Raw genomic sequence first — 141,788 nt, forward strand, 5'->3', positions numbered from 1 at the left:
GGTCACAACACACGACTAAGCAACTAGGGCTTTCACTTTCATGACTAGTTCCAAACCTTATTCTGCACGATGGGAAACTTCATCTCAGACATTTTGGGGTTCTCTTCTGCTCGGTGGGGTGATTTTTCTTGGTGCCATAATGCTGCATCTTAGTTTTCTGGGCCTTACATGGTGCCTAGGATGGGGATGAGGCACGGAGAAAGGAAGGCTAAGTTGCCAAGCCACTGTCTCTCTGTGATGGCCACACTGAAGAGTGCCTCATCATTTTCGTTCTTGATTCCTAGCTGCTGTGGATTGAATTGTGACCCTCAACAACAACAACAAAATGTTTAAGTCCTAAACCACAGTGCCTCAAATTATGACCTTATTAGGGTCATGTAGATAAGACTGTTGCCCATTTTTTAAGATTTTCTTTTATGTGGACCATTTTTAAAGTCTTTATGAATCTGTTACAATATTGCTTCTGTTTCATGTTTTGTTTTTTTGTCCTCGAGGCATGCGGAATCTTAGTTCCCCAACCAGGGATTGAAACCATACTCCCTCCCTTGGAAGGCAAAGTCTTAACCACAGGACCACCAGGGAAGTCCCTGGTGTCCTTCTAAAAAGAGAAGAGGATGGGACTTCTCTGGTAAAGAATCTGCATGCCAGTGCAGGAGACTCGGATTCAATCCCTGGTCTGGGAAGATTCCACATGCCACTGAGCAGTTAAGCCTATGCACTACAAGTATTGAGCCTGAGCTCTATCTAGAGCCTGGGAAGCACAACTACTGGGTCCTCATGCAACAGCTGCTGAAGCCTGCATGCCCTAGAGCTTGTGCTCCACAACAAGAGCAGCCACCACAATGAGAAGCCCAAGCATGGCAACGAAAATTGGCCCCCTGCTCACTGCAACTAGAGAAAGCCTGTGCAAAGCAGCGAAGACCCAGGACAGCCAAAAAATAAGTAAGTAAAATTATTTTTAAAAAATAAAGAAAGAATGGTAGCCAGGAACATAACTGCCCAGTTAGACATTTCCCAGCCTCCCTTGCAGCTAGGTGAGGCCATGTGACTGAGTTCCCACCAATGGGGCATGAGAGGAAGTGACATATTTCACTCCCTGGCTTGAATCTTATGGACAACACACACATTTCCTGTGTGCTCTCTTTCTCCTTCCTACTGGCTGGAACTGAGATGTAATGGTGACCCGGTGTTGATCAGAGGAATACAGCAATGTTACAGGACAGTAGGTCATAAACACGGCTATACATTAAATCTCCTGGGGAGCTTTAAAAAAACCTATGCCCAGATCACACTGCAGACCAATTAATTCAGAATCTCTAATGGCAGGGTCAGGCATCCAGATGTTTTTATACCTAACCCTAAGCTTAACCCTAACTGTAAACACCAAAGACTGAGGGAAGAACTTTAAAGCAGCCAGAAAGAAAGTACCTTTCCAGGTGATTTCAGTGTGTGGTCAGGATGGGAATTAATGCCTTAGGGAGGACGAAGCAAGAAGAGGAACCTGGCTACCTGCGTGACCACTGGGAACTGCCTTGCCAACCTGGACCATCCCGTTGGGTGAGGGACTCTGATTTCTGCATGAAACATCACAAATATCTCATTGATATCGTTCACCTTCAAAACCAGAGTAATTGTGATAAATTTAAAGACTTCATGTTAGTTTATGAGTAACTGAGACAGGAGAGCTATCTGATGTAGCAGGGCTTACATTTCAGGGCACTGGAAGGACTCTCACTCCTTTCCCTAACCATCCTTTCCTCTCGCACTTCCCAGCTTCTCTGTCCTGCTAATTCTGTTCCATTTTCAAACATGCAACCCAATTTTCACTCCTTTGAATAATATCATTGAGTTCTTAGCATAATAGATTTAATCCTCAGTGATATGAACACCCTTATCCCTACATTTACAGATGGGGAAACTTAGGCCCAGAGGTGCAATGCAGCCAAATTCCATTTGGGGCATAGCCTGTGCCTTTAGTTAAGTTATAGTATCCTTTATTCCTTGTGAATTTTATTAACAAATTTTGTTAATAAAATGTCACACTTATATGCTCATATGCCTTCAGAAATATTACAAGCCATACATATTAAATATGGAAACCAATGAATTTTAAACTTGAAAGGACTGTACAGCCAATTTTTTTAACTTAACTCCTTTATTTTAAGGTAAGAAAACCAAGACTGCATTCATCCAGTTATCATTCATTCAATAAATGAGTATTGGTATAAACAAAGTGTCACCCTAATGAGGACTAAGTATGTGTTAGGCACTGTTGTAAACCCTTTGCAGTTATCAACTCATGAAACTCAGAAACACCTGTATGCAATACCATTACTCACCCCATTTTTGGATAGGGAGCCAAGACACAGAAAAGTGGAGTTCACACTGCTAGCAGGTGGTGAAGAAATGATTCAGTCCCTGGAATCTTATACACAGGCACAGCACTAGATGAGTAATTTTAAATTCATACTTTTAATTTCAAAATTTTAAAAAGTCCAAAGCCATGAAAAACAGCTCTGACCAAAAGATTGGAGAAATAATCAACAACAGACTTGAACCCCTTTCCAAGGCCCTCAGATACTGGAATTGTCAGGTACAAAGAGCAACAATAGGTGAAATAGTAAAAATAAAATTAAGGATGCAGTCACAAAGGTGATCAAACGACAAGAAAGTTGAGGGGGAAATAGAGTTTTTAAAATAAAATCTGTAAAAATAAAAAAATATAAAACTCAACTAATTAAAAGCAGCTTAAACACAACCCAAGAGAAAATGAGTGACCTGGGAGACATAGCTGAGGAAATAAACTGGACTGTAACACACACAAAAAAATAAGATATAGAATAAGAATAAAAGAAATGAAGAATAAAATGATTAAACCCAAGGTACATCTAATCAAAGACCCAGGAGGATCAAAAAGAGAAAATGGAGGACAGGCAACACTTAATGAGATCAAGATCTACACATTTTCTAAAACTTATTAAAAAATAGTCCTCTGATTCAAGAAGCATCAGTTCAGTTCAGTTCAGTTCAGTCGCTCAGTCGTGTCTGACTCTTTGCGACCACATGAATCGCAGCACACCAGGCCTCCCTGTCCATCACCAATTCCTGGAGTTCACTCAGACTCACATCCGTCGAGTCAGTGATGCCATCCAGCCATCTCATACTCTATCGTCCCCTTCTCCTCCTGCCCCTAATCCCTCCCAGCATCAGAGTCTTTTCCAATGAATCAACTCTTTGCATGAGGTGGCCAAAGTACTGGCGTTTCAGCTTTAGCATCATTCCTTCCAAAGAAATCCCAGGGCTGATCTCCTTCAGAATGGACTGGTTGGATCTCCTTGCAGTCCAAGGGACTCTCAAGAGTCTTCTCCAACATCACAGTTCAAAAGCATCAATTCTTCAGTGCTCAGCTTTCTTCACAGTCCAACTCTCACATCCATACCTGACCACAGGAAAAACCACAGCCTTGACTAGATGGCTAACATATCCCAAACAGAATAAATAACGAGAAATATATGGCTAAGCTTATCTTGTTGAAACTGGAGACACCAAAGACAGTGCCTACCATGGAAGGAAGGGGATAAGAGCATGCTGGGATTTACTTACAATTGTTTTTACTAACAGTAAGAATATAGCTAATATTTACATATGCTATGCCAGGCACCATTCTGAGTATTGGGTTGGCCAAAAAGTTCTTTTGAGTTTCCATAAGATGTTATGGGAAAATCCAAACTAACTTTTTGACCAACCCAATATTTGATTTGTATTAATTCATTTAATCTTCAACTCTATGAAGTAGTTACTATTGTTAATCTCATTTTATAAACAAAAAAATAAAGGTCTAGAAAGACTAAGTGATGGGACAAGTGACCCACAGCCAGTAAGCTGAAGTTTTAAAACTCTAGTTGAAAAATCTTAAGAAAATCCATTTCCAAACATTACTTTGTATTTATCTGCAAAGTAATTCTTTGGGGGACTAGTAAGGACATTCCTAAGACTGTGAACAAGAAAGCTAGCAAAGCAACGATTTGCAGTTTAGTACTAAGAAGCCAAACTCTTATTGAATATAGAGGGGAAAAAAAATTTCCCTGGTTCATCTCTAGAGGCAAATGCCTTGAGAGAACATAATCCATCTGCCCCTGGGATGAAGTCAAAGCAGTCTCAATCTCAGGGTTTAATTTTTCCACCAAATGGGGGCTCTGTTACAATTTTCCTTGGATAGAAATTTTAGGGTCTGGAGAACACTTCTTCCTGGCCCCTAACATAAAGATGCTGAGAGCAAATATTTGTCCCCTGGGAACCTTGGCAGGGAAAAATCCAGAGAACAGCTTTTCTGCCACCAAGCCACTTGGGGAATTAAGATCATTAAATGCTAATAGCAGCTGTTAGGTACTTGGCAAATATAGCTAATCAGCCACCCACACATGGTGAAGTATTCTAAATCCACCAGGGCTGCTAAATCCCCTGGTGACTGCAGGACTATTCATCTCCCTCCTGACCAGGGTATTAGAAACTACTGGATAATTGCCTCCTCCAAATAGCAGAGGCAGTGATATATCACAACGTGTGATGTTACCACAAGTCGTGTGGCAGGATCAAAGGTCAAAAGTGCTTCTCAGCTGAGAAGCATCATAGTAAAAAATAAAAATAAAAATAATAATGCAACATCAGAGGCTGAAATTCATCAAGCCAGACTCTGTGGGAAGACTCTGATGCAGGTGCTGTGGAGGTGTCTAGAGAGGTCTCAGGGGTGCTCAGATTGAAGACTACATTTCTCTGCCTCCCCTGGAGCTGGGTGTGGCCACATGAGTCAGATCTTGCCAGTGAAATGTGAGCCAAAGTGATGAGTGGCTTGTCCAAGAATTGGAATGTAGATGCGCCTATAATCCAGTCTGAATCTATCCCATGAAGACAATGCCGTAAGGAATGGCAGAGCAACAAGAAGGGGAAGAAGCAGGATCCTGGAAATGATGGTGTGTGGAACAGCTCTGCCCTGACAAGACGGCTCATGAAAGGCTGCCATGGGAAAGACAGACACTGGTCTGTGTTCTCTTAAGCTACGGTACTGGGGGCTCCTTTTTGTTATAGCATCTTAACCTTTACCCTAATCCAATAGGCTAGTTCATTTAATCCTCACAACCATTCAGTGAGTTGGCTCCTTTTATCAGTCCCATTTTGCAAATAAAGAAAATGAGACTCGGGACTTCCACTGGTCCAGTGGTTAAGAATCTGCCTGCCCATGAACCTCGCAGTTTGCTGTGAAAGGAACAGTCTTCGTTATCATGAAGCAAACACAGATTCACATCCCAGTTTTGTCGGTTACGGGCTATGTGACTTTGGGCTAGCTATTTGATTCTCTGTGTGCTTTGGTTTATTCATCTGTAAAATGGGAATAATAATAATAATGTGAGAATTAAGGATTAAAAAAAAAAACAAAAAAAACCAAGAAAAATCTGCCAGTGCAAAAGACATGTGTTCAATGCATGGTCCGGGAACTGAGATTCAGCATGCTACAGGGCAGCTAAGCCCATGTGTCACAACTACTGAGCCCATGCTCTAGGGACCATGCTCCAAAACAAGAGAAGGCACCACAAGGAGAAGCCCACTCACCGCAACTAGAGAAAGCCTTTGAGCTGCATCAAAGACCCAGGCCAGCCAAAATTAATTTTTTTAATAATAATAACTAAATATATAATTTGCCCCAAATCCTGAAACCAATAAGTGGTGCAAACAGAATTCGAAGCCAGGATTATCATGCTCCGAAAGCCCATGCAGAAGGTTCCGATTTGGTAAGTCTGGGGCAGAGGTGGAGTTTTCAAGTTTCTAGAAAGTTCTCAGGTGGTACTGATGCTGCCAAGCCATGGATCACAATTTGGGAAGCAAAGAGTTCAACCACTCCACTCCTCTGCCTCCCCTAGGATTTAGGAGCTAAACTTCCAGATCCTAGAATTCTAGTCCCAGATCTCCAAATGATAACGAAGAGCATCTTTTAAAAAAAAAAAAAGTTTCCTTTTCTGTGCTGTTCTCCACTCCTGGAAATTAGTTGGATTCATCAATTCAGGTTGTTGTAATAGGCAAATTTTCTTTCGAGTGTCAGATTTCTCGTAGGAAGTTGTCATGCTTCACAGAGTACACGTGCATACTAAGTCACTTCGGTCACATCTGACTCTTTGCGACCCCATGGACTATAACCTGCCAGGTTCCTCTGTCCGTGGTATTCTCCAGGCAAGCATACTGGAGTGGGTTGCCAGGCCTTCTTTCAGGGCACTGTGAAATTGTGAAATATGATGCCACTTTCTGGATACTTTGTGACAGCTGTCTTACCTTCTGTCTTTTCTTACTCTAGCTCTCTAACCCAAAATAACATTCATCGAGGCTGTTGGAAAAGGTGGCACAAGTCGTTATGTGCTCATTTCCTCAGGAAACATCGCCCACATGAAGGTAGAAAGACCCTCAGCCTGGAGGGATGTTATAATCAACAGCAAAAACCATTTCAACACCCCAAACACTCGGGAATTGTCTCCCCACGGAAACCCAACTCCAGCCTGAAAAATCAGCACATTGCCAAAGTAAGCTATATTCAGTTCACAAAAGAGAAATATAAATGGCCACTATGTGTGTGCAGACATTCAATAGTACTGGTAAATAAATGAAGTTTAAACAAGGTATACCATTCTTCACTGGAAAATTGGAAAAAATGATAAAGATTAACACCCTGTGCTGCTGTTGTTGTCTAGGTGGGCATCCCAGGAGGCGCTAGTGATAAAAAACCCACAGGCCAATGAAGGAGACGTAAGAGATGCGGGTTTGGTCCCTGAGTCAGGAAGATCCCCTGGTGGAGGGCACAGCAATCCACTCCAGTATTCTTGCCTAGAGAATCCCATGGACAGAGAAGCCTGGGGGGCTAGAGTCCATAGGGTCACAAAGAATCAGACACTACTGAAGCCACTTAGCACGCATGCTATAGCTGGTAAGAAGAAATGAGCACTCTAATTTACTGTAAAGAGAGTACCTACTTACTGGGAATCATGTGGTTGCAGGTGACAAGATCCTGATTCAAAACTGTTTAATCGGGGACTCCCTGGTGGTCCAATGGTTAAGACTTCACCTTTCTACGCAGAGTGTACAGGTTCAATCCCTGATCGTGGAACTAAAACCCCACGTGCCTTGTAGCCAAAAAAACAAAACAAAACAAAACACAAGAGTCAGTATTGTAACCAGTTCCATAAAGCTTTTTAAAATGGTCCATATCAAAAAAATCTTTTTTAAAAATAATTTAATCAAAATGGGAATTGGGGGTCCGGGATTTCTCACAGCCCCACAGGTCCCTCGTGCAGAAGAGAGGTGTTTGCTGTCTCTGGGGTTCAGCCCAAGCGTGGTGGACCTACGCCACCTCAGCCAGGGTCAAGGGTGAGGGGTGAGGTCAGGATCCACTGCCAAGAAGCGGCACCAGGACACTGCAGACTCCGGAGGAAGCTGCCTGCGTGGAGCTCACGCCTGGTCTATCAGCAGGCTCCCTCTCTAGCCAATCACGATACCGATGGGAAAACCCCCAGCAAAGGACAACAGGACTCAGGAAGATGCACTGCAGTCAGGAGCACGTGCTGGACGGCCACCCCCACCGCCTGGGGCTGTGCAGACCAAGGACAGGCCGGCGACCACATCAAAGCCCTTGTTTTAGGGGAACTAGGTCCTGGGGCATAGGAGCAGCCTGCAGGGTTGTGTGCAAACACACATCTGCGACCAAGGGGAAGGACAAGTGCGTTGGAGCGCGTCTGCAAAACAAGGTCAGAATCAGGAGTCAGTCCAGGCCATGAGGGCTGCTGGCCAGAGGGGAGCCAGAGGGAGCTTTACAGGAATACAATATTCCAGTCATGTGGCTACCACTTCCCCCCTATTTGCTAGCTAACCAAGAGCCATCTAGTCTGGAAGGAAAACATCTTTTTCTTTTCTGCTTCTGTTTTTGGCCTCTGGTCAGATAGCAGTCCACGTTCCTGATTGTTTTCCCCAGAGCATCTGAATAAAAAGATTCCATAAAACCTGAAAGAATTCCCTACCTCAACGTGTGACTCACCTTCTAATCTGGATGATAACAGCTAGTCTTCATGTAGGTGAGTTCTAGCTTCTTCTTTACCAAATAAATTAGGAGATATTCTTTTGGGATTTTAAGATATAGAATTATTGGGTTTTCTTTCCTTTTAAATAAACTGTACTTCTTGATCACCCTTTAAAAAAGGGTGGGGTGGGGGGTGGGGAGTGCAGAATTTTCTGGCAGTCTAGTAGTTAGGACTCAGGCTCTCACTGCTGAGATTCTGAGTTCAGTCCCTGGTCAGGGAGCTAAGATCCCACAAGTCACTTGGCATGGCCAAAAAAAATAGGGAAGGGGGGAAGTGGCATGGATGGTTATTTATTGGTGACTCTGGGAAGTCCAAAGATGTATCAGGCTCCCAGCATGACTAGGTCCAGCATTGTCAAAGTTGTCATCAGAACTCACTTTGTCTCTCAGATCTGCTGCCCATCGGATAAGGACCACCCTCCCTCCCTCCCATAATCTAACCATGACAGCTCTGGGTAGGTGGGGTGAATTTCTAGAAATGCAACACATCTAGACCCTTTGCATGTAAAAGTGCAATGTCCTGCCTCATAGGTAGAATGTATTTCCCTATTACGTTGATATTGGGCTTGACCATATGACCTGCTTTGGCCAATGGAATATTAGCAGATGTGAACAAAGGATTTAAGCGTGTCTGCAGGATTTAGTGTAGCTCTTGTTAGGAGAATAGCATGCACCAGAGGTTGCTTCCCTTTTCTCCTGGGCCACAGACTGTGTGTGTGTGTGTCTGTGTGTGTGTGTGTAGCAAAGTTTTATTAAAGTATAAAACTTTGAAGTATAAAAAGTTTTATTAAAGTGTAAAAGTGAATAGTGAAAGCTTCTGACATAGACATCAGAAGGAGACAGAAAGAGTGCCCCTTGCTAGTTTTTAGCAAGGAGTTATTTACCTATAAGCAAGCTGCTAACTGGAGAAGGAAATGACAACCCACTCCGGTATTCTTGCCTGGAGAATCCCATGGACAGAGGAGCCTGGTGGGCTACTGTGCATGGCATCACAAAGAGTTGGACATGAGTGACTGAGTAACCACAAGCTGCTAATTAGAGAAAGGAAACGCCTCAGAACTGAGAGTTGTACTAGGCCCCTCATCCACAACACACATTTTGAGATAGCATTGTGGGCCACAGATCTGACAAATGTGGGTCAGAGTAAAGCCAACCTTCCCCATTTGAGCCCAACCAATCCACAACTTGAAGCAAGGTCAGCCAGCCACGCCTTGAACAGATCAATTCTGAACCAATCTTTACATGTAGACTCACAAGCATAAGAAAAAAAGTTTGTTTCAAAGAAATAATGCCATTTGCAGAACATGTATGAACTTAGAGATTGTCATACTAAGTGAAATCACGAGAAAGACAGATGTCATATGATATCACATATATGCAGAATATAAAATTTGACACAAATGAAGTTATATACAAAACTGAAACAGACTTACGGATATAGTGGGGAAGGAATAGACTGGGAGTTTGGGATTAGCAGATGCAAATTTATATGTAGAACAGATAAACAAAGAAGTCCTACTATTTAGCACAGGGAACTATACTCAATATCCTATCATAGATTACAATGGAAAAGAATATGAAAAAAATAAGTATATTTATGTATATCTGCACCACTGTGCTATTTAGCAGTGTATGTTTGTCAGTCATTCAGTCGTGTCCAGCTTTATGTGATCCCATGGAATGTAGTCCAACAGGCTCCTCCGTTCATGGGATTCTCCAGGCAAGAATACTGGAGTGGGTAGCCATTCTCTTCTCCAGGGGATCTTCCTGACCCAGGGATCGAACCTGGATCCCCTGCATTGCCAGGCAGATTCTTTACCATCTGAGTCACCAGGGAAGCTCGCTATACAGTAGCAATTAACGCAACGCTGTCCATCAACTATACTCCAATAAAAGACAGTCTTTAAAAAAATAAGGAACACTTACTTGGAATAAGCCACTAAGTTTTGGGCAGTTTGTTATATTGCATCATGGTACTAATAGCTGATTGATACAAAAAGTATGGCTTCAGCATCCAGGAGCCACATGGCAACTGAGTCATTATCCACAACCACCTACCTTTCAATTGCAAGAGTATTATTCATCATCTGCACCCACAGCTGATACCAGCAAAAGAAACAAAACCTCATTTTTAAATGCACCAGAAGAGAAACTAAAAAATATATGGCTACACTCATCAACAGTAGCCCAGATTTCACTTTGTAAATTTATCTAGGAACTAATTCATTGTTGCAGCCTACTGCCTGTAATTCAGTGGTTTATAATTTTTGGACTCACAGCTCCTTTGGAAATCTGAGAGCTATAGGTCCTTCCTTTCAAAAGGCACATCTTTTCACATAAACATTCTTTATTTTAATGCAATGGAAACTAATTTCCTTCATGGTATAAAAAAAACCAACAGTATAAAGCCATAAGCCTTTCTCATCTACTTTTACAGGCAAATATTTTTTATTAAAGGATAGTTGATTTACAATGTTGTGCTACTTTCCAATGTACAGCAAAGTGATTCAGTTATACACATATATATTCTTTTAAAAATTATCTCCCATTATAGGTTATTACAAGATATTAAATATAGTTCCCTGTGCTAATATAGTAGGACCTGTTGGTTATCTATTTTATATAAAGTAATGTGTATCTGTTAATCCCAAACTCCTAATTTTTCCTCCCTCCACACTTTCTCCTTTGGTAACCATAAATTTATTTTCTGTGTCTGTGTTTACAGGCAAGTATTAATGAATGCTTCCTAAAATGTTTTGAAATTAATTCCAAACTGAGCAGTACAGTGACTATATAACCACTAAAGAATTACTTTTCCACACAAAACTTCACTATCTTTATCCACAAAATGCAGATTGTTAATAGCACCTACCTTGCAGGTTTGTCATGAGTGATAAATGAATTAATAACAAGTAAAGTGCTTATCACAGTACCTGGCATACAGTGATAATCAGGACATATGTTCTTTATTGCAGCTCTTTTGAGTCAGAATTTTTAGTACTCTGCTCTCAAATTAAAAGTTGGAATGGAACAACAGATAATCAACAAGGTCCTACTGTATAGCACTGGGAACTCTACTCAATATTCTGTGATGAACTTAATGAAAAAAGAAGCCAAAAAAGAATGGAGCGCTCTCTCTCTCTCTATATATATATATATATATTTATATATATATATGCATAACTGAATTATTTTGCTTTTCACCTGAAACTAACACAACATTGTAAATCAAATATACCCCAAAAATATATTTTTAAAAACATAAAAATAAATAAAATTGGAGTGGGGACACCCTGGTGATCCAGTGATTAGGAATCTGCCTTGCATTTCAGGGGAGACGGGTTCGACCCCTTGTCAGAGAACTAAGGTCCCACTTGCTGCAGAACAACTCGGCCTGCACACCCTGGAGCTCATGCACCACAACTACTGAAGCCCACAGGCTCTGGAGTCGCTTCTCTGTCCTGGGATTTCCCAGGCAAGAATACTGGAGTGGGTTGCCATTTCCTCCTCCAGGGGATCTTCCCAACGCATGAATCAAACCCACATCTCCTGTATCTCCTGCATTGCAAGAGGATTCTTTACCCTCTGAGCCATCAGGGAAGCCCAAAGACCAGGAATCAAACCCAGGTCCTTGCAGTGACAGCCCAGAGTGCCAACCAATAGACCACCAGGGAATTCCCCATGTTTCACTCTCTTAATGGGATCTTTTGATGAAGACAATTTCTTAATCTTAATGAAGTCTAATTTGTCAGTATTTTCTTTGATGTTTAGTGTCGTTGGGGTCTATTTCAGCTTCTTATTCAAACCAAATAATACACTTTCTCATTGAAATTTACAAAAATACATTCAAATTTTAATTTTGTTTTATTAGCAAAATTTCAGAAGCTTCAGAAGCATTTATTGACTTTTGCCTGAAATGTGAGGGGGACATTTTCTGTTATTAATTATTTCTCTGTAATGAAAGTAAGAATCTGCAACTCATGTTGATGCTACTTCCTAAAAGATCTTCAAAGGCAATTTGGGTCATATGCGACGTTTAATTTTTTTACTGCCTTCAGAACCTGTGCTGTGCTCAGTCACTCAGTCACGTCCAACACTTTTCGATCTTATGGACTGTAGCCAACTGTAGGCGCCTCTGTCCAGGGAATTTTACAGACAAGAATACTGGGGTGGCCATTCCCTACTCCAGGGGATATTCCTGACCAAGGGATCAAAACCATGCTTCTCATGTCTCTTGCATTGGCAGGCAGATTTTTTTTTACTACCAGTGCCACCTGAGAAGCCCTTCAGAACCTAAGCCCTGTATAAGGTGCAACTCCACTGTAAGAGCAAACTGTGGTTCCCGACGTATCCCGTGTGCTTTTCTACATTTCCCAACATCCCTTGCAGTTTGACTAAGGTCATGTGACTAGTTTTGGCCAATGGACTGTGAGCAGAAATGATGCACGTCATTTTCACACTGAAGCAGTTAAGAACGGATGTTTCTCCTCTGACAGCCTTGGAAGCCGTATGTTCCATTGGAAGCCATTTGGTGCAACTACAAGATGGAAGAGAGTTGCTTAACATACGTCAACGGCACAAAAGGGAGAAATAAACATTTACTGTGTTAAGCCACTGAGACTTCAGGGCTTGCCTATAGTAGCAGCTGCATTGCTTAATCTAACTAATACCTAAGGAGAATTAGAATTCCGAGGAGCAACCCTAGGAGCGGTGGCTGCGCAGGCACAGGAGAGCCTAGAGGAGCTATCCCATGTGAAAGGTCAGGAACGGTGGCGGTAAGGAGATACCCCTCATCCAAGGTAAGGAGCAGCGGCTGTGCTTTGCTGGAGCAGCCGTGAAGAGATACCCCCACGTCCAAGGTAAGAGAAACCCAAGTAAGATGTAAGTGTTGCAAGAGGGCATCAGGGGGCAGACACACTGAAACCATATTCACAGAAAACTAGTCAATCTAATCACACTAGGACCACAGCCTTGTCTAACTCAATGAAACCAAGCCATGCCTGCGGGGCAACCCAAGACGGGCGGGTCATGGCGGAGAGGTCTGACAGAATGTGGTCCACTGGAGAAGGGAATGGCAAACCACTTCAGTATTCTTGCCTTGAGAACCCCATGAACAGTATGAAAACGCAATATGATAGGACACCAAAAGAGGAACTCCCCAGGTCATTAGGTGCCCAATATGCTACTGGAGATCAGAGGAGAAATAACTACAGAAAGAATGAAGGGATGGAGCCAAAGCAAAAACAATATCCAGCTGTGGATGTGACTGGTGATAGAAACAAGGTCCAATGCTCTAAAGAGCAATATTGCATAGGAACCTGGAATGTCAGGTCCATGAATCAAGGCAAATTGGAAGTGGTCAAACAAGAGATGGCAAGGGTGAACGTTGACATACTAGGAATCAGCGAACTAAAATGGACTGGAATGGGTGAATTTAACTCAGATGACCATTATATCTACTACTGCGGGCAGGAATCCCTCAGAAGAAATAGAGTAGCCATCATGGTCAACAAAAGAGTCCACTATGCAGTACTTGGATGCAATCTCAAAAATGACAGAATGATCTCTGTTTGTCTCCAAGGCAAACCGTTCAATATCACAGTTATCCAAGTCTATGCCCCAACCAGTAATGCTGAAGAAGCTGAAGTTGAACGGTTTTATGAAGACCTACAAGACCTTTTAGAACTAACACCCAAAAAAGATGTCCTTTTCATTATAGGGGACTGGAATGCAAAAGTAGGAAGTCAAGAAACACCTGGGGTAACAGGCAAATTTGGCCTTGGAATACACAATGAAGCAGGGCAAAGACTAATAGAGTTTTGCCAAGAAAATGCACTGGTCATAGCAAACACCCTCTTCCAACAACACAAGAGAAGACTCTACACATGGACATCACCAGATGGTCAACACCTAAATCAGACTGATTATATTCTATGCAGCCAAAGATGGAGAAGCTCTATACAGTCAACAAAAACAAGACTAGGAGCTGACTGTGGTTCAGATCAGGAACTCCTTATTACCAAATTCAGACTCAAATTGAAGAAAGTAGGGAAAACCGCTAGACCATTCAGGTATGACCTAATCAAATCCCTTATGATTATACAGTGGAAGTGAGAAATAGATTTAAGGGTCTAGATCTGATAGATAGAGTACCTGATGAACTATGGACGGAGGTTCATGACATTGTACAGGAGACAGGGATCAAGACCATCCCCATGGAAAAGAAATGCAAAAAAGCAAAATGGCTGTCTGGAGAGGCCTTACAAATAGCTGTGAAGAGAAGAGAGGTGAAAAGCCAAGGAGGAAAGGAAAGATATAAGCATCTAAATGCAGAGTTCCAAAGAATAGCAAGAAGAGATAAGAAAGCCTTCTTCAGCGATCATTGCAAAGAAATAGAGGAAAACAACACAATGGGAAAGACTAGAGATCTCTTCAAGAAAATTAGAGATACCAAGGGAATATTTCATGCAAAGATGGGCTCGATAAAGGACAGAAATGGTATGGACCTAACAGAAGCAGAAGATATTAAGAAGAGATGGCAAGAACACACGGAAGAACTGTACAAAAAAGATCTTCATGACCCAGATAGTCATGATGATGTGATCACTAATCTAGAACCAGACATCTTGGAATGTGAAGTCAAGTGGGCCTTGGAAAGCATCACTACGAACAAAGCTATTGGAGGTGATGGAATTCCAATTGAGCTGTTTCAAATCCTGAAAGATGATGCTGTGAAAGTGCTGCACTCAATATGCCAGCAAATTTGGAAAACTCAGCAGTGGCCACAGGACTGGAAAAGGTCAGTTTTCATCCCAATTCCAAAGAAAGGAATGCCAAAGAATGTTCAAACTACCACACAATTGCACTCATCTCACATGCTAGTAAAGTAATGCTCAAAATTCTCCAAGCCAGGCTTCAGCAATACGTGAACCGTGAACTCCCTGATGTTCAAGCTGGTTTTAGAAAATGCAGAGGAACCAGAGATCAAATTGCCAACATCCGCTGGATCATGGAAAAAGCAAGGGAGTTCCAGAAAAACATCTACTTCTGCTTTATTGACTATGCCAAAGCCTTTGACTGTGTGGATCACAATAAACTGTGGAAAATTCTGAAAGAGATGGGAATACCAGACCACCTGACCTGCCTCTTGAGAAATCTGTATGCAAGTCAGGAAGCAACAGTTAGAACTGGACATGGAACAACAGACTGGTTCCAAATAGGAAAAGGAGTACGTCAAGGCTGTATATTGTCACCCTGCTTATTTAACTTCTATGCAGAGTACATCATGAGAAACGCTGGACTGGAAAAATCACAAGCTGGAATCAAGATTGCTGGGAGAAATATCAATAACTTCAGATATGCAGATGACACCACCCTTATGGCAGAAAGTGAAGAGGAACTAAAAAGCCTCTTGATGAAAGTGAAAGAGGAGAGCGAAAAAGTTGGCTTAAAGCTCAACATTCAGAAAACGAAGATCATGGCATCTGGTCCCATCACTTCATGGGAAATAGATGGGGAAACAGTGGAAACAGTGTCAGACTTTATTTTTGGGGGCTCCAAAATCACTGCAGCTGGTGATTGCAGTCATGAAATTAAAAGACGCTTACTCCTTGGAAGAAAAGTTATGACCAACCTAGATAGCATATTCAAAAGCAGAGACATTACTATGCCGACTAAGGTCCGTCTAGTCAAGGCTATGGTTTTTCCTGTGGTCATGTATGGATGTGAGAGTTGGACTATGAAGAAGGCTGAGCACTGAAAAATTGATGCTTTTGAACTGTGGTGTTGGAGAAGACTCTTGAGAGTCCCTTGGACTGCAAGGAGATCCAACCAGTCCATTCTGAAGGAGATCAGCCCTGCGATTTCTTTGGAAGGAATGATGCTAAAGCTGAAACTCCAGTACTTTGGCCACCTCATGCGAAGAGTTGACTCATTGGAAAAGACTCTGATGCTGGGAGGGATTAGGGGCAGGAGGAGAAGGGGATGACAGAGGATGAGATGGCTGGATGGCATCACGGACTCGATGGACGTGAGTCTGAGTGAACTCCGGGAGTTGGTGATGGACAGGGAGGCCTGGCGTGCTGCGATTCATGGGGTCACAAAGAGTCGGATACGACTGAGCGACTGAACTGAACTGAATTAATAGAAACTACCAAAGCTCTGCAAGTTTGTCCCAGCAGTTTCTGTGTCATCAACTCAGAATTGGGCTTCCCTTTGGCAAAGTTCTGCATCACTGATTTCTTAGGTCAGATTTTCCCAGAAGCAAAACCTGAAACAAATATTCAGGTTGGGACTTCTCTAGCAGTTAAGACTCTGCACTCCCAATGCAGGGGGCCTGGGTTCAATCCCTGGTCAGGGAACTAGATCCCATGTCTGTAACTAAGCCTTGACGCAGCCAAATAACCCAATAAATAAATATTCAGGTGCAAGTGACTGGGCCCCCTGGATTGGGAGCTTGGAGTCTTAGCCACTGACCACCGAGGAAGACCCTCCTCCTCATCCTATAATGACGCAAATCCTATCTGATCAGGGCCCCACCATTAATACTACATTTCAGCTTAATTTCCTCATGAGGTCCCCATCTCCAAATGTATTCATATTGGGGGTTAGGGCTTCAATATATAAATTCTGAGGCCGAGGGGGTACAAACTTTTGGTCCCACAACAGACTCCTAAACCATCAGTAGCTGGACACCAGGATGGGGAAGTAAGATAAACTCCCAGGTACTTCTGGTCCTCCAGTATGAGCAGGGTGGCTCCAGAGCTAACAAGCAACCCGCTGAAGGCCACAGGTGTGAGCAAGTAGCAGGTAAGCCTGGAGAAGCTGGGTGAAGTGTACACAGAGCTGGAGTCTAGGTCTGGTTGGCAAAAACACTTCAAGATACTCCACCGCTGTATCAGTAAGAGATGACATGCATCCGTTCTAATGGAGGAATCGAATTATAATTGCATATCTGCAGATTTCTGACCCTTCACACCAGGCTGAAGAAGTCTTCTGCTAGACTTGGAAATTTCCACAGAGTTAGCCTCCGATCTCCTCTCACAGCCTGGCAGTTTGATCAAAAGACTTCCTGGGTTTTTCACAAAATCCATAATGGTAAACTCAGGGCTTTGATTTTCCTCCTTGTTCAGATGATTCCAAACTATTGCTGAGCCCTGGTTGATTTCCCTGTCAGTGAGATCACTGCTCTGACAGTGAGAGAAAAAAAAAAAAAAAACAGAAACTTCCACCCAGAGCCCAATCAAGCATCTGTCTTAAAAGCTTTTGCCTTGAAATCCAGCCAACTTCAGTGCAATAAAAAAAAGAATCCATTTTCTGCTTCTATTTCTTGACCAGCTCCTAGAAAAGGCAGTGACTCAAGTCCTGGGCTCTGTGGACGTCAGTGGTTGGCACAGGAGCAATGATATGCTTATCAGCGGGTTGGCAGTGCCTACAGAGAGGCTGTGAATCAGGAGGGCACGAGCCACTCCATAACCTCCAAAGCAGCCAAGCCAGGGGTGCTGTCAAGCATCACAGATGCTCCTGAGCTAGAAGACTGAGAGATTTCTTCCAGTTGAAGTTTATGTTTGTTAGGAAAATTGTTCAACCTTTCACAGATATCGAAGGCCTTGTCAATTCCAAAGTGGGGTCAGAAATGGAAATTCTCCTTGGATGGGGTCCATGAGCACATAATATCTGTGCATTTGCTCTTTGCACTCAGAAATGTCTGTCGTTCCATCCAGTTGCACACAGAAGAGAGATGGGAAGCTGTCCGCTCCTCCATAACCTGTTTCAAAAACATTAAAAGAATGATTAGCAGTCCTGGGCTGATAGCAAACACAATTCTTTGGTTTTCTTCCCCTGCGTCAAATCACAAAGCAATTCAGCTCTTTCTAGGAGGCATGTCTCTGCTGGAGTCCTGGTCCATGTGCCATAGGAGATGTCAAGACAATGTCTCGGGGGCAATGCCAACCCCTTGTAAAGTTTTGTTTTTCGAAATTGTGCTTTTAGGACTTCCTTCTTGGTTCAGGGGTTAAGAATCTGCCTTGTAGGCCAGGGAACAAAGGTTCGATCCCTGGTCAGGGAAGATCCTACATGTTGCAGAGCAACTAAGCCTGCACACCACAACTACTCAGCCCGCAGGTCACAACAAGGGAGTCCTCGCACCACGGCCAAAGATCCTGCAAGATACAATGAATATCCCTCGTGCCACAGCTAATACTGAGGCATCCAAATTAATTAATTAATTTAAAAATGCTAAAAAATAAAATAAAATGTGCTTTCTACACACACACACAAGTGCAAGTTGGATAGACTTAAAATATTCAATCTACTTGTTCAGCATCTTAATTTCAATTGCCCCAAAAGCTGAGACAAAGATTTGAGAATAAATCCACTATTTAGAAAGTAGTTCCAGAAAGTATCAGTAGATTATAGAGATGGAAGACAAGATAGACAGTAAGTGATGTATTGGTGAGAGTTACTGCCATGAGTTACTAGAGCTTAATCCCTCTGGAAGTCTGGCAGCCAGGGTAGAATTGAAGGGTGAAAGAGCTGACGTATTGACCCACCAACTCCTGTCAGTCATTTGTAGAAGGCTGCTCTCAGTGGGGACTTGGATTTCTCAGCACTTCTGGCTGCCACTGTGAAGACAAAACAGACTCTGTTTGCAAGAGAAAGCTTCTGATCAAAGAGATACCGGTCCTGGTAGCTGGAAATGGGGTCAGTGTTCACTAGAGTGTCAAGGAAGCAGGGAAACCCTCAAGCTTCAAGGGAACACTAAGCTTTTGTGACCCATCACTTGAATGATGAATAGAAAGCCAAAATGGGCCCGGTGTGGTTAACTTACAGGAGGAGAAAAAAAGCCCTTCTTTTTTCAGTTGTGATTCAAAATTCATAAGATTTGCCGTCTTAACCATTTTTAGGAGTGCATCTCAGTGGGCTGCCCTGGTGGCTCAGACAGGAAAGAATCTGCCTGCAATGCAGGAGACCTGGGTTCCATCCCTGGGTCAGGAAGATCCCCCAGAGAAGGGAAAGGCTGCCCACTCCGGTATTCTGGCCTGGAGAATTCCATGGACAAAGGAGTCTGGTGGGCTACAGTCCCTGGAGTCACAAAGAGTCGAACACAACTTAGAGACTAACACTTTCAGTGCATTAAATATATTCAGATTTTGCGTAACCACCATCCATCCCCAGAACACTTTTCATCTTGTAAAACTGAAACTCTGCACCCATTAAACACTGACTGCTTAGCCTCTGGCATCCAGCATTCTATTTTACGTCTCTATGAATTTGACTTCTCTAGGGACCTCAAGTAAGTGGAATGATATGGTACTTATCCTTTTGTGACTGGCTCACTTGCATTATAATGTCCTCAGGATTCATCCATGCTGTAGCACCTTTCAAGACTTCGTTTCTTCTTAAGGCTGAATAATAGCCCATTGTATGGACAATACTGGACTTCTCAGGTGATGCTGGTGGTAAAGAATCTGCCTGCCAATGCAGGAGATCTAAGAGACTGGATTCAATTCCTGGGTCAGAAAGATGCCCTGGAGAAGGAAATGGCAACCCACTCCAGTATTTTCGCCTGAGAAATTCCATGGACAGAGGAGCCTAGCAGGCTACAGTCCATGGGGCTGCAAAGAGTCGGACACGACTGAGCATCTGAGCTCATGGATATGCTACAGATTGTTCACTCATTCCTCCGATGGGGGACACTTGGGTTGCTTCCACCTCATGGCAATTGTGAAGAATCCTGCTATGAATATCTAGCACATATTTTGTGGAGGAAGAGCACCAGCAGGATTCTGAAATCCAGCACTACATCGATGCTGAGGCCATGCTTCCCACAGGCTGCCCCCACCAGTGACGGAGCAGGGCAAGGACTAGATGTCCTGGGAGGCAGGCCACGTCCCGGGAGACTAGAACTCCGTTGGAACAAGCAAATGAGCTCAGTGACCAGGTCAAATCTCTCAGAGCTACCCTGCAGTCTAATCCGATTCCATCTTGGGACTTCCCTGGTGGTCCAGTAGTTAAGACTCGGCTCTTGCACTGCAAGGGGTGTGAGTTCGATTCCTGGTGAGGAAACTAAGACCCCACGTGCTGCATGTTGGTCAGTCACTCGACTCTTTGCGACCCTGAGGATGCAGTACACCAGGCCTCCCTGTCCCTCACCGTCTCCCAGAGTTTGCCCAAGTTCATGTACATTGCATTGGTGATGCCATCCAGCCACCTCATCCTCTGATGCCCTCTTTTTCTGCTCTCAATCTTTCCCTGCATCAGGGTCTTTTCCAATGAGTCAGCTCTTCACATCAGAGGACCAAAATACTGGAGCTTCAGCTTCAGCATCAGTCCTTATTAAGGGTGGATCTCCCTTAAGATTGACTGGTTTGATCTCCTTGCAATCCAAGGGACTTCTAAGAGTTTTCTCCAGCACCACAGTCTGAAGGCATTAATTCTTTGGCAGTCAACCTTGTTAACAGTCCAGCTCTCACAACCACATGTGACTACTGGGAAGACCATAGCTTTGACTGTACCGACCATTGTCAGCAGAATAATGCCTTTGTTTTTCAGCACACTGTCTGGGTTTGTCATACTGCATGATACAACCTAAAATAATTTTTTTTAAAAAGAGAGAGAAGATAACCCAGAGAGACACATGTAGAGAAGAAGACCACATGATGTGGAAGTAAAGATTGGAATAACGCAGCTAAAGGCCAAGAAATGCCAAGGGCTGCTGGAAACTGCCAGAATCTGGGAGAGGCAGGATGTGGATTCTCCCTCAGAGCCTCCAGAAGAAACCAGCACCACCGATACCTTGATTTTGGACCCCTGGCCTCCAGAGCTTACAGCTTTCTGTTTTTGAAGCCCCTGTGGTCACTTGTTGGCCTGCCCCGGTGGCTCAGACTGTACAGAATCTGCCTGCAGTGCAGGAGACCCAGCTTTGTCCCCGAGGTCAGAAAGATCCCCTGGAGAGGCAAATGGCAACCCCCTCCAATATTCTTGCCTGGAGAATCCCAACGACAGAGAAGCCTGGTGGGCTACAGTCCATGGGGTCACAAAAGAGTCAGACATGACTGAGCAAATGAGCATACACGGTCAATTGTTATGGCCGCCTTAGGGAACCAAAACAGTCAGAGTTGAAGGCAGTGGTTGGTATTAAAGGGAACTGATTCCAAGTGACATCCAAGGCAGTAAGGGCACCATCAGCATCTGCTATGGTAGAAGCTTTTTATCTCTGGAAATGTCTTGCAAATGCAACCAAGAAATTATGAGGGTTGGGACTTTCCTGGTGGCTCAGTGGTTAAGAATCCATCTGCCAATGAAGGGGATGTGGGTTCGGTCCCTAGTCTGGGAAGAATCCACATGCCTCAGAGCAACAAAGCCTGTGCACCACAAATGTTGGTGCCCATGTGCTCTAGAGCCCACAAGAGAAGCCAACACAACAAGAAGCCCAGGCTCTGCAACTGAGAGTAGCCCCTCCTCGCCGCAAACAGAGAAAGCCCACGCACAGCAAGGAAGACCCAGTGCAGCCCAAAAGTAAGTAAATAAATAATTTTTTAAAAAATTATGAAGGCGACAGCACCTCCTTTCCTTGGGGAGCTGACGTTGGCTATACTTCTGGCTGTCTCTCATTTAACTTGCCATCTTCCTATGATCATCTTGCTCTCCCTTTTAGGGGGGAAAATTGCCCACTGAGAATAGTCTTAACATAAGGACTGTTCCAACACTCGCCTCCCCACCCGGGGCAGGCATGGGAGCCATGCTTGGCCAACCTAAGTCTCATTGTTTTGACTTCTGAGTGAATGGTTCAGGGTCATTTGGAAGTGTCTGAGGACAGGGGCAGGGGTAGCACGTGGCCAGAGCTGTCCACCAGCTCTGTGACCTTGGCTCTGAATCCTCTTGCCGGCCCCTAAGGAGGAAGGCTCATCTAAGACAGATAGGCTGAGGGTGAACTTCCTGTGAACTTTCTCTCCAGCATGAAAGTTCACAGAGGTCCTGTAATAACCCAAGAGTGATCAGGAGAAGGAATGTACTGAGCCCCACCAGGATTTCTCCTCTCCCCACAACATGAAAGTATGAGCTGGGCGTGTGCGTGCTAAGTTACTTCAGTCATGCCTGACTCTTTGCTACCCTATGGACTGTATGTAGCCCACCAGCCTCCCCTGTCCATGGGGGTTCTCCAGGCAAATAGTGGAGTGAGTTGTCATGCCCTTCTCCAGGGGATCTTAATGACCCAGATATCAAGCTCACATCTCTTTATGTCTCCTGCATTGGCAGGCAGGTTCTTTACCACTGGGAAGCGCTACTTGGGAAGGCTATTAGCTGGTTAGAAAGAAGAAATCTGGACAGAGCTGTGCTTGCAGAGCTGGGCAAAGCTGCTGCACCCAGCTCCTGTCCTGGGGCCGCTGTCTCCAGGTGACTGGGAGATTCTAAGGAAACTTCAAGAAGCCAGTATTAGCATTTCTCAGCCCTTCACTTTCAACGTGGGTTCTAAATTCCTTCTGCCATGGAATGTAATTGTCTTTGTTCAGGTTCCCCTGGAAGCACATACTGACCCCAAGTGTCCTACATGAGTCATTTATTTGGGAGGTGACCCCAGGAAACACCAGTACGGGTTTAGGGATGTGATAAAGAAAAGGGAGGGTGCCCCATTCTGGTGCTACAGATAACTAGGTTTTCCTCTGTGGCCCCAAATGGCTAGGAAACTCTAGGAGACTGCATAGGATATGCCCCTCAGAGTCATCCCACCTGAGGGCAGGGGAGCTGGGGTATTAATCCACCAGTTTCCATCAGTTGTTGGCGGACTGCTGCTGGTCGTGGCAAGGGTGGGGATATAGCTGTTCGTTGTTCATTCCCAGGCACTTCTAACCTACTGTGCAGCCTTTGGCAACTTTAGAGAAGCTGTTGAGCAAAAAGATGCAAACAGCAGCAGCTGGGAGTATCTACCAAAGGTTACAGTCGTGCAACATTAGCATCAGCAATTCACAACCCTCATGGTGCCCACTAGACCCCCCCAGAGGTCCCTCAGTTTCTCCCCTTTCTCCAAGAATATTTCTACAACTTTCAGTCCATTCTCTGAGCCTCTGGTACTATTCCCACAAAACTCATCTTTTAAATTTATTAATGATATGAACAGAATCTGTTTCTTTTGCATGCGTGCAGACAAAACCCCTGACTGAGGGACTTCCCTGGTGGTCCAGTGGCTAAGAGTCTGTGCTCCCAATGCAGGGGTCCTGGGTTCAATTCCTGGTCAGGGAAATAGATCCCACATGCCGCAACCAAGAGTTCTCATGCTGTAACTAAAGATATCACATGCTGCAACAAAGATGGAAGATCCCACATGCTATAACTAAGACCCAGAGCAACCAATAAATAAAATTAAAAAAAAAAATTTCAGCTCTGACTGTTCGCCTTTACTGCGTTGTTTTTCTCCATATCAATTAACAAAACCGTAGTAGTTTAGGGACTTCCCTGGTGCTTTCCTCATTAAGACTCCACCCTTCAAATGCAAGAGATATAGTTTCAATCCCTGGTCGGGGAACTAAGATCCCATATGCCACATGGTGTGGCCAAAAAAATATTTTAAAAACTATATAGTTTCATTTTTTACTTTATTGACTGACTCCCAGACTAGGTCCAGTCCCATGAAGGCAGGAACTTTGATCGATTTCAGTAGTTGCTGCTGTAACACCAGTACCTAGCACAGCACCTGCTACAGAATTGAATGAATGAACTGATTCGTATATTTCATGAATTATGGAATATTTACTCTTCAGCAGTTGATAGTGAAAGCCTAGAGCCTATACAGAGTCTTAAAGGTTTCTCTGATTTGACCCTGAAGCACTGCATTTCTTTGCATCCCCAGCAGAGTGAGAAATCTGCCTAGCATTCACCATCCAGTATTGGGGAAAACCGTATCTCGTGACCCTCTACTTCTCAGACTTGAAACATTCACAGGACTGAACATCTCCAGGCAAGGGTCACGCCCTAGTTTTGAGCCACCAGAAAGGAATGCTCCTCCCTGGAGGTGACTCTTGGTCACATTTTTCCTTCACCCTCTCCTCTGTCCTAAAAATAATCAAGATGCTGGAAGCTGTTGAGGCTGCATTGAGCTATTTTTAACCTTGGGATCTAGGCTGTGACCAGGCTAGACTTAGCTGCAGTGAAAACATTGATGGATATGTCTCACCTCAGAGATGATTTTGAGCATCTTTATAATGTGCAAGTTATGATGCCTGACTTAGCAGAGGTTGTAAATTAAGAGTTATTGGGGAAACAGCAGAAGAATGAGTAAAGTGCAAGAGTTCATTCATTCAGCGCCATGTTCTTTTCTGGGTAATGGGGATACAGAAAGGAACAAAACAAACAATCTGTGCCCTGGAGATAAACAAGGTGAGCTTAGACTATCTACTTGGGTCAGAAAGCAAGGAAGGGGCTTTTAAAGACAAAGTTTTGTCAAGAAATACACAGACTAGCTTGAAGGACCTCCCACTGGTCAAAGCTAGGATAAGATCCTACTCTGTTAGCCAAAAATCCCATGTTATAAAAACCTTGCTTACAGACTTTCAATGCAATTTCTTACAGCTCTGATCAGAGCAATTAAATAAACAGACTGTCTGGAGGTTTCATACAACAAGAATAAATAGCCAAGCACCAAAGATTTTTGAAAAGCAATATGGTACATTCTTTCCGCTAAGATAGTCACACTGAGCCACAGATTAATCAAACACAGAGCATAGTACCTTAAAACGTATTCTGTTGTCAGGAAGTGTCACTTCTGATTGACTTTTTCTACTTTGGAATAGTAAGTAGGGACTGTCCATTTCTAGATCCTCTCTGGGTCACTGTTCTCTGTGCTTCAGGTATATTATTTCACAGGATCCCAGCCAGTACCCAACAAGTCACGTTCTGATTGGAAACACCAGTGTTTCCTAGAAGAGGCAACTGGACATCCAGACCCTTTAGAGCACATTTTAGTAAAAGAAGAGGAGAAGGAGGAAGTATTTCCATAGTAATCTTTTTCCCTTTCAGTATGTGAATAAGTCCATCTAGCAGTTAGAATTCAATTCTGCTGCACAGATCAGAAAACTGAAATAATAATGGGTTAAACAAGAAAAAGATTTTTTTCCTCTCATGTAGGTGTATAAAGGTAAGGAATTCACAGTTGCAGGGCAGTTGCACAGTTATCAGGGACCTAAGGGTCTTTTAACTTTTTGCTCTCTCATCCTTGGCTTCCAACCTCATGGCCACAAAATGGGTGCTACATCTCCAGCCATCATATCCATACTCCATGCAATGTTAAGAGGCAAAGAGCTGGGGAATACGTGCCAAATGAGTCATCATTGTTTAAGGGTTCACTAGAAGCTCTCCCCTCAATAACCTTCATTTGTATTTCATGAGGCTACTGCTATCTGCATTAAAGGTTAGGAAATGTGTTTTTAGCTGAGCATATTGTCATTCTCAATGAGAACGGGGACCTCTTATAGAACAAAGAATAGAGGAATTTTACCGAGGAGGTAACAAGCAAGCAATCTCTGCCACAACAAGCAGGCTCCATTTCCCTTCTGATTTCTATTTCTTACACGGGATTCCTGGTCCGTGCCCTCTTGCCTTTACCCTTCAGTGCGTAGTAGCCTGTCTTCCAAGTGCCGGAACATGGAGGCTTTTGTTTGCTGCTGAATCTTGCTTTGCCATATGCAAACCGCAGACTTAATACCCTGGGGAACAGCCTTCAACCAGCAACTGACAGGAGTTGGTGGGTAAACGCCCCTGCTCTCTCGCCCTTCAGTGGGACACTTCTGAAAGGCTCATGCCTTATGCTATCTCCCAGAGGTCCCCAGTAGAATTAAGCTGCAGTTGCTCCAGCAGGAAAATACATGAAACACACCCTTCATTGTCTTCCTTCCCGTCCTCTCTCCTCCACTGATGTTTCTGGGGGTCACCTCCCAAATAACTATTTGACCTCAAATCCTTGTCTCAGGATCTGCTTTGAGAAGAACTCAAACTAGAAGAAAAAAAAAAAAAAGGAAGGAAGGAAGAGAGAGGGAGGGAGGGAGAGGGAAGAAAGAAGGAAGGAAGAGGGAGAGAAAGAGAAGATGGAACGAAAGAAAAGAAATAAAGAAATGGGGAAAGACTAATATCCTTAATCCCATCACACTAATGTTACAACTGCTTCTGGGCAAACTTTCTATCAGATAGCTGTACTTAGTTTGCAGAATTCTTCCGTGTGCTTTGTTGGTGTGTTTGCTTGTTTCTCTGGTGGTGGTAAAGACGAGGATTTTGTGATTAAATCCTTGCAGAATAGGACAAGCTCTAAAACCCAACTGTTTTTAATCTTTTGATGTTGAAATAATGATAGATGGCCAGGAAGTTGTAAAGAAATGTACAAGGAGTTTCCACACACTCTTCACTTACCTCCCATAAGGCTAATGTCTTGCATACCTATGATGCAATATCAAAAGAAGAAAGTGATGATGGTACAATTCACAGAGCTTATTCAGATTTCATCAGTTACCTATGCATTCATGAATGTGTGTATGCATGTGTGTGTATCTTTGTATGTGTGTAGCTGTATGTAAAACTATCGTGCATAGCTTTGTGTAACCACCAGCCACAACTAAGAAAGTTTACTGTACCATCACCACAAGACTCTCTGCCCCTTTACAGCCACTAATCTGTTCTCCATATCTGTAATTATGCTATTTCATTAATGTTATATTAATGGAATCACACAAAATGTATCCTCTGAAGCTGACTTTTTTCATTCACATAATTTCCTTGGAGTTCATCCGAGCTGCCGCACGCACCAATAGCTCATATTTTTTATTGTCGAGTAGTGTTTCATAGTATGAGTGTCCCGTAATTTGTTTATCCATTCACCCACCAAAAGACATCTGGGTAGTTTTTGATCTTTGATTATTACAAATAAAGATGCTGTGAAGAAGTACAAGTTTCTGCATGGAAGTTAAGTTTCCATTTCTCTTAGGTATATGCCCACAAGCATAATTGCTGGGCTATATGCCGTTTACTTTTAGTTTTAAAAGGAACTGCCAAACCTCCTCCAGAGTTGTCTTATCATTTTATGTTCCCTCCAGAGATGGAGGAGAGATTCCATTCCTCCACACCCTCTGACCACCTACATTTGACTCTTAGTTCTGCAACTTCAGCTTATAGGTGGAATCTAGAAAATAAAGCTAACTAGGGGCTACCACAAAAAAGAAACAGTCTCACAACTACAGACAGCAAACTAGCTGTTACCAGTAGCGAGAGGGAAGTGGGGATAGGGAAGACAGGAGTAGGGAATTAAGAGGGACAAACTATTATGTATGAAATAAATAAGCTACAAGGATATACAATGCAACACAGAGAACATAGTCAATACTTAATAATAACTATAAATAAACTATAACTTTTAAAAGTTGTGAATCACTATACTGTACACCAGAAACATATAATATTGTACGTCAACTCTACTGCAACTATTAATGTTTTCTGTTGTGTATCTTTTCGATATTTATTTATTTGGCAGTGCCGGGTCTTAGTTGCTGCACCCAGAATCTTGAACTCTTAGTGGCAGCGTGTGGAACCTAATTCCCCGATGAGAAATCAAACCCAGCCTCCTGTAGTGGGAGCGCAGAGTCTTTGGACCACCATCAGGCCCCTCTACTGCAGTCTTAAAACTGAAATTAAAAGATGGGCGGCATGTCTACCTGTCTGCTTCAAAAGGGAAAAGTATTTTGCCTCCTTTTATTACTCTGGTAGTATCCAAACAATTCTGTTGCCATATTCAAGGTACTGAAAGGCAAGTCTCTCTCTTTTCTCTAAGGGAAATAATAAGCAGTGTATGGCATCCACCCACATGTTCTCCTGCCTTTCCCAGACTCCCTCACAGTTAGAGCAGACTCGCGTGATTCATTCTAGCCAATGGATTATCACCACTGGGCTCAGGCAGTTAACAGCTGGTACGCTTCCTCTGTCCTTCTCTTCTCCTCCCAGGGTAGCTTTGGAAGCCATGTGAGAGTTGGTGCTCCTGCTCAATGGAGGAAGGTTGGGTCTCTGAGTCACTGCTTGGACGAGAGCCCTGCTAGCCAGCTTCACAGGAACAAGAAACAAACTTGAGCTGGGTGCAGCCATTAAAGTTTCCGGTTTCTTTGTTTTTACCACTGAATACAGCCTTATACTGACTAGCAAGCCTACTTTCTGGACAAAGGGAGAATTCCCAGGAAAATTTTGCAGACATTACATGTCATTTCCCCCCAACCACAATTTGCATAATTCGTTTTCTAAATTATTATTTCACAAAACTTAGTGAAGAATTAAGATCAGTAGGCAGCAGTTTGCTGATGGCCTTTGTTTTCATGAGAGAGGAGAAATCATTTATTACATAATGAATGCCACTGAGTCTCTTTAAAGGGACTATAGCAAGCTTCTCCTAGAAGAAGTGCACATAAGTCACTTTGCCAATATGGCCCTCAGTTTCCCCATTTGGAAGGATGGCTAGGAAAGTCTCTGCAATCCATTCTTTCATTTAAAAATGTCCTTGATTTTAGGGCTTCCCTGGTGGTCTAGTGGTTAAGAGTTCCTCCTGCCAATTCAGGGAACTCCGGTTCAATCCCTGATCCGGGAAGATCCCACACGCATTGGAGCAGCTAAGCCGATGTACCACAACTACTGAGTCTGAGCTCCAGAGCCAGGGAGCCACAGCTATGGAGCCCGTGTGCTGCAACCGTTGAAGCCTACACGCCTCGAGCCCATGTTCCACAACAAGAGAAGCCACCGTAATGAGAAGCCTGAGCACCGCAACCAAGAGTAACACCTGCTCAACACAACTAGAGAAAGCCCGCTTGCAGCAGTGAAGACCCAGTGAGCCAAAAAGAAAATAAATCAAATTATTTTAATGTCTGTCTGAGTAACCCAGGGAAGAGGAGAAGAGAGGAAAAGAGGAAATTTGGAAATAATTCCCCTCCATGTAGCAACCCTCTGAAGATCACCAAAAAAAAAAGGTTATGGTGAAAATGGGAGCAAGAATTCTAAAACCTCTCTACTCCTGAGGAACCTGCTGTCCTAAATTTAAACTTGGCAGAGACTTCGGCAACACCCTCAAGCCTCTTTCTGCCAAGAAACTCACTGAAATTAACAAATGGCTTGTTTGCTTATGTTTGGTCTGCCTCAGTGCCGTAACAGTTTTTCCCGCACGTAACTGATTGTACCCAAATTTACCTCCAGTTTTTCCTCTCCTTTCTGCTGTTGTGTTGTGTCCTCAGCTTCAAAGGTCACGTTCATCAAATTAGAATATGACAGGTTGGCATGCAGACATTTCATGTAAATGCCTGAATGCCTGAGGCAGGATAAGGAGAGAAAAAACTTTTGCAGAAGAAAAATAATTATAATAACAGCTTGGGCACAGTCCTCGAGTTGTACATATATTAAATTTAGCAATATTGGACTTTTTTTTAACCACCTGAGCTCCTTTGCAGTACATACTTTCTTCTGCCCAGACCATTCCAATAAATCTGTAACGCATAATAAGGCAGCTATCATACAAAAATGCAAAAGGTGAAAAATAATGATCTAAAATAACACAAATTGGGACTTACCTGGTGGTCCAGTGGTTAGGACTCCACACTTCCACTGCTGGGGGTGTGGGTTTGAGCCCTGGTTGGGGAACTAGGATCCCACATGCCATGGGCACAGCCTTAAAAATTAAAAAAAAAAAATAACACAAATTGTTAACACCTTAGTCTGAGCCTCCATCATTTTCCACCTGGACCAGTGCTGTTGTTTCTGCCCAGGTCTCCCAGCTCCGGCCCTCACACATGATGGTCTGTTCCCTTTGCAACAGCCAGAGGGCACCAGTGAGCACCCGAGTTGGGCCATGCCTCCCCTGCTCAGAACTTTGACACAGCTCCCATTTCACTGGGGGAAAAGCCAAAGTCCTTCCCACTTCCCCCAAAGCCTCACACAATCTGTCCCCAACACCTCCCTGCCTCACCTCCTCCCACTCTTCCCCCTCAGTCATTCTCTCCAATCACAGTGGCTTCCTTGCTATTGCTCAGACAGCACTAGGCATAGTCCCACCGCAGGGCCTTTGCACTGGCGGTTCCCGTGACCGGGAAAGCCCCTCCTCCCAGCTTCCTCCTTCACTGCATCAGGTTTGCTCAGTTCCCACACTCTTGATGAAGCTGGCTTCTGACCACTGGAAACTGCAACTCACCTCCTAGCACCCCCAATCCACGTACCTTACTCTATATTCTTTCCCGTAGTATTTACTACCTTTTAACATACTTTAACTGTGGAAAATTCTGCAAGAGATGGGAACATCAGACCACCTGATCTGCCTCTTGAGAAACCTATATGCAGGTCAGGAAGTAGCAGTTAGAACTGGACATGGAACAACAGTTTAGTTCCAAATAGGAAAAGGAGTACGTCAAGGCTGTATATTGTCACCCTGCTTATTTAACTTATATGCAGAGTTCATCATGAGAAACACTGGGCTAGAAGAAGCACAAGCTGGAATCAAGATTGCTGGGAGAAATGTCAATAACCTCAGATATGCAGATGACACCACCCTTATGGCAGATAGTGAAGAGGAACTAAAAAGCCTCTTGATGAAAGTGAAAGAGGAGAGTTAAAAAGTTGGCTTAAAGCTCAACATTCAGAAAACTAAGATCATGGCATCTGGTCCCATCACTTCATGGCAAATAGATGGGGAAACAGTGGAAACAGTGTCAGACTGTATTCTGGGGGGGCTCCAAAATTACTGCAGATGGTGATTGCAGCCATGAAATTAAAAGACGCTTACTCCTTGGAAGGAAAGTTATGACCAACCTAGATAGCATATTCAAAAGCAGAGATTTTACTTTGCCAACAAAGGTCAGTCTAGTCAAGGCTATGGTTTTTCCAGTGGTCGTGTATGGATGTGAGAGTTGGACTGTGAAGAAAGCTGAGTGCCAAACAATTGATGCTTTTGAACTGTGGTGTTGGAGAAGACTCTTGAGAGTCCCTTGGACTGCAAGGAGATCCGACCAGTCCATTCTAAAGATCAGTCCTGGGTGTTCTTTGGAAGGACTGATGCTAAAGCTGAAACTCCAATACTTTGGCCACCTCATGCGAAGAGTTGACTCATTGGAAAAGACCCTGATGCTGGGAGGGATTGGGGGCAGGAGGAGAAGGGGATGACAGAGGATGAGATGGCTGGATCGCATCACCGACTCGATGCACATGAGTTTGGGTGAACTCCGGGAGATGGTGATGGACAGGGAGGCCTGGCGTGCTGCAATTCATGGGGTCGCAAACAGTCGGACACGACTGAGCGACTGAACTGAACTTAACTGAACATACTTTATCGGAGAAGGCAATAGCAACCCACTCCAGTACTCTTGCCTGGAGAATCCCATGGGTAGAGGAGCCTGGTGGGCTGCAGTCCATGGGGTCGTGAAGAGTCAGACACGACTGAGCGACTTCACTTTCACTTTTCACTTTCATGCATTGGAGAAGGAAATGGCAACCCATTCCAGTGTTCTTGCCTGGAGAATCCCAGGGACGGCGGAGCCTGGTGGGCTGCCGTCTATGGGGTTGCATAGAGTCGGACACGACTGAAGCGACGTAGCAGCAGCAACAACATAGTTTATGGGCTTCCCAGGTGGCCCTAGTGGTAAAGAACCCGCCTGCCAATGCAGGAGATATAAGGGATGCAGGTTCGATCCCTAGGTGAGGAAGTCTCCCTGGAGGAGAGCCAGCAACCCACTCCAGTATTCTTGCCTGGAGAATCCCTTGGATTGAGAAGCCTGGCAGGCTGCAGTCCATAGGGTCACACAGAGTCAGACACGACTGAAGTGACTTAGCGCACATGCAGCATACTTTCTGTCTCATATTTATTATCTACCGCCCCCCCACACACACTTGAAGTCCCATGAGAATAGCTTTGTTTAGTCACTCCTATAGGTCAGACATCTAGAAAGTATGTCACCCACAGTACATACACAACACGTATTGTTGAAGGAATGGATGGATGGATAAATGAATGACTTGCCATACAATATCTGGCTTATGGGATTTTTAGAATATCTAACTTTGGAACATCTCAGTGTTGACTTTTTAATATATTTTCACTTCCTCCCTATAGTATCCTGTTTGAGTTCAAATCCCATCCTCGGTCCTCTAGAATTCTCTCCATCCACAGACATCACAGTGTGGCTCCGACGGTGAAGAACCTGCCTGAAGTGCAGGAGACCCAGGTGTGATCCCTGGGTCAGGAAGATCCCCTCGAGGAGGGCACGGCAACCCACTCCAGTGTTCTCGCCTGGAGAAGTCCATGGACAGAGGAACCTGGCGGGCTACAGTCCACAGGGTCACAGAGTCCAACGCAACTGAGCAACGATCACACTTTCAACACAGATATACAACCCAACATTCCCACAAAAATGACTCTTAGTTAAAAACAACAGTACTCGTCCAGGTGGGAGATGATGGAGGCTCAGACCAGGGAGTTAACACTTTGTGCTATTTTTTACTTCTAAGGCTATGCCTCCTGGCATTAATAAGGAGAAAACATCAGACAAACCCAAACTGAAGGGGCATGCTACAAAGTACTCAACCTGCAGTGTTCAAAAGAATCAAGGTCAAAAAAAAAATCAAGGTCATGGAAGAAAAGGAATGACTAGGAGGCTGTCTCAGCCTGAAAGAGACTGTAGGGATCCAGTGACGAAACGCAACAATTGATGACTCTGAATGGGGCCCTTTTGACCTAAAGCAGCAGTCCCCAACATTTTTGGCGATAGGGATGGGTTTCATGGAAGACAATTTTTCCATGGACAAGGGTGAGGGGATGGTTTCAGGATGATTCTCACAAGGAGCACGAAACCTAGATCCCTCACATGTTCGGTTCAGAGTAGGGTTCACGCTCCCATGAGAATCTAATGCCACTAATGATCTGACAGGAAGTGGAGCTCGAGGCTGTAAATACAGATAAAGTTCCGCTTGTGCGCTTGCTCTCCCACCACTCACCTCCTGCTATGCGACCTGGTCTCTAAAGGGGGGTTAGGGACCCCTGCCCTAAAGGACATCGTTGGGGCCGGTAGTACACTAGTGCACAGACCATGGATAGGCCAGAGGGCATTGTGCTAAGTGGAGTTAGTCAGACAGAGAAAGTGGTAATCATTTCACAACATATACATATATCGACCAACAGGGGTCTACTATCTACAGAGGGAATTGTACTCGATACTTTGTAGCAACCTATAAAGGAAAAGCATCTGAAAATAATTTATATATATATATATATATGATTGCATATGTGCTAAGTCACTTCAGTTGTGTCCGACTCTTTTGAGACCCTGGAGACTGTGGCCTGCCAGACTCCCCTGTCCATGGGAATTCTCCAGGCAAGAATACTGGAGTGGGTTGCCATGCCCTCCTCCAAGGGATCTTCCCAGCCCAGGATAGAACCACATTGCCTGCACTGGCAGGAGGGTTCTTTACCACTAGCACTACTTAGGAAGCCCCATATATATGATTTTATATATATATATATATATAACTATATTATGTGCTGTGCTTAGTCGCACAATCATGTCCAACTCTTTGCAACCCCATGGACTATATAGCCCGCCAGCCTCCTCTGTCCATGGGATTCTCCATACAAGGATACTGGAGTGGGTTCCCTTCCCCAGGGATTGAACTTGCATCTCTTGCATTGGCAGGCTGATTCTTTACCACTGAGCCATCAGGGAAGTCCTTAAATATATATATATATATATATAATTGTTTTGTACACCTGAAACTTATACAGTGTTATATGTCAATGAAACTATAAAAAATAAGTGTGTCCTGAGGAAACCAGAATTGAAACAGACACATGTACCCCAATGTTCATTGCAGCACTGTTTACAATAGCTAGGACATGGAAGCAACCTAGATGTACATTGGCAGATTAATGGATAAGAAAGTTGTGGTACATATACACAATGGAATATTCAGTTCAGTTCAGTTCAGTCGCTCAGTCATGTCCGACTGTTTGCGACCCCATGAATTGCAGCACGCCAGGCCTCCCTGTCCATCACCATCTCCCGGAGTTCACCCAAACTCACATCCATTGAGTCGGTGATGCCATCCAGCCATCTATCTCATCCTCTGTCGTCCCCTTCTCCTCCTGCCCCCAATCCCTCCCAGCATCAGGGTCTTTTCCAATGAGTCCACTCTTCGCATGAGGTGGCCAAAGTATTGGAGTTTCAGCCTCAGCATTAGTCCTTCCAATGAACACCCAGGACTGATCTCCTTTAGGATGGACTGCTTGGATCTCCTTGCAGGCCAAGGGACTCTCAAGAGTCTTCTCCAACACCACAGTTCAAAAGCATCAATTCTTTGGCACTCAGCTTTCTTCACAGTCCAACTCTCACATCCATACACGACCACTGGAAAAACCATAGCCTTGACTAGACTGACCTTTGTTGGCAAAGTAACATCTCTGCTTTTGAATATGCTATCTAGGTTGGTCATAACTTTCTTCCAAGGAGTAAGCGTCTTTTTTAATTTCATGGCTGCAGTCACCATCTGCAGTGATTTTGGAGCCCCCCCCAGAATAAAGTCTGACACTGTTTCCACTGTTTCCCCATCTATTTGCCATGAAGTGATGGGACCAGATGCCATGATCTTCATTTTCTGAATGTTGAGCTTTAAGCCCGCTTTTTCACTCTCCTCTTTCACTTTCATCAAGAGGCTTCTTCAGCTATAAAAAAGAACACATTTGAGTCAGTTCTAATGAGGTGGATGAAACTGGAGCCTATTATACAGAGTGAAGTAAGTCAGAAAGAAAAACACCAATACAGTATCTTAACGCATATATATGGAATTTAGAAAGATGGTAACGACAACCCTGTATGCAAAACAGCAAAAAAGTCACAGATGTAAAGAATAGACTTTTGGACTCTGTGGGAGAAGGCAAGGGTGGGATGATTTGAGAGAATAGCACTGAAACATGTATACTACCATATGTGAAATAGATGACCAGTCTGAGTTCAATGCATGAAACAGGGCACTCAAAGCTGGTGCACTGGGACCACCCAGAGGGATGGAACGGGGGACACATGTACACCTGTGGCTGATTCATGCCAATGTATGGCAAAAACCACCACAATTTTGTAAAGTAATTAGCCTCCAATTAAAATAAATTAATTAATTTAAAACAAACTCATAAAAAGAATATGTGTGTGTACATGTATATACATGCACACACATAGAAAGACACAGAGGTAAAGATGAAAGCAGTACAGAAATGTTAATACCTAGGGGATATGGGTGAAGAGTTTGTGGATGTTCATTGTACCGTACCGTTCTTATAATTTTTCTGCATTTGAAAATTTGTGAACATTTCAAGCAAAAGGTTTGCACGTTTTCAAAATAAAATGTTAGGAAAACAAGTCACCTAATCTATTGCCAGAGTTTTAAAATTTTATTTGTTTACTTGTTTCTTTTTGGCTGTGCTGGGTCATTGTTGCTGCGTGTGGGCCTTTTCCAGTTGCAGCGAGTGGGGGCTACTCTCTAGCTGTGATGTGCAGGCTTCTCATTGTGACGCCTTCTCTTGTTGTGGATCACAGGCTCTAGGGCGCACGGACTCAGTCGCTGTGGCTCACAGGTTTTAGGGTGTGGGTTCATACAGGCTTAGTTGCCCAGTAGCATGCGGAATCTTCCCAAACTTGGGATTGAACTCATGTCCTCTTCATTGGCAGGTGGATTTTCAACCACTGGACCACTGGGGAAGCCCTATTGCCAAAAGTTTAATTAATTCAAGTAAGGGATTTATGTTTCAAAACGCTCCCTTGATTAGAGCTTTATAAAGGAAACAGAAGAAGAACATCGGAGGTTTTCAGAAAACGTTTGGTTATTGCTACACATTTGCCATGGATAATCTACATTTCTCATCTCTACCTGCAAGCATTTATTCAACAATATTGTGTGGTCCCGTTTAGAGAGCCATTTTCCTCCTCGGAAAGGCAGAATGCCTCCAAGGTTTGCATAATCCATTTCGTGGCCTGGGAACAGTAGGACAGATGCGAGTCTTGGAGTGTGGGTTGTTAGACTATTTTGAAGCTGGTGAGAAAAACACACACACACACACACACAATATCTGCAAGACAAAATAAGGTATCTGCAGCTCCTGGTCAACAGACTGCATAAGTAGAAACGTCTCTGCCCTGGTGGGAACAGATTGAGTGGAGGGAGTCGATGGGTGGGAAGGCAATGCTGTCAAAATCCTGAAATAAAGATGTTCAAAACGCCCTTTCACAGCATCTCAGGCAAATGTCACATGGGGACCTCGACAGCCCAGAGTGATTGAATGTCAAGCGGAGATTTTGAGAAAATGAGAGAGGGTGGAAATGATGCATGAAAACATACCCCTTTTCTCTCTTTTCAAATCTGGCTCAAAAAGCCCAGCTGTGAAACCAGGACACTTTCTCAGCTGTCTAAGAGGCAATACTACCTTGTCCAAGACTAACAGGGTACCAGAATAGTCAGGCTTCCTATTATTAATTGATTTGTTTGATTTACATTTACATTCTAGGTGCTATGCTAAGCTTTGGAAAACAGAGGATTCTGCCAGTTCCTGCCCCTGTAGACTTGTAGTCCAATGAGAGCGAGAAGTAGTAAGTGTGGTGGATTGAACTACTGGTCTCATTCCTTTGTTCTTTCTCTCTCTCTCCTTGTATGACTAGACCGGGTCTTAGTTGTGGCATGCACAGTCTCCCGTCTTCAATCTTTGTTGCAGCAAGCAGGATCTTTGTTGCAGCACGCAGGATCTTTAGTTGCAGCATGCGAAATCTTAGTTGCAGCCTGTAGTATGTAGTTCCCCGACCAGGGATCAAACCCAGGCCCCCTGCATTGGGAGTGGGGAGTCTTAGTGAGAAAGTGTTAGTCGCTCAGTCATGTCTGACTCTGTGCCCCCATAGACTGCAGCCCACCAGGCTCCTCTGTCCATGGGATTCTCCAGGCAAGAATACTGGAGGGGGTAGCCATTTCCTCCTCCAGGAGATCTTCCCAACTCAGAGATCAAACCCAGGTCTCCTGCATTCCAGGCAGATTCTTTATCATCTGAGCCACTGGACCACCAGGGAAATGCCCTGGTCTCATTTATTCACTCCTCCTCAACCCATACCCTGCACCATGGAACTTTACTGTCAAACTCACTAGAGGCAGAGTTTTTGCTCCTTGAGTTTTAAAATATAGTGTGTTGCAGAAAGCTTGACATATAGTAAGGCTGATAGATCTGAAAGTGATTTCCATTGACAAAATAGCTTATCTCCCAAAGTTCCCAGGAGGAAGGGGTTCACGCCAAGCCGTGCTTCCTTTGGAAGAAGCAAGTGAAGCAGAGTAAACGGACTTCAGATTGACTAGCTGGAGTAATTTCAGCAGTCTCTGGGCATAAGTGCTGCCCTTAGTTGTCCAATACCTACACCTGGGTTGACTAGGACAGATGGATAGTGGCCCTGAGTGCTAGAGCCCAATAAAAGAGGTGGTTGGACTTCCCTCGTGGTCTAATGGTTAGAGTCCGTCTGCCAGTGCAGGGGTCATGGATCCGATCCCTGGTCTGGGAAGATACCACATGCTGTGAGACAGTTAAACCCGTATACCACAGCTACGGAAGGCCACACGGCCTAGAGCTCGGCCGTGCCACAAGAGAATCCAGCTCAGTGAGGCCTCGAACCACAGCTAGGGAGTAGCCCCTGCTCCTTGCAACTAGAGGAAAGCCCGAGCACAGCAACAAAGATGCAGAGCAGCCAAATAAATAATTTGTTTAAAAAAGAAGTAAAGGGGAAGTAAAAGACCTGTTTTTAAAATGTATTAATTTGTTTTCTTTTTGGCTTCCTTAGGCCTTCGTCATTGCACAGGGGCTATTCTTTGCTGACGTGCACAGGCTTCTCATTCTGCTGTTGCAGAGCACGGGCTCTAGGCAGGTGGGCTCAGTAGTTACCACTGGCGGGCTCTAGAGTGCAGGCTCCATAGTCATGGCACATGGGCTTAGTTGCTCCACAGCATGTGGGATCTTCCCAGATCAGGGATCGAACCTGTGTCCCATGCATTGGCAGTCGGAATCCATTTTTCTTTCTTTTATTTTTTTTCAAGCTTATTTAAATGAACATTGCTAAGCCATTTGGCCTCTGCCATACCGCAAATGAGTCAGCCATAGATACACACGTGTCCACTCCCTTTTTAACCTCCCTCCCACATCCCACTCCTTCCCACCCCTCTAGGTTACTACAGAGCTCCAGTTTGAGTTCCTTGAATCACACAGCAGATTCCCGTTGGCTATCTATTTTACACACGGTAGTGTATATGCGTCCGTGTTACTCTCTCCATTCGTCCCACCCACCCTCTCCTTCCCCTGCCACCTCCACGCTGGCCTCTGCCCATACGTCTTTTCTCTGTGTCTGCGTCTCTACTGTTGGCAGGAGGATTCTCAACCACTGGACAACCAAGGAATTTCGAGAACTCTTTCTGAGACTACGTCTAGTATTTGAGGGTAGTGACAGATTTGCTGTGCCCTCCTATGGGTGTGCTGCGCCGCAGTAGGCAATGCAGTTCAAAGGTGAGAAGTTCAAAGGTGAGAACGACAGGGGCTCTGTGCCTTTCACACATGGGAACATCCAAGCATCTGCTGTTGGAATTCCAGGCAGCGGTGAGGCGAGTGAGCTGGAAAGACACAGCAGGAGAGAGCAAATGAAAAGCGACTTAGAACACAGTGCCCTTTACACCAAAGATGTGAGCCTCTTAGAAGCTGGAAATGTCCTATCTCTGGGTCCTGGTAGTGGTTACTTTATTGTTGTTTAGTCGCTCAGTTATGTCTGACTTTTTGCGACCCCCATGGACTGTAGCCCACCAAGCTCCCTGTCCATGGAACTCTCCAGGCAAGAATACTGGAGTGGGTTGTGACGTCCTTCTCCAAGTGGTTACTTGCTGCTGCTAAGTCACTTCAGTCATGTCCGACTCTGTGCGACCCCATAGACAGCAGCCCACCGGGCTCCCCCGTCCCTGGGATTCTCCAGGCAAGAACACTGGAGTGGATTGCCATTTCCTTCTCCAATGCATGAAAGTGAAAAGTGAAAGTGAAGCTGCTCAGTCATGTCCGATTCTTCACGACCCCATGGACTGCAGCCTACCAGGCTTCTCCATCCATGGGATTTCCTAGGCAAGAGTGCTGGAGTAGGTTGCCATTGCCTTCTCCAAGTGGTTACTTAGGTGCATATAAATGTAAAAATTCATCAAGCTGTATGCTTAAGATTTATTCATTTAGGGACCTAAGTCTTATCACCAGCAAGCCTTTTATTTTTAACGGAATTCTTTTCTTTTTTTAAGTTATTTATTTATTTGGCTGCACCAGCTTTTAATTGAGGCACATGGGAATCCTCTATCTTCATTGCAGCATTCGAGATCTTTAGTGGCAGCATGCTAATTGTTCCTTGTGGCATGTGGGATCTCATTCCCTGACCAGGAGTTGAACCTGTGTCCCCTCTATTGCAAGCATGGAGTCTTTGCCACTGGACCACCAGAGAAGTCCCACCAGCAAGTCTTTTTTTTTTTAACCTCTGCAACCCTTCTCACCCCCAACTAACTGCCTTTCCTCAGTTTCCAAGGCTCTCTATCCACATTTTAAATCTGCCTTAATTATATATACCAAAAAGGTTGGCAAACCCAAAGGACCAGAAAGTAAATATTTTTAGCTTTTCAGGTCAGATGGTCTCTTTCTAAATGACTCAGCTCTGCCCTTGTAGCATGAAAGTAACCATAGAAAATAAGTAAACAAATGGGTGTGTCTGTGTTCCAATAAAACTTTATTTACAAACGCAGGTGGTGGGCCAGATTTGGCCTTGGGGCCATAGTTTGCCAGCCTATTTATTGAATTGCTTCATCTCCTCTATCAAGTACAATTACCTTGAGGCAAGGGCAAGTTTTTCCATCCCTGTAGTTTCACCATCTGGTCCAGCACCTGACGCAAAATAGATGATTGTCCTCAAACAAATCAATGAGTGATTTAGTTAATTGTTTACTCAGCTCACACCTAAATGAGAAGAGGAAGAAAAGGAAAGCTGAGTAACACAAAGGTATGAGGAAGGATGCAGCCCACCCACAAGGCATAAAAAACCTTCCAAGTAGCCCCCACACGATGGAGGTTCTGGCTATTGCATTCAATTTTGTGTGCAGAGTTTCCTTTTGGGTGATGAAAACGTTCTGGAATTAAATAGAGGTGACGGTTGTGCCACCCCAAAACTGGGTGCCTCTTGGTGGGTGTTGAGTCAAAGGACACAATCAAGTCAAAGATTGGAAAAAGGAAGGATTTATTTCCTACAGCAAGTAAAGAGAACACTGGGGATCTTTCCCAAATAGCAAAACTGAGGAAGTTTTAAGCTAAGGGTACATGCATATTCACGAAGTGACTTGAGCAGAGAAGAACTCAACATGGAATTGGAGCAAAGGGCAACAAAGTTCAAGCCTTGTGATTGAAGTCACGAGAGTCAATATCATCACGCCATCCTCTACCTGGAGGGGGGTACTTAGTTCCTACTGAACTCAAAGACACGCATCAGATTGTTATGTGTAATATATCCCTACAGGTGGAACTGGGACTCTGTTTTGTTGCTAACCTATTGTTTCTTGACTGCTTTTCCTGTGTTCCTGCATTTTCTCACTCATAACTGAGACCTGTTCAAAGTAAGCATTGCGACCAGGTTTAGATCCCCAAATGGCTTAGGCTAGAAAAAGCTTCACTTATGTCAAGAAAGCCATTCCTGGGGACTCCCTAGTGATCCAGTGGTTAAGAATCCTCCTTTCAATCCCTGGTAGGGGAACTAACATCCTTCATGCCACAGGCAACTATAGTGGGCTCTCGAGCCTTCATGACGCAACTAAGATCCAACAAGATCAAATAAATAAATTTGAAAGAAAGAAGGATATGTCTGGTCCTTTTTCTCCAGGGACTCCCTACCCTATCTGCTTACAATTACACAACCCTGTGAATGTACTAAATGCCACTGAATTGTTCATTTTTACATGGTTGATTTTATGTTTTGTAAATTTCAATCTTTAAAAGCAAAAAAAAAAAAAAAAAGATATACAAACATGAAACTTTGCTAAAAAGGAAAAACAAAGGCTCCCTCTGGCTGCTGAGTAGACTTACTACAAGGCTGGAGCAGAAGTTGAAGTTACCTAAGTTCTCCAGCTTTAGTCATTTTACTTTCATTGGTTCTATTATTTTGGAAATATTTCTTGAGGGACACAAAATGTTTGGTCTCAGTGCTATTGGAACTACTTAACTTCTTCTCGGTCTTAGGAAATGCCAAGAAATAAAGATGCTGTGACTTCCCTGATGATCCAGTGGTTAAGACTCTGTGCTCCCAAAGCAAGGGGCTCAGGTTCAATCCCTAGTCAGGGAATGAGATCCCACATGCCACAACAAAGACCCAGGACAGCCAAATAAATTTTAAAAATAGAAAGAAAGAAAGATGTTGCCCCTGAGCAAACTGGTGGGGTCCACAGTTTGATGGTCTCAGACAGATACTGCCCCAGTGTCAGAGTCTTGGAGCAGTAGCTAACACCCTTGGAGATCTTACTATGTACAAAGCACCATATTAATCTATTTACTTTTGTGTATATGCTTGTGAGCTGATACGCTGGTTTATCACCCTTTCTGCAATAAATCCTTGAGTGCTGCATATCCCTTTCCTTCAGCCTTTATGCTTTTAGCCTCCGGAGGCTACAAGCTTCAAGTCACCCTCTGCTGACTGCGTCCCATCTCAAGACTGTTTAGTTCAGTTCAGTTCAGTTCAGTCGCTCAGTCGTGTCCAACTCTTTGCGACCCCATGAATCGCAGCACTCCAGGCCTCCCTGTCCATCACCAACTCCCGGAGTTCACTCAGACTCACGTCCATCGAGTCCGTGATGTCATCCAGCCATCTCATCCTCGCTCGTCCCCTTCTCCTCCTGCCCCCAATCCTTCCCAGCATCAGAGTCTTTTCCAATGAGTCAACTCTTCGCATGAGGTGGCCAAAGTACTGGAGCTTCAGCTTTAGCATCATTCCTTCCAAAGAAATCCCAGGGCTGATCTCCTTCAGAATGGACTGGTTGGATCTCCTTGCAGTCCAAGGGACTCTCAAGAGTCTTCTCCAACAAAATAATCATGATGATGTGATCACTAATCTAGAGCCAGACATCTTGGAATGTGAAGTCAAGTGGGCCTTAGAAAGCATCACTACAAACAAAGCTAGTGGAGGTGATGGAATTCCAGTTGAGCTGTTTCAAATCCTGAAAGATGATACTGTGAAAGTGCTGCACTCAATATGCCAGCAAATTTGGAAAACTCAGCAGTGGCCACAGGACTGGAGAAGGTCAGTTTTCATTCCAATCCCAAAGAAAGGCAATGCCAAAGAATGCTCAAACTACCGCACAATTGCCCTCATCTCACACGCTAGTAAAGTAATGCTCAAAATTCTCCAAGCCAGGCTTCAGCAATACATGAACCGTGAACTCCCTGATGTTCAAGCTGGTTTTAGAAAAGGCAGAGGAACCAGAGATCAAATTGCCAACATCTGCTCGATCATGGAAAAAGCAAGAGAGTTCCAGAAAAACATCTATTTCTGCTTTGTTGACTATGCCAAAGCCTTTGACTGTGTGGATCACAATAAACTGTGGAAAATTCTGAAAGAGATGGGAATATCATACCACCTGACCTGCCTCTTGAGAAATCTGTATGCAGGTCAGGAAGCAACAGTTAGAACTGGACATGGAACAACAGACTGGTTCCAAATAGGAAAAGGAGTACGTCAAGGCTGTATATTGTCTCAAGACTGTACCACACATCATTTCACTTTCTGCAGCCTTCTCCAACCCTGCAAGTTTGAGAAGAGTGTGGAGTTAAAGATCACTGGGGTGCAGTTGGTCATGATTAGCATCGACACATCCTATCACACGTTCCCTAGCAGGATATACTTAAAAGGGCTGCTGTAAACTGGAAGTCTGTGTCCTTCTAAATTTCATGTATTAAGAGTCTAAGCCCCTGTTAATCAACTATACCCCGCATAAATTAAAAAGTTTAAAATTTTCTTTCTGAAAAGAATATATACAATGAAATATTTTATCAGTGTTAAAAAAAAAGCAATAAATCAGACATTTTTTAAACAAACAAAAAACCTAAGCCCCATAGAGAAGAAATGTATGGACACCAAGGGTAGAAAGGGGGAGGAGGGTGGGATGGATTGGGAGATTGGGATTGACATACATACACTATTATGTATAAAATAGATAACTAATGTGAACCTACTGTATAGCACAGGGAACTCTGCTCAATGCTCTGTGATGACAAAGAGGGGAAACGTGTACACCTAAAGCTGAGTTACGTTGCAGTGCAGCAGAAACTGACACACCACAGTAAAGCAACTAAGCTCCAATTAAAAAAAAAAGTGAACCCACAACCTGATGATTTGGGAGGTGAGGCCTTTGGGAAGTGATTAGGTCATGAGGGTGGAGGCTTCATGAATAGAATTAGTGCCCTTACATTCAGGGAAGCTGGGTTAAGTGTATAAAACTCTCTGTACTATTTTTGTAACTTTCCTATAAATCGAAAATCATTCCAAAATACAACTGAAAAGCTTAAAAAGAAAGATTTCGGGTTTTGACCTTCAACTGATGGAAAACACGATCCAGCGGATAAATGTTCCCACCTCCAGCTTTCGAACAGACATTGTTGGGAGAAATCTTTATTCTGTGGCCACAGCAGTGACCACAACACACCTCATCTTGGCTTTTCCCCGTTCTCGGTTATATTCTCCCAGCTCTCTCACTCCTCATCCCTGGGGTCACCTCTGACAAGGACCCCTCTCTTTGACCAAACTTTACTCAGGCTCCTCTGAGCTCTCTTTCTGGCCAGCCCTTGTCCTTGTCCTACTGAGTCCAGTTGAACAAGAATCTCCAATGCTTGACACATAACCCAGTTCCTCTTAGTAACTTAGTAACTGATTCCCTCACCACACCCATTGGCTATAAACTACCAGCTCTCCTCGCTGTGTTAGGAGTTGACGTCAATCTCTCTCTTCTATTGCCATAGTCTTGAATAAAGTCCTCCTTGCCTGTTTAACACTGTCCGGTGCAATTTTTCTTTGACATCTCCCAGATAAACAACTTGAGCCCAAGTCTTTGTCTCAAGGGGTCCTGAACTAAGATAATCCCCACTAACAGATGAGGAGAATGAGGCACATTGAAGTTAAGGTGTAATCTCAAGGTTTAACAGCCAGAAAATGGTAGAGATAAGATGTAACAGACAGCTCAACATCAGAGTCTGCCCTCTTGATGACCACACTATACTGCCTCTAAGAATTAAAGGATTTTCTGGGACATTTCTGATGGTCCAGTGGCTAAAACTCCATGCCCTCAATGCAGGGGGCCTGGGTTCAATCCCTACTGGTCAGGAAACTAGATTCCACATGCTGCAACTAAAGATCCTGCATGCTGAAACTAAGACCCGGTGCAGCCAAATAAGTAAATTAATTTTAAAAAAAGAATGAAAGACTTTCTGTTTAAAATTTCACTAATTTAAACCCAGGTTTGTGTCCCCATGATTCCCCAACACAAACCCAAACACTGTTCTTCTGCCAACTTATTCAAATAATGTGTGTAAGGCAGAGAAAAGTGACAGCTTGAAACTACTCTAATTTTACTTACAAATAATTGGGTTGATTCACGCTGTTTTCTCCAAAATCTACCCCCCAAAACTGGTAATCTGATGGGTGTTACAGAGTGCCAAATTTGTCACATACATCTCTTACAACTTTTATAATTCTCCTTCAAAGGCAACACTCAAAAGCAGTCATTCACAAAACTAGAGTAGTAAACTAGAGATATTCCAAGATGGGAGAAAGTTAGTTTTTCAAAAGAGATGAAATGAGAAGAAAGAAAGAAAGGCAAGAAGGAGGAAAATGAAAGAGCAGCTTCTGGAAGAAAGAAACCTCAGTGTTCCATGATGTAAAGATCATTAATACGGGTGGGATAGGATGGGAGGTGGGAGGAAGACTCAAGAGAAATTGTGTTAGTCGCTCAATCATGACTCTTTGTGACCTCATGGACTGTAGTCCACCAGCCTTCTCTGTCCATGGACTTCTCCAGGTAAGAATACTGTAATGGAGAGCCATTCCCTTCTCCAGTGGATCTGCCCAACCCAGGGATTGAACCCAGGTCTCCTGCATTTCGGGTGGATTCTTTACTGTCTGAGCCACAAGGGAAGCCCTGTAAAGATCATTAATAGGGTAAAAAAAAATTTAATTGCTATAACAGATACTCAAAACTATACCAGTTAAAAGAATGTAGAGGTATGGGCCTTACTCAGGTGAGCGTCCTCAGATAAGTGGTCCAGTTGTATACGCAGGTGCTCTATATTTGATCACTAGGGACACAGGTACTTTCCACTTCCTTTCTCTGTCCTGCTTGTGTGCTCAGTTGCTCAGTCATGTCGGAGTCTTTGCAACCCCTTGGACTATATCCCACCAGGCTCCTCTGCCAATGGGATTTTCCAGGCAAGAATACTGGAGTGGGTTGCCATTTCCTCCAGGGGATCTTCCCGACTCAGGGATCAAACCCCATGTCGTCTGTGTCTCCTGCATAGGCAGGCAGATTCTTTACCCCTGAGTACCTGGGAAGCCCCATTAGTTTTCTAGGTCTGCTTTAACAAAGTGCCACAAATTGGGTGGCTTAAAACATCATTTACTCTCTGGTGGCCAAGAGTCCCAAATCAAGGTGTTGGCAGGGCCGTGCTTCCTTGGCCTGTGGTGAAGTGAAGTGAAGTATTATTCATGTCTGACTCTTTGTGACCCCGCGGACTGTGGCCTGCCAGGCTCCTCTGTCCATGGGATTTTCCAGGCAAGAATACTGAAGTGGGTTGCCATTTCCTTCTCCAGGGGATCGTCCTGATCCAGTGATCAAATTCAAGTCTCCTATATTGCAGGCAGGTTCTTCACTGTCTGAGCCACCAGGGCCTGTGATAGTGTAGCCAACAGTGGGTTCCGATTGGGGCAGAGGGTGGAGCCCAAAGGCTGACTCCCCCTCCGTGAAAATCAGGGAGCAAGAGCTTTCAAAGGTGAAAGGAAGGGGCTGCAATGCAGAAACTCTGCATTCAACTCTGCATACAATGCAGTCAACTCTGGCAGTCATCTTGAAATTGGTCACTGGTGATCTGACCAGGGTCATCTTAATTGCTTTAGGTACAGAAAACCATTCCATGGTCTGTTTGTTCTCATTTCCTTGAGGCCAGTTCTCAGAATTGTGGCAACTTATGTCGTGGCTACCCTGGAAAAGGAAATGGCAACCCCCTCCAGTACTGTTGCCTGGAGAATCCCAAGGACAGAGGAGCCTGGTGGGCTGCAGTCCATGGGGTCCCAAAGAGTTGGCCATGACTGAGCATACACACACATGTCCTGGCTATAGTCAGGTCATCATACAGGTAGCTTCTTCCACCTAGTTGGGGTTTCAAAACCTATAAGACAGCTTACAGGATATGGCTCAGAATATTATCTATAGCCCTTGAGAAGGAGCTAGAGGTCCTCGACTATGGTTAATCACTAAATGACTATTATTTGGTCTTCTCTGACTGTTTTTCTTTGCTTCTGCATTTTCTCACTTCTCTGATTAAGCTTATTCTTAAGATTTTTCCACAGACAAAAGGTTGGCAGAGAGCATAGAGACAAGAATCATAGGGTCTTGTTCTGTTTCAATAGCATCACTTCAGTCTCTGCCCCTGTCTTCATAGGGTCTTCTTCCATCTGTCTCTGTCTGTGGTATCCTCTTCTCATAAGAACACCAGTCATTAGAATAGAGCCTACCCCCCCACCAAATCATCTCCTCTTAATACTTTCCAAATAAGGTCACTACTGAGATGTTTTTACTCACACTTTTGACACCAAATGCCTGCATTTTTTTCCACATCAATAACCTATTTTCCAACTCTCTGGACCTCAATTGGGTGTCCAAAAATTCAATTCAATAATGACACTAATTAGCCAAAGTTCATGCCAGACTTCAAAGGTTAAGGGCTCAATTCTACAAGACTGTCTGCCGCTTCATATGCCAATTACAAATCCTGGGCCTCCTGTACTTATATTCAGTTATCTATAAAGGGCCACCCGATCACCTCCCTGGGTTCACTAATTTGCTAGATCAGTTCACGTAAGAAAGAAAAGTGAAAGTGAAGTCTCTCAGTCATGTCTGACCCTTTACGACTCCATGGACTGTGGCCCACCCGGCTCCTCTGTCCATGGGATTTCCCAGGCAAGAATACTGGAGTGGGTTGCCATTTCCTCCTCCAGGGGATCTTCCTGACCCAGGGATCAAACCCATGTCTCCTGAATTAGCAGGTGGATTCGTTACCACTGAGCCACCAGAGAAGCCCTTAGTTACTATTACTCGTCTATTACAGAGAATATTATAAAGGATACTTTATATACTTAGAATAACTGAGGTTAGATGATGATATAATTTGGTCAAGATCATACAGTCAGCAAATGGCACAGGGAAGACTGGAACCTCTGTTTCTCCCCTATGCAATGCTGTTCATCAAATATAACAGTTCCCTTTCTCATCAACCAAAAGTAAAACACCGTATGTCTGCTTGTGTATTCAAAACACTTGATTAGCTAGTCCTTACTCTCAAGAGGTTTACAACTTCTTTGAAAAAAAAAACCCCGGAATCCACTCCACTCTCTATTACTTTCAGTTCAGTTCAGTCTCTCAGTCGTGTACGACTCTTTGCAACCCCATGGACTGCAGCACACCAGGCTTCCCTGTCCATCACCAACTCCTGGAGTTTACTCAAACTCATGGCCATTGAGTTGGTGATGCCATCCAACCATCTCATCCTCTGTCATCACCTTCTCCTCCCACTTTCAACCTTTCCCAGCATCAGGGTCTTTTCAAATCATGAGGTGGCCAAAGTATTGGAGTTTCAACTTCAACATCAGTCTTTCCAATGAATATTCGGGACTGATTTCCTTTAGGATTGACTGGTTGGATCTCCTTGCAGCCCAAGAGACTCTCAAGAGTCCTCTCCAACACCACATTTCAAAAGCATCAATTCTTCAGCGCTCAGCTTTCTTTATAGTCCAACTCTCGCATCCATACATTACTACTGGAAAAACCATAGCCTTGACTAGACCGACCTTCGTTAGCAAAGTAGTGTCTCTGCTTTTTAACATGCTTTCTAGGTTGGTGATAACTTTTCTTCCAAGGAGCAAATGTCTTTTAATTTCATGGCTGCAGTCACTATCTGCAGTGATTTTGGAGCCCCAAAAAATAAAATCTGCAACTGTTTCCATTGTTTCCCCATCTCCTTGCCATGAAGTGATGGGACCAGATGCCATGATCTTAGTTTTCTGAATGTTGAGTTTTAAGCCAACTTTTTCACTCTCCTCTTTCACTTTCATCAAGAGGCTCTTTAGTTCTTCTTTGCTTTCTGCCATAAGGGTGGTGTCAGCTGCATATCTGAGGTTATTGATATTTCTCCCAGCAATCTTGATTCCAGCTTGTGCTTCATCCAGCCCAGTGTTTCTCATGTATACTCTGCATATAAGTTAAATAAGCAGGGTGACAATATACAGTTTTGACGTACTCCTTTCCCTATTTGGAACCAGTCTGTTGTTCCATGTCCAGTTCTAACTGTCGCTTCTTGACCTGTATACAGATTTCTCAGGAGGCAAGTCAGGTGGTCTGACATTCCCATCTGTTTAAGAATTTTCCAGTTTGCTGTGATCCACACAGTCAAAGGCTTTAGCATAGTCAATAAAGCAGAAGTAGATGTTTTTCCTTTAAGTAATAAAATCTCCTGAATTGTAGGGGGCATCACATGACCCCCATCTAGAAACTACATTTCCCAGGAGGACTTACTGCCAGGTGTGGCCATGTGACTATGTTGAATCCCAGGGGGATTCAAACAATCCTCAGAGCAATTTGGGAGTCATCTCCTTACAAACAAAACTACTCACCTAGACCCCCTCCTCCTTCTTCTGGGAACTAGGCTATAGAGGCAAGCCAGCTCCTACTGTGTATCTCAGAACAGACCCTAGGAGATGGAGAAGAAACAAGACAAAAGGAATCTGGGTTCCTGGATGACCTAATGGAGCACAGAAAAGAATTAATACCCAACCCTGCTGCTGCTGCTGCTGCTGCTAAGTCGCTTCAGTTGTGTCCGACTCTGTGAGACCCCATAGACGGCAGCCCACCAGGCTCCGCCGTCCCTGGGATTCTCCAGGCAAGAACAATGGAGTGGGTTGCCATTTCCTTCCCCAATGCATGAAAGTGAAAAGTGAAAGTGAAGTCGCTCAGTCATGTCTGGCCCTCAGCGACCCCATGGACTGCAGCCCACCAGGCTCCCCCGTCCATGGGATTTTCCAGGCAAGAGTACTGGAGTGGGTTGCCATTGCCTTCTCCATACCCAACCCTATGTGGCCTTATTTGCCCGTGCTTAATTTTAATTAAAGACTTGAGTCCACACAAAGTATGTAGCAAGAACGAAACGGAATAACTTACTATAAAAGCTTGTTATAAACATTCCATAAGGCTCAAAGCCATGCAACTAATTACAGTAAAATTATTATGTGCAGGAAGGTTGTTGTCGTTTAGTCACTAAATGGCATCCAACTCTGCTACCCCATGGACTGCAGCCCACCAGGCTCCTCTGTCCACAGGATTTCCCAGACAAGAATAATGGAGTGGGTTGCCATTTCCTTCTTCAGGGGATCTTTCTGACCCAGGAATCAAACCCTCATCTCCTGCATTGGCACATGGATTCCTTACCACTGAGCCAACTGCAGGAAGGTAACTGGCACATATGGAAGCTTCAGACAAATAGAAAAAGACATCTACTCTAATAGAATTAGAACAGGGTCCAGGATCCTTCAACTTGGGGAACACAGTCTAGGCAGGATTTCAGCCCCCTTTCCAGCCTCTCAGCCAGCCATAGCATGAACGTACACAGCAGTTCATATCTATATGCAGAAAAACGAGGTGGGATCTTGTATCTAAATGAATTTTCTATAAAGTGAATCGTTTTCAGTGCACCGAGGAAGTTTTCTATTTAAAGAAATCCTCCTGCGAATTCTTTGACAGAGAACGCTTTCCTAATGGAGTTAGTCACCAGTGAGTCATCTCTACAAAATTCAGATTCGTGATTTGGTCTTAGCCAGAATTGGCCAGAGACGTCAGATAAATTATAGATGGCGTTAATGAATTATAGAGTATTCAAAAGCAAAAGAGGAAAGAGAAAATGGCACGTGAAGTGAACCTATGGACACGAGGGAGGTAGATCTTTAAAGTGGTCCCCGTGCGTGCTTGCTTAGTTGCTCAGTCTTGTCCCATTCTTTGCTACACTTTGGACTGTAGCCCACCAGGCTCTTCTGTCCATGGCATTCTCCAGGCAATAATACTGGAGTGGTTGCCTTGCCCTCCTCTTCCCGACGCAGGGCTCAACCCTCATCTTTTGCATTGCGGGTTCTTTACTACTAGCGCCACCCAGCACCTAATCCTGGCCAAGATCCTACGCTATCCATAATTTTTAAATTAACAAATGGTCCTGGGGACAAAAAAATCAGCTTCTGTCCAATTGGAAAGTGAACGAACGAAGGGGAAAGAAAGAGCAACTGGGAAAAGAGTCACCAAGATGAGATAAAAAGCTGTGGACGAACAAAAGAAGCCACCGCAGTCAAATTCTTGCAGCCACCCCCCCAACCCCCGGGCCCGGTTGCCATGACAACCGAGGGGCGTCAAGGTAGAGCCTGGAGCACTCCGCAGGCCTCCCGCAGGCCCCCGCGCTGGTTGACACTCGCGCAGACGCCCCAGAACCAGCGTCGTGCCGCGGAGGTTCCACCTTTTGAGCCCCATGCTCGACCTCTGCTCCTCGCCGGATCCTCGCCGCGCGGGGAAGCAGGATCGCAGGGACTCAGGAAGAATAAGCAGCTCGTCTGGATGCCCCCTTAGTGCGGAGAGCCCTCTGGAGGACTCTGGAGAAGATCCCCGCCTTCCAAGCCGGCACCTTCCTTCAAAGCTATGTGAGACTGCGCTTCGGGTCCGTGTGGCTAGCCTCAGTCTCCCCATCTGTAGTGTGCGGGTTCACAGCTCCTACCCCAGAGGCCAAAGTATATTCATAAAACTGCAAACAGGGCGGGCTCCGTGGTGGGAATAATGGGGTGAAGGCAGCCCTTCAACGGCCTGAGGAGGTGGGCATATTATTCTCATTTTACAGAGAAAGAAACTGAACCCAGAAAAGTAAAGTGAGACCCACTCATGAGGCTCAGCTAGTGCCTGGCAGGAGGAAGAGGGGAAGGTACCCACCCTGGGGTAACCCCCACTGGAGTATCGGGGGACGCAATGAACCTTGTGCCTTGGCAGGAGTGAGAGTGAAAGTGACGTCACTCAGTCACTTTGCAACCCCATGGACTATACAGTCTATGGAATTATCCAGGCGAGAATACTGGATTGCGTAGCGGGTCCCCTTCTCCAGGGGATCTTCCCAACCCAGGGGTGGAACCCAGGTCTCTTGCACTGCAGAACCCAGCTCTTCTGATTTCAACCGCCAGACGAGGTGGGCATATTATTCACGTATTACAGAGAAAGAAACAGCCCAGAAAAGTAGTGAGCCACCAGGGAGGAATGAGAGGGTTGTGTTTCTATGTTGGGGGTGGGGAGATGGAGTGAAGGCAAGAAATAACAACCCAGAGTGCCCCAAACACCATCTGGACTGTAAATAGGATGGGAAAAGTGTTGGATTTAGGAGCCCATATATGCTTGCCTTTTGAAACAGTATCTTTGTTGGCAAATTCTTCAGTCCACTTGGCATCTCCACCAGGGTCCAAACTCTAATCTGAGTTCCCATTTTGGTTCCTGTGCCTCTGGGTTTCTCAACATCAGCACTTCTGACATTTGGGACTGGGTCATTCTTTGCGAGGTGCGCCGTCCTGTTCGCTGTAAGATGTTTCATCTAGCAGCATACCCAGCCCCTACCCCCTAGATGCCATGAATATGACTACCTCCAAATGTCACAACCACATGTCCTCTGGGGGACAACTCTCCCCCATTGAGAACCACTGACCAGAGCCAAAACTGAAGACATTCTGTCTCTGGACTTCCCTGATGGCACAGTGGATAAGAATCCACCTGCCAATGCAGGGGACACAGATCCCATCCCTAGTCCAGGAAGATGCCACATGCTGCAGGGCAACTAAGCCCAGTACACTGCAACTGCTGAACCCAGTGGGCCTAGAGCCTGTGCTCCACAACAAAAGAAGCCAGGGCAATTAGAAGCCCAGGCACCACTACAGAGAATAGCCCCCACTCACCGTAACGAGAAAGCCCACACAAGACAATGAAGATCCAGGGCAGTCAAAATTAAAGAAATAAATAATTTTTAAAAGACAGATAAATCTACTCATTTTCATTAAATAAAATTTTAATTCTTGGATCATGCCCTATGCCCCAAAGTGGTGATGGTGGTGTTGCTGTTCAGTTGCCAAGTCGTGTCTGACTCTTTGCAACAGGGTGGACTGTAGCGCACCAGGCTCCTCTGTCCTCCACTACCCCCGGTAGTTTGCTCAAATTTTTGTCCATTGAGTCAGTGATGCTATCTAACCATCTCATCCTCTGCTGTCCCCTTCGCCTTTGGCCTTCAGTCTTTCCCAGCATCATTCATTCCAGTGACTCAGCTCTTCACATCATCAAGTGGCCAAAGTATTGGAGTTTCAGTTTCAGCAACAGTCCTTCTAATGAATATTCAGGGTTGATTTCCTGCCCCAAATTATGTATCATATTAATTTTCTCTCTCTGGAGATCCTTAAAATAGCCCAACTTTCTGGAGACTGGTTATCACAATTGGATTATATGGAACACAATGGATGATTGTAATGGATAGGTCAACTGTGGAATAAGCACTGGCTAAGAATCAGGAGAGCTGGGTTCTGTGCCAAGCTCTGCCATTACAAACTCTGTGGCCTTGTCACTTAAGCTCTCTGGACTGATTTTCCCATCTGTCAGATGAGGATAGTGAGATGATTTCTAAGTACTTGGAAATGCTCAGAGTCTAACAAGATAACTCTCCCCACCTTGAAGTTATTTAAGCCACCCAGTCCCCATCCCAGCACCCTCTTCACCCCCAAATGTCTTTCATTAACATTTTTCAGCCTCTTGGCCTGTCCCCTTAAATATATCTCACAGAGTCAGTTCTTCCAGGCTCTTGTTACCACTCAGACAAACTCATTATTTTTCCTGATTCTAACAAGTAAATTATGGTGGCGTTTAACACAGCAGTGGCAGGGGCTTGTTTGTAGGAAATTACGGTGTTTAAGCACAAACACACCCTGATATTTGCATGAGGAAAAATAAAACTAAAAGTGGTCTTTTAAAATGCCCCCATGATGTACTGCTTAAATTACAGGAATGTCTCAAGCATCCACATAAATTATGCTGACCTGTTTGGTCTTCACACAAAAAGCCATGTTGTTGTTTAGTCACTCAGTCAGTTGCCCAGACTCTGCAACCCCATGAACTGTAGCCTGCCAGGCTCCTCTGTCCATGGGATTTTCCAGGCAAAAATACTGGAGTGGGTTGTCCTTTCGTTCTCCAAGGGGTCTTCCCCACCCATAAATCGAACCTGGATTTCCTGCTTTGGTAGGCAGGTTCTTTGCCCCTAAGCCACCTGGGAAACCCACAAAAAGCCATGGATCATCCATTTAATTAATTCTCTTCAGCACCCACCTGCCTTTCCACATACTCTGCAGTTGCCAGATTGGGGTAATGGGTCAGAAGATTCTACGTCCTGTCTTCAAAGAGCAGCGACTTGAAGTAAGGAATGAGGTATCCTGCTCACAGAGAACGGTCTGCCCAGGATGATCCAACCTGAACCCACCAGTATGTAAGCTCAGGAGGGCAAAGATTATCCGTTTTATTTATCGCTGCATCTCCCATGCTTGGAAAAATTCTAGACACCTAGTTGTGCTTGCATGCTTAGTCGTGTCCAACTCTTTGCAACCTGATGGAATGCAGCCCAGCAGGCTGCTCTGTCCATGGGATTTTCCAGGCAAGAATACTGGAGTGGATTGCCATTTCCCCCTCCAGGGGATCTTCCTGACCCAGGGATTGAACGCGCATCTCCTATGTCTCTTGCATTGGTAGGTGGAGTCTTTTCCACTGAGCCTCGTGGGAAGCCCCAGACACCTAGAAGTACTCAACAAATGAGTCAAATGAATGACTGAACAAGATATAGTTCGGTAAGTCATAAATCAAGTCAATCCAAATATTTTGCTTGAGGTTTAAGGTTGTGTTGCAACCCCCCAGGAAGTATTGGCGTAGTAGATAACATTTCTCTCTTTTCCCTCTTTTTTTTTGTTACCCTCACCAGTTCTCTCACTGACAAAGCATCTCCTCCCTAATCAGCACCCTTTTGGAGGGCAGAGTTCACGTGTATTCCTTGTCACAGGAGGAGAAAGAATTTATGACCTAGGATGCATGCTGGGGGGGAAGAGGCGGGCACTTCTGTGTTCCCCAAGCATGATCCCTCTGCCCCTAGTCTTATCCCCAAAGTTGGTTCCATACGCTTCTGGTTTGCTGTTTGAAAATGTCATCTTTAGGAAGGTGAATCAGACGGTGAATGCCACCTCCCTGGTGGTCCAGTGGTTAAGAATCCACCTTCCAGTGCAGGGGACATGGGTTCTATCCCTGGTCATGGAACTAACATCCCACATGCTGTAGCTAAGAGTCTGCATGCCGCAGCTAAAGATCCTACATGCCACAACTAAGACCCAGCACAGCTAAATTAAAAAAAAATTTTTTGTTTAAGAATATTTTTAAAAAAAGAGAACAGGAAATGCCTTCTTGTTGGTACCATTAATCATTCCTGGCCTCTTCCTTGCAGCCATACACCAAAATGCACCGAGTCATTCCTTCAAAGGCTCTTAGAAAGCCAGAAATGCTGGGAGTGTCTCTGTTTCTCCGGTTCTTTGCTCTCTTCCTAAATTTCAAGAACAATCGGTTCCAAGAGATTGTCAAACCCTTCCTATGGCACGCCAGGCTGACTAAAATAGCAAGCAGCAGAGCCAAGAATAGAACCCAAGAATCCAGTTTTCCTAAACCCATAAAAGGCCCAGGCCTCCTTTAAAAGTTCTTTGAACTTGGTGCAATAAAAGCAGCACCTGAATTAAGCATGTTATTCTTCTCATGGAGGCAATTCACAGATGGCATTGAGCTCATCAAGGTCCAGACCTCCTTCTTGTTCTCTCTTGCAGATTAAAGAGCCACAGTGCATGGTGCGCCCTCGTGGCTTCAAGGTGCCCTTCCACCACTGGGAAGGGAGGCTCCCTGTCTCATTTAATCCAGTCCTACTTTCTTCCTTTTTAGAGACACAGTTCAGTTAAAGAGCTCTCTTTACCCTGAAAAGCCCCTTGCATCGCTACGCTCCTCTTGCCACACACAAAATATTCCTACGGCTCAGTGGTAAAGAATCCAGCTACCAGTGCAGGAGACGCAGGTTCAATCCCTGGGTCAGGAAGATCCCCTGGGGAAGAAAATGACAACCCACTCTAGTATTCTTGCCCGAGAAATCTCATGGACAGAGGAGCATGGCAGGCTGCAGTCCTTGGGGTCACAAAGAATTGGACACAACTGAGCATGCACACACATAGTTGATTTGCAATGCTGTGTTAATTTGCTGCTGTACAGCAAAGTGATTCAATTACACACATATATACATCCTTTTTTATATTCATTTCCATTATGGTTTATCCCACAATGTTGAATACAGTTCCCTGTGCTAGACAATCGGACCTTGCTGTTTATCCATCAGAAGTTCTTTTTCAAGATTTTTGTTTCCCCCAAAGACTTTAGCCTCAGGGACTTACCTGAAAGCTCAGTGGTTAAGAACGTGCCTGTCAATGCAGGGGACTTGGGTTCGAACCGTGGTCAGGGAACTAAGATCCCACATGCTGTGGAGCAGCTAAGCGTACACACCACACTGAGCCCACATGGTCCAGAGCCCGTGTGCTGCAGCTACTGAGCCTGTGCACCTCAAAGAAAGATCCCAAAGGGTGCAACAGAGATCCCCCATGCCACAACTAAGATACAGCCAAATAAATAATTTTAAAAACCATGTCATCTCTGACAGTGTTCTTTCTTAAAAAAAAAAAAGACTTTAGCTGCAGAATAAAGCAGGTGCAGCAGCTAACCAGTGGAGGTGCAGCACTGAACTTTCTAGCTCTAGAGGTCCTCTCTTGCCCCCTCCTCTGGAGTTCATGGCGAGAGCACGAAGGCTCCCTGGGTGCCCCGTGTGCTCAGAGCCTGGCCTTGGAGGAGTGACCCATGCCGGAGCTGGTCCTGTCCTTTCTGCCTTCCACCAGGAATAGGATTTTCTAGAATCTGATGAGACACTTGAATGTTGTCCTGATCACACCAGGATCTTACAGAGGCAAATGTATAGGCAGTGAGGTTTCTGTTTTGTCTGAAGTTGATTTGAAAACATGTCCAGCTGCATTTTCTGGAGTTCTTGATTCAACCTTTCATTTTCTCTCTGGACTCAGACCCCTCAACCACCAAATCATGAGCTCTGATAATGCTGGAAAATGGGTTAAGAGGCAAGGACAACTTTACACTGAGAGATCCCTGATCCATTCCTTGTGCTGGCTTTGTAGCCCCCTGCATTTCAAATCTCATTACCTTGTTTTCCATAATCAAAGAGCTTGCACCATTGGCCAGCTTCAGTGCTCACCTGCAAAAGATGATTAACTTGGTTTTTCTGGTTTGCACTTTTTTACTGTTCTGTAGTTATTTCATATTTTGCAGTTCTACCTATAAAGTGAATTGTTTAAGGCTCCCCAGTCTTGGGGTTGGTCCTCACAGAAAATGAAGTGAATCTGACGTTTCTAAATTCCATGTGTAAAGTCCATGTCTTAGGCACTCACACAGTTACAGTACTTTTGCTTGCAAGAAAGAGAAACGTGTTCAAATTAGCTTAGACAAAGAGGAGAGTTTGTTACAGGGATAAAATACAGGGATATATCAAGGCACTTAAGAACTGAAAGTTCTCCAAAGATAAGGAAAGTTTCTGTCTTTATCTCCCGCTCTTTTTCAAATTTTATATTTTTTAATTTATTTTTTTTATTTTTGGCTGCGGTAGGTCTTCACTGATGTGCACAGGCTTTCTCTAGCGGAAGTGCCCAGTGTATCGCTGCAGTGGCTTCTCTTGTTGTAAAGCATGGGTTCTAGGGTACATGGGCTTCAGTAGTTGGGGCGCGTGGGCCCAGTAGTTGCAGTGCATGGAGTTGGTTGCCCCGAGGCACATGGAATCTCCTGGACCAGAGATTGAACCCGTGTCCCCTGCAATGGCAGTGGCTTCAGAACCACTGGACTACTAGGGAAGTTCCCCCCGTCCCCCTTCTCTCTCTCTCTCTTTCTCACCACATGGTTGCTTATCTCTGCTCTTCTCTGCTCATGGCTAAAGATGGCTTCCCACTGAGTCCTAAAGTTCTATGTCCTCAGATCTAGCCACCAGCAGATTTCTGAGCCTCTCTGGATCCCGTCTAAATTCCCGGGAGCAAACCCCATTGGCCCAGCTTGAGTTAAATCCATACCCCTGGTCCAATCAGCTGTGGCTAAGGATGGGCCATAAATGTTAGAAATGCTGCAGCGCCCTCTGGAGGTTGGATGTTCTCACACACAGGGAGAGGTGGGGGCCGCGCAGGCACCCCAACCCTGTGCCACAACTACTGAGCCCACGCACCTGGAGCCTGTACTCCACAATAGGAGACGCCCGGGCGCGGCAACAAAGAGCAGCCCGTGGACCGCAACAAAGAGCGGCCCCTGCTCACTGCAACTAGAGAAAGCCCACACGTAGCAACGAAGGCGATGGCACCCCACTCCAGTACTCTTGCCTGGAAAATCCCATGGACGGAGGAGCCTGGTGGGCTGCAGTTCATGGGGTCGCTGAGGGTCGGACAGACTGAGCGACTTCACTTTCACTTTTCACTTTCATGCATTGGAGAAGGAAATGGCAACCCACTCCACTGTTCTTGCCTGGAGAATCCCAGGGACCGGGGAGCCTGGTGGGCTGCCATCTATGGGGTCGCTCAGAGTTGGACACGACTGAAGCGATTTAGGAGCAGCAGCAGCAGCAACGAAGACCCAATGCGGCCAAAAAGAAAGAAAATTTTTAAAATAAATCCATAAAATGTCTAACCTATTGGGCCTGCTTTCTGAGCTGGACTGGGCTGGGCTGAGTTGAGCTGTGACTGGGGGTGAAGACAGAGGTAGGCTCCAACCACAGACTCTTAGAAGTGGGAGGGAGCTGGAGGACTGGCATGTGGAAGACACATAGTCGGTGCCAATAGCAGGGAAGTGGGTTTCAGTTTGATGTAAAGAACTTCCTGGTGCTTAGAGGTCTCCTTCTCATTCTGCTCCAGTCCCCCAAAGCCACACCATGAGGAATGCCCTCCTCAGCCCACTGATTTCTTTCTTCCTATTCAAACTATTTTCCAATTACATTTGTAGACATCTACTGCGTTTGTTCCCATGGGCAGGCTGAGCTGTCCCACTTTACAGATGAGTAAACAGAGAGGAGGTGATTTGGTCAGGGTCCCCTCCAGAGCTAGAATTCAGGTCCCTTCCTGTCACCCTGCCCAGCCTGGCTAACTGTCTTCCTCTCCCTGAATGGGTTCCCTAGCTCCACAGGAACTGGCCTGCCCTTGGCATCTTTATAGACAGTCTCTTGATATCTCAGGCTGATGTTTGCTTCTATCACCTGCCCTGTGTGGAAGTAATGAGTGAAGATCTTCATATCCCTTGAAAGCCAGTGGTTCTCACACTCCTCTTTCCCAAGAGAGTACTCACAAGGGGGTATTTTGTGACTTTTTAGTCACTAGCTCTTCTTTCAGGGGCAAGACAAGGATTTAACCAAAATCCAGAGGTAATAAGCAAGAATTACTGAGGTTGAGAGAGGCTCCATCTTATTCCTCAGGATCTGGGAGCCTTCCTCTGCCCTGCCCACCCTCACAACTCGATTTTGTTTTGTTGTTGGTTTGGAGTGGCATGGTCTGGCCGCACCATGCAATATGCATGATCTTAGTTCCTTGACCAAGGATCAAACCTGGACCTCCAGCAATAGAAGTGCAGAGTCTTAACCACGGGACCGCCAGGGAAGTCCCTGCCTTGCTCCTCTTTATCTGGCTCAGGCGTCACCCCTCACAGGGGTCTCACTGATCCTCACTCATGCCCACTCCCAAACACCTTACCCTTGTTAAAGGTTCCTACTGGTTTCCACAGCCCTTATGTTTAATGCATACAAATCAAGGCAATATAGCTCAGAGGTTAAGGGAACAAAGTTTAGCTCAACAGATGGAGGTCACATCTTCCACTCCTCACTAGCTGTGCAACCTTGAGGTAGTTACTTAACCTCTCTGGGCCTGTCTCCTCATTCATAAAATGAAAATGGTAGAGTATCCGTCTCCTGGAATCAGCATCCCCAGGTGATATATGTGACGAGTGAGCACTGGCGAATGATATCTGGTGAATAGTGAGCACTCTCTTTACAGCACTGTGATTACAGGAGATCTGACTTGTGAGGGCTTTAGAACAGGGCCTGGCACCAAATAAGAGTGTAATAATAGCAATCGTAGTAGTAGTGTGCTTAGTTGCTCAGTCATGTCCAACTCTTTGTAACTCTATGGACTGTAGCCTGCCAGGCTCCTCTGTCTGTGGCATTCTCCAGGCAACAATACTGGAGTGGGTAGCCATTCCCTTCTCCAGGGGATCTTCTAGACCCAAGGATCAAACCTGGGTCTCCTGAATCGCAGGTGGATTCTTTACTGTCTGAGCCACCATTATAGGAGATTTGACGTATGAGAGCTTTAGAACAGAGCCTGGCACCAAATAACACAGTCATAGTAGCAATCGTAGTGGTAGTGTAATTTTTCACACTGTCCTTGATAAATTGTCAGTTGGCATGTCTGCATCAGTGAGAAATAAGTGTGTCCTTTGCTTTCAAATTCCCATGGCCTGACAAAGAGCAGACACCTGGTAAACAGCTATTGAATGAGCAAATGAACAGATTCTGTTAGGCTCTACAAAGCACAAAAGTACATTCAAAAGCCATTGTCCCATGCAGAAGGCAAAGTTAAGCTGGTCTGAATGGCAACCCACTCCAGTGTTCTTGCCTGGAGAATCCCAGGGATGGGGGAGCCTGGTGGGCTGCCGTCTATGGGGTTGCACAGAGTCGGACACGACTGAAGTGACTTAGCAGAAGGCTCTGAGACAAGGGCCAGATAGTACATTTTCAGGTTCCATGGCCCACAGGCATTCTGTGGCAACCATTCAACTCTGCCGCTGTCATGGGAAAGCAGCTACAGACAACAGGTAAATGAATAGGCATAGCAGTACTCCAATAAAGTTTTATATATGGACACTAAAATTTGAACTTCGAGGTCATAATGTGTTATCCTTTTCTTTCCACCCCTCCCCCATCAACTACTTTAAAAAATGGAGAAACAATTCTTATCTCGCTAGGCATTCAAAAATAAGGGGCTGTGGAGAAGGAAATGCCAACCCACTCCAGTATTCTTTCTGGAAAAGTCCATGGACAGAGGAGCCTAGCAGGCTGCAGTCCATGGGGTTACATGACTGAGCACTCGTGCGTGGAGATGGGTTGGTAGCAATAAACTGATAAAACTTAAATATATAATGGGCTAGTTCGATTCGGCCCGGGATATGGCAACCCACTCCAGTACTCGTGCCTGGAAAATCCCATGGACGGAGGAGCCTGGTAGGCTACAGTCCATGGGGTCGCAAAGAGTCGGACACGACTGAGCAACTTCACTTTCTTCATTTTATGGACAGGCCCACCTTCGCCCGACCGATTAGGCGGGCTGGACCTGGCTCTGGGGAGCGCGCGGTCTGAAAGGCGGGCCTTGGGATGGGTCGGGCAAATGGGCGGGGCGAGGGTGGGGCATCGTGTCGGGCGTGCAGTTGGGAAGGGCAGGCCCGATTGGTCTACTCCAGCGGCGGAGAGGTAGAGGCGTGTTCGACATCCAGCCTATCAGCGCGGCGCTGCCGCCTCGCCCCGCCTCGCGCAGGCGTCTCAGTCAGCGGAGAGTGCGCCACGCCCCCTTGCGCGCGGAGAAGGGACTTCCGGGACGGGCTCGCGTGACGTCAGCAGGAGGGCAGGTAAGTGCGGGAGGGCAGGTAAGTGCGGGAGGGCAGAGGGGTGGGCAGGCCCGGTTTGGCTAGGGGTCTGTCCACTTCCTCACTAGGCCTGTGAGCCGCCCGAAGGGGGAGAAAGTGCTGGGTCCGCGGAGTTCTGCGGACGTGGGCCTGGTACTCAAAGCCGCCCGCGACCCAGCCTTAACCCGCGACCCCAAACCCCGGACCCCGGCCCATATCCGATACCTCTTCAGGTTTTCCTTAGGGACAGTAAGCCCTTACCTCGCTGCGTCGTGGTGAAGATTTTGTAAAATGAGGCTTGTAAAATGGTTTGTCATGAGAAATAATCAAAACGATCATCGTTTAACTTTGCATCAGGCGCTGTTCTAGATCCTTATTTAACTCAACGAGTCTTGACAGCAGCCTTATCAGGTTGACACTTTTATAAATCCTATTTTACAAGTAAGAAAACTGAGGCTCAAGAGAGAGAAGGAATTTGCCTATACTGCTAGAAAGCCGCAGAGTCAGGATCCAAGCCCCAGCATTATGCCCTGAGCCAATGGGATTTATCGTTATTCTTGACACCAAAAGCCAGAGATTTCTATACATCCCCCGTATAGTCCAACCTGTGCTACTCACTGGGGTGATAAAACCACTGAAAGACCCCAATTCCTGTAAATGGGGTGCTTACTCTGTGCAGGCATTACCCAGTATGTTATTTCATTTACAGCAACCACAGAAAGTCTTCTTGCTGTCATCCACTGTTTACAGATGAGGAACTGTACACTCAGGGAGGTTCAGACAATGGCCAAGGTTCCCCAGCTAGTGAGGAATGGAGCTGGAGTTCCAGCCCAGGGAACTGTGTGTACCTGAGGCTTGGGTCTTGAGAGTCCCTTAGACTGCAAGGAGATCCAACCAGTCCATCCTAAAGGAAATCAGTCCTGAGTATTCATTGGAAGGACTGAAGCTGAAACCAGTACTTTGGCCACCTGATGCGAAGAACTGACTCATTGGAAAAGACCCTGATGCTGAGAAAGGTTGAAGGCAGGAGGAGAAGGGAACGACAGAGGATGAGATGGTTGGATGGCATCACCAACTTGATGGGCATGAGTTTGAGTAAGCTCTGGGAGTTGGTGATGGACAGGGAGGCCTGGCGTGTTGCAGTCCATGGGGTCGCAAAGAGTCGGACACTACTGAGTGACTAAACTGAACTGAAAGCTTGGGTGGGGACTTGCTGTTTTGTTAGTATTTTTAGTTTGGAAGTGACTTTAGGAGAATCTGGTCCAGGGGTACACATTACAGGTGGAGGATCTGAGGTGTAGAGGGACTCAGGATGGGATGGTGGAAGACTTTATATCTGGGGCTTTTCACCCTGGCTCTGCTTTCTCGTCAGCTTCTGAGCTCAGGCAAGTTATTTAAGCTCACACATGCTCGTTTGTCAGCTGGAGATAGTAATAACGTCAGTGGAGTGTGTGACACACAGTAACTATTAGAGAGCACACAGCTAAGCTGGCAGAAATTATTAGAGACTTTCTGACTCCAGCACAGGGAGCCGGCAAACTCCACTCACAGGCCAAAATCAGACCACGGCCTGATTTTGTACAGCCCGCCGGCACAAAATGGTTTTAACGTCTTAAATGGTTGGGAAAAAAAATCAAAAGAAGACTAATATTTTGTGACAGGTGACAGTCCTGTGAAATTCAAATTTCAGGGTCCATAAATAAAGTTTTGCTACACCCATACATTAATATACTATTGGCTACTTTCTGGCTGAGGCGGCTCAGTTGAGCCTTTGAGACAGAAATGCTGGCCTTCAGTGGAGGAAATTTGCCAGTTCCCATTCTGGACTATACTTTAGTCCCTCATAATGTCTCTTCTCTCTCTCTTTTTTTAAAATTTCGTTTAGTTTTTTTTTTAATTGAAATACAGTTGATTTACAATGTTGTGTTAATTTGTGCTGTACAACAATGTGATTTAGTTATACATTTTATGTACATATATATATATATATATATACACACACATTCTTCTTTAGATATTCTTTCCTGTTGCGGTTTATCATAGAATACTGAATAGAGTTCCCTGTGCTATACAATGGGACCTTGTTGTCCTTCCAATCTATAATAGTTTGCATCTGCTAACCCCACATTCTCATAGCGTTTCTCTTTAGCATCAGGTTGAACTTCCGTTTGACTGGAAAGTCTCTACTCTGGACATGCAGGGGAGGGATGTCTCCCCACCCCACAGTAAAGGAGCCTGGCACTTAACACCTGTGTCGTTGACGCTGGTTCTTATGGCACCTCAGTCGATTATCAGAGGTTCACACAGTCAGCATTTATCAGGAACTGTCCTGAGTGCCACAGACGCAGCACAGTGTGACCTCGCAGAGGAGACAGACTGTAAACAAGTAAACAGACACATAGAAAGTCCAGGGAGGAAGTGACTTGAGGTCACGTAGTCAGGTGAGGCCTCTCACTGAGGGGACGTCTGAGCTGAGATCCGGGACAGCCGGCCGCTGGCAGAATAGCACTTGAGGCAGTGGGCCTGCACCTACTGAGCCTTCTAAGGCAGGAAGCCAGCGTGACTGGAACAGGGAGGGGGAGAGGGGTAAGAGTTGGGCTTGCTGAGGCAAGCAGGGGCCCAGCAGGCCATGGAAAGGGACTCGACTCGATTCTCAAAGCAATGGGAATCCCTGGAGGGTTGGTTTTTTTTTTTTGGTTGTGCTGGGTCTTTGTTGCCGCACCGGGTTTTCTCTGGTTACGGCGAGTGGGGGCTACTCTAGTTGCAGTGCGCCAGCTTATTGCGGTGACTTCTCTTGTTGCCGAGTTCAAGTTCTAGGGCACTCCGGCTTCAGTAGTTGCGGCCCGTGGGCTCAGTAGTTGCCGCTCCTGGGCTCCAGAGAGCAGGCTCAATAGTCGTGGCACAGGGGCTTAATTGCTCTATGTGGCCCATGGGATCTTCCCAGACCGGGGATCGAACCTGAGTCTCCTGCATTGGCAGGTGAATTCTTTACCCCTGAGCCACCAGGGAAGGGTTTTAAGCCCCCGGAGGCTTTTAAGCAGGAGAGCTGTAGTTCAGATTTATATTTGAAGAGATCCTTCTGGCCCTTATGAGGAGAACAGACTGTGAGAGTCAAGGCCAGAGCCAGGAGCCTAGCGAGGAGGTGACGGTACTCCTCCAGGTGAGCGATGATGGGGGCCATGGAGGGGTGAGAAGTGTCAGCTGGGCAATAGATGTTGGATGGAGAGTGGACGGGACACTCCCTTTCCAAACAGCCAAACCACTCCATGGATGCCTCCTACACCTAGGGGGAGGACTACCACGCACAGCCCTCCGCATCTTCACAGGGAATCTGTGGACTGCTGAGCTGTCCAGAAGGGCAGCCCTGGGCAGTGAGTCCACAAATCAGTGTCTCATCATCTTTTCAGATTGGCCACGTGGAGCGAGAGAACCTGTAGGCAGCTACCAAGATGGTAAGTAGATGGGCTGTGCTCACTGGGTTTCTCTTCTGGTCTTTGATACAGGGGCGGGGGGCCCCTAAGTAGCTTCCTCTCCCCACTAAACGTCTCCTTCCCCATCCCTACCCCTGACCCCAAGCTCTAAGTTATTTTTAAACTCTGCATCATGGTCTTCTCAGTGGGGTGGTTTTCAGACTTTGTGCATGCGTGCACACTAAGTCGCTTCAGTCATATCTGACTCTGCGCGACCCTATGGACTGTTGCCTGCCAGGTCTGTCCATGGGGATTCTCCAGGCAAGAATACTGGAGTGGGTTGCCATGCCCTCCTCCAGGGGATCTTCCCGACATAGGGATCGAACCCACATCTCATGTCTCCTGCATTGGCAGGCGGGTTCTTTACCACTGGAGCCCACCTGGGAAGCCCAAACTTTTGTGTGTGCTAAAATCACCCCAGGAGCTTTTTTGCTTTCCTTTCCTTTTTTTAAAAACGAGGTGAAATTCACATAATGTAACATGAACATTTTAAAGCATGTGATTCAGCAGCATTTAGTATATTCACAATATTTTGCAACAACCACCTCTCTCTAGTTCCAAAATGTTTCCATCACCCACAGAAGGAAACCTCATACCCAGTAGCAGTCACTCTCATCGCGTCCACCCACACTCCCAATCCCTGGCAACCCCCAGTCGGCTTCCTGTCTCTGTGGATTTGTCTATTCAGGACGTTTCATGTCAAGGGAGTCCTGTACCATGTGTCCTTTTGTATCCAGTTTCTTTCACTTAGCAGGATGTTTTCAAGGTTTATCTGTTAAAACATAGCAGGTATTAGAGCTTCCTTCCTTTTTATGGCTCAGTAATGTCCCATCACATGGTTGGACTACAGTTTGTTTATCCATTCATCCATTAATGGACCACCTGGGTTGCTTCCACCATTTGGTTATTGCAAACAAACATGTATGCACAAGGATGTGTAGAAACATGTTTTCCAGGTTGCTTTTGAAAAGCCCTGTGTCCTGTGACTTCCCTGGTCAGGGAACAAGATCCCAAGTGCTGCATCTAAGACCCAGTACAGCAAATAAATAATTTTTTTTTTTTTTTCAAATGGGCTTTACCACTGATGACTCAGTGGTAAAGAATTCTGCCAACGCAGGAGACACAGGTTCAATCCCTGGGTCGGGTAGATCCCCTGGAGAAGAAAATGACAACCCACTCCAGTATTCTCACCTGGAGAATCCCATGAACAGAGGAGCCCCATGGGGCTGCAAAGAGTGGGACATGACTTAGCAACTAAACAACAACAACCGCACCAAAAAATAAAGAAAGAAAGGAAAAGCCCCGTTTCCGGGCGCCAGAGCAGGTGCTGTGTCAGGCATCCGTGGTTTAGAAACTCCTCGGGGACTTCCCTGGTGGTCAGTGGCTAAGATTTTGTGCTTCCAATGCAGGAGGCCCAGGTTCGATCCCTGATCAGGGAACTAGATCCCACCTGCTGCAAATAAGACTCGGCACAGCCAAATAAATAAATATTAAAAAAACATAAATGTATGGTCATAACGTGCGGGTGGCTGCTAGCAGTTAAAAGAGAGACTCTCACTGCTGGATGATCATTCTTTCCTGAAATCCGTGCTTTGACTGTATTATGTGTGTATGTGGTGTTAAATGTGTCTTATTTTAAGTCACAGTCCCAAAATAACCGTGAAAGCCATTGTTCTCGGAGAGAGTGACCCTCGTGGAATTTTCCACAGCAGTGGCGGTGGAGCATGTTTTGTTTTGTTCTGTTCTGTTGGCGGAGCCGTGGAGCTTACAGGATCTTAGTTCCCTGACCAGGCATTGAACCTGGGCCACAGCAGTGAAAGCACCAAGTCCTAAACACTGGACTGCCAGGGAAGCCCTGACAGCGGGTTTCTTTTCTCCCTAAGTCTCCAGTCCTCAGCCACACATCCTCCAGGAAGTCCATCTCCCTCGTCCAGGTCTCGCCCCTTGAGGCTGCCCAGGTAGGTCTCCTGCAGGACCCACCCTAAGTCACATTTCTCTTCTGCTTTCCAGGGTGAAAGGAAAGGCGTGAACAAGTACTACCCTCCGGATTTCAACCCTGAGAAGGTAAGGGGCAGCCTTCCTTCTCCATGTCCACGATAGCAAAGCAACCCCTGGGCAGGGGCTCACACACATCGTCCCCTCTTGGAGTCAGACATCATCCCCTCCTGGAGTCAGAACCATGGCTGTAGAAGCCCAGGCAGCCTGAGAAGTCTCCCTGCCTTACGCTCACCACCTGGGTCTCGGGGCAGCCTTCCCTCCTGGGTGGTCAGTACGGTCCTCAGCGGACCCAGCATTGGGTGTGGCATGTTTCCAGCGGAGCCAGGATGAGATTCCCTTGCCCTTCCGGCTCCAGCTCCTCTGGCCTCCTCGTTGTTCCCTCTGCCGGGAACCTCTGCCCATTTTGACCCACAAGGCTGCTTTCCTTCAAGTCTCTCCTCACAGAGGGCCTCCCTGACGCCGCCTTGTGTTCCGTCTCATGACTGAGTGCTTTATTTCTCTCAATGCTCTCACAACTCCCTGACACATAGTTTATTTCTTTGCATGTTGTCCATCTCTCCACCTGGAATGTCTACTGCTCAAGGCCAGGGACACGCATCTGTCTCGTTCAGCCTGTGTCCCTATGCTGGGTGCTCAGTGTGGGCCTTTGAATGAATCAGAGCATCCTGGCTGGTGGTCCCTGCTGACTCGGCTTTTCTATGCCACAGTCTCCCCATACGTAGGTCCAAAGGGGAAGCAAAACGGCCTCCCAGAACATGGAGGGATTAAAGTGAGACGAGGCACATAAAGTGCCTGGCAGCCATTTGCTGGTCTTGTCGCCTCACCCAGTCCTCCCCACGACACCCAGAGGCAGTTATGATCCTTGTCGCCAATTGACTCGGAAAACCAGGCTCAGAAAGGCAAAAAGATGAGGTCACTGCCCAGGGTTGCACAGCTTATTTAGCTCTGCCCGCTTCACCAAAGCCTCTGTGCCCGCCGTTTGCTGTTAACGCTCCCAGCGGAGCATAAGAATGAGGCCTCTCTCAGCCTGTGGGAGAGGGCCTGAGCCCACTCAGCAGTGCTAATTTGCTCCCTCTTCCTTACCACACAGCATGGCTCGCTCAACAGATACCACAACAGCCACCCCCTTCGGGAACGGGCTCGGAAGCTGTCCCAGGGCATCCTCATCATCAGGTAAGGCCCTGATTGTCACCACGCCCTTTGCAGCGTAACTGCAGCCAGAGTCTCAGGCATGGACACCCAGGGAGCACCCGTGCGGACAAGGACAAATGAGGTGTTCTCTGTTTGTCTAGGTTTGAGATGCCCTATAACATCTGGTGCGACGGCTGCAAGAACCACATCGGCATGGGTGAGCTGCCTTCTCCCCACCCCGCCCCCCACTATTCAGCCCCATGGCCAGCAAGCCCCTTAAATTGCTAAGTGCTGTGAGAGACCATCTCTCTGACGCCCCAGTCAAGAGTCGAGGAGAAGACAGATCCTCCCTTCCCTACCCCCAGTAACTGGTGGGCTGTGGCCACTTCATGGCAGAGCAGTTAGGAGGCTCTGGGTTCAGATCCCGTCCCTGCCACTCCCTAAGCTGGATAACACTTAGCAGGCAACAGAGCCTCCATGCATCTCGGTTTACCCATCTCTGAATTCACATGATACGAGTGCCCGCCTGCATGGCATACAAAGTGCTTAGTGCAGAGAAAGAAAAAAAGAAGGGTGGGCTTTTATTATTTTTCTAGAGAATATCCAGGTTTGGGTTTTTTTTTTTTTTTGCTAATTAGATGATATATTCTGGGCTCTGATCTTGCTTTACTAAGTGAAAAAGGCTTAAACTACAAAAAACAGAACTTGGGGTGGTGGATAGTGCGGCCCCACTGGTTTTCTTTCCCTGGGAGGCTGGGGGCTGCTCCATTCACGGCCTCGAGGGTCAAGCTGAGCCCTGCTCTTGGTGCCCTGAGAGCCTCGTGGCCTTTGGAGCAGGTGTCCCTGGCTGGGTCTGATCAGGGGGGTGCGTTAGAGGGGTCACTCAGCCTCCGCACTGGGGTGACCTGGCCCTTCCTTCTTGCACTGGTCCCTCCCTCTGAAAACCACCAGCTCCTGTTTATAGAGCAGGCTCTCCCCTGGGCTGGGTGCTGTGGGATGGGCTGGGGATGTCTGCACTGCAGAGAAGGAAACGCAAGCCAGGAGGGCTGAGTCACCCACCGCAGGCCTCAGACCCCTGTCTCTGCATCCACCTGAGCACCTGTAGGCACAGTTGGGTTCAAATGCTAAAGGCAACAGTAAGGGCAGGGGTGGCGGCAGGCCAAGCCTACAAGCCCTTGCACGCACCACGTGCTGTCCACTGAGCACTTTATTCACTTATTTATTTTTGGCCTCACTGTGTGGCTTGAGGGGTCTTAGTTCCCCCACCAGGGATTTGAATCCACGCCCCCTGCAGTGGAATCGAGGAGTCCCAACCACTAGACTGCCAGGGAAGTCCCAAAACCAGCCCTTTTGGGATGATCACTGCCACCCAGCCCTGTGTTAAGTGCTCCCTGTGTGCCCATCAGCCCTGTGTGGTGGCCATCATAGTCATCTCTGTCCAATCCAGGCAGCTGGACTAAGGTCTCGCAGCTGGTAGGGCAGAGCCAGGATTTGAACCCAGGCCCTCTGGCTGCAACCCACCACCCTCTGTGGCTTGAGCACCCATCCCGCAGCCCCAACGGCTCTTTTCCGCTTGAATCTCCGGAGGTGTCTCCCCTGCAGGCCAGTGGAATGCCACCACTCCTGTCTGCCCCACCACCACCCCAGGAAAAGACGCTGAGGGTGCGCCCTAGCCTCATTCTCTCCCTCTCCTCCCAGGTGTTCGTTACAATGCAGAGAAGAAGAAGGTTGGCAATTACTACACAACCCCAATCTACAGGTAGAGGCAATCTGGTGGGCCGAGGGGTGAGGGGCTACACAGAAGTCTAAGTGGGAGGGAGGCTTGATCTGCCTGAAGATCAACCCCCTGCAGGTCTCTCCTGGAAACCAGCATGGTCTGTCAGTCTGGGCACATCCTGCCTAGACCCCTCCATGGCTCCCTCCTTCCTCGGACTAAAAATCTCAGGTCTCCCCATGGCCCACAAAGCCCCCTCCCTGCCTTCACCTCCTCCCACCCTCGCCATCACTCACTCTCCTCCCACCACACAGCCTCCTCGCTGCTCCTCACATAATCCCTCTCTGGTGCCCTCTGCCTGGAACGTCTTCCCCAGACATCTGCAAGACCCCCTTTCCCTCCTTGGATTTCTGCTCCAAAGTCGCCTCTCAGAGAGGCCTTTTCTAAAGCAGTGCTCTCCACCCAGCGCTGTGGTGGTGTGAACATTCCCCGCCCACTCAGCTGCCACTAGAACACCAGCCCTGCCGAGAGCAGGTTGGCTTCCTTCACCACTGTGTCCCCAGCAGCTGGCACCAAGCCTGCCGCAGAGCAGCCTGGCTTGGCAGGGTTTGTTGAAAGAATGAGTGAACGAGTGAACGAATGCACAGGATGAATACATAAACTCCAGACAGAAGGGCAGTGCTGGGGCGATGGGCCCATACGTGTCACCCACGGCTGTGCCCCCAGACACAGACCAGCATGCAGCAGGTTCTCTGCGAATGCTAGTTGATGATGTAACGCACACAGATGGAGGGAAGCAGGCAGGGATCGCAGGGTGTCCCAGGGCGACCACGGGGTCCAGATTCCCGCCTGCCACCCTCCACCCTCCCAGGTTCAGGATGAAATGCCACCTCTGTGTCAACTACATCGAGATGCAGACAGACCCCGCCAACTGTGACTACGTGATTGTGAGCGGCGCCCAGCGCAAGGAGGAGCGCTGGGACATGGAGGACAATGAGCAGGTGCTGACCACAGGTGAGCGCCATGGGTGGGCTCGGACCCCAGCCCCGGTCCTCGGCCGGGGCCCCGGAAGCCCAGCCCCGTTCTCACCCTTGCAGAGCACGAGAAGAAGCAGAAGCTGGAGATGGACGCCATGTTCCGCCTGGAGCACGGCGAGGCTGACCGGAGCACGCTCAAGAAGGCCCTCCCCACCCTGAGCCACATCCAGGAGGCCCAGAACGCCTGGAAGGACGACTTCGCCCTCAACAGCATGCTTCGGAAAAGGTTCCGGGTGAGTGGGGCTCCCGGCCCAGGGTTGGGACCACAGGCTGTGAGGCATCACCAACAGTGGAGCAAAGAAAGTGAAAGTTAGTCACTCAGTCATGTCTTACCTTTGTGACTCCATGGACTGTAGCCCACCAGGCTCCTGTCCATGGAATTCTCCAGGCAAGACTACTAGAGTGGGTAGCCATTGCCTTCTCCAGGGGGTCTGCCTGACCCAGGGACTGAACCTGGATCTCCTGCACTGCAGGCAGATTCTTTACCGTCTCAGCCACCAGGGAGTCCTAACAGTGGAGCAGGGAGAACGCAAAGTGGGCTGAGAGCCAGGTCCAGCCTGGGCCCCATCGCTTCCTAACTACAGGCAGTCCTTTCACCCTCGGTTTCCCCAGCCACCATGTCGGGACCACCTCCCTACATCACAGCGCCCGGGGGGCATCTGGCCCAGCAGCTTTTTTTTTTAATAATCTTTATTTTCGTCTGTGCCGGGCCTTATTGCTGTGCTGGCTTTTCTCTAGTTGCGGTGTGCAAGCTTCTCATCGCTGTGGCTTCTCTCGTTGCAGAGCACAGGCTCTAGGCACTCGGGCGTCAGTAGTTGCAGAGCACAGGCTCAGTGGTTGTGGCTCACTGGCTTAGTTGCTCTGCGGCTTGTGGGATCTTCCCAGACCAGGGACCAAACCCATGTGCCCTGCATTGGCAGGCAGACTCAACCACTAGGCCATCACAGAAGCCCAAGGGTTTTCTTACTAATCATTTGTTACTAAAAGTGTGTCCCTCTGGCCAGGACTATAGCCTGAGTTGTGTTTTCCCCTGCCTTCTGGGCATCCCTGAGTGGCGTCTGAGGGCCCCCAAACATAACATCCCAGGGAAAACCCATCAGTCCCTAGCCTGCTCTGCCTGTATCCTGCCTTTCTCAGTAATAGAAGCATCTTTGTTCTTCCAGGCAGTCAGCCTTGTTCCTCTTGTTATAACCACCATTATTTCCCCACCTCTGCATCCATCAGCAAATTCTGGCAGGCTCTGACAACATCTACAGCCTCCATCGTCTCCCGCCTGGACTAGCACAATCTCTCCACCCTGGTCCCCAGTGGCTCCTAGCTTCGTGTCCCAAAGCCTGTTCCCCTCACAGCCATCAGAGGGCACCCGTGAGCACCTGAGCCGGATCACATCCCTGCTATGCTCAGAGCCCTCCGTGGTTCCCACTTCCTTTAAGTAGAACCCAAAGTCCTCCCCATGGCCCACCAGGCCCAGATCATCTGCCCTCTGCCCTTCCTACCCCTGTGTCCACCTTCCCCTTGCTCATTCTGCTCCAGCCACGTTGGCCACCTCACTGGCAAGTGCAGTTCTGCCGCAGGGCCTTTGCACAGGCTGTTCCCTCCCCCTTGGAACACCCTTCCACCTAATACCCACATGATTCCCTCACTTAGACATCTTTTCTTGAACATGATCTTCTCAGGGAGACTGCCCCTGCCCCTCCGCTCCACCACGTGCCATAAAGTTGAACCCCCTGCCAACCCTCATACGCTTCCCAGCATTCTTTTTCTCCTCATCATTTTACTCACCCACTCGTACGTCAGCTTCAGCAGGGAAAGGGTTTTTTCCTGCTCACTGCCGTGTCCCTAGTGTCTAGAACAAGGCCTGACACTAGAAGGACATTCTGTAAATATTTGTGGAAAGAATGAATGACTGGGAACTTCGTTGGCAGTCTAGTTGTTAGGACTTCATACTTCCACTGCAGGAGGCGAGGGTTTGACCCCTGGTCAGAGAGCTAAAATCCTGCCTACCTTGAGTCACAGCCAAAAAAAAAAAAAAAAGAATGAGTGAAGGACCCATTGGCACACATAGTAATAACAGTCGTGTCTCCTGTTTGTTGAACAAGTTCTATGTCCCAAGCACTGCGTGAGGCCCTTTCCTCACATAAACTTAAAGAGGAGGAAATGGGAGGAGAGCTAGAGGGGATGCCCATGCCAGCTCCCAGCTCAGAGGGCATGGAAGAGGCATGACTCTGACACCCACCCTCCCTCCCCACGGCTGCTCTCTAGAGCTCAGTGGTAAAGAATCTGCCTGCCAGTGCAGGAGACGCAGGAAAACAGAGTTCGATCCCTGGGTTGGGAAGCTCCCCTGGAGGAGAAAATGTCAGCTCACTCCAGTATCCTTGCCTGCCTGGTGAGCAAAGACTCGGACACAACTGAGTGACTGAGCGCTGTCCCTCTCCGCCCACTTCCACCCCGACACAGGAAAAGAAAAAAGCCATGCAGGAGGAGGAGGAGAGGGACGAGGCACTGCAGGCCAAGGCCAGCCTGGCCATCCCGCTGGTGCCGGAGACAGAGGATGACCGCAGACTGGCCGCCCTGCTGAAGTTCCACACCCTGGACTGTGCGTGGGGGCCAGCGGGCGTGGGGACTCGGGTGGGGGGAGACGGGGGGTAGGCGCTCAGGCAGAGGGCGGCTCTGGACCTCCTTCTCCCCCGCAGCGTACGAGGACAAGCAGAAGCTCAAGCGGACAGAGATCATCAGCCGCTCCTGGTTCCCCTCCACCGCAGGAGCCAGCGCCAGCAGCAGCAGCAGCAAAGCTAGCAGTGTCCTGAAGAAACTGGCCCAGAACCGCAGAGCCACTGCCACCAGCTCCCCCGTCACCATGGGGCACCTGGGCATTGTGCGGCGGCGGTCCCGGGAGGTCCCAGAGAGCCCCCAGCACCCGGCTGAAACCTTCAAGTCTGGGGAGCCACAGATGCCAGAGGGGGCCAACCAGAACAGGCCTGCATCCCCCCGAGACTGCTCTCTGGAGACAGCCGAGACCCCCAAGAACAGCAGGCCACTGAGGCCGGAGGAGAGCTGTCAGGACAGACTCCAGCCCCCGCCAGACACCTCCCCTGAGGCAGCCAATCCCCAGGACACACCACAGCCCTGCAGCCTCAGCTCCTCCCTCGTGGCTGACTACTCCGGTTCCGAGAGTGAGTGATTCCACAGTCCATATTCACTCCAGAGGCCAAGACTCACCCAGGAGGCCCCACCCAGGCTGCAGCCCCACTGGCCCACCAGCTCTTGGAGAGCTCAGTCCCCACCCCTGTGCACACCTCACTTTCTTGCGGTGATAGAGTTATTTATTTGGTCCTGGTGAGGGTGTCTGTGCCTTGTGGGACCCCAGACCTCCCAACATTAAAGTCTGCTTCTTTGCCCCTGCCTCAGATTACTAAATGGGCCCAGGAGCTCCGCCCCCACCCACCCAATGAAGCTTGCCCAGCATCTCATCACCCAGTGCGGATGCCCTGATCACAGCCTTGGTCCCCACCCAGCTTGATGAGGGTTTAAATGTAATAGCCCAGGCTGGCCTGAAATCAGGGCTGACTTCCTGGAGGTGGTGGAACAACAGGCTGAGTTTGTGAAGGATGAAAAGGGGACTGGATAACAGGGCAGGCACGTGGGGTGCTCAGCACCCTGGCCCAAAACAGCAAAGGATGGAGCGCACAGGTGAGGGCTGTTCATTATTCCCCTGCCCATGGGGACACCTTGGAAGGGTGTACTACTTTTGAAGGAAACTAGTAAAATGAGTAGAAAATAGCCTCCGAGCAGCAGAGCACCCACCAGGAGGCTCATGGCCCACCGCCTTCCCCTAAACTGGGGAAGGATCATTGCTCATTGACCAAGTGCTTGCAGTGTACCAGGCACCGTCCGAGCTGTTGGAGATAACAGCATGCACAGTTAAGACACCCGGCCCTCTTAGGGCTGAGGTTCCGACTTAATCTCTCGGAACTTGTAACGTGCCGTCCAGAGGGGTGGTGGCCCACAGCCCACTGGACTTTCCTCCCCGCGGGGAAGGGACGGTCTCAGGGCAGCAGGAAGGGTCTGTTCGATCTTGGGACCCCAACTGGGGCCTTGCTCTACATAAGACCACAGGCAGTAAGCGCTCCTGAGGGTGCCTACCAGGAACTTGGGGGTCGTGCTCTATGGCTTGAGGTCGTTGCTCCCAAAATAGTGACGGGGGCACTAACAGTGGAAAGTGAAAGAAGTTGCTCAGTCGTGTCTGACTCTTTGTGACCCCATGGACACCAGGCTCCTCCGTCCATGGGATTTTCTAGGCAAGAGTACTGGAGTGAGTTGCCATTTCCTTCTCCAGGGAACTTCCCGACCCAGGGATCGAACCCAGGTCCCCCACATTGTAGACAGACGCTTTACCGTCTGAGAGGGGGCTGCTAACTGGGCTCGGCTGGGAAGGTGGGGCAGGATCCGACTTACGGATGGTGACTTCCTGGAACCTGCGGGGTTACTGTGCGCATGCGCCTCTTTCGGGGAGGCCCCGCCCCCTCCGCGTATTCCGGCTCGGCCCCCGGAACCCGGAGAAAAGTGGTGAGCGTGACTGTGACAGCATGACTTTGGAGGCGATCCGCTACTCACGGGGCTCACTACAGATCCTCGACCAGCTGCTGCTGCCCCAGCAGAGCCGCTATGAAGCGGTGGGCTCGGTGCGCCAGGCCTGGGAAGCCATCCGTGCTATGAAGGTGGAGTCGCGTGGCGGAGCTCAGGTTGGAGTGGGAGTGGTTCACCTGACTGCTGTCCCTGACGCCCCCAATTCCCCCTCCAGGTGCGCGGCGCCCCAGCCATTGCCCTCGTGGGCTGCCTCAGCCTCGCCGTGGAGCTGCAGGCGGGCGCCGGGGGACCTGGCCTTGCCGCACTCGTGGCCTTTGTCCGGGACGCGCTGAGCTTCCTTGTCACCGCCCGGCCCACCGCCGTCAACATGGCCCGCGCCGCGCGGGACCTGGCCGCCCTCGCGGCCCAGGAGGCGGAGCGGGAGGGCGCAACGGAGGAGGCGGTCCGAGAGAGGTAGAGGAGCCATGTGCCCGGCACTGTTCTAACCTGAGGCTACTCATCCATGCACTGGTGGTGGTGGTGGTGGTCACAGCTGCCAGTTCTACAGTTGGGGAAACTGAGGCAGGGTGCTCTTAATCCAGGGCCACACAGGCAGGCCTGGGACTCGACACCGGGCCGCCTGGCCCCAAGGTCCTTGAACTTAATCCCCTGACTGTGTCTTCTCTAAACGTCCCCAGCCCTATCTGCCCTTAGAGGCCCTTTTCAGTGCCACTTGGTTGACCTGGTTTTTGCTTTTGAGAAATTTTGTTTCCAGCCCTGGTCCTCTCCCTGCTGTCTTCCCACTCTTTCCCTCCACATCTGCTACACAGGTATTCTCCACTAACCCCACCAGACTTGCTCCTGCCTCAAGGCCTTTGCACACTCAGTGTTTGCAAGCCAGCTGCTGCTGCTAAGTCGCTTCAGTCGTGTCCAACTCTGTGGGACCCAGATATCCACCTAAATCTCCTCTCCCTCAGGTTTCAGGTTTCTGCCTTCCCCATCCCTCATATAATACAATTCATCCCCTACCCTGTCTCCTGACTGCTGCCTTTTCCCTCCCTTTATTGTCTGCTAATCATTTGCCTACCCAACCCCAGTGTCAACTCCCTAGCAGAGGAGTTTTTTGTCTTATTCTCCAGTGCCTGACACACAGGAGATGCCTGGTACAATGTTTTGCAAGAGCGAATGGAGTTACAGTTAGGTGGTTGTAGAAGAAGGGACCAGCCTCACGCTGAGAGAGGCTTTCAGCAAGAGAACGCTAGTAGAGCAGAGTGGGGCAGTGAAGAGGGGCTGGGGTGGGCGCTGAAGCTTGGTGGCTGGTGCTCAGAGCCCCTTGTTGGCCTCAGAGTGATCTGCTGGGCTGAGGACATGCTGGAAAAAGACCTCCGGGACAATCGGAGCATCGGGGACCTGGGAGCCCACCACCTCCTAAAGCGGGCAGCACCCCAGGGTGGCAAGGTGACCGTGCTGACCCACTGCAACACTGGTGCGCTGGCCACTGCTGGCTATGGCACAGCCCTAGGTGAGTGGGCATCCACAGGAATGGGGGAGGGCCCTTTATGGATGAAAGAGAAAGAAACCCAAACCACTTAATGCATCCCCCAGAAAGGTGAATTTATTAGTTGTTGCACAGAAACACACTCAAGGGGTTGGCTTCAGGTATGGCTGGATCTGGGGACTTAGTAGCATCAGGATCTTTCTATGCCCATCCCTAAGGTCTGCCCTCCTCCAGAGTGGCATCATCCTCGACTGCTTGGCCAGGATTCAGATCTTGAGGAAAAGAACCAAGAATCTCTATTTCGACAGTGTCCAAAAAGTCTCCTTGTATCTTGGAGGCCATGATGGAGTCACCTACCCATCTAGGATCAATCACTCGATAGGCCTCGCCTGAGCCATGTGCCTAGAAAGTGGGTGGAATCTGGGCTCTAAGAGGACTGAGAGGAAGGGCGTAGCCCCCTAAAGAAAGATTTGAGTAGCTGTGGCCAGGACTTGGGGGACTAGGTCCTGACAAGGCAACAGAGTCCACCTGATTCTTAATTCTCCTGGATGTTTCCCTGCCTGCCTCCGTCCCACCTTTGTGCCTGGATACTAAGGCAATGCATTCATTCGTTACTCAGCAAATGCTTAGGGATTTCCCTGGTGGTTCAGTGGCTAAGACTTGATGCTTCCGATGCAGGGGGCCCAGGTTCCATCCTTGTTCAGGGAGCTAGATCCCACATGCCACAACTAAGAGTTCGGATGCTACCACTAAAGATTCCACATGCCTCAACTAAGACCTGACGCAACCAAATAAAATATTTAAAAAATAATAATACGCTTAATAAATGCTTATCTACTGTGTTCCTCATTATTCATCCATGCATCCATCCCTTCAACCACTCAACATTTATTAAGCACCTACGGTGTGTGCCGTCATTCACTCATGTGTGCATTCCTTCATTGATTTGACAGACATTTATTAAGGACCTACTATTTGCCAAGCACCATTCTAGCAGTTAGGGACCCAGCAGTGGAGAAAATAGAAGGAATAGACAAAGGCAAGTCAACAGATACCTATGATTCATTTCAAGGTGGTACATACTAAAGAGAAAGAGCAGGGGATGGCAGTGTAGGGGTTGCTATGTAACATGGAGTAATCCTGGAAGGCCTCACAGAGAAGGCTTTCTCTAAGCACACATGTACCAGGCAGAAGGGAACAGCCACTGCAAGGGCCTGGGGGCAGACTGCATGGTTTGGAGTACCATGCTGCTAGCCAAAGGGTCACCATGCCCCTCTATCCCTTTCTGTCTTGTCTTCACCTCTTCTGGTGGGCTGGGCCCCACAGGTGTGATCCGCTCACTGCATAACCTGGGCCGTCTCGAGCACGCCTTCTGCACGGAGACCCGGCCCTACAACCAGGGAGCCCGGCTGACGGCCTTCGAGCTGGTCTACGAGCAGATCCCTGCAACCCTCATCACCGACAGCATGGCGGCAGCCGCCATGGCCCACCGGGGCGTGTCAGGTCAGCAGGCAGGGGCGCTGGTGGGCAGGGCTCCAGCATCCAGGGCCGGGTCCTGACTCCCAGCATCTCATTCCCCAGCTGTTGTCGTGGGAGCCGACCGTGTGGTTGCCAATGGCGACACAGCCAACAAAGTGGGCACCTACCAGCTAGCCATCGTGGCCAAGTACCATGGCGTCCCCTTCTATGTGGCTGCCCCCAGCTCCTCGTGTGACCTCCGCCTAGAGACAGGCCAGGAGATCGTCATTGAGGAGCGTCCTGGCCAGGAGCTTACTGACATCAATGGGGTCAGGATAGCGGCACCAGGTAAGCCTTCCACTCAGAGAGGGGTACACCACAGTGCCTGGGAACCTCTGTGTAGGCACCCTGACTCTTCTCATGCGGCAGGTGGCATCTCGGTTATCATCAGCCTTCTAAGACAGAGGCAGTTCCTTCAAGCCATGTTATTAAAGCAAACATGTCTTGGAGGTCAGATTCACTGGTGTGTGCTCAGTAGTATCTGACTCTTTGTGACCCCATGGACTGTAGCCTGCCAGGCTCATCTGTCTGTGGAATTCTCCAGGCAAGAATACTGGAGTGGGTAGCCATTCCCTTCTCCAAGGGATCTTTCCAACCCAGGGATCAAACCCACGTCTCCTACATTGGCAGTCATAGTGTTTACCACTGTGCCACCTGAGAAGCCCCCTTCCATGGTCAGAAGGTACAGTAATGAGTCAGGAGACTTTGAGGGAATTGTCTTGTTCTTATCCACCTCTGTTTTCTCACTTGGATAAGAAGTAAGAATACCACTTGGTCAAGTGCTTCTGAAGAGACAGATATTTCTCAGCTTCCCCACACTTCCTGACTGTAGCCAGGTGCCTAAAATTCATCCATAAGGGCCCTATGAGCTATTGTTATGACCTACCTCATACACCCAGGACATTCAACAAGTTAACCCAGGTGACATCGAGAACAGTGCCTGGCCCTTAGTTCAGTTCAGTTCAGTCGCTCAGTCGTGTCTGACTCTTTGCGACCCCATGAATCGCAGCACGCCAGGCCTCCCTGTCCATCACCAACTCCCGGAGTTCACTCAGACTCACGTCCATCGAGTCGGTGATGCTATCCAGCCATCTCATCCTCTGTCATCCCCTTCTCCTCCTGCCCCCAATCCCTCCCAGCATCGGAGTCTTTTCCAATGAGTCAACTCTTCGCATGAGGTAGCCAAAGTATTGGAGTTTCAGCTTTAGCATCAGCCCTTCCAATGAACGCCCAGGACTGATCTCCTTTAGAATGGACTGGTTGGATGTCTTTGCAGTCCAAGGGACTCTCAAGAGTCTTCAACACCACAGTTCAAAAGCATCAATTCTTCAGCGCTCAGCTTTCTTCACAGTCCAACTCATATCCATACATGACCACTGGAAAAACCATAGCCTTGACTAGATGGACCTTTGTTGGCAAAGTAAAATCTCTGCTTTTGAATATGCTATCTAGGTTGGTCATAACTTTCCTTCCAAGGAGTAAGCTTCTTTTAATTTCATGGCTGCAATCACCATCTGCAGTGATTTTGGAGCCCCAGAAAATAAAGTCTGACACTGTTTCCACTGTTTCTCCATCTATTTCCCATGAAGTGATGGGACCAGATGCCATGATCTTCATTTTCTAAATGTTGAGCTTTAAGCCAACTTCTTCGCTCTCCTCTTTCACTTTCATCAAGAGGCTTTTTAGTTCCTCTTCACTTTCTGCCATAAGGGTGGTGTCATCTGCATATCTGAGGTTATTGATATTTCTCCCGGCAATCTTGATTCTAGCTTGTGCTTCTTCCAGCCCAGCGTTTCTCATGATGTACTCTGCATATAAGTTAAGTAAGCAGGGTGACAATATACAGCCTTGACATAGCCCTTTTCCTATTTGGAACCAGTCTGTTGTTCCATGTCCAGTTCTAACTATTGCTTCCTGACCTGCATATAGGTTTCTCAAGAGGCAGGTCAGGTGGTCTGGTATTCCCATCTCTTGAAGAATTTTCCCTTAGTTAGTGCTCATTAAATAGAAACAGGTAATGATTGAAAACTTTTATAAAAAGGACCAGTTAGTTAGGGAGTTTGGGATTGACATGTACACACTGGTATATTCATTTATTTTTATATCTATATCCATTCCCAATGGCTTGGAGGTAAAGAACTCACCTGCAATGCAGGAGATGCGAATTCAATTCCCTAGGTCGGGAAGATCCCCTGGACGAGATGGCAACCCACTTCTGTCTTCTTGCCTAGAAAATTCCAAGGACAGAGGAGCTGAGTGGACTACAGTCCGTGGGGTTGCAAAGAGTCAGACATTATTGGACACATGATGGATGGATATCAGGTTATTCAGTTTAACTCACGTTTCAGTTCAAAGATTCATGTACACTGCTATATTTAAAATGGATAACCAACAAGGACCTACTGTATAACACAGGGAACTCTGCTCAATATTATATAACAACCTAAATGGAAAAAGAATTAAAAAAAAAAAAAGACCAGTTAAAACTCCTAAGCACCGAAAAGACAATGAGACCAGCATCCCTTACTCCAAATATGGAATGAGTGTAAAACAATACTGTACAGCTAAGCTGAGGGAAGTCCTAATATTCTGTTCTTTTCTGCTGTGATTCCTTATAGCTTTCTAAAAATAGGACACATTAGCAAACTATTATATATACAACGGGTTAACAACAAGGTCCTACTGTATAGCACAGGGAACTATATTTGACACCCTCTGATAAACCATAATGGAAAAGACTATGAAAAATAAATAAATAAATAAATAAAAATAGATACATTAATTCTGAAAAAAATTTTCTCAGTGTTTTTTGATGCCCCTGACTTCCTAGGGGCTTAATTATTTAGCGCTGGTCAAAATCCACAAGACCATGGAAAGCGGAATTGACAACCCAGCCTGCTTTTCCCTCCAAGAAAGCTGGGTAACACGGACCAGGTGCAATCCAGCAACCCCAGTACTCTGCTATGGCCAAGGGTCACAGGAATGTAGGCCCCAGGGTAAGAGAAGCCTCACCAAGAGAAGCCTTAACATATGTTATATGGATAAAATCTCCCACATTTTGAAAACTGAAAGTGTTAGTTGCTCAGGCGTATCCAACTCTGTGACGTCATGAACTGTAGCCCACCAGGTTCCTCTGGCCATGAGTTTCCAGGCAAGAATACTGGAGTGGGTAGCCATTCCCTTCTCCAGGGGATTTTTTGAAAGCTGACTGATAATTTGGTGGTCTTAAAAAAATAATTGAGACCGAGAAAACAGTTTGCAGCCTCTTGTGTAAGACGTTGTTATTCATTCACCAGGTATTTTGAGTGCCTGATCAGTGCCAGCTGCCATGCTAGGGGCCAGGGATACAGGAGTGAAGAAAGGCCTAAAAGTGGGACTTCCCTGGTAGTCCAGTGGCTAAGACACGATGCTTCAATAGCAGAGGGCTTGGGTTTGATCCCTGGTCTGGGAACTGAAATCCCTCATGCCTCTTGGCACAACCGAGAAAAAAAAAAAAAAGACATACAAGCCCCTACTCTCGTGGGGCTGACAGTCCAGTGGGAAGACAAATGACAGATGATACAAACAGTAAAATTCCAATGTATGTTTTCAGAAGGGGATAAATAAACAAGGCACAGAAGGATACGGGAAGTGTCTCTTCAGAGAGTGGGTTAAACAGGGTGATTAGTGAAGTTCTCACTGAGAAGGTGACATTTGAGCAAAGACCTGAAAGGAAATGAAACATTAAATCATATGCATATCTGAGGGAAAGCATCCAGGCAGAGAGCACAGTCCGTGCAGAGGCCCTGGGGTGGACTCTTGGAAGTTCCTAAAGAGATTCTTGGAGCAGGCACAAGTGGGGTAGATGTGTATAAGACTCTGAAGCCTTCTTAGCAACAATCTGGGAATGTCAGGGTGTCTAAACTTATAACTGGGTATCAAAACCCATGCATTTGTGTATTTGGGGGGGTAGGGATCCCCAGAATCTCAAGGATTCCCCAACGCCTAGAACCACCATGAGGGAGACATGTGACAATAGCTTAAGTACATCCATTGACCAAATACCTGCCTTCTTGCTTCTCCTCTTCCCTGCAGGAATTGGAGTTTGGAATCCTGCCTTTGATGTCACCCCCCATGACCTCATCACTGGCGGCATCATCACAGAGCTGGGCGTCTTTGCCCCCGAGGAGCTCCAGGCAGCCCTTAGTGCCACCATCTCCTGAGTGGAACACCCTAGATGGACCCCAGAAATAACCAGCCTAGCTCTCCATAGTTTCCATATGCCTTCCATATCCCCATTATTTTTATAATAAACTTATTAAATGTTCTGCACAACCGCTGACCTTCTTCCCATAACCACAGTACTTCCCAGAGCAGGGACATCAGGGAGGGTACGGGAAGAGCCTGTGTGTGGCTCTTGAGAGGCCAACATCTGGAGCCCAGCTGCCTGAGTTCATGTCCCAGCTCCACCTCTTTTTCTGCAGTGTGATCTTGGCCACATCACTTCATCTCTCCCATACTTTCTTTTCCTCATTTATAAAATGCAGATAATACTGGTACCTCCCTCTTAAATTGCTCTCAGGGCTGAAATGAAGGTGACACCTCCATTTTAAAGGATGCCATAAGAAGCTCAGTAATCAAGATAAATGGGCTTCCCGGGTAGCTCAGTTGGGAAAGAATCCACCTGCAATGCAGGAGACCCCAGTTCGATTCTTGGGTCAGGAGAGCCCCTGGAGAAGGGATAGGCTACCCACTCCAGTTTTCTTGGGCTTCCCTTGTGGCTCAGCTGGTAAAGAATCTGCCCCAAATGCAGGAGACCTGGGTTGGGAAGATACCCAGGAGAAGGGAAAGGCTACCCATTCCTGTATTCTGGCCTAGAGAATTCCATGGACTGTATAATCCATGGGGTCACAAAGAGTCAGACACAACTGAGTGACTTTCACTTTCAATCAAGATAAATAACAGCTTCATGTATTTTTTTTTAATCAAAATTAATGCAGGGAGTTTCCTGGTGGTCCAGTGGTTAGAACGCTGCACTTCTGCTGCAGTGGGCACAGCGGGGGAACTAAGATCCAGCATGCCAGTGGCACAACCCCCCCCAAAAAATTGGGACTTCCCACTCGTGGCTCGGTGGTTAGGATTCTGCCCTTCCAATACAGAAGGCACAGGTTCTATCCCTGGTCAGGGAACTAAGATCCCATGTGCCTCATAGTGTGCTTCCCCCCGCCGGCCCCCCCCCCCGGCCAAAAAAAAGAATAGAAAAGAAAGAAAATTAATGCAAAAAAAAAAAGACCTCCATGATGAACAAAATATCGAGCTATTCAATAGAATGAAACGCTGACCTTGCCTACCCTGACTTTTCTCTAAGTTTTGATAACCAGTGCTCATACCAATAACATTTATTTACAGCATCAGACAGCCAGTCCACAGGCTGTAGTGGACAATATGATTTTTTTAATATTAAAATCTTCTTTTTGAATGTTGAAAATATTTTTATCTTGGTTACTGACGTTTGGTGTGCCTAGTCGCTCAGTCGTCTGACTCTTTGTCATCCCATGGTCTGTAGCCCACCAGGCTCCTCTGTCCATAGGATTCTCCAGAGAAGAATACTGGAGTGGGTTGCTATTCCCTTCTCCAGGGGATCTTCCCAACCCAGGGATCGAACCCAGGTCTCCCACATTGTAGGTGGATTCTTTACCCTCTGAGACATCAGGGAAGCCCACTGAAGTGTGGGGCACCATTAATTTTTTTTTTTTTTAGGTAAACTGAATTTTACTAACAAAAAACATAAGATAGTGTAAGTTTTACAAAACAAATGACCAATAAATGTTAGGCTATCATTATAACCCTTACTTCGAAATTTTCGCCAAACGCTGGCTATGATCAACTACCATGTGAGTAGCTCGTCCCTTTAACTTTGCCACGTTGTATCCCGTGAGTCATTGCGCAGTTCAGCCCCACTGTATCCCATCGTGCCCTGCGCCTTCCTTCTGCGACTTCCCCCTCTTCCGGTGCGTGCCTGATCATGGCGCAGGGGCAGCGGAAGTTTCAGGCGCAGAAGCCGGCGAAGATGAAGGCGGCGGCGGCGGCCTCGGCGCGGAACCGGGGCCCGAGGAAGGGCGGTGAGAAGCGGACGGGGGACTCGGGGGTGAGGTGGGCCCGATATTCTCCAGCCTCACGAGAGCGCGTTTCTCCCCAGGTCGCGTTATCGCACCCAAGAAGGCGCGCATCGTGCAGCAGCAGCAGCTCAAGAAGGTGAGTGCGGACGAGCAGCGGGTCGGGGATGAAGTCCCAGTGCTGTGAGCCTCAGTTCCCTCCTTTGTGCGGTGGGTACGGAAACATTATCTAGCAACCAACGGGTCTCCTAAAGCAGGGATTGGCGCGCAGAAAAGTGTTTACATGTTAGCTGCTTTCGCTAAATTGTCTTCGTTAATCAGTCAGTTCAGTTCAGTTCAGTCGCTTAGTCGTGTCTGACTCTTGGCGACCCCATGAATCACAGCACACCAGGCCTCCCTGTCCATCACCAACTCCCGGAGTTCACTCAAACTCGTGTCCCTCGAGTCGGTGATGCCATCCAGCCATCTCATCCTCTGTCGTCCCCTTCTCCTGCCCCCAATCCCTCCCAGCATCAGGGTATTTTTCAGTGAGTCAACTCTTCGCATGAGGTGGCCAAAGTATTGGAGTTTCAGCTTCAACATCAGTCCTTCCAATGAACACCCAGGACTGACCTCCTTTAGGATGGACTGGTTGGATCTCCTTGCAGTCCAAGGGACTCTCAAGAGTCTTCTCCAACACCACAGTTCAAAAGCTCAATTCTTCGGTGCTCAGCTTTCTTCACAGTCCAACTCTCACATCCATACATGACCACTGGAAAAACCATAGCCTTGACTAGACGGACCTTTGTTAGCAAAGTAATACCTCTGCTTTTCAATATGCTGTCTAGGTTGGTCATAACTTTTCTTCCAAGGAGTAAGCAAGCGTCTTTTAATTTCATGACTGCAGTCACCATCTGCAGTGATTTTGGAGCCCCCCAAAATAAAGTCTGATAAAGTCTGACACTGTTTCCACTGTTTTCCCCATCTATTTCCCATGAAGTAATGGGACCAGATGCCATGATCTTCGTTTTCTGAATGTTGAGCTTTAGGCCAACTTTTTCGCTCGCCTCTTTCACTTTCATCAAGAGGCTTTTTAGTTCCTCTTCACTTTCTGCCATAAGGGTGGTGTCAGCTGCATATCTGAGGTTACTGATGTTTCTCCCGGCCATCTTGATTCTAGCTTATGCTTCTTCCAGCCCAGCGTTTCTCATGATGTACTCTGCATATAAGTTAAATAAGCAGGGTGACAATATACAGCCTTGACATACTCCTTTTCCTATTTGGAACCAGTCTGTTGTTCCATGTCCAGTTCTAACTGTTGCTTCCTGACTTGCATATAGGTTTCTCAAGAGGCAGGTCAGATGGTCTAATATTCCCATCTCTTTCAGAATTTTCCACAGTTTATTGTGATCCACCCAGTCAAAGGCTTTGGCATAGTCAATAAAGCAGAAATAGATGTTTTTCTGGAACTCTTTTGCTTTTTCCATGATCCAGCAGATGTTGGCAATTTGATCTCTGGTTCCTCTGCCTTTTCTAAAACCAGCTTGAACATCTGGAAGTTCACGGTTCACATACTGCTGAAGCCCGGCTTAGAGAATTTTGAGCGTTACTTTACTAGCATGTGAGATGAGTGCAATTGTGCGGTAGTTTGAGCATTCTTTGGCATTGCCTTTCTTTGGGATTGGAATGAAAACTGACCTTTTCCAGTCCTGTGGCCACTGCTGAGTTTTCCAGTTTGCTGGCATATTGAGTGCAGCACTTTCACAGCATCATCTTTCAGGATTGAAACAGTTCATCTGGAATTCCATCACCTCCACTAGCTTTGTTTGTAGTGATGCTTTCTAAGGCCCACTTGACTTCACATTCCAGGATGTCTGGCTCTAGGTGAGTGATCATACCATCGTGATTATCTGGGTCATTAAGATCTTTTTTGTACAGTTCTTCTGTGTATTCTTGCCACCTCTTTTTAATATCTCTGCTTCTGTTAGGTCCATACCATTTCTGTCCTTTATCGAGCCCATCTTTGCATGAAATATTCCCTTGGTATCTCTAATTTTCATGAGATCTCTAGTCTTTCTCATTCTGTTGTCCTCATTAATAGACATCAAAAACACAGGCAGCCTGGGAAAGGAGTTAAAAACCCCAGCCTTGCAAGAAGGATGTCCTGGATGCAAAACGCAGTTCCGTTGACAGCTAGTGTATCTACACCCCGAAGATCTTAACTGAAATGGTCCTAGTAATAGCACTTCTCTCCTAGAATTGTAAGGATTCAGGGCCATAGGAGTGCTTGTAGGTGAACAGGGTTAAATTTATAAAGAAGTTGCAGAAAGACTTGTTAAGATTGCAGAGAAGTTTCAGAGAGATCTGGTGGAGTCAGATCTGAATTCGAGTTGTACTCTGCACAGTAATTCGCACTTTGTAGTTGTTCAGTCGCTAAGTCGTGTCAGACTCTTTGTGACCCTGTGGACTGCAGCATGCCAGGCTTTCCTATCCTTCACTGTCTCCCAGAGTTGTTCAAACTCATGTCCGTTGAGTAGGTGATGCCATCCAACCATCTCTTCACCTGTCGCTTCTTCTCCTGCCTTCAGTCTTTCCCAGCATCCGGGTCTTTTCCAGTGAGTCAGTTCTTCATATCAGGTGGCCAAAGTATTGGAGCTTCAACTTCAGTGTCAGTCCTTCCAATGAATATTCAGGGTTGATTTCCTTTAGGATTGACAGGTTTGATCTCCTTGCAGTCCAAGGGACTCTCAAGAGTCTTTTCCAACACCGCAGTTCAAAAGCATCAACTCTTCAGTCCTTCGCCCTACAATCTTGAGCATATTATTCAGAGCCTCAGTTTTTTGTCTTTTGGTTTTTGCTGCAGCATGCAGCTTGCAGGATCTAAGTGCCCCAACCAGGGATTGAACCATTGCCCTCTGCAGTGGAAGCGCAGAGTCTTAACGCCAGGATATGAGAGCCTCGGTTTTCTTAGACTTGGGTACCCTGCTTACCTCCACCTGGCAGTTGGAAGAGGGAAGTGTCTCTTGGGCAGCTCAAGCTCAGTATGTCCAAAACCAGGCACTCCCACTCTGCTCCATCACCCCAGCATGATCCTACCAGTCTCTCCTTCTAGATATTCAGGATTCCCCCTTTCTCTCATCCAGGTTGGACCTCATCCTTTTTGCCTTTTTTTTTAACTGGGCTGTGCTGGGTCTCAGTTGCGGCAGACGAACTGTTAGTTGTGGCATGTGGGATCTAGTTCCCTGACTAGGGATCAAACCTGAGCCCCCTGCATTGGGAGCGCAGAGTCTTAGCCACTGGACCAGCAGGGAAGTCCCTGCCTTCAGGATTAATCTAGAATGCACTCACGTTTCACCTCCTTGACCCCCCCCCCCCCGACCTGGCCCCATCCCGTCATCTAAAAACACCTGGACTAGAGCAGTCACATCCTGCCAGATCTCCTTCCCCTGCCCCTCCAGTAACAGCCACGGGGCGCCATTGAGCATCCGAGAGCTCCTGAATCAGGGCACCTCTGCTCAGAACCCTGCATGACTCCCACCTCGCTCAGGAAGAGCCTAAGTTCTCCGCATAGGACCTGGCACTTTCTACCCCTGTCTTTTCCCTGCCCTCATCCCCTCCCTCTCTCCTTTCCTCCTGACTCACTCCCTCTAGCATAACTGGCCCCTTAACTGCCCCTTGACCCACCTGGGAATGTTGGCACTAGTTGTTTGCTCCACCTGGATTCTTTCCCAGAAATCCTCACTGCTTCCTTCCTCCAGGTCTAGGCTGGCAGCCCCCGTTGCTTCTGAGCAGCCATCCCTGATGGTAACCTCACCACTGCAACTCTTGCTCATTATCCTTTCTCTTTTCTCCACAATAGCACTTATTATCCGCCATCATTCAACAGTTTACCAGAGTGTCATTGAAGGTTACACACACACATATGCGTGCGCGCTCTCGCTCGCTCTCTCAATGTCAGCTCTGTGAAGGCAGAAGTTTTTCTGTGTCTTTGCTATTGTGTTCCCTGTGCCCAGGTGTGTGGTGACACCCGTGGTCATCATGGTCATTGAAACTCATAGAGCAAGGGAGCAGTTTAGGTAATAGGATTAAACTGTCAGTTTTGGACCCAAACACTTGGGCTCGGATTGCTATGCCTTTATTTGTTCCACCCCATATCTCTCAGAGCCCCAGTTCACCATTTGCCGAGCAAAGATGACGGGACAAGAAGGGGCTGGAGTTTTAAGCCAGAGAGTCTGGGCGGGCTGGGTTCCAGTTTCCCATCGCTCACATAGTTCGGGAGCCCTGGCCAAGTGCCTCCTCCCTGCAGGTGCCTCTGTTTCTCCATCTATAAAATGGGGATGAGCAGAAGTTTAGAAGCTGAGGTCCAGAGATGAGAAGGGGTGTTTTGTGTGTGTACAGTGTTCTCAGAGGGTGGGGCAGAAGTAGGACTTAAGTGCCAGCCACCAGACTCTTGGGTGCTTTTTCAGGGAGAGGGTTGCTGATCTAGCCCCTGGTGAGCTCACAGAACAAAAGGCTGCAGGCCAGGCCGTCCCTCCCACCTCAGGTCCCAGTCTGATTGCTCCATGCTTGCTCCCCCCAGAACCTGGAGGTTGGGATCCGGAAGAAGATTGAGCATGACGTGGTGATGAAAGCCAGCACCAGCCTGCCCAAAAAGCTGGCGCTTTTGAAGGCCAGCACCAAGAAGAAGGAGGCCTCTTCTTGCTCCACCAAGATGCCTGCCTAAGGATGCGCCCCAGCAGTGACCACCACTGCAGCCCCCTCCTCTGTGCTCAGACCTGTGCAGGTAACCCCATGGGAAGGAGGAACTGTGCTCTCCAAAGACTTGAATTGCACCTCAAACTTGACTGGGGCCTGGCCCATGAGCCAGTGAGTAGCAGGTCAAAAGCACACTGACTGGCTGGCTTCCCAGGTGCCAAGATGTCAGCACAGGCCAAGGCCAGGGGGATGTCTTCACCAGCTTCCTGTGTCCCCACTACCCCCTCCCACATCCTGTCTGGATAACTTGGAGCAAGACACCTGACTTTGTCATTCCTCCCATGGTCACATGCTCCTGTGAGCAGGCCATTCTGGGGCCTCAGGCCAGATGCCCGGACCCCCGGCCAGCCCCAGTTTACACATGAGCCGCATGCCCAGGGATGCGTGGACAAGCTTCCACACCTCCAGCCTGGGGGATGGGGGAGAGTCTTTCTTCCTACCTTGGGTGACTTGCCTGCTTGCCCTCCACAGATATCCCTGTGTCTTCCCGTCTGCCAGGCCAGACAGCCTAGGGAGCCACCTTCCCATCCTCGGGGCAGACACTGACACCACCTTGTAGAGTCAAAATGCTGATTAAACCAGAAGCGCTTTCAAACTTCTCTGTGCCACCTTTATCTTTTTATAAAAAGTCATACAGTGAGTATGTAGCAGTGCTTGTGGCCCAGACACTGTTCAGGTGCTTCCCACACGTCTCATCTCAATCCTCATGATGCCCAGGTCAGGTCACGAAATTCATGCCCCGGAGCAAGGACTTGAACCCGCCACTGACAGAATCGCAGTGCACCCTCGGCTGCCAAACCACTGCCTCCCTTCACAGACCCACGTTTCCGACCTGTTCCATCCTGGGCTCCCCCTCCTCTAAATCTGCCATCTTGAAGACCAGCCAGTTATGGTTTTGAGATTAATGTGGCCACTTCTGACGAAACTGGTAGAAAATCCCACTTGAAGAGTGTTGGTGCCATATCCTAGTGGCTTGCCCAGTGGCTCGGTGGGTAAAGAATCCGCCTGCAAGGCACGAGACACTGGAAAGGCAGGTTTGATCAGAGACCTGGGGAGCAGAGACCAGGGCAGGCTGTAGTCGGGGATGCTAAGCTGCTGTCTTTGGAGGGAGGTGGGCATGTGGTGGCTGCTCCTCCCAGGTGAGTGACTAACGCCCGGGTGGCCCAGCCAGTCTCATCCACCCCACATGGGTTTCCTTTGTCCCACATAGTAGTGGTCAACATTTTTGAACACCCAACATTTTTCTGAAAAGCAGGGAATAGGGACTTCCCTAGCAGTCCAGTGGCTAAGACCCCACACTCCCAGTGCAGGGGCCACGGGCAATCCCTGGTCTGGAAGATGTCACGTGGCTCAGCCAAGTAACAAAAGCAGGGGACAACCGCTGTGGCAAGCAGTCCGGTGGCTCCTCACTAAGTTTAGCCCAGAGTTGCCACCACGTGACCCGGCCCTTCCAGGCATACACATTAAGGGACTGAACTCGGACAGCATCTCACACACTACATTAACAGCAGCACTGGTCACAGTCACCCAAAGGTGGCAGCAACCAAATGCCCAGCAGATGGCTGGGTAAATAAAATGTAGATCATCCACACAATGGAATATTTATTTTTTGACCATATAAAACAGAATGGCCTCTGGTGGCTCATTGGTAAAGAATCCACCTGTAATGCAGGAGACTGGGGTTTGATCCTTGGGGTCAGGAAGATCCCCTGGAGGAGCAAATGGCAACCCTGTCCAGTATTCTTGCCTGAAGAATCCCCGTGGCCAGAGGAGCCTGGCAGGCTACAGTCCATGGGGTTGCAGAGTCAGACAGGACTAAGTGACTAAGCTGTCAGTCACCATAAGACAGAACGATACAGGCTACACCATGGGTGAACCTCAAAAACATTCTGAAAGAAGACAGACACAAAAGGCCATATAATATGTGATTCCATATATGTGAAATGTGCAGAAGAGGCAAATCCACAGAGACTGTGGTTCACTATGGGGTGCCTGGAAATGGGGAGTGTCAGCTAACGGGTATGGCCTCATCTTTGGGGGTAAGGCAGTGATAAGATTTTGCAGCTTGATAGAGGTTGCAAACATTGTGGAGGTGCTAAATGCCACTGAATTATACTGTTCTAAATGATAAATGTTCCTTGTGGGTTTTAACCACTGGAAAGAAAGGTAGGAAGGGAAATTTCACATACACACCCCCCAAAAAAGTCCTAATTTACATCTCAAAAAAAAAAACAAGAATTGTGGCAGCAGAGCCCTAATTTACTGATAGAGACTTCACAGTTTGGAGTTACCTGGAGTCCAGGGCTCAGGATTTCTGTTGGGGAGGTGGAGCTGGTGAATGCCTCACAGACCCTTAACTAGAAGGCAGGGCTGCTGCTGGGCTCTGTGACACCCCCAGGGCACACCCTTCTTTGAACCCCACCTGGGGGCCTGGATCTCCTGCCATCTGCCCACCTCACAGCAGTTTTCTACCCTAAGCAGGTAGCAAGTGACTTCTGCCCTTGAAATGGAGTTGCTTTGCACAATGGGGATTTTTTTCTCAAATTATTTATTTATGGCTGCGTTGAGTCTTCATTACTGTGCTCAGGCTTTCTCTAGTTGCAGCAAGCAGGGGCCTACTGTTTATTACAGTGTGTGGGCTTCTCATTGCGATGACCTCACAGGCTCTAGGGCAAACGGGCTCAGTAGTTGCGGCGCACTAGCTCAGTTGCTCTGCAGCTTGTGGGATCTTCCCTGATCTGGGATCAAATCTGTGTCTCCTGCATTGGCAAGTGGACTCTTAGCCAGTGGACTGCCAGCGAAGTCCATGATGGGCATTTATTGTGCGCCTACTGCATACCAACCTCTGGGCTAGGTAGAACTGAGAACTGACATTCTAGTCGGGAGAACAGGGAACAGGAAGTCCCAGGCCACCCCCTCCGGAGCCCAACCTCCTCCCTGAGCCTTTTTCAGCCCCTGTTGCTCCTCCGCTCCCAGGGGTCCCCGCAGAGAACCTCATCTGTCCCCCGCTCCAGGAGGTGTTCACTGTGCCACTCTCCTCCATCTTCTGTTTTGCATCTTTGTTATGTCTTGAGCACCTGGAACAGTGGGCAGCAGTTGCTCCACGAACAAGTGTTTGTTGAATGAAGGAAGGAAGGAATTGTTTCATCTTTCTGCAAGGAACATTTTGCGTCCATTCCAAGCACCATCTCCATATGACACGTGCTTCCCTTCCAGGTGAGCTGACTCATAACAGCCTCTTCGAACTTCACAGCTCTGTGAATTGTCAGCAACTGATAGCAATTCTGAAGGAGATCAACCCTGGAATTTCTTTGGAAAGAATGATGCTAAAGCTGAAGCTCCAGTACTCTGGCCACTTCATGCGAAGAGTTGACTCATTGGAAAAGACTTTGATGCTGGGAGGGATTGGGGGCAGGAGAAGAAGGGGACGACAGAGGATGAGATGGCTGGATGGCATCACGGACTCGATGGACGCGAGTCTGAGTGAACTCCAGGAGTTAGTGATGGACAGGGAGGCCTGGTGTGCTGCAATTCATGGGGTCGCAGAGTCGGACGACTGAGCGACTGAACTGAACTGATAGCAATTCAAAACCACTCTTACCTGCTCCTTCTGGCTCATCCAGCCGAGGTCCCATTGACAAGCTCCTCCCCTGTGGAAAAACCAATTTGCCTCCATTCGTACATTTGTTTACTCGAATAGTCTGAAGTCTGATCTGTCCTTAAGAGTGCCTGTTTTTCTGGACTCTTTTGAACCTCGTGGAACATCTGCCTGGTTCCCATAGGAGTTCAATAGAAAAAAAAAATCTTAATACGTGTCCTTTATTTGTCGGTGAGAGCCATGATTACACCCGCTTTTGAAAATTATCTTTTAACCTTTCTATCTGGAATCTCGAAAGGGTGAGGGCTCAGACTGTCTGGGCTCTGGGTGCCATCTGGCGCATCCCTCGGCCACCAGGGGGCGCCTTCAACCTTGGGCCAAGCCCATGACGCAGGGCAGGCAGAGGACTCTTGTAAACTGGCTCCCTTTGTCCCTCTGACCCCAGCCCCTTTGAGGGGGACCCCAGGGGTGAGGAAAGGCATGCAGGTGTGACAGGTATGGGATCTGGACTGTCGACCCACCTGTTTCCTCTTCACCCCATTCCCTCGGCCTCCTGAAACAGCCTCATTTCCCCCCAGCTGCCCTCACCCTCCACCCTGTCACTGCCCCGAGTGACTCCTCTCCTCCCTAGCACATGGGTCGTGCCCACAAACCCCCTTTAGTGTTGCAGCCGAGAGCTCCAAACTTTGGCAAATCCCCATACCTCTTGTTCTCTTCAGTCCCTCTCTGAGCCTTGGTTTTCGCATCTGTTAAATGGAGACCCTAACACCTCTTCCTGCGTGGGGAGAATTCGCTGAACCTTAAGGCTGTGACAGCTGCCTTTGTGTCCTGGGTGGGGTGGGAAGCCCAGTTCCAGCCACTCGTCCTGTCTTACTTCCCTGCTTCCCCCACCCTCACCCCTCTGCCCGGCCCCCACCCCTCCCCGCAGTCATTAAATGTGGCTTTTTCAGACAATTATTCCTGCATGACCCTTTTCCTCTCTTGCCTCCACCTTCCCCCTCTGCCTGGAATGCCCATTTCTCCTGGCAGGGCCCTGACTCCCTGCCCATGAGTTTGTGTTCCAAAAGGGAAGAAAAGAAATGTAAGAAGCAGATCTTGCCAGCTGGGCAGGCCAGAGGGGCTGTGTCCAGACCAGGAAGCAAAACTGCCCTGGTTGGTTTCCTGCCTGAGTCTTCAGGAGCCTCGGAGTGCCTGAGTGGGTGGGGCGGGGGCGGGGGGGGGGGGGGGGCCCCATGGGGAGGGTGCTGCTGGCAGAAGGAGGGACCCTTGGAAAGTTAGAATGGGGTGGTCACAGAGTTGTGGGGCACAGCCCCCCTCATCTGACTGTGGGGTCTCCCCGTTTCTCATGGGTCTCAAGGACATGTGGGTTTGGGGTCTGGAGTTGTGGATGCCTAGACAGTGAGCTCACAGCAGGGCGGGCAGGATAAATGTGCTTCCATTCCCTGAAGCCCAAACTCACTGTCTACACTGAGAGGACTTGCCTGTGGCTGGAAACCAACCCCCCAAACTTCTTTTCTAAAAGTGTTGCTGGGTTTGAAATAGGCTTGGAGACTGCATCCTGGAGGTGTGACACATTTCCTAGGTGTCTTTCTGATTTCTCACATTCTCCTGGGATTGCTATGTGGCCTTGGACAACTTTCTTACCCTTTCTGGGCCTCATTCCCCTCATCAGGGATCAGAATGGAATGCTGGTGTGTCCCAAACTGTGCATTTGATCCCCATCCAATGTGATAAGACCAGCCCACTCATCAAGGTAGGGCTTGAATGCTAGCCCTGCCCTCTCCTGCTATGGATCTTGATTAAGTCACCTGACCTGTCTGTGCCTCAGTTTTCTCATCCATGAGATGGGGATGATGGCACTATTAGTATCTCTTGTTAGAGAATAAAATACACCTCCCTACCTTGTGATGCCCCATTCTCTGTTCCTCTACACATCCTGTTCCACTGGCCTGGAGTGTCTTCTGTGGTTCAGCATCTTGGGGCACCCACTGAAGCATTGTCAGGACAAGGACCAGCCATACTAGATGCTGAAGGCAGCCACTTGGAATAGCCAGACCATGGGTCCTGTTTGCCAGGGGAGTAGTTGAAAGACTTGTTTTACTGAAGTTCTGCCTGCTTCTCTCCTCACCCATCACCCCTTCCCCATACATCTCTCTCTGCCTCAAATCCTTGCAAGAAAGACACGCTTTAATAAGTCTAGGGCTTCCCAGGCAGGCAAAGACTCCACCCCTCTAAGCCTCAGTTTCCCTATCTGAGAAATGGAGATGACATCCCCATTTTGCAGCACTGTCAGAAAGCTTAAACTTGATTATGTGTCTGAACAGCTACAGCACACCATAAACAATCAGTACAGTATTATTATTATTGTTTCTTTCGTTGTCATTGTGGTCAGCTGTGGTTTCTCAAGACCCACAGAAATTACAATGCAGTGCTGTCCCATAGAAATGACCACACAAGTTGCATACGTAACTTGACATGCCCTGAGACCCCATAGAATAAAATGAATACACAATGAAACCGGTGGAGTTAATTTTAATAATGTATTTTACTTAACACAAACTTATCTAAGATAGCATCATTTCAACATGTAATCAATATAAAAAAGTTCTTATTTTGCCTTCTTTTTTCTTACTAAGTCTCTGAAATCCAGTGTGTTTACACTGATGTGCTTAATCACTCGGTCGTGTCCAACTCTTTGCAGCCCCATGGACTGTAGCCCACCAGGCTCCTCTGTCCATGGGATTCTCCAGGCAAGAATACTGGAGTGGGTAGCCATTCTCTTTTCCAGGGCATCTTCTTGACCCAACAATCAAACCTGTGTCTCCCGCATCGTAGGCAGATTCTTTACTGTCTGAGCCACCAGGGAAGTCCACAGCACAGCCTAACTCAGGCTGACCCCATTTCAAGGACTCAAAAGCCCACTTGTGGCCAGTCATGACCATATTGGACAGTGCAGGTCAGAGAGAGTTTGCTGAATGGTGGGCTGGGGACTGGCCAGAACGTACAGCTGGGAAACTGGAAATTCCTGGAAGGAAAAAGCCAGAGTTTCATATAGGGAGGGGCAGGGGGCAACAATTAGACCAGTTAAGAGCCAGCTTGAGTTTTTCCTGCTCTGTACATCATTTCAGTGGAATGGGAACAGGCATGAGTTGGTTTAGTCAACAAGTTATATATAGATTGAGCCACTGCTGTATGTCCTGCGGTGTTCAGGTGCTGGCCTTAAAGCAGTGTATCAGCTGGACAAACTACTGCCTCTTGGAGCTCGCCACGGAGCAGGGAGAGACAAAAGTTAAACAACTGCTGAAGTGATAAAGAAACGTAATGATGACGGAGAGAAGTGCGGCAAAAGGGGCAATGCGGGGTTCTCTGAGGCCAGGGAGCTGGCAGGGGCCGCGGTGGGCGGAGGAACCGCAATGAGCACCACCGACTGCTTCAAGGTCGGAGATGTGGCCCAGACGAGTTGAATCAGAAAAAATAATCAGAAGCGGTCAGATTTAACATCTATTACTTTGAACTTTACGAGACTGTCATTTAGTGTATCAAAAATGATTGAAAATCAATAATTTCATATGATTCAACATAATATATGGAGAAGGAAATGACAACCCACTCCAGTATTCCTGTCTGAGAAATCCCATGGACAGAAGAGCCTGGCGGGCTACAGTCCATGGGGTCACAAAGAGTCGGCCACGACTTACTAAACAACAACAACAACAATATATGAAGCATAGAATGGATTGGGGGTACTTATCTCGGGGCTCAAGGATGGATTTGAATTTGGCTCTATTTCTAGAGAGGGTGTCCGCAGCCCTCATAAGCTCTACCAAGCGACCTGTGATCCCTCCATCCCGCAAAGCATCAAAACTTGACCTGGCGCCCAGAGAAGCTGTTTCTCACGCCACACAGCCCAGAGGGAGGATGGGCTGAGAGGTTGCCCGGGGATCCCGCCGCTCTGTCTCGCTCCCGGGCCGAGCAGTGTTGATTGTCCCCTCGCGGCGCCCGGAAGCGACCCTCAGTAAACAAAGCCGTGTGTGGGCGCAGCCCCAGCAGCCCTGGGAGCGCTGTCCAGCCCGAGGGGGGCGGGGGAGGAATGTTGTGAATGAACCCAAGACCCGCCCCGAAACTCCGCTTAAGGCCGGCGCTGCGAGGTCTCCTCCCACTGTGATTGGTCTTTGGCTCTTCGTGATTGACAGCCCAGCTCGCTGAGCGTCCTGATTGAGTAGTCCCGAAAAGACGGGCAGTGCATGTAACGAATGAACAGCGGGGAGTTGGACACGGATCCGGTGGTGCAGCCAACGGTGGAGGAGAGCCTCGGAGGCCGAAGGGGGGCCAATGGGGACGGGCGGCGGGGGCGGGACAACGGTGTAGGATAAAGCGGCGGCCGAGGCAGCTTCATTGTTGTGAAGCTTTTTAAAGGGGCCGCATCACCCTGCTGGCCCCGGGGTGGGTGCGGCGCGAGTCCCGGGGCGACCGAGCACAGACCAAGGTCAGGAAGGTGGGCAGGAGTCGTGGGAGCCGGCGAGGAGGAGCGGGCTTCGGGCAGAACCCCCTCAACAGGCCCCGCCCCGGCCCCGGCCCCGGCCGGGCCGGATGGACCCCCCAGCGGCCAAGCGGAGCCGGGGCTGCCCCGCAGGACCGGAGGAGCGCGACGCCGGGGCCGGGGCCGTGCGCTGCCGGGGCCGGCCCGAAGCTCTGCTGGACCTCAGCGCCAAGCGAGTAGCCGAGAGCTGGGCCTTTGAGCAGGTGAGCGAGAGGCGGGGTGGGGAGGAACCCACTCCTAGCCTCTTCCTAGACATCTTTTCCTCCCCCTGCCCAGAGCCCAGCCTCCGGACCTGTCCCCATCGAAGACACCTCCAGAGATCTCCAAAATCCTTAATTCTGCCCAAGACATCCCCTCATCCTCCCATTTCACTCCTTCCACCCCATCCCTTCCTGGGACAAGTCTGCTCTTCAGCCCACAAGACCCAGGAGTACCTGAGTGCCCCAGATCCAGTTCGGGACCCTTTTTCTCCTCCTGCCTCATGGTCCTCTTACAACACCGCATACCTCTCTTGTCCCACCTTATCCTCATCCCCAGTGAGAGCACCCCATTCAATCCTCAATCCTCTCTCCAACTCTTACGACCGCCCCCACTTGGGAACAGACCAGATCTCAGGACCTAGAGACCTAACATTTCTGACCTACACCCCCTTAGAGGACTCTCCCATATATATAGATCTCAGGCCCAAGACACCCTTTTCTGTCTCCGATCCCTGCCTCCGGCCTCCACAACCCACTTATCCCATGGGGACACCTTCTCTTGTCAGTCCTTCACTCTGGCCCTAATACACAACCCCCTGTCATTCTGGGACCACCTCCCACCTGGGGCTGCCCCTCCTGACTGGCTGCAGAGATTACTCCATTGTCAGAGTCCTCCCTCCCATTACTTCATGCCTACCCTCCCCTTTTCCCCACCCCCAACTCTCAACCATCTCAGTCCTTCCAGAGTTTGGCAGCAAGTGCGGGGCCAGTGTCCTACTACCTGGACAGGTGCATCTGGAACCCTGCCCCTATGGTCTCTCGGGGCCCTGCCAGGATGGCCCCAGGGCAGAAGCTATTAGAGTCAACTTTCCCAGCCTCAGTGGAGTTGTGGCTAGGACCTGACCAAGCCTTCCTCAGCCCCGACAGCTTCTGTCCTCTCTTTGGCTTTGGGTGGCTTTCTTTGCTCCCTGGCCTCAAAAGAATTAGGGAGTCTGCCTCGACCAATGGGTCTGGGCCAAGTGTGGATGGGGCGGGCTCTGATTCATGGCCTGGAAAATCCCTCCTTAGTCATCTGCCAACTGTCCCCGAGGCCTTGGGCGAATCACTGGTCCTCCCACTTCCCTTTGAAATCCAGGACTGGAGACTCTGAAGGGTCCCTGCTCCTTCATTGTGTGTGAGACCCCCAGGACAATCTTAAAACCTTCTCCAGGGCTCCCATGTACCTGCCTCGGGCAGGTCTGGCCCTAGTAAAGGTCTTACCCTGCAGAAGCAGCTCTTTGGCAGTTGGTCTCCTTCTTACTTTGAGGAAACAAGGGCACAGAGAGGTTGAGAAACTTGCCCAAGGACACCCAGCCAGTGAGTAGCAAGCCTGGACTGGAATGTAGGCTCAACCAGCTCAGTTCATTGCCCAGAGCCCCCAGGGGTAGGCAGGACATTCGTTCCTTCCTGGGGACCCTTAGAAGCTGGAACAGAGAGCCTGTCTTGGAACCTGGAGCTCATCAGCTGTGGGATCCTGAACAAATGAATTCACCTTACTTCTGAGCTTAGAATCCCCAGGCTGCCAAAGTATTGTTGCTGGTAGAATTAAGGGTACTTAATATACATAAAACATTTAGCACAATGTAGGCTAAGACTGTGTAGGCCTGATCACTTGTCTTCTGATCACTTTTCTTTCCTCCTGCCCTACCCCAACCCTGCAAGCCTGAGGGGTGAGACTACCTTCCATTAGGATCCTGGGACCTGACATTCAAGAGGGAAGTGACAGAAAGTTCCAGAATACTAGCAATGGGCCAGGTGTTATTATAAGTGCTATACATATTAACACATATGTAATACTCATGACACCCAGAAGGCGGGTGCCCTTAACATCTCCTTCTTACACTTGAGAAAAACTGAAGCTCAGAGAAGCAAAGTGACTTGTCCAAGGTCATGTTACTTGTTTTATTTCATTATTTTGGGCTTATGTCAGGTCTTAACTGTGGCAGGTAGGATCTTCACTGTGGCATCTTTTGTTGTGGTGGGTGGGCTTAGTTGCCCCACAGCGTGTGGGATCCTAGTTCCTGGACCAGGGCTTGAACCCACATCCCCTGCATTGGAAGGCAGATTCCCAGCCACTGGGCTGCCAGGGAAGTCCCCAGGGTCATGGTACTTGTAAGCAGCAAGGTCAGGGTTCCAGCACCCGGGTCTCTAACGCAGCAGCCCTTCCCACAGGTTGAGGAGCGGTTCTCCCGTGTGCCGGAGCCAGTCCAGAAGCGCATTGTGTTCTGGTCATTTCCACGCAGCGAGCGGGAGATATGTATGTACTCATCACTGGGGTACCAGCCCCCAGAGGGCGAGCATGACGCCCGGGTGCCCTTCACCCGCGGGCTGCACCTGCTGCAGAGTGGGGCCGTAGATCGTGTGCTGCAAGTAGGTGAGTGCCTGTCGCTCCAGCCCTGCCAGGGAGGCCAAGGGTCCAGAGCATGTGTGGAGGAGCAGGGAGCTGGAAGATTCCAAAAGGCAGGCTTCGATGCCCAGAGAGGGTGGTACAAAATATTCTGTGCTCAGGATCAGGGATCTGCCTCGACCTGAGGCAGCTTAGTTGGGGGGTGAAGGTAGAAGTATGAGACAGGGAGGAGGCAGTGGTTTTGAGGAGCGATTATAAACCAGAAGTGAGGGGAGGTTCCAGACCTCAGGCAGTGGGACCCAGGAGTCCTCTGGGGCCAGGGTTTAGAGCCAGAGGTAAGAATGATCCTAGACTTCAGGCAGCACAGAGTCCTTGGTAAGAGTTGGAGGCAAAGTTTGTTTTTTTTTAAATATTTATTTATCTTTTGTTGGGGCGTGTGGACTTCTCTCTGGCTGTGGCACACAAGCTTAATTGCCTCGAGGCAGGCGGGATCTTAGTTCCTCGACACCAGAGATCGAACCCATGTCCCATACACTGACTGGAAGGAGGATTTCTAACCACTGGACCAGGGAAGCGGCGAAGTTTTAGAGCCAGTGGTGAGAGACAGACTTAGACCTCAGGCAGAGAGATTCAGATGGAGGTTGGGTTCATAGGTTTAGGGATGGTCTTGGACCTAAGGCAACGAGGATTTGGTGGGGTCTGGGGTGAAAGTTCACCAGTTCAGGGAGATGATGAAGGATAGGGAAGCCTGGCGTGCTGCTGTCTGTGGGGTCGCAAAGAGTCGGACACGACTGAGCAACTGAACAAAGGGTGAAAGTTGAGGATCATCGGTAAGGAGTACTCTTAAACCCCAGACAGCAGGGTCCAGGTGAAGGGAGGGGGTGGAAGTGTAGCTAGAGATGAAGGATGAATCTAGACCTCAGGGAGCAGGGCTCAGATGGGAACCAGTGGAGACTGAGCCAGAAGGCAGATGAGCCTTGGAATGCCACACTTCACAAGGGGGCAAGTCACGTCATCTCCCAGCTGGAGGCAGGGACTCAGCCAAGATGACCCTCTCTGAACCATGTCAGCCTGGGGGCCCCCTTGCCTGGACATGACCCAGCCAGCCACAGGCTCGGCCACCTCCAACTGGTATGAGGAAGCTGCTGTGTCCCTGCATGACACAGACAGGGCCGGCTGGAGCCTGAGCTGCCCAACCAGTCGGATGAGCCTGGCATCTGGGCTCCCCAGGGGCCAGGGAGGGGCAGGGGGTAATGGGGTGACCTGGCCCTTAGCTGTCCCCCAAAATTCAACCCCTCACCCCCGAGATTCTTTGGTATCTTCTCAGGAAGTTCCAGGGTGCCTGGAGCCTGGGCAGTATCCATAATGATCCAAGGGCTTGTAGTAATATTATTCAGAATTAGAATAAGAACAAGCATTTATTTAGCACTTACCATCTGCAAACAGTGTTCTACATTAACCCATTTCATCCTCATTGCAAACGCATGAGAAGGATGCCACCTCCACATTTATTCATTAATATTCCCATTTCACAGATGCAGACACTGAGGCCCAGCAAGGTTAGGTTACTTGTGCTAGGTTTCTCAGCTGAAATTTGCACCTGGTCTTGCTGTACGTCGTTGTCAAGCACGACCCATCTCTGGGGTGACACAGCGGTGACAGCTTGGTTTTGGTCTTAGGGTTCCACCTGAGTGGAAGCGTCCGGGAGCCAGGGAGCCCCGGAGAGCCCGAGCGGCTTTACCACGTCTCCATCAGCTTTGACCGCTGCAAGATCACATCTGTGAGCTGTGGCTGCGACAACCGTGATCTCTTCTACTGTGCCCACGTGGTGGCCCTGTCGCTGCACCGCATTCGGCACGCCCACCAGGTGGAGTTGAGACTGCCCATCTCTGAGACACTCTCTCAGATGAACCGGGACCAGCTGCAGAAGTTCGTGCAGTACCTCATCAGCGCCCACCACACCGAGGTGCTGCCCACCGCCCAGCGCTTGGCAGACGAGATCCTCCTCCTGGGCTCTGAGATCAACCTGGTGCATGGTAAGGGTGCCCCCAGGCCTGATGGGAGAGGTGAGGCCCCAGCTCAAAGCCACCTTGCTTGCTGTGTGGCAGGCATGTGTCACAGCATCCAGAGATAGCCTTGATCTAGGAATGAGGGTGGAGCACCACCACCTGAGGCCGAGCTCACACACCTAGGAAGTGGCAGAACCTGGATTTGATCTGGCCCTGGGTAGATGAATGGTCAGAAATCAGCCAATGGGAAGATCCAGCCCCAGGGGAGGGGTGTCCCAAGATCACAGGAGCAGGTCTGGGATCATGGATGGGTGGAGGTCATGAGGAATATGTGTGGACTTTAGTGGGTGTCAGAGGTGGGATATGGTTAGGAGACAGACCCAGAGGTGTTATGAATTCTGGGGTGGTTTGGAGCTACAAGTGTTGCTTAACTATAATGGTGGGAGGATGGAGTAAGATGGAGAGTGAATAGATGGATGAGTAGCAGGTGGAGGCATGAATGGATATTTGAGGGTAGTGATGGGTGGCCGGAAATTTTTCATGATGGAGTGCTGGGGTGAACTGATGGTGTGGGAAAATGAATGGAATGAGTGGATAGGTGATTTACTGGGACAGTAGGTGTACGGGGAGTTGGTGGTACTTGGCAGTGGAGTTGGATGGGATGTGCTTTGATTGGGAAGTTTGAGGTAGTGGACAGATGGGGTTGGTGGAAGCTTGGAAGGACCAAGGGGTACATGGATTGGGGGTGAGTTGATGGGTGCATGAATGTTGTTATATATAGACTGACCTGGTGGATGGATCAAGTATATAGGATGGATGGATGGACTAATGGATTGGTGGGTGTTTGGAGAGTTACAAATGAATAGATGGTTGGTGAGGAAAAAGATAGATGGAAAGTTAGGGTTAACTGGATGGATGGATAGCATGGTTGTGTGGGTCAGTGGATGAATAGGTCTGAGTGTTTTGAGTGGTTGGTACAGATGAGTTGGAAAGACAAATAGGGTTGGGTAGGTGGATGGATGGATGGATGGACTGATGGGATGGGTATGTAGATCAGTGAACAGATGGGAGTTATGGGTAGGGTGGATGATGGACTAATGGGGTAGGTAGGTGTGCTAAGGTTATGATGTGTGGATGGAAAGATGCATGGCATGACATGGGGGTGTGGATAGACTGGTGAGTGGTTTGAATGGATGGGTAGGTGATGCTTTGGGTAGGATGAGGATGGATGGGTGGGTGAGTGGGTTTTCAGGTGGGGTGGGATGTATGAAATTTGGGGATGGGTTGGGTGATTTGGAGAACTGGTTGACATACTCCTTTCCCCAGCCCACACCTGTTTTCCCTCCCTTCCCACAGGTGCCCCAGACCCCACAGCAGGCGCAGGCATCGAGGATGCCAACTGCTGGCACCTGGACGAGGAGCAGATCCAGGAGCAGGTGAAACAGCTGCTGTCCAATGGCGGCTACTACGGCGCCAGCCAGCAGCTGCGCTCGATGTTCTGCAAGGTGCTGCGTGGGCAAGCTCGGGGGGCGGGGCTAGGCTCCGAGTCAGAGCCCCGCCCCTTCTCACCACCAGGTCTTGGCACAGGTGCGAGAGATGCTGCGGATGCGTGACTCCAACGGGGCGCGCATGCTGATCCTCATGACTGAGCAGTTCCTGCAGGACCCGCGCCTGGCCCTGTGGCGGCAGCAGGGCGCCGGCATGACGGACAAGTGCCGCCAGCTGTGGGACGAGCTGGGTGAGTCCCAGACCCCCAAAGCGGAAGCGCAGCGAGCACCTGGGCTCGACCGCCCTGAATCCGTCCTCATTCAATAGCACCGCCAATATACAAGGGCTGTGCTGAGCACTGGGGCTACCACAGGCAACAAAAGAGATTAAATACCTGCCCTCAGGGCTTCCCTGATAGCTCAGTTGGTAAAGAATCCGCCTGCAATGGAGGAGACCCCGGTTTGATTCCTGGGTCTGCAAAATCCGCTGGAGAAAGGATAGGCTATCCACTCTAGTATTCTGGCCTGGAGAATTCCATGGGCTGTATAGTCCATGAGGTCACAAAGAGTAGGACTCTGAACGACTGAGCGACTTTCATTTCTTCTTCTCAGAGAGCTGATACCTAGTAGGGCAGACAGAGAGAAAATCCCACAAACCCATTAGGCCAGGGGTCAACACACATTTTCCATAGGGCCAGATAGTTAATAGTTTTGGCTTTTTCAGGCTATTTGGGTTTTGTCCCAACTATTTGATTTTATCTGTTGTAGCAAAAAACCAACCACAAACACATAACAAAGTAGGCATGGTAGCATTCCAATAAACTGTATTTATGGACACTATTTATTTATTTGAATTCATATCATTTTCACAAATCACAAAATATTTTTATTCATTCCCCACCCCTTCCACCATCTAAAAATGTAGAAATGAATCTTAGCTCAAAGGCCATTCAACAACAGGTGGTGGGGGACTTTCCTGGTGGTCCAGTGGTTAAGACTTTGTGCTTCCAAGGCAGGAGTGCAGGTTTGATCCTTGGTTGGGGAACTAAGATCCCACATGCAGTGCAGCTCCAAAAAAAAAAAATGGCAGGCTTTATTTTCTCTATAGGTGGTAGTTTGCTGACCCCTGTGATTGATAGTGATAAGTGCTATAGAGAAAAAAAAAAAATTGCAAGAGGAGTCTGGCAGCCAGGGTTTGAGTCCTGACTTCTGTCTGGAAGTCTTCTCTGAGCCATAAAGTGAAGAGAGGATGAATTGCAACCTCAGAGGTCCAAGGTGAGAGTTAGGCAGAGACCAGTGCCCAGCACACAGCAGGCACTCCATAAGTGTGTGCTGCCCCTGCTGGCATGAGTGTTGAGCCTCCTCCATGCCCACATTGGCTACCCTCCCTCCCCAGGGGCCCTGTGGGTGTGCGTCATCTTGAGTCCCCACTGCAAACCAGAGGAGCGGACGAGCTGGCTCCAGCTGCTTAGCAAGTGGGACAAGCTGGACGTGTGCCCGCTGGAGGAGGGCAATTACTCTTTTGATGGGCCCAGCCTGCAGCCCACTGCAGCCTTCATCCCAGGTAGGAGTGGGGTCCCTGCCATTCCCCCCAGCAAATCATCCCTGTTGCCTGTAGCCTAGCCTCCCCATCATAGCGCTCTGGGGGAAAATGGAGGCAGGGCGGAGGGGACGAGCCCTTACCTGCCTCCTAGCCAGGAGACAGTGAGTGTCCAGGGCAGGGGCAGCAGGCAGCCTGAGGGACAGTGATGTGAAATACTTAAGATACCTGTAGTTCTGGGCTGACTCAGTCTCCTCCTGGCCATGGAGGCAGAAATCGGGTCGGGGGAAGGAGAAACAGAAAGAAAAGGAAACAGGTATTGAGAAGAGAAAGACAAGTAAAGACAGGCAGGGAGGGAGGGAGAGAAATAGAGGAGAGAGAAGGAAATTGAGTATGGAGGGAGAAAGATGAACAGACCCAGCTGTTCATTTGTGCTGGCTCAGATAGTAAAGAATCCACTGCAAAGCAGAGACCTAAGTTCGATCCCTGGGTCAGAAAGATCCCCTGGAGAAGGGAATGGCTACCCACTCCAGTATTCCTGCCTGGAGAATTCCATGGACAGAGGAGCCTGGCGGGCTATCGTCCATGGGGTCGCAAAGAATCAGACACGACTTTTTCATGTCGGACACTTTCACTTTCATGAAGGACTATGGTAGCTCCCCTGACACACACACACAACTTTAAGTCTTCTGAAAAAATTGGGGGCAATGATGGCACACTCATCACTGTATCCAGACTCTAGGCCCAAGCTGGCACTTGGTGGGATAGAACTGTCCACTGCCTAACTGCTAGGGCCCCCCTCATGGGACCACATTTGGGCACCTCTCCCACAGGCCCAGAGGAGGAGGTGGAGGTGATGGCGATGGCTGCAGGTTCCCGCCACACCGTGTTTGGCCGCGCCCTGCAGGCTGGGTCACTGCATTGGAGTGATGACCATCTGCAGAGGATCCTGGCCAGTGACTCCTACAGCCCCAACCTCACAGGCAACGGGGGCAGTGACAAACCAAGCTTCGACCCCCAGGGCCGCCCGCTTTGGCTGGGCGAGCCCTTCCCCACTACCTGTGCTCGTGTGGACACCCTGAGGGCCCATGGATACCCCCGCCAGGCCCTGCGGCTGGCAAGTGCCATAGTCAACACCCTCCGGCTGCAGCAGCGACATCAGCTACAGATTTACAAGCAGCAGAAAAAAGGTGGGCACCAATCTTATCATCGTGTCCTGGGGCTGAACAAATGCCAACTGCTGGGGGCTGTGGCAACCTGGAGGGTCTGTGGGTACAACAGGAAAACAGACCACTCAAGGTGTGTTGAGCAGAAAGGAATTTAATACAGGGGACTGAGGGCTCACAGAACCAGTGAAAGGGCTGCCAGATTGAAAGTCAGGGAAGCCACTGCCTGGGTTCACAAGCTTGAACTTCAGAAGCACAAAGAGTTCAGCAGCCTGTAGCCCTCACTGGGGGGGAAAGTTCCCAAGAGGACAGCCCAGAACCTGCTGGCAAACCTTACATCTCTGCCCCAGACAGCCACACACACACCTACTCACAGCTGCTGCAGAAGAGTAATGGGCTCATTTTCTCCTACCTTTCACACCTTACACAAAGGGGTCTGGGAAATTTAGTTTCTATGCATCCACCCACATACCTTTCAAGAACAGGGACCCAGCATGCCAGATCAGATTTTTCCAAGAGAGGCCAGAAATCTGGATTCTTTGATGTGTAATTTCCTGTTGTTGTTGTTTTTTTTTTCCAATACAACAAATTCAAAATTGTATTCCATGTTGTATGACCCAAAAAAGAACATGTTTGTAGACTAGATATGGGGAGCAGGAGGGAGCCACCAGTCCAGTTGCATACTCTGGGTGATGAGGTTGGGTTGATGGGTTAGTTACCAGGAAATTGAACACAGGGTTTAATGAGGGAAAATGGGGCTTTGGTATCTGAGCAGAACTCTAAACTAGCCTGGAAGCATAGGGAAAGCCCCCACCCTTCCCCAGGACCAGAGGAGGTGAGAGCTAAGCTTAGATCCTAAGGATGTACATGAGGTTCCCAGGAAAAAGAGAGGGAGCAACTATATTCCAGGTAGAAGAAACAACATGGGCTGGAACCCAGAGGCAAGGGAGAGCTCAGCTTGTGTGAGAAGATGAGAGGATGTGCTTCTAGATGGGGTGGGTGCGTGCCAGTCACGGGGAAGCGTTCCTATCCGTCCTTGAGAGTGCTGAAAGCAGGTTGAACCTGAGAGGAGTGAGGATTAAGGGTTATATGGAGAGGAATGAGACTGGTTGGATGTTTTAAAAGCACCCAGTTTAGCCACGCCTCAGCTTGGGTGTGGGACAGGAGGCCAGGGAGGTGAGCGCTACCGCAGAGCTCAAGGGGGCAGAGACGAAGGTGCTGGATGGACATCTGGAGACTGGGCTCGGGGTTTGGGAAGAGGAAGCCCTCCCGGAGGGTTGGTAGAGGGGTGGGCTTTGAGCCTTTTTTTCTACCTTCAGAGCTACTGCAGAAAGGTTCCACCGGCATCACCAACATGGAAGGATGGGTGGGCCATCCCCTGGACCCCATTGGCTGCCTCTGCAGGGCACTCTTGGAGGCCTGTCGTCTAGAGGAGGAGACCCTCGCCATTTACCCAGGTATCCACACTGGGGACCTGGAGGAGTGGGAGAATCACCACTCCTTGGCCGTGCTCCTTTGCCTAGTATTCCTATTACTTGGCCACGCCCCTACACTTGGCCTGCCCTTTGGCCAGTACCAGGTGCCAAGAGGCTTAGCTTCTGAAAGTGAGGCCACCATAGGCCTACCTGCTGTTGGAAGGTGGGCGCTACCTCCTGGTTTGTGCAGAAACAGCTGGCTCTCCATAAATCTCCCCGACCCCTACAGTATCCATGTTTAAGGTCAGGGACCACTAGAGTCCCAGGAAGACGGGTTCGTCCCCAGTAGCCTTGGGGCCCTTCTCCCACAGACTCGGGCCCTGAGAAGCGGAAGGTGGCCTACCAGCACGTCCCCGTGCCGGGGAGCCCTGGGGAGTCCTATTTGGCAATGGCGCTAGAGGTGGCCCTGCTGGGCCTGGGACAGCAGCGGGCCCTGCCCGACGGGCTGTATGCCCAGGACAAGGTGGTACGCAGTGAGGAGCAGCTGCTGGCCCTGCTGGAGGAAGTGGAGCTGGACGAGCGGTTGGTGCAGGTCCTGCGCAAGCAGGCGGGACAGCTGCTGGAAGGTAAGGCCACACTCCTAAGCCGGGTTGTTCCTGAAATGTAGGGTCCAGTCCACTGCAGTGGTCTGGTTGCTGCTGGGTTGGGAGACCCAGCCTCTACCTCCACCTCCAGTACTTATTGTCTTACCTTATTGGTCAGTCGCTAAGTTGCGTCCTACTCTTTGCGACCTCATGACTGCTGCACGCCAGGCTTCCTGGTTCTTCACCAGCTCCCTGAGTTTGCTCAAACTCATGTCCATTGAGTCAGTGATAACCATCCCATCATTACATACCTTGGCAGTTCCCTAAACGGGAGGTCCAAATTTTGGCCCCGCCCCCAGAAAGCCTGCCAGCCAATAATGGCTGCTATTGATGAGCCCCCCCCCAATCCTTGTGAGGCCCCGCCCCTACCACTTAGGGAAGCTGGTTTGGCCGCGCCCCCAGAACAAGTGCAGCCCCTCCTTCACTCTGGCAACACCGTGCGTTTGAGTCCTACCCCTACCCAGAGGTCCCAAGGGTCTCTTTCCTTTGGATTTTCCAGTACTTGTCTTAGTTTCAGCCCTGCTTCCCCACCCTGGGACCTCTCTAGCCTCAACCACTCTATCTTGGGGCGGCCCATACCCCACTGGAATGTGGGGACCCCTGGGGAGAGGCGATACACGCCCACACCTGGGGGTTGAGCTTGGGTTGCCCCCGCAGGGGGTCCTTTCAGTGGCTTTGGAGAAGTGCTGTTCCGGGAGAGCGTACCCATGCACACCTGTGCCCGCTACCTGTTTACTGCACTGCTGCCTCACGACCCAGACCTGGCCTACCGCCTCGCACTGCGAGCCATGAGGTGAGAAAATGCAGCGGGAGACTCCCCCCGGGGCAGGAGGGATTAGGGGATGGGAGGCTACCGGGAGCCCTATCCTTCTGCCTGCACGCACAACTTAGTTCATGCAGTCTCCTTCATGCTGGCATTCCCAGGCCGCTCTGTGCTCTTGATGATTAAATATAAATATGTCATATTATTTTGAATTTGAGAAATCTCCACATGACACAGAATTCAGAGTCCTTTTCTAGGTAAGTTTATCCCAACCTACCCAAAGCTCTCTGGAGGCAAGCAGTGTTACCACTTTCTTATCTATACTATAAGAGTCCAGATTTCTACAAACTTGTAATCTAAAAATTAAAACTTGGTTCTCCTTTACACCCATGATACATCCTGTTGTTTAGTCGCTCAGTCATGTCCAACTCTTTTTGCGACCCCATGGACTGCAGCCCACCAGGCCCCTCTGTCCATGGGATTTCCCAGGCAAGAATACTGGAGTGGGTTGCCATTTCCTTCTCCAGGGGATCCTCCTGACCCAGGGATCAAACCTCAGTCTCATGCATTGGCAGGCAGATTCTTTACCACTGAGCCACCTATTCTTTTTTTTTTTTTTATGTTAATAACCTAATGGTTTCTTATGATGGTTAATCTTTTTTTAATATTTATTTATTTAGCTGCACTCAATCTTAGTTGCCAAACTCAGGATCTTTAGTTGAGGCACGAGGGCTCCTTAGTTGCAACATGCAGGATCTTTTAGCTGCGGCATGTGAATTCTTAGTTGCAGCAGGTGGGACTAGTTCCCTGACCAGGGATGGAACCCAGGCCCCCTGCATTGGGAGCACAAAGTCTTAGCCACTGGACCACCGAAGAAGTCTCCTGTACCTATTCTTTGCACCTTGTTTTCACTGAACTTTTGCATCTTAAAGGCTCTATCCTGTCACATAACAGGTGAACCATTGTAGGGCGGTACCATGAAAAACCCAGTGTGAAACTGATAGACATTTAGATGTTGCAGTGAATGACCAGGTCACCCATTTCCCATGCGCACCAGCAGATCATAGAAGCAGAATAGTAAAAGGGCCCGTCCATAGAAAACCATGCCCAGCCAATTAAGTGAAATCCTCCTCCCACCCTCTGATCCTATCCTCCAGAGATACCTATTAACCATCTGAGAGCTTCCCTGGCTGTCCAGTGGTTAAGACTCTGCTTCCAATACAGGGGGATCGGGTTCAATCCCTGGTTGGGGAACTAGGATCCTATATGCCACATGGCCTGGCAAAAAAAAAAAAAAAAAAAGTTTGAAGTACATTTTCCAGAATATTTGAAAAGAATAATCTGTTAAGAGCCATGATTTAGAGAACACTCTTTTATGTGTTAGACTTTTTTTCTAAACCAGTGCTAGCAAATTACAACCCACGGGCCAACTTTGGCCAGCTGCCTGCTTTTGTGCAGGCCCTGAGATAAGAATGGTTTGTGTATTTTTAGACGGTTGGGAAGAAATAAAAAAGAAAATATTCTGTGACACATGAAAAATACGTGAAACCCAAATTTCAGTTTCTAGAAATAAAGTTTTATTGGCCCAGAGCACCACTCACTCGTTTATGTATTGTCTGTGTCCGCTTTTACACAACAGTGACGGTTGTGACAGAGACCAAATGGCCTACAAAGCTGAAAATACTGGCTGTCCAACCCAGTACAGAAGAAAAGGTGCCAACTTCTGATCTAAATCTGACTCACATTATCCCATATAATCTTCTAAACACCCCAGCGAAATAAGTATATTTACACCCATTTTACACATAGACAGGCTGAAGGTGTGCCCCAAGTCACGTAGCAAAGTCATTTATTTATGCTTTTAATTTTTATTTATTTTATTTTTGGCCGTGCTAGGTCTTCACCGCTTCCCGCGGGCTTTCTCTAGTTGCAGAGAGTGGGGCCTACTCTTTGTGGCGCTGCTCAGACCTCTCACCGCAGTGACTTCTTTTTCACAGAGCAGGGGCTCTCTAGTGCTCCGGCTTCGGTTAGCTGTGGGCTTCGCTACTTGCTGGCGCATGTAGGATCTTCACGGGCCAGGGATTGAACCCGTGTCTCCTGCATTGCCAGGTAGATTCTTAACCACTAGACCACCAGGGAAGTGCAGCAAAGTCATTTTAGATATTTGGAACCAGAATAGTCTTGACTCCTTTTGCATGCTTTGATTAGATTTAACAGCTTTGTAGAAGTTTCTTAACACAAAATGCATGTAAACAGAGAGCTGAGGATCAAAATATCTTACGGGGGCCCCCCATTGAGTCATTCAGCAAACATGTGTTGTTTGCCTGTTGTATGGCAGGCATTGTTCTGGTGCTGGAGATGCAATGGTGACCCAAATGGTCAAAAATTCCTGCCCTCATGGAGCTGACATTGTAGTGAGGGAGAGACAGTAAGCACATTTATAGGTAAACTATGTTGTATGGCAGATGGTGACATGCAAGAAAGGGGTAGAAGGGGTGAGGAGGGGAAGTTGCACTCTCCCATGCGTTGGGCATGTCAGGAAAGAGCTCACTGAAAGTATTTTTTAAATTATTTCATTTATGGATTTGTTTTTGGCTGTGCTGGGTCTTCATTGCTGCGCAGGCTTTTCTCTAGTTGCTGTAGGTCGGCTTCTCATTGCAGCAGCTTCTCTTGTTGTAGAGCATAGGCTTTAGGCAAGCTGGTTTCAGTAGTGGTGGCACGAAAGCTCAGTAGTTGCAGCTCACAGACTCTACAGCACAGGCGCAGTAGTAACAGCACACGAGCTTAGTTGCTCTGCACCATGTGGAATCTTCCTTGACCAGAAATCGAACCCGTGTTCCCTTTGTTGGCAGGTGGATTCTTATCCACTGCACCACCAGGGAAGCCCTGATGAGAGTGTTTTTAACAGTGGGTCAAAACTATGGTCTCTGACAAGATCAGGATATGAGCAGGGGTTGCAGACCCTTCATCTCAGGTGGTCAGGTCTCCTAATCTTGGTGAGTTTCTCCAGCCCCTTTAATCTTGCCTCAGGTGGTGTCTTGGCTGTTCCTCCCTTGATTAGCAACTGTTGGAATCCATCCTTTGGAACGCAGGGAAGTTCCTGGAGACTGGAGTCTTTACTTCAAGAAATGCCAGACAGAAAGGCCTCTGTGCCTGGGATTCCCACAGGGCCCTGCTCAGTTTCAACTGCAGTGAACATCTTTGTCTTTTTAATTTTTACTGGAGTATAGTTGATTTACAATGTTGTGTTACTTTCAGGTGTACAGCAAAGTGAGTTAATTATACATATACCTATGAGTGGGGCTTCCCAGGTGCCACTAGTGGCAAAAACCCACCTGCCGATGCAGGAGACACTAGAGACATGTTTTGAGCCCTGGGTCAGGAAGATCCCCTGGAGAAGAGCATGGCAAGCCACTCCAGTATTCTTGCCTGGAGAATCCTACAGACAAGAGGAGCCTGGAGGTCTACAGTCGTTGGGGTTGCAAAGAGTTGGAGATGACTGAAGCGACTTAGCAGCAAGAGAAGCATACCTATGTGTTTGTGTGTTAAGTCACGTCAGTTGTATCTGACTCTGTGACCCCATGGACTGTAGCCTGCCAGGCTCCTCTGTCCATGGGATTTCCCAGGCAAGAACACTGGAGTGGGCAGCCATGCCCTCTTCCAGGGGACCTTCCCGACCCAGGGATTGAACCCACATCCCTTCTGTCTCCCACATTAACAAGTGGGTTCTTTACCAGTAGTGCCACCTGGGAAGGCCCACATATACATATACCCACTCTTTTTGAGATTCTTTCCCCATAGAGGTCATTGCAGAGTACTGAGTAGAGTTCCCTGTGCTATACAGTATGTATTTTATGCGTGCGTGCATGCTGAGTTGCTTCAGTCGTGTCCATCTCTTCGCAGCCCTATGGAATATAGCCCACCAGGCTCCTCTGTCCATGGGGTTTCCCAGGCAAGAACACTGGAGGGGGTTGCCATGCCTTCCTCCAAGGGATATCCCTGACCCAGGGATTGAACCTGGGTCTCGTGTCTCCTGCATTGGCAGGCAGGTTCTTTATCACTAGCCCCACGTGGGAAGCCCCATGTATTTTATACATGCAGTAAACATCTCAACACACATCTTCCGTCTTCCTGGGTGCCCAGGGCTTTGCGGACTCTGGAGGGTAGGTTCTGGCTGAGGCAAGAGGTGTCTCCTAGAGAGGATGGAGAGTCCAGCCTTGTCTCACAGCAGGCTTGCTTCTCTTCTCACCCCAGGCTGCCCGTCCTGGAGACAGCGTTTCCAGCTGGAGAACCTCCCAGCAACCCGCTGGACTCCATCATGAGCAACCGCTTCCCCCGCTGGTTCATCCTTGGCCACCTGGAGACCCGCCAGTGTGAGCTGGCCTCTGCCATGCTGACCGCTGCCAAGGGTGAGTACCGTGGCTGCCCCCACCCCCACCCCCCTGCCCTTTACATTACTCCCCTCCCTCCTTACCCTCATTCCATTCCCCTCACTTACTTTTACTTATCCCACAGTTTTCCTTGGGGCTTCCCAGATGTTGCCAGGGATAAAGAACCTGTCTGCCATTGCCGGAGACATAAGAGATGTGGATTCGACCCCTGGGTTGGGAAGATCCCCTGGAGGAGAGCATGGCAACCCACTCTAGTATTCTTGCCTGGAGAATCCCACGGATAGAGCAGCCTGGGGAGCTACAGTCCATGGGTTACAAAGAGTCGAACGCGACTTAGCATGCACCTCTGCAGTTTTCCTTGAGCACATTCTTTTTTTCTTTTGACCTGCGGGATCTTAGTTCCTCGACCAGGGATCAAACCCACACCCCCTGCAGAGGAAGTGTGGATTGTTAATCACTGGACCAACAGGGAAGTCCCTTCTTGAGCACCTTCTGTATATACCAGGCATTGTCCCAGATGCTGAGCCCCAGTAGCAAACAAAACTGTCCCAAATCCCATGCTCTGTGGTGTTATTCCTAGGGAGGGCAGACAGACAATAAATAAGGTAAAGAAGATAGTTATGCAGTGGGAGGTAATAAGTGCTATGGAGAGGCATACAGCAAGTTGACATTTAAGCCACAAAGTGAAGGTGAAGGTGGAGTAATGCCAGTACCTGTGTCTTAGCTCAGCTGCTGTAACAAACTACCACAGATGCGGTGGTTTAAACAACAGAAAGTTATTTTCTTACAGTTCTGGAGGCTATAAGTTCAAGATCAGGGAGCCAGGACAGTCAGCTCCTGGTGAGGGCTCTCTTCCTGGCTTACAGAAGACTGCCTTCTCACTGTCCTCACATGACAGAGAAAGAGAGATCTCTGGTTTCTCCTGTCCGTATAAGGACTCTGATCTCATCCAGGGGGCACTAGCCTCATGACTTCATCTAAACCAAATTACCTCCCAAAGGTCTGCCTCTAAATACAATCACTGTAGAGAGTTAGGGCTTCAGTGTATGAATTTTGGGAGACACAGTTCAGTCCACAGCATCTGGAAAGAGTATTCCAGGCAGAAGGAATAGCCAGCACAGAGTGCCTGGTTATATTTAAGAAGCAGAGAGGAAGCTGGTGTGGCTGGAGCTGAGTAACAGAATTGTAGGATCTAGGTGAACAATAATAACAGTAATAAAAGTTGACATATGTGCGTGTGTTTGCATGCTCAGTCGATCAATCATGTTAGACTCTTTGTGACCCCATGGACTAGCCCTCCAGGCTCCTCTGTCCATGGGATTATCCCAGCAACAATACTGGAGTGGGTTGCCTTTTCCTCCTCCAAGGGATTTTCCTGACCCATGGACTGAACCCGTGTCCCCTGCAGCTCCAGCACTGGCGGGTGGATTCTTTACCACTGAGCCACCTGGAAGCCACTCACATATATAGGTCTTGCCATATGAAGGCCTTTACAAGTATGGGCTAACCGCAGCCCTGCGTGACATGTACCGAGGTATTAGTACTATCCATTGTACAAATGGGGCAGCCAAGGCACGGAGAGGTGAAGTGAGTTGGTCAAGAGCACACAGCTTGTGTGAGTTGAACCCTGGCATCTGGCGTCTGCTGGGTCCAGAATTGGTGCCCTTGACAGTCAGGGGTCCAGTGGCTTCCTCCCGCAGAAAGGGAAGGGGCAGAGGAGAGATAAAGGGGAGTGCCAAGCGTGGTCTAGGTCTCCATAGAACCATCGCCAGGTGATCACCATCCACAGTCACACATTTGGACGTGTGTGGAAGAAATTGTGTGAGCGGGTCCGGCAGCATCTGGCTGGTGCGGGGTATGCCCATGATATCTTCTGTCCCTCCCCCAACTCTAGGAGACCCCAAGTGGCTGCATGCAGTACTGGGCTCCATCCAGCAGAACATCCACTCTCCAGCCTTGCTTTTCAAGCTGGCGCAGGATGCCTGCAAGACTGCCACCCCGGCCAGCGCCCCACCAGACACCACGCTGTTGGGCATTGCGCTGGAGCTGGGTCTTCAGGTGAGAGCCACGGGAGCGAGCATGGGGGCGAGGCCAAGTGGGCATGAGGGTGGGGCAAGGGCCCACTTGGGAGTGGGGCCTGAGTGCAAGGTTTTTCTGGAGGCAGGACCTAAGGGTAAGCTTCACATCCTTTAGGGGCGGGGCCTGGATGTGAATGGCATCTCTGGGCAGGGCTACAGAGGAACAGGGTCTGGGAGAGGAGTCCTGAGAGTGAGGGCCTGAAGTCACCAGTGAGGGTGGGGCCTATGAATACTCAGTTGCAGAACCTGAAGGTGAGAATCTACTTGTGGAGGTGTGGCTGAGGACACGGAAGGGGATCACGGAGCATGCAGGTGGCCACAAGAGGGAGCAGAACCTATGTGTGTTGGCCTGGGGTTGATGTGCCATTAGGACCATGAGTGGGCGGGGCTGAAACTGAAGAGCCTGCCTACTAGAAGCTTTCTTCTGGAAAGGGCCTGCAGGGGACTGCAGCGAGAAGGAGGCCTCACTACTGAGGGGCGGGGCTTAGGGAAGGTCCTGTGAGTGAAGAGCCACCTCTGGGGGTGGGGTCTGTGGCTGAAAGTCATGGAGGTAGGACCTGCAGGTGAGTGTCCAGGTCCTCCTCAGGGACCCGGACGAGGGACCGTGCTGTAAGGGCAAGGCAGAGGCATGGGTGCAGCTTGAGGGCATAGACAAGTATGGGGCTCATGGGGGCAGGGTCTCAGTGGCAAAAGTAAAATAAGAGAATAAGGTACAGATTCAGGTGACATCTTCCCAGTGTAGAACTGGCCAGCAAAGGGCAGACAAGTGGCAGAATTGGCCTCTGAACAACGCCGTGAAGGGGGTGGAGCTCTTGTGGGGGAATGTGGGGGTTGAGATAAGGGCGGTGTTTTGGGGGGTTTTTTTGGCTGTGTCGGGTCTTAGTCATAGCACACAGGATCTTCGATCTTTGTTGCTCCATGCAGGATCTTTAGTTGCAGCATGCAGGATTTTTTTTTTTTAGTTGCAGCATGTGGGATCTAGTTCCCTGACCAGGGATCGAACCTGGGCCCCCGTGCATTGGGAGCATGGAGTCTTAGCCACTGGACCATCAGGAAAGTCCCCAAGGGTGGTGCTTTAGGGTGGTGACCCCACTATTTAGGAGCCTCCAGGCAGGACCTGGGCTTGGGGCCTCAGGAGAAAGGCCAGCAAGGATGGTGCTTATTGGTGTGGGACCTGAAGAAGGTGGGACCTGTAATGGCAGGTGCTTTGTACGGGGCCTCAGGAGGAAATCTGACAGGAAGCACAGAAGTTTCCAGAGAAAAGTGACAGGTTGGTTAGTTGTCCCAGATAGGATCCACGGGACCTCAGAATAACACTAACAGTAATGGCTGGTGTCAGCTGAGCACATCGAAACAGTAGGCACTGTACAAAAAGCTTTAGTTACTACACACTTTCGCTTGATTCTCACAACTAGGTGAGGTAGATACTATTTTTATCTCCATTTTACAGATGAGGAAGCTGAGGTCCAGACAGGTGAAGCCCCTCGCCCACACTGTATGGCTTTGATTCAGCCCTTAACTTCTGAGTTTCCTGGGGCCCCTCAGAATCTTCCACCCCCTCTCGTAGGCCTCCCTTGGGTGACCCCCTTCTCTCCCTATGTCCTCTGCTGTAGGTGATGCGGATGACCCTGAACACCATGACCTGGCGTCGGAGGGAGATGGTGCGCTGGCTGGTCAGCTGTGCCACAGAAATCGGTGAGAGCCCCCAAGGGGACTCACAACTCACCTCCATGCAGAACCAGGGAGGCAGGAGGGAGAAGCAGAGCCATTTCCTAGACCCCAGCCCGTGCTCTGGGCTGGGCCAGGAGGGAATGATGGGCATGGGGGAGGGCAGAGTGTGTCTAGCTGAGCCTGGCCAGGAGGCTCAGGAGGCTGGCCAGGCTAAAGAGGCTTGGAGAACAGACAATCCCTCCAATGCTCAGCACCCACCTTCCCAGTTCCTACCCAGCCCAGCTGCCCTCTGCTCCCTTAGAAAAGTAAAGTGACGTTTCTATCAAGCCTGGAGTGGAGGTAGAGGGGATACAGCTTTATTCTTGCCTGGTGGGAACTGTAGGTCAGGGTAAACTTATACACATAGGTACACCCATGCACCGATAAATCCCTAGAAAACCCATGCACACAGGGTAAATCCATTCACGCAGGGTAAATCCATTCACGCAGGGTAAACCCATGCACACAGGGTAAACCCATGCACAGGTGAATCCCTGCCCCGTGCCCAGCCAGTGTCACCCTCTCGTTCCCCGCAGGCCCTCAAGCCCTGATGAGCATCATGCAGAACTGGTACTCCTTATTCACCCCGGTGGAGGCGGCCACCATCGTGGCAGTAACGGGCACCACCCAGGCCACGCTGTTGCGGCTGCAGCTGGATGCAGCCCGGCGGGAGGAGCTCTGGGCCTGCGCACGCACCCTGGCCTTGCAGTGCGCCATGAAAGACCCGCAGAACTGCGCCCTGCCTGCCCTCACCCTGTGCGAGAAGAACCAGGCGGCCTTCGAGGCAGCCTACCAGATTGTGCTGGATGCGGCCGCCGGCGGCCTGGGCCACGCCCACCTCTTCACCGTGGCGCGCTACATGGAGCACCGCGGCCTGCCGCTGCGGGCCTACAAGCTGGCAACGCTGGCCCTGGCGCAGCTCAGCATCGCCTTCAACCAGGACAGCCACCCGGCAGTCAATGACGTGCTCTGGGCCTGCTCGCTCAGCCACTCTCTGGGCCGGCACGAGCTCTCGGCCATCGTCCCCCTCATCATCCGCAGCATCCACTGCGCCCCTATGCTCTCCGACATCCTGCGCCGCTGGACCCTCTCGGCGCCCGGCCTGGGGCCCCTTGGGGCTCGCCGGGCTGCCAAGCCTCTGGGTGCCGACCGGGCACCGCTGTGCCAGCTGCTGGACGCAGCCGTGGCAGCCTACATCACCACCAGCCACTCGCGCCTGACACACATCAGTCCTCGTCACTACAGCGACTTCATCGAGTTCTTGGGCAAAGCTCGTGAGACTTTCCTGCTGGCGCCCGATGGACACCTGCAATTCGCCCAGTTCCTGGAGAACCTCAAACAGACCTACAAGGGCAAGAAGAAGCTCATGCTCCTGGTGCGGGAGCGTTTCGGCTGAGGGTCAAGAGGCAGACGGTGGGGGCATCCTCCCTTCGCCCCTGCCCCTGTGGCACCCGCTCTCCATCAGGGGCCTCGATGCTGAAGGCCCGTGTGGCGTTTCAGTATTAAGTCAGGGAAGGAGCCCAGCTGAAGCTGGGTGGTCTTGCTTGCCATCCCCCACCCCGCAAGCCCAAAAGGAGGTGGGAGGCAGGAGGTGGCATCCTGCCACGTGCGTGCCTAGGAGCGTGCAAGTGAGTGTGCGAGACTTGAGGATCAGAAGCCATACCAGCACCCAGAGGCCTAGAAGGGGGTGTGTGCTTGTGCAGCTGGTATGACCCCATTGTGAGCACCCAGAAGCAATAGTCAAGCTCTCCCTTCCCAAAGCTACAGCTCTGGAGCTGCGGGGGCAGCGGGGAGTGCTGGGAAGCAAGACTCTCCAGACATTGGTTTTCGAAGGCAAAGTAGCAGACAGACCCTCCCTGTGCCCAACTCTAGGTGGATGGAGGGCTTGTGTTAGGGCATCTAAACTTTTGTAATACCCCCTCACCCCCTACCCCCTCCTCAGGGGCCCCCACTGGCAGCCCGATACCCTCTCCAGGCTGCCCAACGGGAACCAATGGTTCACCGCCACTGAAGGATTTGAAGAGGCTTCACGCCTCGGCCACATACCTCACCCTCTCATCCTGCCAGGACTCTGTTGGGTGCCAGGGTCCCAGGGTAGGCTGGGGGATCATTATTGCCCCTCCCCCTACCTACTAGTCACTGGACTTACAACTCAGGAACCAAGCCAGACTCACACTGTCCTCCAAACCTGGTGTGGGGGGAGACAAGCACAGACAAGCCAGAGACCCCCCCAATCTAGAAAGGGGCCAACATCTTAGTGTTTTTTGGCCGGCTGTGTGTCTCTCCTTTTCTCCTCCTCTGCCTCCCTGCTCTGTCCTTCATCTTATTCCGTCTTCCCATATTTCCATCTAGCCTGTCTTTCTGTTTGCGTTCCCAGTTGCTGTCTGTCTGGCCTCCCTCCCCCCACCTTGGCCTAGGGAGAAGAAAGAGTCCCACTCCTAATCACCTGCCTCTGTCTTTTCTCCTCTTGTAATTAAGGACAAAGATCACCGAATTTTGTAACTTTTTTTTCTATTTATTGAACCACATATTGTATTTACTTTTTTTTTTTTTTTTAAATTGAACACAGCTTGTTCTTTTAAATTTTAGTTTGAGACTAAAGTGTGTTCTCCTCCCCCAGTGCGGCCCCTGCCCGGACACCCTTTTTCCCCCGTAGAAAATCTCCAGCCTCTTCTCTGGGAATAGCTTCAAGCGACGGGTGCAATGGGGGCCACTGTTGGTTGCATCCAGTGGTAAGAGTATGGATGATAGTAGACAGGGATGGAGAGCTCACTGTGAGCAAGCCTAGTGTTTATATCTGTGCTTTACACCTGTCATCTGTTACGATACCTATCTGAGGAGAAAGCCGAGGCTCCAAAGTTTAAGGAAAGGGCATGGAATTTTAGAAAGTGACAGCTCTAGATTTAGTACCTTGCTGAGCTGGGGACACTGCTCACCCCAAGCTGCTTGGTCCATGCAGTGCTGAGAATGGCCACTAGAGGGTGCCCTGGCTCCAGACACTCGCTATTGAGGTTCCCTGTGTGCGTTCTCGATTGCTCAGTCCTGTCTGAGTCTGCGACCTCATGGACTGTAGCCGTCAGGGCTCCTCTGTCCATGGGACTTCCTGGCAAGAATACTGGAGTGGGTTGCCAGTTCTTACTCTAGAGGATTTTTCCTCAACTAGGATCGAACCCAAGTCTCCTGCGTCGGCAGGTGGATTCTTTACCACGTGGGAAGCCTCGCTATCGGGGTTATTTGTAAGCTTCTAAGCACGTGGCAGGGGTGGGAGGGTTCCTGTCAGGTTCTGGGTGCAGCTGGGTGGGGAAGACAGCCCCCAAAAGTGGGAACGCGGTTTAGACTAGGCCTTGGTGGGCGAGGTTCTTGCCGAGATGACGTGGGCATGGTCAATACTGGGCGCGCCTAGGGCGTGTCTGGACTCCTACCCCGCGGATGCGGGACCTGAGGGGTGGCGGGAAGCCCTTTAGTTGCCTTTACTGGTTTCCTGCCTTTAGAGACTGACGGACAGAGGGACTGACTGACTGGGTCAGCATCAGGGCCGGGGCAGGCGAGGACAGAGGCTTCCGGGACGGGCGGGGTTCAGAGCGAGGCTGGGCGGGGCCAGCAGCTGGAGGACACCAAGGTCCTGCGCGCAGGCGTGGGCGGGCCTTCCCTGGCGCTGGGCAAGGCGATTGGCTCTTGGCACCGCCCTGCGCTGGAGGGAACCAGTTAGAGGTGACCCCACCTTCTGCCCCGCCTCACAGATTCCCGCAGGTATTTGAGGGGAGACCCCAGTGGACCCACAAGCTCCTTAGCGCCGCCTGGAGGCCTGGCAGGGTAGAGGCGGTAGTCCTGAGGGCTCTATCTCAGCCTTGGCCCTTCGGGTTCCCGGCTGCCTTCAAATGTTCTCAGACTTTGGGGCATCCCTTACTGTGCCCCTCGGCTCTCCAAGTAATCTGCAGATATCCCCACAGACCTAGAGTGCCACTCAGGTCCCAGTTACAGCCAAATGTCCCCTTTGGGCCCACATACACAATTTCCCCACCACCGTTCTCAGATAGCAGACACCTCAAATCTTACCCCCAATCCAAGTTGTCCCTATTTATGTCTAAGTCACCCCTAAATGTCACTGATCAACACCATCCGGTACCAGTTATCTTCAAATGTCCAGTGTTTTCTTCCGGGTCACCCTCAACCACCAGCTTAGATTGGGTCCCATTCCCTTCCACCTCACCCCTGAACATGGAGCATTCCTTATCACCCTCCCGCCTAGGCTCCAGTTGTCACCACACCGACCCTGAATGTCTGTCCCTCCAGCCCACCCCTGAACCCCAGGACACTCCTCAAGTTCACCTTTCCGTGATAAGGGCACCCTTTCCACCCCAAATGACTAAACTGTCATCTTCTCCAGGGTGGGCAGGGTAGGGCTGGGGATCCTGTGAGGTCAGGAGCCCAGGAGGCCAGGACAATAAATTCAGACCCATCAACCCTCCCCAGACAAAAAGCCAGGACTCCGGGGTTGCAGACTAGAATACATCACAAACCACCAGACCAGGCATAAGGCAGGGAGCAGCTTTTATTTAACTGGACAGCAGGCTCAAGACACAGCAGAGACTTCCCCAAGCTTCGATGGATGAGCGGTACACTGAGCCAACTCTTGACAGCTTGGGGGGCTTCACTCTACATCCCTAGTTTCACCCCTAGAAGAGCCCTATTCCATCTGTTGATGGATACAGTCTTAACTCTTCCATGCCCTGGACCCACCCAAGGACTGAGCAGGCCTGCTTGCGTCCTCTGGGCCCACAGGGACCTCATTCCCCACCCCATGTGCCAGGAGGGTGCCATGGCCCCTCCTCCCAAGTTAGGAAGCCACAGAGCCCAGGGAGAAGGGGCCAGGCAGGTTCAGGTCAGGCCAGCCTGGTTCCGGAAGCCCGGAGTTGGCATTTAACGGTCTGGGGGGCCCAAGGGAACTTCCTCTTGGGTAACTGGCTGCTGGGAAGATGCAGGCCAGCCAGGCCCCCACCAGGCTTGGACGAGGAGGGGCCGAGGGTCGGCCAGGCAAGGACACATCTGGCTTCCTTTCTTCATGGAAGGACCAGCCAGCCAGCCACCCGCCTGTCTGCTCATCCTCCCTGGGAGCACAGCCCAGTCTTGAATTGGGACTGGGGGCGGGGTGTGGGGGCAGTCCCCAAGTGCAGAAATTGGAGGAGGGGACCTGCAGCAGACAGCTGGGTTCACCCACCCCATCCCAGGCTCCACCCATCCCCAGGTTCCTCCTCTGGACCCAGGTCCCAGGCCAGCAGGGTCCTCATTTCTTCCCCCAGGCAGCGACTGGCCCACCCACGGAGGGCAGGGGCCACAGCAGACTCACAAGGGGGCTTGACTCCTGTTCCTGCTGAACTGAGCCAGTGTGCACAAATCAACTGTGTTTCAGCTCAGTAGGCACGGGAGGCAGAGCCCAGGGAGGCCCCGAGGTTGGCCAGGCAGCAGAGGGGGAGAGGTGGCAGGCCAGAGGCGGTGGCAGGGCCCTGGGGGGGCGGAACTTAGCCACTGTGAACACGACTTGATGTGGACCTGCTCACAAGCAGCTAAGCCCTGCTCCCCAGGCCAGATGTGAGCAGTGGGGGCCTCTCTGCCACCCCATCCCCATCCCCAGAGTCAGCATCCTCAGCAGTGGCAGCGACAGTGGCGGCCCCGGAGGCAGGGCTCAGGGTCGGTTGGAAATCCCTGGCAATGTGATTTGTGACAGGCAGCAAATCCCATCCCCAGGAACCCCAGCCGGCCATGGCACCAGGGTCGAGGGGCAGGGCACCGAGCAGGGCCAGCAGCTGGCACCTAGGAGAGACGAAAGGAGGTCATGAGATTTGAGGACACCTGCCCTCCATGTCCCCCCTTGCCGCCATCCTTTGAGGTCTCGCAGAGAAGCCGTTTTCCCCATGTGCGTCCGTGCCGTCGCTTCAGTCGTGTCTGACTCTTGTGACCCCATGGACTATAGCCCATCAGGCTCCCCTGTCCATGGGATTCTCCAGGCAAGAATACTGGAGTGGGTTGCCATGCCCTCCTCCAGGGGATCTTCGCCACCCAGGGATCGAACCCTCGTTTTCTTGTCTCCTGCATTGGCAGGCGGGCTCTTTACCACTAGCACCCCCTGGGAAGCCCTTCTGCATGTGCTGCTGCTGCTGCTGCTGCTGCTGCTGTCGCTTCAGTCGTGTCCGACTCTGTGCGACCCCATAGACGGCAGCCCACCAGGCTCCCCCATCCCTGGGGGCGGCAGCAGCTAAAGATACCACCAGGCTGGACACCCCCAGCCATGCTTCCCAGACCCAGAGAGGCAGAGATACCCACAGGGTCACTTTCGGCCAAGGAGGCTGTAGGAACTCCCAGAGCCAGCACCCCCTCCATTCCTTGGCCGAGCCCCCACCCCCACCCCCGCCCCGCCCGCAGCACGGAGCCCTGGGCAGGCTAAATGGGGCCATGGGGAGAGGAAGCTGAGGGGGTGGCGGGCAGGCGGCTGAGGAAGTGATCTCACCCCAGCTGGCGCCACTTCCTAGAAGCCTGAAGGGCAGGAGGAAACCACTAGGGCCTCCCTCCATGGTCCCGTCTCCTGAGTGGCCAGGCCTCAGCCCGCGCCCCACCAGAGCGGATGCCGACAGCGGGCGCCCCGCTCTCCCCCCAGGCACGCACCCACCCAGAGCACCAGACCCAGGCTCCAGGTGCAAATTCCAGCTCCACGGTTTCCTAAATACCATCCAAGCCTCAATCTCTCCATCTGTACAGTGGAGCCAAGAGCCTCTACCGCGTAACACAGTGAGGTTTCACCAACAGTACATAGCAACTACCCAGCACCAGGAGCCCCCTACAGAATTTATGGGATTCAGTGCAAAATGAATACTCAGGTGGGGGGAAAAATGAATACTCGGGGTCCTCAGTGGGGAAACACCCTGTGAACCACACAGGCCACCAGCCGGTGAAGCCAGTCCTGTGTTCAGTAAACAGAGACCTCCCGGAGGATGAGAGCCCTGTGGCTAGGAGCCCTAACTCTGGAGCCAGTCCAGCTGCATTTGAACCCTGGCTATGCAGCGCACCAGCTGGGCGACCCTGGGCAGGGAACTCAACCTCTCTGAGCCTCCGTTTCCCCATCGGCAAAGCAGGGGCAATGCTGTGGTGAGGAACTCGTGAGTGCGGTGTATAATTGGGACGGGGCTACGCTGTCATCACCCCTCAGGCAGAAACAGGAAGGAGGATGGCATTCAGGAACTGCACATGGGTAGGACCTCGGCATCCAGATATGATAGGGGGTGGCCACCCCCGGGAGACAGGTGGAGGGAGGTGTCCTGCTCTGCACCGACCCCACCATACACACATTACATACGCCGGCCACCCGCTTTACGGCAGGGCCCCAGCCCAGCCCTGACTCCTCAAGGTCTAGGGGCACCAACCGGGAGCAGACGAGGCCCCGCAGGGCGGCCGGCCTCCCTGGGCCGCCTCCGGAAGTGAGACAGCACATTCGTGTCCCAGGGACGAAACGGGAAGGGCGGCCATTTGGCCAGGCCCGTTTCCTGTGGGGTTTCCCCTGCACAGAGCCTCGGGCCAGGGCCAAGGCCACTCCCCGATCCCCGCAGGCACAAAAGGCCTGGGTCTCCAGTGGAGGGGGCACTACCAGGCAGGTGCCCAGGAGCAGAATGACCCCCATTACCATAGGTGCACCCCTCAGCCTCAGGGGAGACGGTGTCCAGGGAGGGCCAAGCTCCTGGCAGCTGGAGGCATTTGGGGGGCGGGGGGGCGGGTGGAGGGCCGGGGGCGGGCGGAGGGCCCTTGGGCCAGGGGAGTGGGGCAGGCCCCAGGTCACACCATGGATGGATGGATGGATGGATGGGTATCTAAGTCTGCTCTGCAGACAGGGCGTGGACTTGAGAGACATACTCTGTAAGCCTACCCACCCCCACCACCAACCCCCATGCTCCAAGAATGAATCAGGGGCAGCTTCCGCCGGGGGCGCCACCACCGCCGCCGCCGCCGCCGCCGCCCCCAAGCCTGGTCCCCAAATACTTTCCACCCTCTCAGAGCAGCTGGGATCGGAAAATACCAAGGGCCGCTGGCCCCGCCCTCCCAGCCTGTCACTAACGCTTTGCCTAATGGGCCCAGACTCTCCGCAGAGGCTCCCTGGGCCAGGCCCTGAGCCAGCCGCTAACCTGGCCCTTCCAGCCAAGTGCCGCCTGACCACCAGGGCCACCCGCCCCCTCATCCGTCACCCCCATCCCAACGAGGCCACCATCACCACCAGCCCAACCGACGGGGCAGCCCTTGGAGGTCGGCACCCAGCTGAAGGAAGACAGACCACTGGCAAGTGGGTGGGCCCCCATTGCCCACCCAGGGCTGAGGGGAGGGGGGAAGGCTCAGGAAGGGGTGAGTAAGTGAGGAGTGAATCACTTGTTATAAATAGGGGAACCGTGCAAGTCACATCTCAGCCCCCATGGTGCCCAGCCACACCACACTCCAGGCCCTGCCTTCAACTCTAATGACCCTCAGACAGATCACAGAATTCCCAGGGGACCCCTAACGTCCACACGGTGAACCCTTCACTGAGGGGTGCATGCTATACCACATTCACCTCTGCCTTATCCCCAAACAGGTCCCTGTCCTGGCCATCTGGCCTGCATTTTGGGGGCCGCTGGCCTCGAGGACAGTCGCTGGCTTCCAGGCCCTGTCCCCCTCCTACGGCACCCTGACAATTCCCAGGCCCAAAGCTCTAGGTTCCTGGGCTCCCCAAGCCATTCCCAAGGTGTGGGTGACCACAGTGCTGGACGCTAAGACCAGACTCAGGACAGGAGGAGGCTGAGGGGCTTAGCGTCGCCCAAGTCGGTTCCCTGGCCCAACCCAGGACCCCAACCCAGACCACCCAGGCCTGCTCTGCCCAGGGCCACAGCTTGGTGACCACACCCAGGGTGGCGCCAGCTCCAGCACCCTGGGGCAAGGCGCCGCTAGAGCATGACTCAGCCGTGCCCAGTATGGCGGCGTCCTTCTCTGCCCAAGGATTCTCACACGCCCACACCCACTGGCTTCCGAGTACGTCCTTCCCAAGGGACCAGTCTTCCCCAGACACACCTCCATGATCACCCAGGACACCCGATGGCAGGAGGGAAGGTGGTCAGAGGGTCACCCCCCAAAGGGATCTGAAGGCAAGGGCCTTGGACAGGGAGCGGAAGCGGACACATCTCTCCGCTCACTTTCCCAATGCTTCCCATATACAGATGGAGAAGCTGAGACCCAGAGGATTCAGAGGCAGGCTCAAGGTCATGCGAGAAGTCTAAGGAAAAGCAAAAATTATCCTGATCCTGGCTTCAAGTGCATGCAGAGCGGGAAAGGGCTGGCCAGCCAGCCCAGAGAGGGGCCGGAAGGAATTTTCTCCAGACCGCCCAGGGTTCCTGGCGGTGTCCTTTGCTTCGAATCGACTCCCCCACCCAGCCTCCCCAGGTAAAGGGCAAGCGCTGAAAAATCTTACAGTCTATCAAAGAATCACCTAGGCCCTTGGTGAGCAGGTCCTCCCACTGTTCCCTTTGGGCCAGTGTCCCTCAGACTTCCAGGGAACAGGGGTCTGCCCCGAAGCTGCGGCCCACCGCACACAACATCTGGACTTCACTTGCAACAGGTAGGGGTTGGTGGGGGGGCTCCCGCGGAGGACCCTTGGAGCATCCGTCCCTGTTGTTTCTTTCCACTGAGCAAGGGTCTGCGGAGAGTCAGAGGCCGGGCCGGCACAGACAGGCCCGACCCCCCAGGACACGCCCTGTCACGCATGTGCTCCGCGTGCCAGCCCAGAGCCAGGCCAGCAGCTACTTTGGGGGCCCCCTCCAGACCCACAGAGACAAGGCTCGCCCACTGGGTCTTGAGGGAGCTCCCAGAGGACATCCTGCAAGGACAGAGGGCAGTGGGTGCCCCTGGGGCGCTAGAAGAGAGCTGGCACAGAGCCCTAGGGCCCGTGCCTTCCCAGGACAGCGGCATGTGAACACATGCGCATGGACTGGCCCAGGCACGGTGCGTGGGTGAGCGGACAGGGTGTGCCCTCCATCACCTCGCCTCTAAGCTCGGGCACCTGTTGGGGACTGCCCTCCGGCTCGGGCTGGCATCGGCAGGGCTGCCAAAGGACACCCTTATGCCAAGGGTCCCAGCTTCCCCCTCAAAGACCACCCATCAGGAGCAGGCAGTTGGTTGGGGCTGGGGCAGAAAGGATAGGTGACACAGAGCCAACTGCACCTCCATTCAGGAAGCCACTGGGTCTGGGCCTGGCTGGCGTGCACTGGCCAGGCAGCGCAGGGCTGAGGGGCTTTGGTAGCCATGGAGCCCAGCACTGGGGGCAGAGGTCAGTCTGGCGCTAGGATGAAGGGGGTCTGGGTCCAGTCTGAGCCCTTTCACCCTCTTCTTGCACCCCAAGGGCACGGGAACCCCAAGCTACACAGGGCAAAGGAGTCAGCCCTCCAGGAATCTCCCAGATGTGGGCCCCCTTTCTATGAATGAGCCTTCTTAGTTGGGCCAGAAGGAGTGAGAAGGGAGGAGAGGGGTCCCCCTAGTCCTCTTTTAAACCCAGGCTGGACTGCTGGGTCCCCACTTCTCTCCTCTGGAGGGCCACCCCACCCCCACACTGGCTGACATGTCAAGAACTTGAAGCACTGTCCTCCACCCGCATCCACAGAACTCTGGGAGACCCTCACTAACACAGCCCAGACAGGCACCTACCTTCCCACTCCCGGGGCCGAGACACCATGTCCATTCCCTCCGCCCCGAGGGGGGCGCATACCCTCCCACCCTGCGTCCAACTCCAACCCACCTTGACCTGCCCCGATTCGCGTTGGGACCCGCCCTCCCCAGCACGCTCTCACGAGTCTCCTGGGTCGGGGGAGTGGCTGGGGGGTCGCGGTGGGCCCTTGGGGACGGGGCAGAGGTGGGCCGCCCTTCCCCCGCTCCGCCGGGGGCGCCGCGGGACTCCGCGGCCGCCACCAACAGACCGGCCCCGCCGTCCCCCCAACCACCGGCGGCGGGGCGGCGCCCTCCCCTTCGCCCAGGGCTGGGGGACACGCCAGGCGCACCCCCCACTTCGCCCACGAGTCCAGCGCGGAAAAGTTGTCGCCGCCACCACGGCGCCGCAGTCTCCCTCCCGGTTGCTTCCCCGACTCACCCGCGGGGGAGGGGAGCCGGCACTCGGGGCTCCGGCCGCCGCCCCGGCCCGGCCGACCTACACCCGGCCGGGCGGGCGGGCGGCGGGCCCGAGAGGGGCCGGGGGCGGTCGCCGGCCGCGCTCCATCCCACTCACTGGCCGGCCCGCGGCCCGGCCGAATCGCTTTTAAAACCTCCTCGTCTCCTCCCCTCCCGGGCCGGGCAGGGGGCGGGGGCGGGCGCGGGGCGGGGCGGGCGCCGCCGTCATGTGCCCCCGGAGCCGGTCCGCCCCCACTTTCTCTCTCCGGTCCCCCAACTCGGTCCCGTCCCCAACTCAGCCCTAACTTTTTCCTCCCTTGTCCCAACTCTTCCTGAGCCTGAGACTTAGCTCAGCTTCCCCCTCTGGGTCCTGGGCTCGGGGATCCAACCCCAGTTCTTCAACGAACGCCCTTCCTGCTGGGATGGGGGGCGGTTTCCTAATCCATATTGCACCCGAAACCCCTCTTGGCCTAAGTTCTGCTCCCCTGCGCAGGGAGAGAAACCCAGGAGGCCATGGACAAGGAGAGGGTAGATGGTGGGGCACAGTGCCACACTGCCACTGTAGACCCCTCCCTGCCCTGGGGGGCATGGGCCCGGGGAATTCTGGGGTCCGGCCAATTACGAATCCCCACTCTGTGCATTTACACAGTGAGTTCTTTAGCCTCAGGAAGTCTCTCCTTTTATCCCACCCAATCCTCTCCTGCTGCCATTGAAGACTTGCTGACCCCAGTCCAGGTGGTCCCTGGTCTGGGTCCCCTCCCCCCACTCCTCCCCGCCAGGCTTCCCGGCATCCCCACCCCCCATCTACCCAGGGCCTCTGGGAAACTCCCAGCTCCTGGAGTATCCCTGGGAGAGAGCCCCTCCCTGCATCCCTCCCGCCTTCCCTGCGAGCCTGTCTGTCCCACCTCATCTTCCTCGGACCTCCCCTCAACCCGGAGGAGGAACACCGAGGCATTGTTCACCAGGACGGGGCCCTGCCTTGGGGCCTGGCCCCGTGCCCAGGTGGGGGGCCGGGGAACAAAACTCAGCGAAGGAGGGGCGGGGTGCCCTGTGCCGCCAAGCCAGCCTCCTTGGGCAGGCCCGGATGCCACTTTGCCCTCTCCAAGATGGGATGGGAGCCAGTGGCCCGCAGAACACCATCACCACGACCATGATGCCGAAGCAAGGTTCTACAGCCTGAGGACCCTTCCCAGACCTCTGTGGGCACTGCTTTGGGAGACAGGTTTCCTCCCACCCACCTGCAATATTTCCAAAGTCATATAATTGGGGCCGGGTGGGGGGCAGATTCTTCATAACCCACCTCCTGGGCAATAAGACTAAAGCTGGGATAGGGGGGTACCCAGCGGGAGGGCCCAGGCAGAAGACTGGAGGGGCTGGTTGGATGCCTGTGGGTCACCTCGCTCCCCCAGAATTCTTCCAGGCTCCCTCATTTCCCCAGTTCAGCTCAACAGATTCCTCACTTTGGATCTCGGTGGGACTGGGGAGAGAGGGGCAGAAGCCACACCCAGCTACTACCCCATGGGGCCCAGCCCTGGGGGCTCCCGGGTCTTTCTTCTCTGTGGGGCCCAAGGGGCAGACTGGCCCAGGCTGCAGGATCTGGCAGGTTGGGGCAGGAGGGGGCAGAGCCGCCTGTGGGGCCCCAGGGGAAGATTTGGGGTGGCACAGAATTCCCCGACTCAGGGCGGGGCCCTGAGGGGGTGGGGCACTCACCACAGGACCTCCTGAGCAGCTACAAACAGAGGAATGGAGTTCCCAGGGTCCAGGGTCTTACTGTGGACACATTCGTGCACATGCGTGCTTGCATACACACACACACACAACCCATTCTAGAAGTATAAAGTGACCAAATTACAATAGGGCACTTCCTCCATGCCAGCTCTCCAGAACACTCCCTTTATGCCCTGGGACAAGGTCTCCATCGAGAACCATCCTCCTGTTCTTATTAGTCCAATCAGGCATATATGTGGGGGAAATGCCTCCTCCGGGCTGGCCTCCAGGGATAACTATGCCAACTGCGCCTTCTGCCATTACCCTGCATGTGGTTTGTACCACAGCAGCTCAGCATCCCTCAGCCCAAACTTGGGACGGTCCTCCCAGTGTCCTCAGCCCTCCATCTGGATTCTGAACATTTGCCCCCACCAACCTCCTCCACCCTGGTCCTAAGCTGGCCAATTTACCCAGGGACAGCAGCCAAGAGGGATCAGAGCTCTCCAAACCGGCCAACTGATTCTTTGTAATGATGGGGACGGGTGAGAGGACAGGGCCAGGGTGAGACCAGGCCAAGCGGTCAAGTGGCACAAGGCATACACACACACCCATTTGTTCATTCTTCAAACATTCATTGAGTGCCTGCTGGGTGCCAGGTGCTGTTCTGGGCACTGGGGACATAGCAGAGAACAAGCCAGAAAAAAAACCCTGCCCTCATGGAGTCCACATCAATGGGGGAAATACAGGCAGTAAACAGGTATAAAGATATAGAATGTGTCGGGTGGTATGTATTAGGGGAGACTAGAAGGGAGCTAAGAAGATGAGGGGAGGGGGCTTCGCAGGTGCACTAGTAGTGAAGAACCTGCCTGCCAATGCAGGAGATATAAGAGACGCAGGTTGGATCCGTGGGTTACAAAGATCCCCTAGAGGAGAAAATGGCAACCCATTCCAGTATTCTTGCCTGGAGAATCCCATGAACAGAAGAGGCTGGTGGGCTGCAGTCCACAGGGTCGCAAAGAGTCTGACACAATTGAAACGACTTAGTATGCAGGGAGATGAGGAGTGAGGCGTTGGGGGCCAGATCAAGAAAGGCTACTCTGAGGAGGAGGAGGTGACATTTGAACAAAGATTATAAGAGGTGGGGAGAAGCCACACAGACAGCTAGAGGAAGAGAGTTTCGGTAGAGAGGGAACGGCCAGTACAAAGGCCCTGAGGCAGGAAGTTCCTGGCGTATCTGAGAAACAGCAAGGAACCAGTGTGGTAGACTGGGGAGGGGAGCAGAGTGGCCGAACTGAGTTTCCAATTCTTGCTCCCGAATTCCTAGCTGAATAACTTTTGCTAAGTGATCACACCTCTGAGCTTCAGTTTCTTCATTCATGGAATGGACCTGAAAATTTTTGGGGTTAGGAGATTCTGAGATGAGCTGCGCTTTGTCCCAGCCCAGGGCTTGAGGCAGGGTAGCGGCTGGACAAGCGTTAAGGACATAGGTACGCCACTTTACGTAGCCATTCAGACCTGGGACGGGGAGGATGGGTCAAGGGACCCTGACGGACTCAGTCGCCCTGTAGGTCACCCTGGCTCATATGCAGGGCCGCCTGCCGGGCCCCATGGCAACGCGGCACACAGAGACATCAAACAAGCCCTGCCGAGGAAGTCCCACGTCACTGTGGTTAGGGTGGCTCCTCCCAGCCCAGCCCCCGGCTGGCGCTGCGCTCCTCCTTGCCAGTCAGGGCCCCTGCCTCCTGTCACCCTGGTGACAGGCTGTGTTATGGACTGAGCTGGGATCCCACCACCTGCCCCCTCACTTGGGCACTAGTCACTCCCCACATCCGGAGGACATTATCCAGTGGCCCCAGTTCACTACCACTAACCCTTTCGTTCAACCGCCCCAAATTGGCATTGGGAGCAGCAGGAAAGCTCTGGTCAATCCACCTACAGTTCAGAGGGCCAGAGAGGCCCCAGGGACCTACAGAGTCCCCCAGCCGGGGGCCTGAAATCCCTAGGGCAGGGTCCATCAGGGTACCTGCCAGCTCCTGGGGCAGGGGAGGGGTGAGTCAGATAGGAATAGCCCCCCAGGCCTAGCCCAGCCCCCACCCGGGAACTGATTCACCACCTACCCAGCACCAGATGACATCAGGGTCTGGCGGGCCACCCTCACTTGGCACCAGGCCAAAATGGGGGTGCCCCAGAGGTGTCACAGAAGGCTGCCTTCTCCCCTCTGACTGGGGCCTGGCAGGCGCAGGGTTAAGGAGGGGCCCTCCTGGGGGTCTCCCCCCATCCACCCCCCCCCTTTTCCCGGGGATTTCGGGCCCCAGCCCCTCTGACGTCACTGGGGGTTGCTATGGCAACTGCCCGAAGTTCCCAAATAAAATTACCGCGGGCGGGTTAAGTTTCCTAGGAGGCAGCAGACGGGTAAACAATGGCGGTGGCAGGCGGGGCCGGCGAGGGGCTGTCTCCCCCTCCCACTCCTCATTCTGCTGGGACAAGGTGGGGGGGTCCCCAGGGCGAGGAGGAGGGTCCTCTCCCCGACCGGGTCCCGAGAGCCCACGAGCACCCGGGCACTGGCGCACAGACGGGGGACGGCGGGGCCACCGCCGAGATGAGCAAGGGGGACCTCAGAAGGGAGGCTGGGGCGGCGGGGAACAAAGGAGGGACCTGAGGCCTGGGCTCCGCCCTCTGCACACCCTGCCTCCCCACCCCCCCAACCCCCAGCCGGCCGCCAGTCCAGCTGTGGCTGCTCCCAGCTGCCTGGCTCCCCACATCTGGCGGGCTGCGCGCTCACTTCCTGTCGCCCTGGCTGCCTGGAGGGAGGTAAAAATAACCCTCCCCCTCCCCCTGCCGGCGGGCGCAGACGGCGGATCCTCCTGGCTTGGAGGAGGCCGAGGCCGAGCCGCAGCGGGGGAGAGGAGCCCCCCTGAGGCCGACTCCCGTCCCTCCCACTGCCTCGGTGTCCTGGGAGGAGGCGCGCAAAGGAGGCGGCACAGATCCCAGGCTGCAAAAGAGGGCTGAGGAGTCTATTGCCTTAAGAAGGCCCTCACCTGGGCCACCAAGAAACCGAGGAAACCCTGGCCTCTAAGTCCCATCCTCTACCCCATTACTAGTCACCTCTATTCCCCTGCAGAACTGTAAGCAACATGCTTAGGTTCCAACTGGGGGTCACCCACTTATTAACTGTATAGATATGTTCAGTTCAGTTCAGTCCAGTTGCTCAGTCGTGTCCGACACTTTGCGACCCCATGAACTGCAGCACACCAGGCCTCCCTGTCCATCACCAAACTCCAGGAGTTTACTCAAACTCCTGTCAGTGATGCTACCCAACCATAAAAAGTAAAAAGTAAAGTTGCTCAGTTGTGTCTGACTCTTTGAGACCCCATGGACTGTAGCCTATCAGGCTCCTCTGTCCATGGGATTTTCCAGGCAAGAGTACTGGAGTGGGTTGCCGTTTCCTCCTCCAACCCAACCATAGAGGAAGAGGAAAAAAAAAACCTCTAGGCCTCGGTTTACCTGTCTGTAGAACAGGGATGATAGTAGTACCTACTTCGAAAGGTATTTGCTCCATCTTTGTTATATTATTTCCCCATGCTCAGAGTCCCCTAAGACCCTCAAGTACTCTTGCCAGATAAAATACAGGACACCCAATAAATCTGATTTTCTTTGAATCATTTCATATCAGTATGTCCCATGCGATAGTTGGGCCATCTTTCTATGAAAAAAAATTTTTTTTTTACTTGCTCTATAACTGAAAATCAAATCTAACTGGATCTCCTGTATTTTTACTTGCTAAATCTGGCAACTGTTATTTCTGAGCCATCATCATCTCTGGCATGAAAACACTCCAACTCTGGTCTCCCTTGTCTCCTTGCTTCCAGCCTTACTCCATCCATTCTCCAGAGAGAGCCAATTAAACCCAATCACATTTCCCTACCGTACACTGCGAAAAGTTCCTCTGTGGTCCCCCTTGTCACCTACAAGACCTTGCTTGTCAGGTTCCCACCTTCTTTCCAACCTGCCTTTCACACCCACTTGTTAACGGCCAACTTGTTGAGATCCTAGGCCACCACCCCCTCCAGGAACCCTTCCTCACCTCCTGCCATGACCCTCTGACTTACTCTGACTCTAAACACTTCTGTCTCCCCACTCAACCATTTGAATGATATAGTCAAAAAAACAAATGTTTCTTAAATGATGCCAAGGTAACCGGGGTTGGGGGTGGGGAATGTACCTGTCCACCCGGCCTCAGTGTTGTTACCTACTCTTTTCCCCACCCCATGGGATCTGGGCCCTAGGAATCCCCTCAAGCAGCTCCCTTAGGGGTCCCGTGGGCAGCTGGATGGCGGCTAGTATGGGTCTTAGGAGCCTAGAGTTAAGTGATGCTGGCTCTTGGGGGATTGTCTCCTGCCCTCAAGTAGCTTGGAAGCCTGGAAGGGCACCTGGCACAACCTTGCATCAACAGCCCCCAAGAAGCCCACCTGGCCCATCTAAGCTCCAGTGTGGACTCATAGCCTTGCTGGAAACTCCCACAGATATGACTGCCCCCAAGAGGAGGCATGCACCCCCCTAAGAGGAGCATAGAAGCCCAAGTCACCCTGCCTGGTTTCAAGCTCGGTGCCCTGCCTCCTCTGGCGAAGGATTGTGCCTCTCTGTGACTCAGTTTCCCCATGTGTCAAATGGGAATACCAGTGGACTGTCAGAGGGCTATTGTGAACATTAGGTAATGTCCATAGTGGTAAAGAATCTACCTGCCAATGCAGCAGATGCAAGAGACACCAGTTCCATCCCTGGGTCAGGAAGATACCCTGGAGGAAGAAATGGCAATCTACTCCAGTATTCTTGCTTGGAAAATTCCATGGACAGAGGAGCCTGAAGGGCTATAGTCCATGGAATCACAAAAAGTCAGACACCACTGAACGACTGAGCAGGCGTGTAGAACACAGCTTGGAACATAGAACGTGCTCACTGTTAGCTACTCTGGGGATGGGGGGATGGTGAAAAGTCTGAAGCCCTAATCACAGCCCTCCTGACCCCCACCCCCAGGTCTGCTCCCCAAATCCCTATAGGAAAATGGTTTCGACCTCCTGACAGTAGCTCTAACCTAACTTCTAGGGTTCGTCTCACCCCACAGAGTCCCTAGTGCCATCCCCTGGCTCTGGCATCAGCCTCCTGAGAACCAGAGACAGGTCTGCCTTGAGGACTCTCTGTTCTCCCCCATCCCCAATCCCGCTGCCAATGAACCACCATCTCCTTCGCCCTCATCTCTTTGTCAACCAGGACTGTAGACCTGATCTGAATCCCTAGTCTGAGTAAAGCCACCGGGTCCCGGAGCCTCTCACCGCTCCCACCCGGCTGGAGGCTCGAACCCGTGTCCTCGAACGCAGACCCGGCGCGGAACCAGCGGCAGTTGCTGGGCAACGCGCTGTTTGTTGGCGCGGGGGGCGGGGCCGGCGCGCACGGTGACTCACAGCGGCGTGATGCTGGCGGGCGCGGCGCCCGGCAGCCTGGAGGGCGGCCCGGCCCAGGCTGGCCCCGGCGGCTGGAGGGGCCGGGCGGCGGGGGCGCCCCAGCCTCCAAGTGGGCGCCCAAGGCGGGTTGGGAAGTGGCAGAACAAGCCCCGGCTGCCGACATCGGTTCGATTTTCTGCCCAGCCTCTCACTCTCCGGTGTGACTTAGGCGCTCCTTGCCTCAGTTTGCTCATCAGTAAAATGGATGAGACATTACAAGCTGCAGTAACCCATTACTGGGCTACAAAGCAGCTGGGGTCATTACATATTTACACTGTCGGGCATCACTTTGTGCTCTGACTCGGTTTGATCTTGTATCTTTGAGCAAACTTCATAATCTCACCGAGACTCAGTTTCCCCATCTGTTAAAGTAGCAAGGACGTCTCACCTCTCCGGTGGTTTGGGGATTCCACGAATCAGTAGTGAGACAATAGCTGGCATATCTCAGGGGTCTGCCCTCCGCCCCATCAAGGACCAGAGGGACTATGGGAAGTTTTCTTCGTGGCCTGAACCATGTAGGGTGGGGAGTGCAGGCGCCCCTGGAAATAAGTGAGTGTGAATCACAGGCCCAGGGTTCGGTGGCGTGAACCTGGCTGCTGGGGCCCCAATCCTGAAGTTGGCGCTGGCAGCACCTGCTGAAAAGGGGCAGGAGGGAGGCCTGAGCGTGAGTCACTGCCCAGCAATGAGGAGTGAGTCACGCAGGGCGTGGTCCCCCGGCAGCCCCCGCCCCCCCCCAGCGGCCCAGCCGCTCCCACAAAGGCCCTTTGAGAAAGTTCCCCACCCCCCTCCCCCAGACTCTGGGCCCTCTGGGGGAGATTGTGCTGTGGGGCCAAGGCCCTAGTGGGCTGCCCCGAGGACCCCCGCCTGGGCCGGGGAGGCGCCAGCCTGCTTCTGCAATGTCTGTGAAGAGTCACCGTGGGCAGCAGAGCGTCCCCAGAGAGGGGGCTTTTAGGTTGCCTGAGTCACTAGGGGGACAGTGAAGGGTCACACGCATACAGTGGGTAAAGTTGAGTCAGGCTGTCTGGTTGGGCGTGTGGGCCAGGGCCCTTGCAATCAGGCTTTGAAGGCATCATTCTTCCCACCCCGGAGAGCCTGCAACTCAGGGAAGCCCATGACTTCTGGTAGGAAACAAGGGTACTGGCGAAACGTCTCAGCGTATCTCCCTGACTTTGCTAGCCCTCCACCTAGGCATCCTCTCCTTGCTGTCCCTCTGTTTTTTTGGGGGGGGCTGGGGTGGGGGGGGATAGGAGGGTGGGGTTTGGCCACATAGTGTGGCATCCAGGGTCTTAGTTCCCGGACCAGGAATCAAACCTGCCCCTCCTGCAGAAGTGTGAAGTCTTAACCACTGAATGGCCAGGGAAGTCCCAGTTGTCCTTCTTAAGCTTGGTATGGGAAGGACAGCAGGGCCTGGACTAGGCTGAGAGCAGAGATCCACTGGGGGCAAAATTTATGGGGACACCAAAACACTCAGCGTGTGGGCGCTCAGTTGCTCAGTTGTGTCCGACTCTTTGCGACCCCGTGGACTGCAGTCTGGCAGGCTCCTCTGTCCACGGGGATTCTCCAGGCAAGAATACTGGAGTGGGCTGCTGTGCCCTCCTCCAGAGGTTCTTCCCAACCCAGGGATTGAACACACGTCTCTTATGTCTGCGGCACTGGCAAGCAGGTTCTTTACCAGTAGTGCCACCTACTTACTAGAACATCAAGATTAAATATTTTTTATAACAACTTTATTGAGATAAAATTCAGGTACCATGCAATTAACCTTTTTTTATGTACAGTTTTTATTATTTTTTTGGCCACAATGCTTGGTTTGCAGGATCTTTTTTCCCCAATCAGAGATTGAACCCACACCCCCTGCAGTGGAAGCATGGAGTCTCAAACCGCTGATCTGCCAGAGCAGCCCCCAATGAATCTATTTAACGTAAATAATTCAGTGTTTTTAGCATATTCATAGAATTGTGTAACCTTCACATTTTCATTAATCCCCCAAAGAAACTCAGTACCCATAAGCGATCACTCCCCAGATACCCCCATCTTCCCCACCCCCTGTACCCCTACACTCCTTTCTGTCTATATATGAGTGGACTCATACAATGTGACTTAATCACTAGCTTCATTCACTTTTCAAGACGTGTTCAAGTTGTGGCATGTATTGCAACTTCATTCCTATTGATTGCCAAATCATATGTGGTATAGATACGCCACATTTTTAAAAATCCATTCATCAGTTAATGGACATTTGGGTGTTTTTCACTTTTTAGCAAACAAGAATAATGTTGCTATGAACATTCGTGTACACACTTTTGTGTGGGAAATCAAATAATAGACAGGGTTTGATAGGGTGGGGATTAGGGAAATGTGAGTGAGGTGAGTCATCAGAGGGCAAAATTGAGTCCTGTCTAGATTTGTGCTTTACCAGGGAGGTTGCCACTTGTCCCCTGGCTACTGGGCAGCTGAAACCTGGCTATTCCAGACTGAGATACGTTGTAAATATAAAGCTTGTTTTCAAGAATGTGAAATATCTCAAGAATTTTTTAAAAATCTTGATTACATGTTGAAACCATGCTATTTTGGATATGTCAGGTTAAATCGAATATATTATCAACATTCATTTCACCTGTTTCTTTTTACTTTTTGAAATGAGGCTACTAGCGGACTTTTCTGGTGGTCTAGCAGCTAAGATTCTGAGCTTCCACTGCAGGGGATACTGGTTCGATACCAGGTTGGGGAACTAAGATGCCATACGCCACTCACTGTAGCCATAAGACCCACCCTCCCCAAAGCAAAAACAAGCAAACCTGTAATGGGGCTACTAAAAAATTGCTTTATTACACACGTGGCAGCTCACGTTTGTGGCTCTGTTGTTAAACTGTTTAGTTGCTAAGTCGTGTCTGACTCCTTTGCAACCCCATAGACAGTAGCCCACCAGGCTCTTCTGTCACTGGGATTTCCCAGGCTCAAGAGTACTGGAGTGGGTTGCCATTTCCTCCTCCAGGGGATCTTCCCAAGGTTTGACCCAGGGATCAAACCCAAATCTTCTGCATTGGCAGGTGGAGTCTTTACTGCTGAACCACCAGGGAAGCCCATTCGTGGCTTTAAAAGTATACAGCACTTTTGTTGGAGAGTGCTGGGCTTGTTGCCTGTTTCTTTCTCTTCCTTACTTCTCAAGGGGGTGTCTGATCACACTAAGTGGTGAGTCAGCCCAATGCTCCCAGTCACCTCTGTCCTCGACCTCTATACAGAACCTGTCATCTTTGGGGAGCTCCCTTGCAGTCCAGTGGTTAGGACTCCATGCTTCCACCGCAGGGGGCACAGGTTGGATCCCAGGTCAGGGCACTAATATCCCGTGTGACGCACGGTGTGGCAAAACACACACACACACACACACACACAAAAGAATCTGTTACCTTTGCCTACTTCCTCCTTGGCCGCAGGACACTACATTCTCCTGGTGGCCTTTCTCCTCCTCCTCCTCAGTCTTTTGAAATGCCTCTCAAACGCTCTCCTCCCCAGGCATAGCTTTGGTCACCACGTGTTGATGACCTTCCTCTCCAATCTTCTCCTCGAGGGGGCCCTCAGGTGTCTCTGACTCTGTCTGCTCATCTTTCCTCTGTGGTTCCTCGGCCCCCACACTTGGTCCACCCCTGAGACCTGTCTGCCTCCTGAAGCTGCCTGTTTCCACCTGTTCCCCGGGGCCTCTGTCCTAATTCAAGCCGGTGGACAGCCAGCCACACGGGTCTCCTGGTTGGCCCTCTGCTTCCACTCATGTCCTTGTTGCTGTGTGCTTGCCCTGGTGGACCTGCTGGTCACCTCCCACTAAATCTGCTATATCATGATTTCAGACAATGGTTACACAACTTGTATGCATATGTCAAAACTCAGAGCGCCATGTAAAGGCAGAATTTTACTCTATGTAAATAATACCTCAATATATTTAACTAAAAATAGAAACCCAGACTTCCTTGGTGATCCAAAGATAAAGAATCTGCCTGCAAATGCAGGGGACACGAGTTCAGTCCCTGATCAGGGAGTATTCCACATGCTGCAGGGCAACTAAGCCCGTGTGCCAAAACCACTGAAGACCATGTGCCCTAGAACCCGGGCTCTGTAACAAGAGAAGCCACTGCAAAGAGAAGCTCCAGCACTGCAACTGGAGAGTAGCCCCCATTCACCACAGCTGCAGAAAGCCCACACACAGCAATGAAGACCCAGCACAGCCATAAAAAAGAAAATTTAAAAAAAAAAAAAAACCTTCCAAATCTTCCCACCCTATGCTTATATCCAAACCCCTCATTGGCCACCAAGGCCCTGCATGACCTCACCCCCTCCAGAAGCCTTCCCTGATTGCACCTCATCCTCCAGACTGGCCCTATGCCTCCCCAACACTCCCTTATCCTTCTGGCTTTCAGCACTGAAAACTCTTCATTGCAGTTGGCTAGCTACGTGACTGTCTGCCCCACCTCACAGTGGCAGGCAGGCGCGTGCCACGTCATTTTGTTCTCCAACATGTCAGAAATGTAGTGATCATCAATACGTCCAGGCAACAGTCTGAGACTCTCCTCTCAGTGCTCCAACATATAATGTTCAAAGGCGATAGGGTGGACTTCCCTGGTAGTACAGTGGTTAAGAATCTACTTTGCAATGCAAGAGACATGGGTTCGATCCCTGGAAGATTCCACATGCTATGGGGCAACTAAGTCCACGTGCCACAACAAATGAGCTTGGCTCCAGCCCTTGAGCCACAACTACTGAGACCACGCGCTCCAACTACTGAAGCCTGTGCACCTAGAGCCTGTGCTCAGCACCAAGAGAAGCCACTGCAACGAGAGGCCTGCACACCACCCACCACAAAGAGTAGCCCCGCTTGCCGCAGCTAGTGAAAGCCTGCGCATAGCAATGAAGACACAGCACAACCAAACAATAAAAAATAGAGTGATTGAAAAAAAGAACCAGATAAAGCAAGGCGGTGGGATTGTAACAAGGGGCATCTGGGAAGGTCCCACTGAGGACATATTTAAGTAGAGGCCTGAAGGAAATGAGGGCGGCAGCCTTGTGGGTACCTGGGGGAAGAGAGTCCTGAGCAGAGAGAATGGCCAGTGCAAAGGTCCTGAGGCTGGACAATACCGTGTGTTTGTGCAACAGTGAGGAGGCCCATGTGGCTGGAGCAGAGGGAGTCAGGGAAGGAGGAGAGGAGGTGAGGCAGGGAGGGGACAGGAAAGATATAGTGTGCAGGGCTGTGGGGAGGACTTGGGCTTTTGGTATGAATGAAATGGGAGCCATGGAAAGTTTTGAGCAGAGAAGGGACTAAGGCGTTCACTGGTGCTGTTGGGCATGGTAGAACAGACTGTGTGAGTTTGGAGCACAGGGAGGAGAAGGAGGTGGCAACTGCGTAGGCCCAGGGGAGAGATTACGGTGGGGTGGTCCTGGGTGGGCGCTCTGGAGAGGGTAGGATGGCCTTTAGAAGAGACAGTAACTGAACTTGTTAATGGATTGCATTTGTTAAGAAGGGTTTTGGCCAGAGCAGCTGGAAGAATGGAGCTGCCATTTCCGGAGACAGGGAACATGGCTAGAGAAGCCGGTTTGTGGTTGAGTGAACTAGCTCCCAGCCCAGGCCTCGAATGGACCTGGAGAGTCGCTGCCCGGACTCCAGTGGGATGCGGAGGAAGGTGTGCTCACAGCCTGAGCCTTGCCTAGGCACACATCTGGGCACATACGGACACTGCCCAAGACCCCCACAGCCCGGCAGACCCAGTCATGGCCACAACCTTGCAGGGGAGTCCTTGAGGACTGGGGCTCAGGGACTGATGGAGTTGAGAAGACCCTTCTGGTTGACACACCCACCAGGGCTACATCTGGGTCCCTGGGGTGACCCCCCCCCCCAGGGGACAGGAGGTGACATGGGGTGGAAAATCTCTCAGGGAGAGGTTCAGGAAGGACTGCTGGCTGAGTCACAGCCGTGGGTCCCCTATGAGTCAGCACTGGCAGGGGCCCCAGAACTAGGGTCTGGGGTGGGGCAGGCAGTTCCCACGCCAGAAGGAACCAGGCTGCTTGGGCACTGGGGCTTCCCCCTCTGCCCCTCCCATCCTGCAATGGGCTCCGAGGGATATTCAGAGGACTTTGGGGTAGGGGGTGGGACTAACCACTGGGCCAGGATCCAGGAGTCCTCTCTCCTGATCTGACCCAGCTCAGGAATGCCGAGGCTGCCCACCCAGTTTGTGTTGCAGCAAGGAGCAGAGCTAGACCTTAAGAGGGACCCCGTGCGAGTAAGACACTGCTTGGGACATCGGTTCTAGAAGGCTTTATTTAAGAAAAGTTTGTTTCTGCAGGGGCTCCTGCATTTTGGCAGGAGCGATTCCAGCCTGGGGGCGGGGTGGGGGGGGTGCGGTCTGTGCAGAGTCCTCAGCGGCTAGGGGGAAGAAGGAATTGAGA

General features: G+C 49.9%; 4 protein-coding genes and 1 long non-coding RNA gene across 5 annotated transcripts; 4 read left to right on the forward strand and 1 right to left on the reverse strand.

Moving 5' to 3' along the window:
* The first annotated feature begins 61,238 nt into the window (after window positions 1–61,238).
* Window positions 61,239–74,055, forward strand: CCDC130 (coiled-coil domain containing 130). Its single transcript, XM_040240888.1, has 10 exons — window positions 61,239–61,306; window positions 64,711–64,755; window positions 66,784–66,837; window positions 67,862–67,944; window positions 68,064–68,119; window positions 69,601–69,661; window positions 70,488–70,630; window positions 70,714–70,886; window positions 73,111–73,249; window positions 73,347–74,055. The coding sequence occupies exons 2-10, from the start codon at window positions 64,753–64,755 to the stop codon at window positions 73,832–73,834; spliced, it is 1,200 nt and encodes a 399-aa protein (XP_040096822.1). The 5' UTR covers window positions 61,239–61,306; window positions 64,711–64,752; the 3' UTR covers window positions 73,835–74,055.
* Window positions 74,056–75,013: 958 nt separating this feature from the next.
* On the forward strand, window positions 75,014–82,546 carry MRI1 (methylthioribose-1-phosphate isomerase 1). Its single transcript, XM_040240889.1, has 6 exons — window positions 75,014–75,371; window positions 75,455–75,693; window positions 76,566–76,741; window positions 78,044–78,220; window positions 78,299–78,523; window positions 82,310–82,546. The coding sequence occupies exons 1-6, from the start codon at window positions 75,111–75,113 to the stop codon at window positions 82,435–82,437; spliced, it is 1,206 nt and encodes a 401-aa protein (XP_040096823.1). The 5' UTR covers window positions 75,014–75,110; the 3' UTR covers window positions 82,438–82,546.
* A 1,417-nt stretch (window positions 82,547–83,963) lies between these two features.
* CUNH19orf53 (chromosome unknown C19orf53 homolog) lies at window positions 83,964–89,663 on the forward strand. The gene is made up of 3 exons (XM_040240890.1): window positions 83,964–84,336; window positions 84,414–84,469; window positions 88,889–89,663. Exons 1-3 carry the CDS (start codon window positions 84,240–84,242, stop codon window positions 89,030–89,032), a joined length of 297 nt encoding a protein of 98 aa, XP_040096824.1. The 5' UTR covers window positions 83,964–84,239; the 3' UTR covers window positions 89,033–89,663.
* On the reverse strand, window positions 84,332–95,388 carry LOC120864071. The gene is made up of 3 exons (XR_005721127.1): window positions 94,564–95,388; window positions 92,666–92,714; window positions 84,332–84,578 (listed from the first exon to the last, which is right to left on the reverse strand). It is a non-coding gene; the product is annotated as an uncharacterized LOC120864071 (long non-coding RNA).
* A 1,864-nt stretch (window positions 95,389–97,252) lies between these two features.
* ZSWIM4 (zinc finger SWIM-type containing 4) lies at window positions 97,253–119,543 on the forward strand. The gene is made up of 14 exons (XM_040240891.1): window positions 97,253–97,405; window positions 99,614–99,815; window positions 101,468–101,824; window positions 103,154–103,302; window positions 103,385–103,535; window positions 104,681–104,848; window positions 105,658–106,014; window positions 107,310–107,447; window positions 107,777–108,031; window positions 108,707–108,842; window positions 113,067–113,221; window positions 115,098–115,261; window positions 116,895–116,976; window positions 117,528–119,543. Exons 1-14 carry the CDS (start codon window positions 97,253–97,255, stop codon window positions 118,385–118,387), a joined length of 3,327 nt encoding a protein of 1,108 aa, XP_040096825.1. The 3' UTR covers window positions 118,388–119,543.
* Window positions 119,544–141,788: the final 22,245 nt, after the last annotated feature.

Source organism: Oryx dammah, unplaced genomic scaffold, assembly GCF_014754425.2.
Source record: "Oryx dammah isolate SB20612 unplaced genomic scaffold, SCBI_Odam_1.1 HiC_scaffold_5, whole genome shotgun sequence".
Taxonomy (NCBI): Eukaryota; Metazoa; Chordata; class Mammalia; order Artiodactyla; family Bovidae; genus Oryx; species Oryx dammah.

Coding starts and splice junctions, on each gene's coding strand:
- ZSWIM4 (XM_040240891.1), top strand. CDS start 97,253: ATGGACCCCCCAGCGGCCAAGCGGAGCCGGGGCTGCCCCGCAGGACCG. Junction 99,816..101,467: donor AGATCGTGTGCTGCAAGTAG/GTGAGTGCCTGT, acceptor TTTTGGTCTTAG/GGTTCCACCTGAGTGGAAGC. Junction 107,448..107,776: donor GACCCTCGCCATTTACCCAG/GTATCCACACTG, acceptor CTTCTCCCACAG/ACTCGGGCCCTGAGAAGCGG.
- CCDC130 (XM_040240888.1), top strand. Junction 70,631..70,713: donor TGAGCAGGTGCTGACCACAG/GTGAGCGCCATG, acceptor TCACCCTTGCAG/AGCACGAGAAGAAGCAGAAG. Junction 70,887..73,110: donor TGCTTCGGAAAAGGTTCCGG/GTGAGTGGGGCT, acceptor ACCCCGACACAG/GAAAAGAAAAAAGCCATGCA.
- MRI1 (XM_040240889.1), top strand. CDS start 75,111: ATGGTGACTTCCTGGAACCTGCGGGGTTACTGTGCGCATGCGCCTCTT. Junction 76,742..78,043: donor TGGCTATGGCACAGCCCTAG/GTGAGTGGGCAT, acceptor TGGGCCCCACAG/GTGTGATCCGCTCACTGCAT. Junction 78,221..78,298: donor GGCCCACCGGGGCGTGTCAG/GTCAGCAGGCAG, acceptor CTCATTCCCCAG/CTGTTGTCGTGGGAGCCGAC.
- CUNH19orf53 (XM_040240890.1), top strand. CDS start 84,240: ATGGCGCAGGGGCAGCGGAAGTTTCAGGCGCAGAAGCCGGCGAAGATG. Junction 84,337..84,413: donor CCGGGGCCCGAGGAAGGGCG/GTGAGAAGCGGA, acceptor GTTTCTCCCCAG/GTCGCGTTATCGCACCCAAG. Junction 84,470..88,888: donor AGCAGCAGCAGCTCAAGAAG/GTGAGTGCGGAC, acceptor TGCTCCCCCCAG/AACCTGGAGGTTGGGATCCG.